This window comes from Dermacentor variabilis, chromosome 6 (genome assembly GCF_050947875.1).
Source record: "Dermacentor variabilis isolate Ectoservices chromosome 6, ASM5094787v1, whole genome shotgun sequence".
In the NCBI taxonomy this organism is placed as follows: Eukaryota; Metazoa; Arthropoda; class Arachnida; order Ixodida; family Ixodidae; genus Dermacentor; species Dermacentor variabilis.
Genome location: NC_134573.1, coordinates 8759671 through 8903849, shown reverse-complemented (window position 1 = coordinate 8903849; position 144179 = coordinate 8759671). Strand labels below are relative to the sequence as shown.

Here is a 144179-nt window from a genome sequence, read left to right as displayed (position 1 = left end):
ATAATACAGACTTTAGTGAAACTCAGACGCGTCGCATAACACTCGCGGAGCTTTCCATCGCCATGCGTCATCGCTGCAACTAAAAAAGCAGTTGCATTGCTTTGCTTTCAAACGCTACGAGCGATCGCTGCAACCATAAAAAACGATTACATTACCTTGCTTTGCGTAGGTAACCCCAGGGGCTTATGCTGCGCGCAATACTTTTCTGAAAGTGAGACGCGTTGCATAACACTCGCGGAACTTTGCATCGCCATGCGTCATCGCTGAAACTTTAAAAAACGGTTGCATTGCCTTGCTTTGGGTAGGGAATCCAGTGGCGCTTATGCTGATAATATTACAGACTTTTCTGAAGATCAGACGCGTTGCATAACACTCGGGGCGCTATCTATCGCTACGTGCCATCCCTGCAACTGTAGTGAACGGTTTCATTGCCTTGTTTTGCGTAGGCAATCTCTGGAGGCTTACGCTCCTCTTAATACAGAGATTTTCCTCAAACTCAAATGCGTTGCGTAACGTTCTGGGCCCTTCCCAACGCTACGCGCGATCGCGGCGGCGATAGAAAACGGTTACATTGCCTTCCTTTGTATTTGGATCGCTTGGGGCTCATGCTGCTCGCAATACGGCCTTTCCAGAAAATGAGAGGCGTTGCATACCACTCGAAGCGCTTACTAGAGCTTGGCGCCATCGTTGCAACGGTAGAAATGGTTCCATTATTTTCCTTTGCATAGGCAATCTTCTGGGGCTTAAGCTGCTGGCAATACAGAACTTTCTGAAACTGAGACGCGCTGCATAACACTCGGAGCGCTTCATATAGCTACGCGCCATCGCTGTAACGGTAGAAAACGGACGCATTACCGTGCTTTGCGTAGGGAAACCACTGGGGGTTATGCTGCTCGTAATACAGACTTTTGTGAAACTGACACGCGCTGCATAACACTGTGGCAGCTTTCAAACAAACACTACGCGCTATCAATGCAACGGTAGAAAACGGACGCACTGCCTTGCTTTGGGTAGGGAATCCCGTGGCGCTCATGCTGCTAATATTACAGACTTTTCTGGAGCTCAGACGCGTTGAATAACACTCGCGGAGCTTTCCATCGCTACGCATCATTGATGCAACTGCAGAAAAACGTTTCATTGGCTTGCTTTGAATAGGCAATCCCTTGCGGCTTATGCTGCTCGTCATACTGACTTTTCTTAATGTGAGACGCGTTAGAAAACACTCGCGGCGCTTTCAATCGTTACGCGTCATCGATGCAACTGTAGAAAAAGGTTTCATGCCTTTCTTTCCGTAGTGAATTCCCTGGGGCTTATTCTGCTCGTAATACAGACTTTTCTGAAACTGAGACGCGTTGCATAACACTCGGGGCGCTTTGAAACGTTGTGAGCGATCGCTGCAACTGCAGAAAAGGGACGCATTGCCTTGCTTTGCGTAGGGTAACCCATGGCGCTTATGCTGCTCATAATACAGACTTTTGTGAAACTCAGACGCGTTGCATAACACTCGCGGAGCTTTCCATAGCCATGCGTCATCGCTGCAACTAAAAAAGCAGTTCCATTGCTTTGCTTTCAAACGCTACGAGCGATCGCTGCAACCGTAAAAAGCGATTACATTACCTTGCTTTGCGTAGGTAATCCCCAGGGGCTTATGCTCCTCGCAATACTTTTCTGAAAGTCAGACGCGTTGCATAACACTCGCGGAGCTTTGCATCGCCATGCGTCATCACTGGAACTTTAAAAAACGATTGCATTGCCTTGCTTTGCATAGCGAATCTCCTGGGGGTTATTCTGATCACAATACGGACTGCTCTGAAACTGAGACGCGCTGCATAAGCCTCGGAGCGCTTAGTATAGCTACGCGCCATCGCTGTAACGGTAGAAAACGGACGCATTGCCGTGCTTTGCGTAGGGAATCCACTGGGGCTTATGCTGCTCGTAATACAGACTTTTGAGAAACTGACACGCGCTGCATAACACTGTGGGAGCTTTCAAACAAACACGACGCGCCATCAATACAACTGTAGAAAACGGACGCATTGCCTTGCTTTGGGTAGGGAATCCCGTGGCGATCATGCTGCTAATATTACAGACTTTTCTGAAGCTCAGACGCGTTCAATAACACTCGCGGAGCTTTCCATCGCTACGCGTCATCGATGCAACTGCAGAAAAACGTTTCATTGCCTTGCTTTGAATAGGCAATCCCTTGCGGTTTATGCTGCTCGTCATACAGGCTTATCTTAATCTGAGACGCGTTAGAAAACACTCGCGGCACTTTCAATCCTTACGCGTCATCGATGCAACTGTAGAAAAAGGTTTCATGCCTTTCTTTTTGTAGGGAATTCCCTGGAGCTTATTATGCTCGTAATACAGACCTTTTTGAAACTGAGACCGCGTTGCATAACACTCGGGGCGCTTTCAAACGTTGTGAGCGATCGCTGCAACTGCAGAAAACAGACGTATTGCCTTGCTTTGCATAGGGAAACCCGTGGCGCTTATGCTGCTCATAATACAGACTTTTGTGAAATTCAGACGCGTTGCATAACACTCGCGGAGCTTTCCATCGCCATGCGTCATCGCTACAACCATAAAAAACGATTACATTACCTTGCTTTGCGTAGGTAATCCCCAGGGGCTTATGCTGCTCGCAATACTTTTCTGAAAGTGTGATGCGTTGCATCACACTCGCGGAGCTTTGCATCGCCATGCGTCATCGCTGAAACTTTAAAAAACGGTTGCATTGCCTTGCTTTGCATAGCGCATCTCCTGGGGGTTATCCTGATCACAATACGGACTGCTCTGAAAATGAGACGCGTTGCATAACACTTGGGGCGCTATCTAACGCTACGTGCCATCCCTGCAACTGTAGTGAACGATTTCATTGCCTTGTTTTGCGTAGGTAATCTCCGGAGGCTTACGCTCCTCTTAATACAGAGATTTTCCTCAAACTCAAACGCGTTGCGTAACATTCTGGGCGCTTTCCATCGCTACGCGCGATCGCGGCGGCGATAGAAAACAGTTACATTGCCTTCCTTTGTATTTGGATCGCTTGGGGCTCATGCTGCTCAGAATACGGGCTTTCCAGAAAATGACAGGCGTTGCATACCACTCGGTGCGCTTACTAGAGCGAGGCGCCATCATTGCAACGGTAGAAATGGTTCCATTATTTTCCTGTGCATAGGGAATCTTCTGGGGCTTAAGCTGCTGGCAATACAGAACTTTCTGAAACTGAGACGCGCTGCATAACACTCGGAGCGCTTAGTATAGCTACGCGCCATCGCTGTAACGGAAGCAAACGGACGCATTGCCGTGCTTTGCGTAGGGAATCCACTGGGGGTTATGCTCCTCGTAATACAGACTTTTGTGAAACTGACACGCGCTGCATAACACTGTGGGAGCTTTCAAACAAACAGTACGCGCTATCAATGCAACGGTAGAAAACGGACGCATTGCCTTGCTTTGGGTAGGGAATCCCGTGGCCCTCATGCTGCTAATATTACAGACTTTTCTGAAGCTCAGACGCGTTGAATAACACTCGCGGAGCTTTCCATCGCTACGCGTCATCGATACAACTGCAGAAAAATGTTTCATTACCTTGCTTTGAACAAACAATCCTTTGCGCCTTATGCCGCTCGTCATACAGACTTTTCTTAACGTGAGACGCGTTAGAAAACACTCGCGGCGCTTTCAATCGTTACGCGTCATCGATGCAACTGTAGAAAAAGGTTTCATGCCTTTCTTTCAGAACGGAATTCCCTGGGGCTTTTTCTGCTCGTAATACAGACTTTTCTGAAACTGAGACGCGTTGCATAACACTCGGGGCGCTTTCGAACGTTGTGGGCGATCGCTGCAACTGCAGAAAACGGACGCATTGCCTTGCTTTGCGTAGGGAATTCTGTGGCGCTTATGCTGCTCAAAATACAGACTTTTCTGAAACTCAGACGCGTTGCATAACACTCGCAGAGCTTTCCATCCCCATGCGTCATCGCTGCAATTAAAAAAGCGGTTGCATTGCTTTGCTTTCAAACGCTACGAGCGATCGCTGCAACCATAAAAAACGATTACATTACTTTGCTTTGCGTAGGTAATCCCCAAGGGCTTATGCTGCTCGCAATTCTTTTCTGAAAGTGAGACGGGTTGCATAACACTCGCGGAGCTTTGAATCACCATGCGTCATCGCTGAAACTTTAAAAAACGGTTGCATTGCCTTGCTTTGCATAGCGAATCTCCTGGGGCTCATCCTGATCACAATACAGACTGTTCTGAAAATGAGACGCGTTCCATACCACTCGGGGAACCATCTATCGCTGCGTGCCATCCCCGCAACTGTAGTGAACGGTTTTATTGCCTTGTTTTGCGAAGGGATTGTCCGGCGCCTTACGTTCCTCTTAATACAGAGATTTTCCTCAAACTCAGACGCGTTGCGTAACATTCTGGGCGCTTTCCATCGCTACGCGCGATCGCTGCGGCGGTAGAAAACGGTTACATTGCCTTCCTTTGTATTGGGATCGCTTGCGGCTTATGCTGCTCACAATAGTGATTTTCCTGAAATTGAGAGGCGTTGCATACCACTCGGGACGCTTACTAGAGCTAGGCGCCATCGCTGCAACGGTAGAAATGGTCCCATTACTTTCCTTTGCATAGGGAATCTTCTGGGGCTTAAGCTGCTGGCAATACAGAACTTTCTGAAACTGAGACGCGCTGCATAACACTCGGAGCGCTTAGTATAGCTACGCGCCATCGCTGTAATGGTAGAAAACGGACGCATTGCCTTGCGTTGCGCAGGGATTCCCTTGGGGCTTATGCTGCTCGTAATACAGACTTTTTGAAACTGAGACGCGCTGCATAGGACTGTGGGCGCTTTCAAACAAACACTACGCGCTATAGATGCAACGGTAGAAAACGGACGCATTGCCTTGCTTTGGGTAGGGAATCCCGTGGCGCTTATGCTGCTAATATTGCAGACTTTTCTGAAGCTCAGACGCGTTGCATAACACTCGCGTAGCTTTCCTTCGCTACGCGTCATCGATGCAACTGCAGAAAAATGTTTCATTGCCTTGCTTTGAATAGGAAATCCTTTGCGGCCTATGCTCCTCGTGATACAAACTTTTCTGGATCTGAGACGCGTTAGTAAACACTAGCGGCGCTTTCAATCGCTACGCGTCATCGCTGGAACTGTAGAAAAAGGTTTCATTGCCGTTCTTTCCGTAGGGAATTCCCTGGGGCTTATGCTGCTCGTAATACAGACTTTTCTGAAACTGAGACGCGTTGCATAACACTCGCGGAGCTTTCCATCGACATGCGTCATCGCTGCAACTAAAATAGCAGTTGCATTGCTTTGCTTTCAAACGCTACGAGCGATCGCTGCAACCATAAAAAACGATTACATTACCTTGCTTTGCGTAGGTAATCCCCAGGGGCTTATGCTGCTCGCCATACTTTTCTGAAAGTGTGACGCGTTGCATAACACTCGCGGAGCTTTGCATCGCCATGCGTCATCACTGGAACTTTAAAAAACGGTTGCATTGCCTTGCATTGCATAGCGAATCTCCTGGGGGTTATCCTGATCACAATACGGACTGCTCTGAAAATGAGACGCGTTGCATAACACTTGGGGCGCTATCTATCGCTACGTGCCATCCCTGCAAATGTAGTGAACGGTTTCATTGCCTTGTTAGGTAATCTCCGGAGGCTTACGCTCCTCTTAATACAGAGATTTTCCTCAAACTCAAACGCGTTGCGTAACATTCTGGGCGCTTTCCATCGCTACGCGCGATCGCGGCGGCGATAGAAAACGGTTGCATTGCCTTCCTTTGTATTTGGATCGCTTGGGGCTCATGCTGCTCACAATACGGGCTTTCCAGAAAATGACAGGCGTTGCATACCACTCGGCGCGCTTACTAGAGCTAGGCGCCATCGTTGCAACGGTAGAAATGGTTCCATTATTTTCCTTTGCATAGGGAATCTTCTGGGGCTTAAGCTGCTGGCAATGCAGAACTTTCTGAAACTGAGACGCGCTGCATAACACTCGGAGCGCTTAGTACAGCTACGCGCCATCGCTGTAACGGTAGAAAACGGACGCATTGCCGTGCTTTGTGTAGGGAATCCACTGGGGGTTATTCTCCTCGTAATACAGACTTTTGTGAAACTGACACGCGCTGCATAACACTGTGGGAGCTTTCAAACAAACACTACGTGCTATCAATGCAACGGTAGAAAACGGACGCATTGCTTTGCTTTGGGTAGGGAATCCCGTGGCGCTCATGCTGCTAATATTACAGACGTTTCTGAAGCTCAGACGCGTTGAATAACACTCGCGGAGCTTTCCATCGCTACGCGTCATCGATGCAACTGCAGAAAAACGTTTCATTGCCTTGCTTTGAATAGGCGATCCCTTGCGGCTTATGCTGCTCGTCATGCAGACTTTTCTTAATGTGAGACGCGTTACAAAACACTCGCGGCGCTTTCAATTGTTACGCGTCATCGATGCAACTGTAGAAAAAGGTTTCATGCCTTTCTTTCCGTAGGGAATTCCCTGGAGCATATTATGCTCGTAATACAGACCTTTTTGAAACTGAGACCGCGTTGCATAACACTCGGGGCGCTTTCATACGTTGTGAGCGATCGCTGCAACTGCAGAAAACGGACGCATTGCCTTGCTTTGCGTAGGGAAACCCGTGGCGCTTATGCTGCTCATAATACAGACTTTTGTGAAATTCAGACGCGTTGCATAACACTCGCGGAGCTTTCCATCGCCATGCGTCATCGCTGCAACCATAAAAAACGATTACATTATATTGCTTTGCGTAGGTAATCCCCAGGGGTTTATGCTCGTCGCAATTCTTTTCTGAAAGTGTGACGCGTTGCATAACACTCGCGGAGCTTTGCATCGCCATGCGTCATCGCTGAAACTTTAAAAAACGTTTGCATTGCCTTGCTTTGCATAGCGCATCTCCTGGGGGTTATCCTGTTCACAATACGGACTGCTCTGAAAATGAGACGCGTTGCATAACACTTGATCGCTACGTGCCATCCCTGCAACTGTAGTGAACAGTTTCATTGCCTTGTTTTGCGTAGGTAATCTCCGGAGGCTTACGCTCCCCTTAATACAGAGATTTTCCTCAAACTCAAACGCGTTGCGTAACATTCTGGGCGCTTTCCATCGCTACGCGCGATCGCAGCGGCGATAGAAAACAGTTACATTGCCTTCCTTTGTATTTGGATCGCTTGGGGCTCATGCTGCTCAGAATACGGGCTTTCCAGAAAATGACAGGCGTTGCATACCACTCGGGGCGCTTACTAGGGCTAGGCGCCATCGTTGCAACGGTAGAAATGGTTCCATTATTTTCCTTTGCATAGGGAATCTTCTGGGGCTTAAGCTGCTGGCAATACAGAACTTTCTGAAACTGAGATGCGCTGCATAACACTCGGAGCGCTTAGTATAGCTACGCGCCATCGCTGTAACGGTAGAAAACGGACGCATTGCCGTGCTTTACGTAGGGAATCCACTGGGGCTTATGCTGCTCGTAATACAGACGTTAGTGAAACTGACACGCTCTGCATAACACTGTGGGAGCTTTCAAACAAACACTACGCGCTATCAATGCAACGGTAGAAAACGGACGCATTGCCTTGCTTTGGGTAGGAAATCCCGTGGCGCTCATGCTGCTAATATTACAGACTTTTCTGAAGCTCAGACGCGTTGCATGACACTCGCGGAGCTTTCCACCGCTACGCGTCATCAATACAACAGCAGAAAATTGTTTCATTACCTTGCTTTGAACAAACAATCCTTTGCGCCTTATGCTGCTCGTCATACAGACTTTTCTTAATGTGAGACGCGTTAGAAAACACTCGCGGCGCTTTCAATCGTTACGCGTCATTGATGGAACTGTAGAAAAAGGTTTCATGCCTTTCTTTCCGTAGGGAATTCCCTGGGGCTTATTATGCTCGTAATACAGAGTTTTTGAAACCGAGACGCGTTGCATAACACTCGGGGCGCTTTCAAACTTTGTGAGCGATCGCTGCAACTGCAGAAAGCGGACGCATTGCCTTGCTTTGCGCAGGGAATTCTGTGGCGCTTATGCTGCTCATAATACAGACTTTTGTGAAATTCAGACGCGTTGCATAACACTCGCGGAGCTTTCCATCGCCATGCGTCATCCCTGCAACTAAAAAAGCGGTTGCATTGCTTTGCTCACAAACGCTACGAGCGATCGCTGCAACCATAGAAAACGATTACTTTGCTTTGCGTAGGTAATCCCCAAGGGCTTATGCTGCTCGCAATACTTCTCTGAAAGTGAGACGCGTTGCATAACACTCGCGGAGCTTTGAATCACCATGCGTCATCGCTGAAATTTTAAAAACGGTTGCATTGCATTGCTTTGCATAGCGAATCTCCTGGGGCTCATCCTGATCACAATACCGACTGTTCTGAAAATGAGACGCGTTCCATACCACTCGGGGAACCATCTATCGCTGCGTGCCATCCCTGCAACTGTAGTGAACGGTTTTATTGCCTTGTTTTGCGTAGGGAATCTCCGGCGACTTACGCTCCTCTTAATACAGAGATTTTCCTCAAACTCAAACGCGTTGCGTAACATTCTGGGCGCTTTCCATCGCTACGCGCGATCGCTGCGGCAATAGAAAACGGTTACATTGCCTTCCTTTGTATGTGGATCGCTTGGGGCTTATGCTGCTCACAATACGGGCTTTCCAGAAAATGAGAGGCGTTGCATACCACTCGGGGCGCTTACTAGAGCTACGCGCCATCGTTGCAACGGTAGAAATGGTTCCATTATTTTCCTTTGCATAGGGAATCTTCTGGGGCTTAAGCTGCTGGCAATACAGAACTTTCTGAAACTGAGACGCGCTGCATAACAATCGGAGCGCCTAGTATAGCTACGCGCCATCGCTGTAACGGTAGAAAACGGACGCATTGCCGTGCTTTGCACAGGGAATCCACGGGGGCTTATGCTGCTCGTAATACAGACTTTTGTGAAACTGACACGCGCTGCATAACACTGTAGAAGCTTTCAAACAAACACTACGCGCTATCAATGCAACGGTAGAAAACGGACACATTGCCTTGCTTTGGGTAGGGAATCCCGTGGCACTCATGCTGCTAATATTACAGAATTTTCTGAAGCTCAGACGCGTTGAATAACACTCGCGGAGCTTTCCCTCGCTACGCGTCATTGATGCAACTCCAGAAACACGTTTCATTCCCTTGCTTTCAATAGGCAATCCCTTGCGGCTTATGCTGCTCGTCATACAGACTTTTCTTAATGTAAGACGCGTTAGAAAACACTCGCGGCGCTTTCAATCGTTACGCGTCATCGATACAACTGTAGAAAATGTTTCATGCCTTTCTTTCAGAACGGAATTCCCTGGGGCTTTTTCTGCTCGTAATACAGACTTTTCTGAAACTGAGACGCGTTGCATAACACTCGGGGCGCTTTCGAACGTTGTGGGCGATCGCTGCAACTGCAGAAAACGGACGCATTGCCTTGCTTTGCGTAGGGAATTCTGTGGCGCTTATGCTGCTCAAAATACAGACTTTTCTGAAACTCAGACGCGTTGCATAACACTCGCGGAGCTTTCCATCCCCATGCGTCATCGCTGCAACTAAAAAAGCGGTTGCATTGCTTTGCTTTCAAACGCTACGAGCGATCGCTGCAACCATAAAAAACGATTACATTACTTTGCTTTGCGTAGGTAATCCCCAAGGGCTTATGCTGTTCGCAATTCTTTTCTGAAAGTGAGACGCGTTGCATAACACTCGCGGAGCTTTGAATCGCCATGCGTCATCGCTGAAACTTTAAAGAACGGTTGCATTGCCTTGCTTTGCATATCGAATCTCCTGGGGCTCATCCTGTTCACAATACAGACTGTTCTGAAAATGAGACGCGTTCCATACCACTCGGGAAACTATCTATCGCTGCGTGCCATCCCTGCAACTGTAGTGAACGGTTTCATTGCCTTGTTTTGCGTAGGGAATCTCCGGCGGCTTACGCTCCTCTTAATACAGAGATTTTCCTCAAGCTCAAACGCGCTGCGTAACATACTGGGCTCTTTCAATCACTACGCGCGATCGCTTCGGCGGTAGAAAACGGTTACATTGCCTTCCTTTGTATCTGGATCGCTTGGGGCTTATGCTGCTCACAATACGGGCTTTCCAGAAAATGAGAGGCTTTGCATACCACTCGGGGTGCTTACTAGAGCTACGCGCCATAGCTACAACGGTAGAAAATGGTTCGATTCCTTTTCTTTGTACAGGGAATCTTCTGGGGCTTAGGCTGGTGGCAGTACAGAATTTTATGAAACTGCCACACGTTGCAAGACTCTCCAGGCGCATTCGATCGCTACGCGCCATCGCTGTAACGGTAGAAAACGTACGCATAGCCTTGCTTTGCGTAGGCAATCCCGGCGGCTTACGCTCCTGGTAATACAGAGATTTTGCTCAAACTCAGACGCGTTGCGTAACATTCTGGGCGCTTTCCATCGCTACGCGCAATCGCTGCGGCGGTAGAAAACGGTTACATTGTCTTCCTTTGTATTGGGATCGCTTGCGACTTATGCTGCTCACAATAGTGACTTTCCTGAAATAGAGAGGCGTTGCATACCACTCGGGGCGCTTACTAGAGCTAGGCGCCATCGCTGCAACGGTAGAAATGGTTCCATTACTTTCCTTTGCATAGGGAATCTTCTGGGGCTTAAGCTGCTGGCAATACAGAACTTTCTGAAACTAAGACGCGCTGCATAACACTCGGAGCGCTTAGTATAGCTACGCGCCATCGCTGTAACGGTAGAAAACGGACGCATTGCCTTGCTTTGCGTAGGGAATCCCGTGGCGCTTATGCTGCTCATAATACAGACTTTTGTGAAATTCAGACGCGTTGCATAACACTCGCGGAGCTTTCCATCGCCATGCGTCATCGCTGCAACCATAAAAAACGATTACATTACCTTGCTTTGCGTAGGTAATCCCCAGGGGTTTATGCTGGTCGCAATTCTTTTCTGAAAGTGTGACGCGTTGCATAACACTCGCGGAGCTTTGCATCGCCATGCGTCATCGCTGAAACTTTAAAAAACGGTTGCATTGCCTTGCTTTGCGTAGCGCATCTCCTGGGGGTTATCCTGTTCACAATACGGACTGCTCTGAAAATGAGACGCGTTGCATAACACTTGATCGCTACGTGCCATCCCTGCAACTGTAGTGAACAGTTTCATTGCCTTGTTTTGCGTAGGCAATCTCCGGAGGCTTACGCTCCTCTTAATACAGAGATTTTCCTCAAAATCAAACGCGTTGCGTAACATTCTGGGCGCTTTCCATCGCTACGCGCGATCGCAGCGGCGATAGAAAACAGTTACATTTCCTTCCTTTGTATTTGGATCGCTTGGGGCTCATGCTGCTCAGAATACGGGCTTTCCAGAAAATGACAGGCGTTGCATACCACTCGGGGCGCTTACTAGAGCTAGGCGCCATCGTTGCAACGGTAGAAATGGTTCCATTATTTTCCTTTGCATAGGGAATCTTCTGGGGCTTAAGCTGCTGGCAATACAGAACTTTCTGAAACTGAGATGCGCTGCATAACACTCGGAGCGCTTAGTATAGCTACGCGCCATCGCTGTAACGGTAGAAAACGGACGCATTGCCGTGCTTTGCGTAGGGAATCCACTGGGGCTTATGCTGCTCGTAATACAGACGTTAGTGAAACTGACACGCTCTGCATAACACTGTGGGAGCTTTCAAACAAACACTACGCGCTATTAATGCAACGGTAGAAAACGGACGCATTGCCTTGCTTTGGGTAGGAAATCCCGTGGCGCTCATGCTGCTAATATTACAGATTTTCTGAAGCTCAGACGCGTTGCATGACACTCGCGGAGCTTTCCACCGCTACGCGTCATCAATACAACTGCAGAAAATTGTTTCATTACCTTGCTTTGAACAAACAATCCTTTGCGCCTTATGCTGCTCGTCATACAGACTTTTCTTAATGTGAGACGCGTTAGAAAACACTCGCGGCGCTTTCAATCGTTACGCGTCATTGATGCAACTGTAGAAAAAGGTTTCATGCCTTTCTTTCCGCAGGGAATTCCCTGGGGCTTATTATGCTCGTAATACCGAGTTTTTGAAACCGAGACGCGTTGCATAACACTCGGGGCGCTTTCAAACTTTGTGAGCGATCGCTGCAACTGCAGAAAGCGGACGCATTGCCTTGCTTTGCGCAGGGAATTCTGTGGCGCTTATGCTGCTCATAATACAGACTTTTGTGAAATTCAGACGCGTTGCATAACACTCGCGGAGCTTTCCATCACCATGCATCATCCCTGCAACTAAAAAAGCGGTTGCATTGTTTTGCTCTCAAACGCTACGAGCGATCGCTGCAACCATAGAAAACGATTACTTTGCTTTGCGTAGGTAATCCCCAAGGGCTTATGCTGCTCGCAATACTTCTCTGAAAGTGAGACGCGTTGCATAACACTCGCGGAGCTTTGAATCACCATGCGTCATCGCTGAAACTTTAAAAAACGGTTGCATTGCCTTGCTTTGCATAGCGAATCTCCTGGGGCTCATCCTGATCACAATACAGTCTGAAAATGAGACGCGTTCCATACCACTCGGGGAACCATCTATCGCTGCGTGCCATCCCCGCAACTGCAGTGAACGGTTTTATTGCCTTGTTTTGCGAAGGGATTGTCCGGCGCCTTACGTTCCTCTTAATACAGAGATTTTCCTCAAACTCAGACGCGTTGCGTAACATTCTGGGCGCTTTCCATCGCTACGCGCGATCGCTGCGGCGGTAGAAAACGGTTACATTGCCTTCCTTTGTATTGGGATCGCTTGCGGCTTATGCTGCTCACAATAGTGATTTTCCTGAAATTGAGAGGCGTTGCATACCACTCGGGACGCTTACTAGAGCTAGGCGCCATCGCTGCAACGGTAGAAATGGTTCCATTACTTTCCTTTGCATAGGGAATCTTCTGGAGCTTAGGCTGGTGGCCGTACAGAATTTTGTGAAACTACCACACGTTGCAAGACTCTCCAGGCGCATTCGATCGCTACGCGCCATCGCTCTAACGGTAGAAAACGTACGCATCGCCTTGCTTTGCGTAGGCAATCCCGGCGGCTTACGCTCCTCGTAATACAGAGATTTTGCTCAAACTCAGACGCGTTGCGTAACATTCTGGGCGCTTTCCATCGCTACGCGCGATCGCTGCGGCGGTAGAAAACGGTTACATTGCCTTCCTTTGTATTGGGATCGCTTGCGGCTTATGCTGCTCACAATAGTGACTTTCCTGATATTGAGAGGCGTTGCATACCACTCGGGGCGCTTACTAGAGCTAGGCGCCATCGCTGCAACGGTAGAAATGGTTCCATTACTTTCCTTTGCATAGGGAATCTTCTGGGGCTTAAGCTGCTGGCAATACAGAACTTTCTGAAACTGAGATGCGCTGCATAACACTCGGAGCGCTTAGTATAGCTACGCGCCATCGCTGTAATGGTAGAAAACGGACGCATTGCCTTGCGTTGCGCAGGGAATCCCCTGGGGCTTATGCTGCTCGTAATACAGACTTTTTGAAACTGAGACGCGCTGCATAGGACTGTGGGCGCTTTCAAACAAACACTACGCGCTATCGATGCAACGGTAGAAAACGGACGCATTGCCTTGCTTTGGGTAGGGAATCCCGTGGCACTCATGCTGCTAATATTACAGACTTTTCTGAAGCTCAGACGCGTTGAATAACACTCGCGGAGCTTTCCATCGCTACGCGTCATTGATACAACTCCAGAAAAACGTTTCATTGCCTTGCTTTCAATAGGCAATCCCTTGCGGCTTATGCTGCTCGTCATACAGACTTTTCTTAATGTGAGACGCGTTAGAAAACACTCGCGGCGCTTTCAATCGTTACGCGTCATCGATGCAACTGTAGAAAAAGGTTTCATGCCTTTCTTTCAGAACGGAATTCCCTGGGGCTTTTTCTGCTCGTAATACAGACTTTTCTGAAACTGAGACGCGTTGCATAACACTCGGGGCGCTTTCGAACGTTGTGGGCGATCGCTGCAACTGCAGAAAACGGACGCATTGCCTTGCTTTGCGTAGGGAATTCTGTGGCGCTTATGCTGCTCATAATACAGACTTTTCTGAAACTCAGACGCGTTGCATAACACTCGCGGAGCTTTCCATCGCCATGCGTCATCGCTGCAACTAAAAAAGCGGTTGCATTGCTTTGCTTTCAAACGCTACGAGCGATCGCTGCAACCATAAAAAACGATTACATTACTTTGCTTTGCGTAGGTAATCCCCAAGGGCTTATGCTGCTCGCAATTCTTTTCTGAAAGTGAGACGCGTTGCATAACACTCGCGGAGCTTTGAATCGCCATGCGTCATCGCTGAAACATTAAAAAACGGTTGCATTGCCTTGCTTTGGGTAGGGAATCCAGTGGCGCTTATGCTGATAATATTACAGACTTTTCTGAAGATCAGACGCGTTGCATGACACTCGCGGAGCTTTCCATCGCTACGCGTCGTCGATGCAACTGCAGAAAAATGTTTCATTACCTTGCGTGGAGAAACAATCCTTTGCGGCTTATGCTGCTCGTCATACAGACTTTTCTCAATCTGAGACGCATTAGAAAACACTCGCGGCGCTTTCAAACGCTACGCGTCATCGCTGCAACTGTAGAAAAAGGTTTCATTGCCATTCTTTCCGTAGGGAATTCCCTGGTGCTTACGCTGCTCGTAATACAGACTTTTCTGAAACTCAGACGCGTTGCATAACACTCGGGGCGCTTTCAAACGTTGTGAGCGATCGCTGCAACTGCAGAAAACGGACGCATTGCCTTGCTTTGCGTAGGGAAACCCGTGGCGCTTATGCTGCTCATAATACAGACTTTAGTGAAACTCAGACGCGTCGCATAACACTCGCGGAGCTTTCCATCGCCATGCGTCATCGCTGCAACTAAAAAAGCAGTTGCATTGCTTTGCTTTCAAACGCTACGAGCGATCGCTGCAACCATAAAAAACGATTACATTACCTTGCTTTGCGTAGGTAACCCCAGGGGCTTATGCTGCGCGCAATACTTTTCTGAAAGTGAGACGCGTTGCATAACACTCGCGGAACTTTGCATCGCCATGCGTCATCGCTGAAACTTTAAAAAACGGTTGCATTGCCTTGCTTTGGGTAGGGAATCCAGTGGCGCTTATGCTGATAATATTACAGACTTTTCTGAAGATCAGACGCGTTGCATAACACTCGGGGCGCTATCTATCGCTACGTGCCATCCCTGCAACTGTAGTGAACGGTTTCATTGCCTTGTTTTGCGTAGGCAATCTCTGGAGGCTTACGCTCCTCTTAATACAGAGATTTTCCTCAAACTCAAATGCGTTGCGTAACGTTCTGGGCGCTTCCCAACGCTACGCGCGATCGCGGCGGCGATAGAAAACGGTTACATTGCCTTCCTTTGTATTTGGATCGCTTGGGGCTCATGCTGCTCGCAATACGGCCTTTCCAGAAAATGAGAGGCGTTGCATACCACTCGAAGCGCTTACTAGAGCTTGGCGCCATCGTTGCAACGGTAGAAATGGTTCCATTATTTTCCTTTGCATAGGCAATTTTCTGGGGCTTAAGCTGCTGGCAATACAGAACTTTCTGAAACTGAGACGCGCTGCATAACACTCGGAGCGCTTCATATAGCTACGCGCCATCGCTGTAACGGTAGAAAACGGACGCATTACCGTGCTTTGCGTAGGGAAACCACTGGGGGTTATGCTGCTCGTAATACAGACTTTTGTGAAACTGACACGCGCTGCATAACACTGTGGCAGCTTTCAAACAAACACTACGCGCTATCAATGCAACGGTAGAAAACGGACGCACTGCCTTGCTTTGGATAGGGAATCCCGTGGCGCTCATGCTGCTAATATTACAGACTTTTCTGGAGCTCAGACGCGTTGAATAACACTCGCGGAGCTTTCCATCGCTACGCATCATTGATGCAACTGCAGAAAAACGTTTAATTGACTTGCTTTGAATAGGCAGTCCCTTGCGGCTTATGCTGCTCGTCATACAGACTTTTCTTAATGTGAGACGCGTTAGAAAACACTCGCGGCGCTTTCAATCGTTACGCGACATCGATGCAACTGTAGAAAAAGGTTTCATGCCTTTCTTTCCGTAGTGAATTCCGTGGGGCTTATTCTGCTCGTAATACAGACTTTTCTGAAACTGAGACGCGTTGCATAAAACTCGGGGCGCTTTGAATCGTTGTGAGCGATCGCTGCAACTGCAGAAAAGGGACGCATTGCCTTGCTTTGCGTAGGGTAACCCGTGGCGCTTATGCTGCTCATAATACCGACTTTTGTGAAACTCAGACGCGTTGCATAACACTCGCGGAGCTTTCCATCGCCATGCGTCATCGCTGCAACTAAAAAAGCAGTTGCATTGCTTTGCTTTCAAACGCTACGAGCGATCGCTGCAACCGTAAAAAGCGATTACATTACCTTGCTTTGCGTAGGTAATCCCCAGGGGCTTATGCTGCTCGCAATACTTTTCTGAAAGTCAGACGCGTTGCATAACACTCGCGGAGCTTTGCATCGCCATGCGTCATCGCTGAAACTTTGATAAACGGTTGCATTGTCTTGCTTTGCATAGCGAATCTCCTGGGGGTTATCCTGATCACAATACGGACTGCTCTCAAAATGAGACGCGTTGCATAACACTCGGGGCGCTATCTATCGCTACGTGCCATGCCTGCAACTGTAGTGAACGGTTTCATTGCCTTGTTTTGCGTAGGCAATCTCCGGAGGCTTACGCTCCTCTTAATACAGAGATTTTCCTCAAACTCAAACGCGTTGCGTAACGTTCTGGGCGCTTTCCATCGCTACGCGCGATCGCGGCGGCGATAGAAAACGGTTACATTGCCTTCCTTTGTATTTGGATCGCTTGGGGCTCATGCTGCTCACAATACGGGGTTTTCAGAAAACAAGAGGCGTTGTATACGACTCGGGCCGCTTACTAGAGCTAGGCGCCATCGTTGCAACGGTAGAAATGGTTCCATTATTTTCCTTTGCATAGGGAATCTTCAGGGGCTTAAGCTGCTGGCAATACAGAAATTTCTGAAACTGAGACGCGCTGCATAACACTCGGAGCGCTTAGTATAGCTACGCGCCATCGCTGTAACGGAAGAAAACGGACGCATTGCCGTGCTTTGCGTAGGGAATCCACTGGGGCTTATGCTGCTGGTAATACAGACTTTTGTGAAACTGACACGCGCTGCATAACACTGTGGGAGCTTTCAAACAAACACTACGCGCTATCAATGCAACGGTAGAAAACGGACGCACTGCCTTGCTTTGGGTAGGGAATCCCGTGGCGCTCATGCTGCTAATATTACAGACTTTTCTGGAGCTCAGACGCGTTGAATAACACTCGCGGAGCTTTCCATCGCTACGCATCATTGATGCAACTGCAGAAAAACGTTTCATTGGCTTGCTTTGAATAGGCAATCCCTTGCGGCTTATGCTGCTCGTCATACTGACTTTTCTTAATGTGAGACGCGTTAGAAAACACTCGCGGCGCTTTCAATCGTTACGCGTCATCGATGCAACTGTAGAAAAAGGTTTCATGCCTTTCTTTCCGTAGTGAATTCCCTGGGGCTTATTCTGCTCGTAATACAGACTTTTCTGAAACTGAGACGCGTTGCATAACACTCGGGGCGCTTTGAAACGTTGTGAGCGATCGCTGCAACTGCAGAAAAGGGACGCATTGCCTTGCTTTGCGTAGGGTAACCCATGGCGCTTATGCTGCTCATAATACAGACTTTTGTGAAACTCAGACGCGTTGCATAACACTCGCGGAGCTTTCCATAGCCATGCGTCATCGCTGCAACTAAAAAAGCAGTTCCATTGCTTTGCTTTCAAACGCTACGAGCGATCGCTGCAACCGTAAAAAGCGATTACATTACCTTGCTTTGCGTAGGTAATCCCCAGGGGCTTATGCTCCTCGCAATACTTTTCTGAAAGTCAGACGCGTTGCATAACACTCGCGGAGCTTTGCATCGCCATGCGTCATCACTGGAACTTTAAAAAACGATTGCATTGCCTTGCTTTGCATAGCGAATCTCCTGGGGGTTATTCTGATCACAATACGGACTGCTCTGAAACTGAGACGCGCTGCATAAGCCTCGGAGCGCTTAGTATAGCTACGCGCCATCGCTGTAACGGTAGAAAACGGACGCATTGCCGTGCTTTGCGTAGGGAATCCACTGGGGCTTATGCTGCTCGTAATACAGACTTTTGAGAAACTGACACGCGCTGCATAACACTGTGGGAGCTTTCAAACAAACACGACGCGCCATCAATACAACGGTAGAAAACGGACGCATTGCCTTGCTTTGGGTAGGGAATCCCGTGGCGATCATGCTGCTAATATTACAGACTTTTCTGAAGCTCAGACGCGTTCAATAACACTCGCGGAGCTTTCCATCGCTACGCGTCATCGATGCAACTGCAGAAAAACGTTTCATTGCCTTGCTTTGAATAGGCAATCCCTTGCGGCTTATGCTGCTCGTCATACAGACTTATCTTAATCTGAGACGCGTTAGAAAACACTCGCGGCACTTTCAATCCTTACGCGTCATCGATGCAACTGTAGAAAAAGGTTTCATGCCTTTCTTTCCGTAGGGAATTCCCTGGAGCTTATTATGCTCGTAATACAGACCTTTTTGAAACTGAGACCGCGTTGCATAACACTCGGGGCGCTTTCAAACGTTGTGAGCGATCGCTGCAACTGCAGAAAACAGACGTATTGCCTTGCTTTGCATAGGGAAACCCGTGGCGCTTATGCTGCTCATAATACAGACTTTTGTGAAATTCAGACGCGTTGCATAACACTCGCGGAGCTTTCCATCGCCATGCGTCATCGCTACAACCATAAAAAACGATTACATTACCTTGCTTTGCGTAGGTAATCCCCAGGGGCTTATGCTGCTCGCAATACTTTTCTGAAAGTGTGATGCGTTGCATCACACTCGCGGAGCTTTGCATCGCCATGCGTCATCGCTGAAACTTTAAAAAACGGTTGCATTGCCTTGCTTTGCATAGCGCATCTCCTGGGGGTTATCCTGATCACAATACGGACTGCTCTGAAAATGAGACGCGTTGCATAACACTTGGGGCGCTATCTAACGCTACGTGCCATCCCAGCAACTGTAGTGAACGGTTTCATTGCCTTGTTTTGCGTAGGTAATCTCCGGAGGCTTACGCTCCTCTTAATACAGAGATTTTCCTCAAACTCAAACGCGTTGCGTAACATTCTGGGCGCTTTCCATCGCTACGCGCGATCGCGGCGGCGATAGAAAACAGTTACATTGCCTTCCTTTGTATTTGGATCGCTTGGGGCTCATGCTGCTCAGAATACGGGCTTTCCAGAAAATGACAGGCGTTGCATACCACTCGGTGCGCTTACTAGAGCGAGGCGCCATCATTGCAACGGTAGAAATGGTTCCATTATTTTCCTGTGCATAGGGAATCTTCTGGGGCTTAAGCTGCTGGCAATACAGAACTTTCTGAAACTGAGACGCGCTGCATAACACTCGGAGCGCTTAGTATAGCTACGCGCCATCGCTGTAACGGAAGCAAACGGACGCATTGCCGTGTTTTGCGTAGGGAATCCACTGGGGGTTATGCTCCTCGTAATACAGACATTTGTGAAACTGACACGCGCTGCATAACACTGTGGGAGCTTTCAAACAAACAGTACGCGCTATCAATGCAACGGTAGAAAACGGACGCATTGCCTTGCTTTGGGTAGGGAATCCCGTGGCCCTCATGCTGCTAATATTACAGACTTTTCTGAAGCTCAGACGCGTTGAATAACACTCGCGGAGCTTTCCATCGCTACGCGTCATCGATACAACTGCAGAAAAATGTTTCATTACCTTGCTTTGAACAAACAATCCTTTGCGCCTTATGCCGCTCGTCATACAGACTTTTCTTAACGTGAGACGCGTTAGAAAACACTCGCGGCGCTTTCAATCGTTACGCGTCATCGATGCAACATTAGAAAAAGGTTTCATGCCTTTCTTTCAGAACGGAATTCCCTGGGGCTTTTTCTGCTCGTAATACAGACTTTTCTGAAACTGAGACGCGTTGCATAACACTCGGGGCGCTTTCGAACGTTGTGGGCGATCGCTGCAACTGCAGAAAACTGACGCATTGCCTTGCTTTGCGTAGGGAATTCTGTGGCGCTTATGCTGCTCAAAATACAGACTTTTCTGAAACTCAGACGCGTTGCATAACACTCGCGGAGCTTTCCATCCCCATGCGTCATTGCTGCAACTAAAAAAGCGGTTGCATTGCTTTGCTTTCAAACGCTACGAGCGATCGCTGCAACCATAAAAAACGATTACATTACTTTGCTTTGCGTAGGTAATCCCCAAGGGCTTATGCTGCTCGCAATTCTTTTCTGAAAGTGAGACGAGTTGCATAACACTCGCGGAGCTTTGAATCACCATGCGTCATCGCTGAAACTTTAAAAAACGGTTGCATTGCCTTGCTTTGCATAGCGAATCTCCTGGGGCTCATCCTGATCACAATACAGACTGTTCTGAAAATGAGACGCGTTCCATACCACTCGGGGAACCATCTATCGCTGCGTGCCATCCCCGCAACTGTAGTGAACGGTTTTATTGCCTTGTTTTGCGAAGGGATTGTCCGGCGCCTTACGTTCCTCTTAATACAGAGATTTTCCTCAAACTCAGACGCGTTGCGTAACATTCTGGGCGCTTTCCATCGCTACGCGCGATCGCTGCGGCGGTAGAAAACGGTTACATTGCCTTCCTTTGTATTGGGATCGCTTGCGGCTTATGCTGCTCACAATAGTGATTTTCCTGAAATTGAGAGGCGTTGCATACCACTCGGGACGCTTACTAGAGCTACGCGCCATCGCTGCAACGGTAGAAATGGTTCCATTACTTTCCTTTGCATAGGGAATCTTCTGGGGCTTAAGCTGCTGGCAATACAGAACTTTCTGAAACTGAGACGCGCTGCATAACACTCGGAGCGCTTAGTATAGCTACGCGCCATCGCTGTAATGGTAGAAAACGGACGCATTGCCTTGCGTTGCGCAGGGAATCCCTTGGGGCTTATGCTGCTCGTAATACAGACTTTTTGAAACTGAGACGCGCTGCATAGGACTGTGGGCGCTTTCAAACAAACACTACGCGCTATAGATGCAACGGTAGAAAACGGACGCATTGCCTTGCTTTGGGTAGGGAATCCCGTGGCGCTTATGCTGCTAATATTGCAGACTTTTCTGAAGCTCAGACGCGTTGCATAACACTCGCGTAGCTTTCCTTCGCTACGCGTCATCGATGCAACTGCAGAAAAATGTTTCATTGCCTTGCTTTGAATAGGAAATCCTTTGCGGCCTATGCTCCTCGTGATACAAACTTTTCTGAATCTGAGACGCGTTAGTAAACACTAGAGGCGCTTTCAATCGCTAGGCGTCATCGCTGGAACTGTAGAAAAAGGTTTCATTGCCGTTCTTTCCGTAGGGAATTCCCTGGGGCTTATGCTGCTCGTAATACAGACCTTTCTGAAACTGAGACGCGTTGCATAACACTCGCGGAGCTTTCCATCGACATGCGTCATCGCTGCAACTAAACAAGCAGTTCCAGTGCTTTGCTTTCAAACGCTACGAGCGATCGCTGCAACCGTAAAAAGCGATTACATTACCTTGCTTTGCGTAGGTAATCCCCAGGGGCTTATGCTCCTCGCAATACTTTTCTGAAAGTCAGACGCGTTGCATAACACTCGCGGAGCTTTGCATCGCCATGCGTCATCACTGGAACTTTAAAAAACGATTGCATTGCCTTGCTTTGCATAGCGAATCTCCTGGGGGTTATTCTGATCACAATACGGACTGCTCTGAAACTGAGACGCGCTGCATAAGCCTCGGAGCGCTTAGTATAGCTACGCGCCATCGCTGTAACGGTAGAAAACGGACGCATTGCCGTGCTTTGCGTAGGGAATCCACTGGGGCTTATGCTGCTCGTAATACAGACTTTTGAGAAACTGACACGCGCTGCATAACACTGTGGGAGCTTTCAAACAAACACGACGCGCCATCAATACAACGGTAGAAAACGGACGCATTGCCTTGCTTTGGGTAGGGAATCCCGTGGCGATCATGCTGCTAATATTACAGACTTTTCTGAAGCTCAGACGCGTTCAATAACACTCGCGGAGCTTTCCATCGCTACGCGTCATCGATGCAACTGCAGAAAAACGTTTCATTGCCTTGCTTTGAATAGGCAATCCCTTGCGGCTTATGCTGCTCGTCATACAGACTTATCTTAATCTGAGACGCGTTAGAAAACACTCGCGGCACTTTCAATCCTTACGCGTCATCGATGCAACTGTAGAAAAAGGTTTCATGCCTTTCTTTCCGTAGGGAATTCCCTGGAGCTTATTATGCTCGTAATACAGACCTTTTTGAAACTGAGACCGCGTTGCATAACACTCGGGGCGCTTTCAAACGTTGTGAGCGATCGCTGCAACTGCAGAAAACAGACGTATTGCCTTGCTTTGCATAGGGAAACCCGTGGCGCTTATGCTGCTCATAATACAGACTTTTGTGAAATTCAGACGCGTTGCATAACACTCGCGGAGCTTTCCATCGCCATGCGTCATCGCTACAACCATAAAAAACGATTACATTACCTTGCTTTGCGTAGGTAATCCCCAGGGGCTTATGCTGCTCGCAATACTTTTCTGAAAGTGTGATGCGTTGCATCACACTCGCGGAGCTTTGCATCGCCATGCGTCATCGCTGAAACTTTAAAAAACGGTTGCATTGCCTTGCTTTGCATAGCGCATCTCCTGGGGGTTATCCTGATCACAATACGGACTGCTCTGAAAATGAGACGCGTTGCATAACACTTGCGGCGCTATCTAACGCTACGTGCCATCCCTGCAACTGTAGTGAACGGTTTCATTGCCTTGTTTTGCGTAGGTAATCTCCGGAGGCTTACGCTCCTCTTAATACAGAGATTTTCCTCAAACTCAAACGCGTTGCGTAACATTCTGGGCGCTTTCCATCGCTACGCGCGATCGCGGCGGCGATAGAAAACAGTTACATTGCCTTCCTTTGTATTTGGATCGCTTGGGGCTCATGCTGCTCAGAATACGGGCTTTCCAGAAAATGACAGGCGTTGCATACCACTCGGTGCGCTTACTAGAGCGAGGCGCCATCATTGCAACGGTAGAAATGGTTCCATTATTTTCCTGTGCATAGGGAATCTTCTGGGGCTTAAGCTGCTGGCAATACAGAACTTTCTCAAACTGAGACGCGCTGCATAACACTCGGAGCGCTTAGTATAGCTACGCGCCATCGCTGTAACGGAAGCAAACGGACGCATTGCCGTGTTTTGCGTAGGGAATCCACTGGGGGTTATGCTCCTCGTAATACAGACATTTGTGAAACTGACACGCGCTGCATAACACTGTGGGAGCTTTCAAACAAACAGTACGCGCTATCAATGCAACGGTAGAAAACGGACGCATTGCCTTGCTTTGGGTAGGGAATCCGGTGGCCCTCATGCTGCTAATATTACAGACTTTTCTGAAGCTCAGACGCGTTGAATAACACTCGCGGAGCTTTCCATCGCTACGCGTCATCGATACAACTGCAGAAAAATGTTTCATTACCTTGCTTTGAACAAACAATCCTTTGCGCCTTATGCCGCTCGTCATACAGACTTTTCTTAACGTGAGACGCGTTAGAAAACACTCGCGGCGCTTTCAATCGTTACGCGTCATCGATGCAACATTAGAAAAAGGTTTCATGCCTTTCTTTCAGAACGGAATTCCCTGGGGCTTTTTCTGCTCGTAATACAGACTTTTCTGAAACTGAGACGCGTTGCATAACACTCGGGGCGCTTTCGAACGTTGTGGGCGATCGCTGCAACTGCAGAAAACTGACGCATTGCCTTGCTTTGCGTAGGGAATTCTGTGGCGCTTATGCTGCTCAAAATACAGACTTTTCTGAAACTCAGACGCGTTGCATAACACTCGCGGAGCTTTCCATCCCCATGCGTCATTGCTGCAACTAAAAAAGCGGTTGCATTGCTTTGCTTTCAAACGCTACGAGCGATCGCTGCAACCATAAAAAACGATTACATTACTTTGCTTTGCGTAGGTAATCCCCAAGGGCTTATGCTGCTCGCAATTCTTTTCTGAAAGTGAGACGAGTTGCATAACACTCGCGGAGCTTTGAATCACCATGCGTCATCGCTGAAACTTTAAAAAACGGTTGCATTGCCTTGCTTTGCATAGCGAATCTCCTGGGGCTCATCCTGATCACAATACAGACTGTTCTGAAAATGAGACGCGTTCCATACCACTCGGGGAACCATCTATCGCTGCGTGCCATCCCCGCAACTGTAGTGAACGGTTTTATTGCCTTGTTTTGCGAAGGGATTGTCCGGCGCCTTACGTTCCTCTTAATACAGAGATTTTCCTCAAACTCAGACGCGTTGCGTAACATTCTGGGCGCTTTCCATCGCTACGCGCGATCGCTGCGGCGGTAGAAAACGGTTACATTGCCTTCCTTTGTATTGAGATCGCTTGCGGCTTATGCTGCTCACAATAGTGATTTTCCTGAAATTGAGAGGCGTTGCATACCACTCGGGACGCTTACTAGAGCTACGCGCCATCGCTGCAACGGTAGAAATGGTTCCATTACTTTCCTTTGCATAGGGAATCTTCTGGGGCTTAAGCTGCTGGCAATACAGAACTTTCTGAAACTGAGACGCGCTGCATAACACTCGGAGCGCTTAGTATAGCTACGCGCCATCGCTGTAATGGTAGAAAACGGACGCATTGCCTTGCGTTGCGCAGGGAATCCCTTGGGGCTTATGCTGCTCGTAATACAGACTTTTTGAAACTGAGACGCGCTGCATAGGACTGTGGGCGCTTTCAAACAAACACTACGCGCTATAGATGCAACGGTAGAAAACGGACGCATTGCCTTGCTTTGGGTAGGGAATCCCGTGGCGCTTATGCTGCTAATATTGCAGACTTTTCTGAAGCTCAGACGCGTTGCATAACACTCGCGTAGCTTTCCTTCGCTACGCGTCATCGATGCAACTGCAGAAAAATGTTTCATTGCCTTGCTTTGAATAGGAAATCCTTTGCGGCCTATGCTCCTCGTGATACAAACTTTTCTGAATCTGAGACGCGTTAGTAAACACTAGAGGCGCTTTCAATCGCTAGGCGTCATCGCTGGAACTGTAGAAAAAGGTTTCATTGCCGTTCTTTCCGTAGGGAATTCCCTGGGGCTTATGCTGCTCGTAATACAGACCTTTCTGAAACTGAGACGCGTTGCATAACACTCGCGGAGCTTTCCATCGACATGCGTCATCGCTGCAACTAAACAAGCAGTTCCAGTGCTTTGCTTTCAAACGCTACGAGCGATCGCTGCAACCGTAAAAAGCGATTACATTACCTTGCTTTGCGTAGGTAATCCCCAGGGGCTTATGCTCCTCGCAATACTTTTCTGAAAGTCAGACGCGTTGCATAACACTCGCGGAGCTTTGCATCGCCATGCGTCATCACTGGAACTTTAAAAAACGATTGCATTGCCTTGCTTTGCATAGCGAATCTCCTGGGGGTTATTCTGATCACAATACGGACTGCTCTGAAACTGAGACGCGCTGCATAAGCCTCGGAGCGCTTAGTATAGCTACGCGCCATCGCTGTAACGGTAGAAAACGGACGCATTGCCGTGCTTTGCGTAGGGAATCCACTGGGGCTTATGCTGCTCGTAATACAGACTTTTGAGAAACTGACACGCGCTGCATAACACTGTGGGAGCTTTCAAACAAACACGACGCGCCATCAATACAACGGTAGAAAACGGACGCATTGCCTTGCTTTGGGTAGGGAATCCCGTGGCGATCATGCTGCTAATATTACAGACTTTTCTGAAGCTCAGACGCGTTCAATAACACTCGCGGAGCTTTCCATCGCTACGCGTCATCGATGCAACTGCAGAAAAACGTTTCATTGCCTTGCTTTGAATAGGCAATCCCTTGCGGCTTATGCTGCTCGTCATACAGACTTATCTTAATCTGAGACGCGTTAGAAAACACTCGCGGCACTTTCAATCCTTACGCGTCATCGATGCAACTGTAGAAAAAGGTTTCATGCCTTTCTTTCCGTAGGGAATTCCCTGGAGCTTATTATGCTCGTAATACAGACCTTTTTGAAACTGAGACCGCGTTGCATAACACTCGGGGCGCTTTCAAACGTTGTGAGCGATCGCTGCAACTGCAGAAAACAGACGTATTGCCTTGCTTTGCATAGGGAAACCCGTGGCGCTTATGCTGCTCATAATACAGACTTTTGTGAAATTCAGACGCGTTGCATAACACTCGCGGAGCTTTCCATCGCCATGCGTCATCGCTACAACCATAAAAAACGATTACATTACCTTGCTTTGCGTAGGTAATCCCCAGGGGCTTATGCTGCTCGCAATACTTTTCTGAAAGTGTGATGCGTTGCATCACACTCGCGGAGCTTTGCATCGCCATGCGTCATCGCTGAAACTTTAAAAAACGGTTGCATTGCCTTGCTTTGCATAGCGCATCTCCTGGGGGTTATCCTGATCACAATACGGACTGCTCTGAAAATGAGACGCGTTGCATAACACTTGCGGCGCTATCTAACGCTACGTGCCATCCCTGCAACTGTAGTGAACGATTTCATTGCCTTGTTTTGCGTAGGTAATCTCCGGAGGCTTACGCTCCTCTTAATACAGAGATTTTCCTCAAACTCAAACGCGTTGCGTAACATTCTGGGCGCTTTCCATCGCTACGCGCGATCGCGGCGGCGATAGAAAACAGTTACATTGCCTTCCTTTGTATTTGGATCGCTTGGGGCTCATGCTGCTCAGAATACGGGCTTTCCAGAAAATGACAGGCGTTGCATACCACTCGGTGCGCTTACTAGAGCGAGGCGCCATCATTGCAACGGTAGAAATGGTTCCATTATTTTCCTGTGCATAGGGAATCTTCTGGGGCTTAAGCTGCTGGCAATACAGAACTTTCTGAAACTGAGACGCGCTGCATAACACTCGGAGCGCTTAGTATAGCTACGCGCCATCGCTGTAACGGAAGCAAACGGACGCATTGCCGTGCTTTGCGTAGGAAATCCACTGGGGGTTATGCTCCTCGTAATACAGACTTTTGTGAAACTGACACGCGCTGCATAACACTGTGGGAGCTTTCAAACAAACAGTACGCGCTATCAATGCAACGGTAGAAAACGGACGCATTGCCTTGCTTTGGGTAGGGAATCCCGTGGCCCTCATGCTGCTAATATTACAGACTTTTCTGAAGCTCAGACGCGTTGAATAACACTCGCGGAGCTTTCCATCGCTACGCGTCATCGATACAACTGCAGAAAAATGTTTCATTACCTTGCTTTGAACAAACAATCCTTTGCGCCTTATGCCGCTCGTCATACAGACTTTTCTTAACGTGAGACGCGTTAGAAAACACTCGCGGCGCTTTCAATCGTTACGCGTCATCGATGCAACTGTAGAAAAAGGTTTCATGCCTTTCTTTCAGAACGGAATTCCCTGGGGCTTTTTCTGCTCGTAATACAGACTTTTCTGAAACTGAGACGCGTTGCATAACACTCGGGGCGCTTTCGAACGTTGTGGGCGATCGCTGCAACTGCAGAAAACGGACGCATTGCCTTGCTTTGCGTAGGGAATTCTGTGGCGCTTATGCTGCTCAAAATACAGACTTTTCTGAAACTCAGACGCGTTGCATAACACTCGCAGAGCTTTCCATCCCCATGCGTCATCGCTGCAATTAAAAAAGCGGTTGCATTGCTTTGCTTTCAAACGCTACGAGCGATCGCTGCAACCATAAAAAACGATTACATTACACTGCTTTGCGTAGGTAATCCCCAAGGGCTTATGCTGCTCGCAATTCTTTTCTGAAAGTGAGACGGGTTGCATAACACTCGCGGAGCTTTGAATCACCATGCGTCATCGCTGAAACTTTAAAAAACGGTTGCATTGCCTTGCTTTGCATAGCGAATCTCCTGGGGCTCATCCTGATCACAATACAGACTGTTCTGAAAATGAGACGCGTTCCATACCACTCGGGGAACCATCTATCGCTGCGTGCCATCCCCGCAACTGTAGTGAACGGTTTTATTGCCTTGTTTTGCGAAGGGATTGTCCGGCGCCTTACGTTCCTCTTAATACAGAGATTTTCCTCAAACTCAGACGCGTTGCGTAACATTCTGGGCGCTTTCCATCGCTACGCGCGATCGCTGCGGCGGTAGAAAACGGTTACATTGCCTTCCTTTGTATTGGGATCGCTTGCGGCTTATGCTGCTCACAATAGTGATTTTCCTGAAATTGAGAGGCGTTGCATACCACTCGGGACGCTTACTAGAGCTAGGCGCCATCGCTGCAACGGTAGAAATGGTCCCATTACTTTCCTTTGCATAGGGAATCTTCTGGGGCTTAAGCTGCTGGCAATACAGAACTTTCTGAAACTGAGACGCGCTGCATAACACTCGGAGCGCTTAGTATAGCTACGCGCCATCGCTGTAATGGTAGAAAACGGACGCATTGCCTTGCGTTGCGCAGGGATTCCCTTGGGGCTTATGCTGCTCGTAATACAGACTTTTTGAAACTGAGACGCGCTGCATAGGACTGTGGGCGCTTTCAAACAAACACTACGCGCTATAGATGCAACGGTAGAAAACGGACGCATTGCCTTGCTTTGGGTAGGGAATCCCGTGGCGCTTATGCTGCTAATATTGCAGACTTTTCTGAAGCTCAGACGCGTTGCATAACACTCGCGTAGCTTTCCTTCGCTACGCGTCATCGATGCAACTGCAGAAAAATGTTTCATTGCCTTGCTTTGAATAGGAAATCCTTTGCGGCCTATGCTCCTCGTGATACAAACTTTTCTGGATCTGAGACGCGTTAGTAAACACTAGCGGCGCTTTCAATCGCTACGCGTCATCGCTGGAACTGTAGAAAAAGGTTTCATTGCCGTTCTTTCCGTAGGGAATTCCCTGGGGCTTATGCTGCTCGTAATACAGACTTTTCTGAAACTGAGACGCGTTGCATAACACTCGCGGAGCTTTCCATCGACATGCGTCATCGCTGCAACTAAAATAGCAGTTGCATTGCTTTGCTTTCAAACGCTACGAGCGATCGCTGCAACCATAAAAAACGATTACATTACCTTGCTTTGCGTAGGTAATCCCCAGGGGCTTATGCTGCTCGCCATACTTTTCTGAAAGTGTGACGCGTTGCATAACACTCGCGGAGCTTTGCATCGCCATGCGTCATCACTGGAACTTTAAAAAACGGTTGCATTGCCTTGCTTTGCATAGCGAATCTCCTGGGGGTTATCCTGATCACAATACGGACTGCTCTGAAAAGGAGACGCGTTGCATAACACTTGGGGCGCTATCTATCGCTACGTGCCATCCCTGCAAATGTAGTGAACGGTTTCATTGCCTTGTTAGGTAATATCCGGAGGCTTACGCTCCTCTTAATACAGAGATTTTCCTCAAACTCAAACGCGTTGCGTAACATTCTGGGCGCTTTCCATCGCTACGCGCGATCGCGGCGGCGATAGAAAACGGTTGCATTGCCTTCCTTTGTATTTGGATCGCTTGGGGCTCATGCTGCTCACAATACGGGCTTTCCAGAAAATGACAGGCGTTGCATACCACTCGGCGCGCTTACTAGAGCTAGGCGCCATCGTTGCAACGGTAGAAATGGTTCCATTATTTTCCTTTGCATAGGGAATCTTCTGGGGCTTAAGCTGCTGGCAATGCAGAACTTTCTGAAACTGAGACGCGCTGCATAACACTCGGAGCGCTTAGTACAGCTACGCGCCATCGCTGTAACGGTAGAAAACGGACGCATTGCCGTGCTTTGTGTAGGGAATCCACTGGGGGTTATTCTCCTCGTAATACAGACTTTTGTGAAACTGACACGCGCTGCATAACACTGTGGGAGCTTTCAAACAAACACTACGTGCTATCAATGCAACGGTAGAAAACGGACGCATTGCTTTGCTTTGGGTAGGGAATCCCGTGGCGCTCATGCTGCTAATATTACAGACGTTTCTGAAGCTCAGACGCGTTGAATAACACTCGCGGAGCTTTCCATCGCTACGCGTCATCGATGCAACTGCAGAAAAACGTTTCATTGCCTTGCTTTGAATAGGCGATCCCTTGCGGCTTATGCTGCTCGTCATGCAGACTTTTCTTAATGTGAGACGCGTTACAAAACACTCGCGGCGCTTTCAATTGTTACGCGTCATCGATGCAACTGTAGAAAAAGGTTTCATGCCTTTCTTTCCGTAGGGAATTCCCTGGAGCATATTATGCTCGTAATACAGACCTTTTTGAAACTGAGACCGCGTTGCATAACACTCGGGGCGCTTTCATACGTTGTGAGCGATCGCTGCAACTGCAGAAAACGGACGCATTGCCTTGCTTTGCGTAGGGAAACCCGTGGCGCTTATGCTGCTCATAATACAGACTTTTGTGAAATTCAGACGCGTTGCATAACACTCGCGGAGCTTTCCATCGCCATGCGTCATCGCTGCAACCATAAAAAACGATTACATTATATTGCTTTGCGTAGGTAATCCCCAGGGGTTTATGCTCGTCGCAATTCTTTTCTGAAAGTGTGACGCGTTGCATAACACTCGCGGAGCTTTGCATCGCCATGCGTCATCGCTGAAACTTTAAAAAACGTTTGCATTGCCTTGCTTTGCATAGCGCATCTCCTGGGGGTTATCCTGTTCACAATACGGACTGCTCTGAAAATGAGACGCGTTGCATAACACTTGATCGCTACGTGCCATCCCTGCAACTGTAGTGAACAGTTTCATTGCCTTGTTTTGCGTAGGTAATCTCCGGAGGCTTACGCTCCCCTTAATACAGAGATTTTCCTCAAACTCAAACGCGTTGCGTAACATTCTGGGCGCTTTCCATCGCTACGCGCGATCGCAGCGGCGATAGAAAACAGTTACATTGCCTTCCTTTGTATTTGGATCGCTTGGGGCTCATGCTGCTCAGAATACGGGCTTTCCAGAAAATGACAGGCGTTGCATACCACTCGGGGCGCTTACTAGGGCTAGGCGCCATCGTTGCAACGGTAGAAATGGTTCCATTATTTTCCTTTGCATAGGGAATCTTCTGGGGCTTAAGCTGCTGGCAATACAGAACTTTCTGAAACTGAGATGCGCTGCATAACACTCGGAGCGCTTAGTATAGCTACGCGCCATCGCTGTAACGGTAGAAAACGGACGCATTGCCGTGCTTTACGTAGGGAATCCACTGGGGCTTATGCTGCTCGTAATACAGACGTTAGTGAAACTGACACGCTCTGCATAACACTGTGGGAGCTTTCAAACAAACACTACGCGCTATCAATGCAACGGTAGAAAACGGACGCATTGCCTTGCTTTGGGTAGGAAATCCCGTGGCGCTCATGCTGCTAATATTACAGACTTTTCTGAAGCTCAGACGCGTTGCATGACACTCGCGGAGCTTTCCACCGCTACGCGTCATCAATACAACAGCAGAAAATTGTTTCATTACCTTGCTTTGAACAAACAATCCTTTGCGCCTTATGCTGCTCGTCATACAGACTTTTCTTAATGTGAGACGCGTTAGAAAACACTCGCGGCGCTTTCAATCGTTACGCGTCATTGATGGAACTGTAGAAAAAGGTTTCATGCCTTTCTTTCCGTAGGGAATTCCCTGGGGCTTATTATGCTCGTAATAGAGAGTTTTTGAAACCGAGACGCGTTGCATAACACTCGGGGCGCTTTCAAACTTTGTGAGCGATCGCTGCAACTGCAGAAAGCGGACGCATTGCCTTGCTTTGCGCAGGGAATTCTGTGGCGCTTATGCTGCTCATAATACAGACTTTTGTGAAATTCAGACGCGTTGCATAACACTCGCGGAGCTTTCCATCGCCATGCGTCATCCCTGCAACTAAAAAAGCGGTTGCATTGCTTTGCTCTCAAACGCTACGAGCGATCGCTGCAACCATAGAAAACGATTACTTTGCTTTGCGTAGGTAATCCCCAAGGGCTTATGCTGCTCGCAATACTTCTCTGAAAGTGAGACGCGTTGCATAACACTCGCGGAGCTTTGAATCACCATGCGTCATCGCTGAAATTTTAAAAACGGTTGCATTGCATTGCTTTGCATAGCGAATCTCCTGGGGCTCATCCTGATCACAATACCGACTGTTCTGAAAATGAGACGCGTTCCATACCACTCGGGGAACCATCTATCGCTGCGTGCCATCCCTGCAACTGTAGTGAACGGTTTTATTGCCTTGTTTTGCGTAGGGAATCTCCGGCGACTTACGCTCCTCTTAATACAGAGATTTTCCTCAAACTCAAACGCGTTGCGTAACATTCTGGGCGCTTTCCATCGCTACGCGCGATCGCTGCGGCAATAGAAAACGGTTACATTGCCTTCCTTTGTATGTGGATCGCTTGGGGCTTATGCTGCTCACAATACGGGCTTTCCAGAAAATGAGAGGCGTTGCATACCACTCGGGGCGCTTACTAGAGCTACGCGCCATCGTTGCAACGGTAGAAATGGTTCCATTATTTTCCTTTGCATAGGGAATCTTCTGGGGCTTAAGCTGCTGGCAATACAGAACTTTCTGAAACTGAGACGCGCTGCATAACAATCGGAGCGCCTAGTATAGCTACGCGCCATCGCTGTAACGGTAGAAAACGGACGCATTGCCGTGCTTTGCACAGGGAATCCACGGGGGCTTATGCTGCTCGTAATACAGACTTTTGTGAAACTGACACGCGCTGCATAACACTGTAGGAGCTTTCAAACAAACACTACGCGCTATCAATGCAACGGTAGAAAACGGACACATTGCCTTGCTTTGGGTAGGGAATCCCGTGGCACTCATGCTGCTAATATTACAGAATTTTCTGAAGCTCAGACGCGTTGAATAACACTCGCGGAGCTTTCCCTCGCTACGCGTCATTGATGCAACTCCAGAAACACGTTTCATTCCCTTGCTTTCAATAGGCAATCCCTTGCGGCTTATGCTGCTCGTCATACAGACTTTTCTTAATGTAAGACGCGTTAGAAAACACTCGCGGCGCTTTCAATCGTTACGCGTCATCGATACAACTGTAGAAAATGTTTCATGCCTTTCTTTCAGAACGGAATTCCCTGGGGCTTTTTCTGCTCGTAATACAGACTTTTCTGAAACTGAGACGCGTTGCATAACACTCGGGGCGCTTTCGAACGTTGTGGGCGATCGCTGCAACTGCAGAAAACGGACGCATTGCCTTGCTTTGCGTAGGGAATTCTGTGGCGCTTATGCTGCTCAAAATACAGACTTTTCTGAAACTCAGACGCGTTGCATAACACTCGCGGAGCTTTCCATCCCCATGCGTCATCGCTGCAACTAAAAAAGCGGTTGCATTGCTTTGCTTTCAAACGCTACGAGCGATCGCTGCAACCATAAAAAACGATTACATTACACTGCTTTGCGTAGGTAATCCCCAAGGGCTTATGCTGCTCGCAATTCTTTTCTGAAAGTGAGACGGGTTGCATAACACTCGCGGAGCTTTGAATCACCATGCGTCATCGCTGAAACTTTAAAAAACGGTTGCATTGCCTTGCTTTGCATAGCGAATCTCCTGGGGCTCATCCTGATCACAATACAGACTGTTCTGAAAATGAGACGCGTTCCATACCACTCGGGGAACCATCTATCGCTGCGTGCCATCCCCGCAACTGTAGTGAACGGTTTTATTGCCTTGTTTTGCGAAGGGATTGTCCGGCGGCTTACGCTCCTCTTAATACAGAGATTTTCCTCAAGCTCAAACGCGCTGCGTAACATACTGGGCTCTTTCAATCACTACGCGCGATCGCTTCGGCGGTAGAAAACGGTTACATTGCCTTCCTTTGTATCTGGATCGCTTGGGGCTTATGCTGCTCACAATACGGGCTTTCCAGAAAATGAGAGGCTTTGCATACCACTCGGGGTGCTTACTAGAGCTACGCGCCATAGCTACAACGGTAGAAAATGGTTCGATTCCTTTTCTTTGTACAGGGAATCTTCTGGGGCTTAGGCTGGTGGCAGTACAGAATTTTATGAAACTGCCACACGTTGCAAGACTCTCCAGGCGCATTCGATCGCTACGCGCCATCGCTGTAACGGTAGAAAACGTACGCATAGCCTTGCTTTGCGTAGGCAATCCCGGCGGCTTACGCTCCTGGTAATACAGAGATTTTGCTCAAACTCAGACGCGTTGCGTAACATTCTGGGCGCTTTCCATCGCTACGCGCAATCGCTGCGGCGGTAGAAAACGGTTACATTGTCTTCCTTTGTATTGGGATCGCTTGCGACTTATGCTGCTCACAATAGTGACTTTCCTGAAATAGAGAGGCGTTGCATACCACTCGGGGCGCTTACTAGAGCTAGGCGCCATCGCTGCAACGGTAGAAATGGTTCCATTACTTTCCTTTGCATAGGGAATCTTCTGGGGCTTAAGCTGCTGGCAATACAGAACTTTCTGAAACTAAGACGCGCTGCATAACACTCGGAGCGCTTAGTATAGCTACGCGCCATCGCTGTAACGGTAGAAAACGGACGCATTGCCTTGCTTTGCGTAGGGAATCCCGTGGCGCTTATGCTGCTCATAATACAGACTTTTGTGAAATTCAGACGCGTTGCATAACACTCGCGGAGCTTTCCATCGCCATGCGTCATCGCTGCAACCATAAAAAACGATTACATTACCTTGCTTTGCGTAGGTAATCCCCAGGGGTTTATGCTGGTCGCAATTCTTTTCTGAAAGTGTGACGCGTTGCATAACACTCGCGGAGCTTTGCATCGCCATGCGTCATCGCTGAAACTTTAAAAAACGGTTGCATTGCCTTGCTTTGCATAGCGCATCTCCTGGGGGTTATCCTGTTCACAATACGGACTGCTCTGAAAATGAGACGCGTTGCATAACACTTGATCGCTACGTGCCATCCCTGCAACTGTAGTGAACAGTTTCATTGCCTTGTTTTGCGTAGGCAATCTCCGGAGGCTTACGCTCCTCTTAATACAGAGATTTTCCTCAATATCAAACGCGTTGCGTAACATTCTGGGCGCTTTCCATCGCTACGCGCGATCGCAGCGGCGATAGAAAACAGTTACATTTCCTTCCTTTGTATTTGGATCGCTTGGGGCTCATGCTGCTCAGAATACGGGCTTTCCAGAAAATGACAGGCGTTGCATACCACTCGGGGCGCTTACTAGAGCTAGGCGCCATCGTTGCAACGGTAGAAATGGTTCCATTATTTTCCTTTGCATAGGGAATCTTCTGGGGCTTAAGCTGCTGGCAATACAGAACTTTCTGAAACTGAGATGCGCTGCATAACACTCGGAGCGCTTAGTATAGCTACGCGCCATCGCTGTAACGGTAGAAAACGGACGCATTGCCGTGCTTTGCGTAGGGAATCCACTGGGGCTTATGCTGCTCGTAATACAGACGTTAGTGAAACTGACACGCTCTGCATAACACTGTGGGAGCTTTCAAACAAACACTACGCGCTATTAATGCAACGGTAGAAAACGGACGCATTGCCTTGCTTTGGGTAGGAAATCCCGTGGCGCTCATGCTGCTAATATTACAGATTTTCTGAAGCTCAGACGCGTTGCATGACACTCGCGGAGCTTTCCACCGCTACGCGTCATCAATACAACTGCAGAAAATTGTTTCATTACCTTGCTTTGAACAAACAATCCTTTGCGCCTTATGCTGCTCGTCATACAGACTTTTCTTAATGTGAGACGCGTTAGAAAACACTCGCGGCGCTTTCAATCGTTACGCGTCATTGATGCAACTGTAGAAAAAGGTTTCATGCCTTTCTTTCCGCAGGGAATTCCCTGGGGCTTATTATGCTCGTAATACCGAGTTTTTGAAACCGAGACGCGTTGCATAACACTCGGGGCGCTTTCAAACTTTGTGAGCGATCGCTGCAACTGCAGAAAGCGGACGCATTGCCTTGCTTTGCGCAGGGAATTCTGTGGCGCTTATGCTGCTCATAATACAGACTTTTGTGAAATTCAGACGCGTTGCATAACACTCGCGGAGCTTTCCATCACCATGCATCATCCCTGCAACTAAAAAAGCGGTTGCATTGTTTTGCTCTCAAACGCTACGAGCGATCGCTGCAACCATAGAAAACGATTACTTTGCTTTGCGTAGGTAATCCCCAAGGGCTTATGCTGCTCGCAATACTTCTCTGAAAGTGAGACGCGTTGCATAACACTCGCGGAGCTTTGAATCACCATGCGTCATCGCTGAAACTTTAAAAAACGGTTGCATTGCCTTGCTTTGCATAGCGAATCTCCTGGGGCTCATCCTGATCACAATACAGTCTGAAAATGAGACGCGTTCCATACCACTCGGGGAACCATCTATCGCTGCGTGCCATCCCCGCAACTGCAGTGAACGGTTTTATTGCCTTGTTTTGCGAAGGGATTGTCCGGCGCCTTACGTTCCTCTTAATACAGAGATTTTCCTCAAACTCAGACGCGTTGCGTAACATTCTGGGCGCTTTCCATCGCTACGCGCGATCGCTGCGGCGGTAGAAAACGGTTACATTGCCTTCCTTTGTATTGGGATCGCTTGCGGCTTATGCTGCTCACAATAGTGATTTTCCTGAAATTGAGAGGCGTTGCATACCACTCGGGACGCTTACTAGAGCTAGGCGCCATCGCTGCAACGGTAGAAATGGTTCCATTACTTTCCTTTGCATAGGGAATCTTCTGGAGCTTAGGCTGGTGGCCGTACAGAATTTTGTGAAACTACCACACGTTGCAAGACTCTCCAGGCGCATTCGATCGCTACGCGCCATCGCTCTAACGGTAGAAAACGTACGCATCGCCTTGCTTTGCGTAGGCAATCCCGGCGGCTTACGCTCCTCGTAATACAGAGATTTTGCTCAAACTCAGACGCGTTGCGTAACATTCTGGGCGCTTTCCATCGCTACGCGCGATCGCTGCGGCGGTAGAAAACGGTTACATTGCCTTCCTTTGTATTGGGATCGCTTGCGGCTTATGCTGCTCACAATAGTGACTTTCCTGATATTGAGAGGCGTTGCATACCACTCGGGGCGCTTACTAGAGCTAGGCGCCATCGCTGCAACGGTAGAAATGGTTCCATTACTTTCCTTTGCATAGGGAATCTTCTGGGGCTTAAGCTGCTGGCAATACAGAACTTTCTGAAACTGAGATGCGCTGCATAACACTCGGAGCGCTTAGTATAGCTACGCGCCATCGCTGTAACGGTAGAAAACGGACGCATTGCCTTGCGTTGCGCAGGGAATCCCCTGGGGCTTATGCTGCTCGTTGTACAGACTTTTTGAAACTGAGACGCGCTGCATAGGACTGTGGGCGCTTTCAAACAAACACTACGCGCTATCGATGCAACAGTAGAAAACGGACGCATTGCCTTGCTTTGGGTAGGGAATCCCGTGGCACTCATGCTGCTAATATTACAGACTTTTCTGAAGCTCAGACGCGTTGAATAACACTCGCGGAGCTTTCCATCGCTACGCGTCATTGATACAACTCCAGAAAAACGTTTCATTGCCTTGCTTTCAATAGGCAATCCCTTGCGGCTTATGCTGCTCGTCATACAGACTTTTCTTAATGTGAGACGCGTTAGAAAACACTCGCGGCGCTTTCAATCGTTACGCGTCATCGATGCAACTGTAGAAAAAGGTTTCATGCCTTTCTTTCAGAACGGAATTCCCTGGGGCTTTTTCTGCTCGTAATACAGACTTTTCTGAAACTGAGACGCGTTGCATAACACTCGGGGCGCTTTCGAACGTTGTGGGCGATCGCTGCAACTGCAGAAAACGGACGCATTGCCTTGCTTTGCGTAGGGAATTCTGTGGCGCTTATGCTGCTCATAATACAGACTTTTCTGAAACTCAGACGCGTTGCATAACACTCGCGGAGCTTTCCATCGCCATGCGTCATCGCTGCAACTAAAAAAGCGGTTGCATTGCTTTGCTTTCAAACGCTACGAGCGATCGCTGCAACCATAAAAAACGATTACATTACTTTGCTTTGCGTAGGTAATCCCCAAGGGCTTATGCTGCTCGCAATTCTTTTCTGAAAGTGAGACGCGTTGCATAACACTCGCGGAGCTTTGAATCGCCATGCGTCATCGCTGAAACTTTAAAGAACGGTTGCATTGCCTTGCTTTGCATATCGAATCTCCTGGGGGTTACCCTGTTCACAATACGGACTGCTCTGAAAATGAGACGCGTTGCATAACACTTGATCGCTACGTGCCATCCCTGCAACTGTAGTGAACAGTTTCATTGCCTTGTTTTGCGTAGGTAATCTCCGGAGGCTTACGCTCCTCTTAATACAGAGATTTTCCTCAAACTCAAACGCGCTGCGTAACAATCTGGGCGCTTTCCATCGCTACGCGCGATCGCTGCAGCGGTAGAAAACGGTTACATTGCCTTCCTTTGTATTTGGAAGGCTTGGGGCTTATGCTGCTCACAATACGGGCTTTCCAGAAAATGAGAGGCGTTGCATACCACTCGGGGCGCTTAGTAGAGCTACGCGCTAGAGCTACAACGGTAGAAAATGGTTCCATTACTTTTCTTTGTGTTGGGAATCTTCTGGGGCTTAGGCTGGAGGCAGTACAGAATTTTATGAAACTGCGAACGTTGCAAGACACTCCAGGCGCATTCGATCGCTACGCGCCATCGCTGTAACAGTAGAAAACGAACGCATCGCTTGCTTTGCATAGGCAATCTCCGGCGGCTTACGCTCCTCGTAATAGAGAGAATTTACTCAAACTCAGACGCGTTGCGTAACACTCTGGGCGCTTTCCATCGGAACGCGCGATCGCTGCGGCGGTAGAAAACGGTTACATTGCCTTCCTTTGTACAGGGATCGCTTGCGGCTTATGCTGCTCACAATACGGACTTTCCTAAAATTGAGAGGCGTTGCATACCACTCGGGGCGCTTACCAGAGCTAGGCGCCATCGCTGCAACGGTAGAAATGGTTCCATTACTTTCATTTGCATAGGTAATCTTCTGGGGCTTAAGCTGCTGGCAATACAGAACTTTCTGAAACTGAGAAGCGCTGCATAACACTCGGAGCGCTTAGTATAGCTACGCGCCATCGCTGTAACTGTAGAAAACGGACGCATTGCCATGCTTTGCGTAGGGAATCCCCTGGGGCTTATGCTGCTCGTAATACAGACCTTTGTGAAACTGACACGCGCTGCATAAGACTGTGGGCGCTTTCAAACAAACACTACGCGCTATCCATGCAACGATAGAAAACGGATGCATTGCCTTACTTTTGGTAGGGAATCCCGTGGCGCTTATGCTGCTAATATTACAGACTTTTCTGAAGCTCAGACGCGTTGCATAACACTCGCGGAGCTTTCCATCGCTACGCGTCATCGATGCAACTGCAGAAAAATGTTTCATCGCCTTCCTTTGAATAGGCAATCCTTTGCGGCTGATGCTGCTCGTCATACAGACTTTTCTGAATCTGAGACGCGTTAGAAAACACTCGCGGCGTTTTCAATCGCTACGCGTCATCGCTGCAACTGTAGAAAAAGGTTTCATTGCCATTCTTTCCGTAGGGAATTCCCTGGGGCTTATGCTGCTCATAATACAGACTTTTCTGAAACTCAGACGCGTTGCATAACACTCGTGGAGCTTTCCATCGCCATGCGTCATTGCTGCAACTAAAAAAGCGGTTGCATTGCCTTGCTTTGCCTAGCGAATCTCCTGGGGGTTATGCTGATCGCAATACGGACTGCTCTGAAAATGAGACGCGTTGCATAACACTCGGGGCGCTATCTATCGCTACGTGCTATCCCTGCAAGTGTAGTGAACGGTTTCATTGCCTTGTTTTGGGTAGGCAATCTCCGGCTGCTTACGCTCCTCTTAATACAGAGATTTTCCTCAAACTGAAACGCGTTGCGTAACATTCTGAGCGCTTTCCAACGCTACGCGCGATCGCGGCGCCGATAGAAAGCGGTTACATTGTCTTCCTTTGTATTGGATCGATTGGGGCTCATGCTGCTCACAATACAGGCTTTCCAGAAAATGAGAGGCGTTGCATACCACTCGGGGCGCTTACTAGAGCTAGGCGCCATCGTTGCAACGGTAGAAATGTTTCCATTACTTTCCTTTGCATAGGGAATCTTCTGGGGTTTAAGCTGCTGGCGATACAGAACTTTCTGAAACTGAGACGCGCTGCAGAACACTCGGGGCGCTTTCAAACAAGCACTACGCGCGGTCGCTGCAACGGTAAGAAACGGACGCATTGCCTTGCTTTGCGAAAGGGAATCCCCTGGGGCTTATGCTGCTGGTAATACAGACTTTTCTGAAACTGAGACGCGCTGCATAATACTGGGGACGCGTTCAAACAAACGCTACGCGCGATCGCTGCAACTGTAGAAAACGGTTTCATTGCCTTGGTTTCCGCAGGGAATTCCCTGAGGATTATGCTGCTCGTAGTACAGACATTTCTGAAACTGAGACGCGTTGCATAACAGTTGGGGCGCTTTCAGACGTTACGAGCGATCGCTGCAACTGTAGAAAACGGACACATTGCCTTGCTTTGCGTAGGGAATACCGTTGCGCTTATGTTGCTCATAATACAGACATTTCTGAAACTCAGACGCGTTGCATAACACTTATAGAGCTTTCTATCGCCATGCGTCATCGCTGCAACTAAAAACCAGTTGATTCGTTTGCTTTCAAACGCTACGGGCGATCGCTTCAACCATAGAAAACGATTACATTACCTTGCTTTGCGTAGGTAATCCCCAGGGGCTTATGCTGCTCGCAATACTTTTCTGAAAGTGAGACGCGTTGCATAACACTCGCGGAGCTTTGCATCGCCATGCGTCATCGCTGAAACTTTGAAGAACGGTTGCATTGCCTTGCTTTGCGAATCTCCTGGGGATTATCGTGATCACAATACGGACTGCTCTGGAAATGAGACGCGTTGCATAACACTCGGGGCGCTATCTATCGCTCCGTGCCATCCCTGCAACTGTAGGGAACGGTTTCATTGCCTTGTTTTGCGTAGGCAAACTACGGCAGCCTACGCTCCTCTTCATACAGGGATATTCCTCAAACTCAAACGCGTTGCGTAACATTCTGGGCGCTTTCCATCGCTACGCGCGATCGCTGCAACGGTAGACAACGGTTGCATTACCTTACTTGGCTTAGAGAATTTTCGGGGCTTATGTTGCTCGTAGTACAGACTTTTCTGAAACTGAGACGCGTTGCATAACACTCAGGGCGTTTTCAAACGCTATGCGCGATCGCTGCAACGGTAGAAAACGGATGCATTGCCTTGCTTTGCGTAGCGAATCCCCTAGGGCTTATGCTGCTCGTAATACAGACTTTTCTCAAACTGAGACGCGCTGCATAACACTCGGGGCACTTTCAAACACTACGCGGGATCGCTGCAACTGTAGAAAACGGTTGCATTACCCTGATTGGCATTACCCTTGGGGCTTTTGCTGCTCGTAATACGGACTTTTCCGAAACTGAGACGCGTTCAATAACACTCGGGGCGCTTTCAAACAAGCACTACGTGCGATCGCTGCAACGGTAAGAAACGGACGCATTGCCTTGCTTTGCGAAAGGGAATATCCTGGGGCTTATGCTACTCGTAATACACTTTTCTGAAACTGAGATGCGCTGCATAAGACTGGGGGCGCGTTCAAACAAACGCTACGCGCCATCGCTGTAACGGTAGAAAACGGACGCATTGCCGTGCTTTGCGTAGGGAATCCACTGGGGCTTATGCTGCTCGTAATACAGACTTTTGTGAAACTGACACGCGCTGCATAACACTGTGGGAGCTTTCAAACAAACACTACGCGCTATCAATGCAACGGTAGAAAACGGACGCATTCCCTTGCTTTGGGTAGGGAATCCCGTGGCGCTTATGCTGCTAATATTACAGACTTTTCTGAAGCTCAGACGCGTTGCATGACACTCGCGGAGCTTTCCATCGCTACGCGTCATCGATATTACTGCAGAAAAATGTTTCATTACCTTGCTTTGAACAAGCAATCCTTTGCGGCTGATGCTGCTCGTCATACAGACTTTTCCGAATCTGAGACGCGTTAGAAAACTCTCGCGGCGCTTTCAATCGCTACGCGTCATCGCTGGAACTGTAGAAAAAGGTTTCATTGCCGTACGTTCCGTAGGGAATTCCCTGGGGCTTATGCTGCTCGTAATACAGACTTTTCTGAAACTGAGACGCGTTGCATAACACTCGCGAAGCTTTCCATCGCCATGCGTCATCGCTGCAACTAAAATAGCAGTTGCATTGCTTTGCTTTCAAACGCTACGAGCGATCGCTGCAACCATAAAAAACGATTACATTACCTTGCTTTGCGTAGGTAATCCCCAGGGGCTTATGCTGCTCGCAATACTTTTCTGAAAGTGTGACGCGTTGCATAACACCCGCGGAGCTTTGCATCGCCATGCGTCATCACTGGAACTTTAAAAAACGGTTGCATTGCCTTGCTTTGCATAGCGAATCTCCTGGGGGTTATCCTGATCACAATACGGACTGCTCTGAAAATGAGACGCGTTGCATAACACTTGGGGCGCTATCTATCGCTACGTGCCATCCCTGCAACTGTAGTGAACGGTTTCATTGCCTTGTTAGGTAATCTCCGGAGGCTTACGCTCCTCTTATTACAGAGATTTTCCTCAAACTCAAACGCGTTGCGTAACGTTCTCGGCGCTTTCCATCGCTACGCGCGATCGTGGCGGCGATAGAAAACGGTTATATTGCCTTCCTTTGTATTTGAATCGCTTCGGGCTCATGTTGCTCACAATACGGGCTTTCCAGAAAATGACAGGCGTTGCATACCACTCGGGGCGCTTACTAGAGCTAGGCGCCATCGTTGCAACGGTAGAAATGGTTCCATTATTTTCCTGTGCATAGGGAATCTTCTGGGGCTTAAGCTGCTGGCAATACAGAACTTTCTGAATCTGAGACGCGCTGCATAACACTCGGAGCGCTTAGTATAGCTACGCGCCATCGCTGTAACGGTAGAAAACGGACGCATTGCCGTGCTTTGCGTAGGGAATCCACTGGGGGTTATGCTCCTCGTAATACAGACTTTTGTGAAACTGACACGCGCTGCATAACACTGTGGGAGCTTTCAAACAAACACTACGCGCTATCAATGCAACGGTAGAAAACGGACGCATTGCCTTGCTTTGGGTAGGGAATCCCGTGGCCCTCATGCTGCTAATATTACAGACTTTTCTGAAGCTCAGACGCTTTGAATAACACTCGCGGAGCTTTCCATCGCTACGCGTCATCGATACAACTGCAGAAAAATGTTTCATTACCTTGCTTTGAACAAACAATCCTTTGCGCCTTATGCTGCTCGTCATACAGACTTTTCTTAATGCGAGACGCGTTAGAAAACACTCGCGGCGCTTTCAATCGTTACGCGTCATTGATGCAACTGTAGAAAAAGGTTTCATGCCTTTCTTTCCGTAGGGAATTCCCTGGGGCTTATTATGATCGTAATACAGAGTTTTTCAAACCGAGACGCGTTGCATAACACTCGGGGCGCTTTCAAACTTTGTGAGCGATCGCTGCAACTGCAGAAAGCGGACGCATTGCCTTGCTTTGCGCAGGGAATTCTGTGGCGCTTATGCTGCTCATAATACAGACTTTTGTGAAATTCAGACGCGTTGCATAACACTCGCGGAGCTTTCCATCGCCATGCGTCATCCCTGCAACTAAAAAAGCGGTTGCATTGCTTTGCTCTCAAACGCTACGAGCGATCGCTGCAACCATAGAAAACGATTACTTTGCTTTGCGTAGGTAATCCCCAAGGGCTTATGCCGCTCGCAATACTTCTCTGAAAGTGAGACGCGTTGCATAACACTCGCGGAGCTTTGAATCACCATGCGTCATCGCTGAAACATTAAAAAACGGTTGCATTGCCTTGCTTTGCATAGCGAATCTCCTGGGGCTCATCCTGATCACAGTACAGACTGTTCTTAAAATGAGACGCGTTCCATACCACTCGGGGAACCATCTATCGCTGCGTGCCATCCCTGCAACTGTAATGAACGGTTTTATTGCCTTGTTTTGCGTAGGGAATCTCCGGCGACTTACGCTCCTCTTAATACAGAGATTTTCCTCAAACTCAAACGCGTTGCGTAACATTCTGGGCGCTTTCCATCGCCATCGCTCTTAATACAGAGCTCCTCTTAATACAGAGAGGCGTTGCATACCACTCGGGGCGCTTACTAGAGCTAGGCGCCATCGTTGCAACGGTAGAAATGGTTCCATTATTTTCCTTTGCATAGGGAATCTTCTGGGGCTTAAGCTGCTGGCAATACAGAACTTTCTGAAACTGAGACGCGCTGCATAACAATCGGAGCGCTTAGTATAGCTAAGCGCCATCGCTGTAACGGTAGAAAACGGACGCATTGCCGTGCTTTGCACAGGGTAACCACGGGGGCTTATGCTGCTCGTAATACAGACTTTTGTGAAACTGACACGCGCTGCATAACACTGTAGGAGCTTTCAAACAAACACTACGCGCTATCAATGCAACGGTAGAAAACGGACGCATTGCCTTGCTTTGGGTAGGGAATCCCGTGGCACTCATGCTGCTAATATTACAGACTTTTCTGAAGCTCAGACGCGTTGAATAACACTCGCGGAGCTTTCCATCGCTACACGTCATTGATGCAACTCCAGAAAAACGTTTCATTGCCTTGCTTTCAATAGCCAATCCCTTGCGGCTTATGCTGCTCGTCATACAGACTTTTCTTAATGTGAGACGCGTTAGAAAACACTCGCGGCGCTTTCAATCGTTACGCGTCATCGATGCAACTGTAGAAAAAGGTTTCATGCCTTTCTTTCAGAACGGAATTCCCTGGGGCTTTTTCTGCTCGTAATACAGACTTTTCTGAAACTGAGACGCGTTGCATAACACTCGGGGCGCTTTCGAACGTTGTGGGCGATCGCTGCAACTGCAGAAAACGGACGCATTGCCTTGCTTTGCGTAGGGAATGCTGTGGCGCTTATGCTGCTCATAATACAGACTTTTCTGAAACTCAGACGCGTTGCATAACACTCGCGGAGCTTTCCATCGCCATGCGTCATCGCTGCAACTAAAAAAGCGGTTGCATTGCTTTGCTTTCAAACGCTACGAGCGATCGCTGCAACCATAAAAAACGATTACATTACTTTGCTTTGCGTAGGTAATCCCCAAGGGCTTATGCTGCTCGCAATTCTTTTCTGAAAGTGAGACGCGTTGCATAACACTCGCGGAGCTTTGAATCGCCATGCGTCATCGCTGAAACTTTAAAGAACGGTTGCATTGCCTTGCTTTGCATATCGAATCTCCTGGGGCTCATCCTGATCACAATACAGACTGTTCTGAAAATGAGACGTGTTCCATACCACTCGGGGAACTATCTATCGCTGCGTGCCATCCCTGCAACTGTAGTGAACGGTTTCATTGCCTTGTTTTGCGTAGGGAATCTCCGGCGGCTTACGCTCCTCTTATTACAGAGATTTTCCTCAAACTCAAACGCGTTGCGTAACATTCTGGGCGCTTTCCATCGCTACGCGCGATCGCTGCAACGGTAGAAAACGGTTGCATTACCTTGCTTGGCTTAAGGAATTCCTTGGGGCTTTTGCTGCTCGTAATACGGACTTTTCTGAAACTGAGACGCGTTGCGTAACACTCGGGACGCTTTCAAACAAGCACTACGCGCGATCGCTGCAACGGTAAGAAACGGACGCATTGCCTTGCTTTGCGAAAGGGAATCCCCTGGGGCTTATGCTACTCGTAATAAGACTTTTCTGAAACTGAGACGCGCTGCATAGGACTGGGGGCGCGTTCAAACAAACGCTGCGCGCGATCGCTGCAACTGTAGAAAACGGTTTCATTGCCTTGCTTTGCGCAGGGAATTCCCTGGGGCTTATGCTGCTCGTAGTACAGACATTTCTGAAACTGAGACGCGTTGCACAACACCCGGGGCGCTTTCAGACGCTACGAGCGATCGCTGCAACTGTAGAAAACGGACGCATTGCCTTGCTTTGCATAGGGAATACCGTTGCGCTTATGCTGCTCATAATACAGACATTTCTGAAACTCAGACGTGTTGCATAACACTCATGGAGCTTTCTATCGCCGTGCGTCATCGCTGCAACTAAAGAAACGGTTGCCTTGGTTTCAAACGCTGCAAGCGATCGCTGCAACCAAAACGATTGCATTACCTTGTTTGCGTAGACAATCCCCTAGGGCTTATGCTGCTGGCAAACACTTTTCTAAAAGCGAGACGCATTGCATAACACTCGCGGAGCTTTCCATCGCCATGCGTCATCGCTGCAACATTAAAAATTGTTGCGTTGCCTTGCTTTGAATAGCGAATGTCCTGGCGCTTATCCTGATCACAATACGGATGGTTCTGAAAATGAGACGCGTTGCATCACACTCGGGGCGCTTTCTATCACTGCGTTCCATCACTGCAACAGTAGTGAACGGTTTCATTGCCTTGCTTTGAGTAGGCAAGCTCCGGCGGCTTACGCTCCTCGTAATACAGGGATATTGCTCAAACTCAGACGCGTTGCGTAACATTCTGGGCGCTTTCCAACGTTACGCGCGATCGCTGCAGTGGTAGAAAACGGTTACATCGTCTTCCTTTGTATTGCGATCGCTTGTGGCTTATGCTGGTCACAATACGGACTTTCCAGAGTTTGAGAGGCGTTGCATACCACTCGAGGCGCTTACTGGAGCTACGCGCCATAGCTGCAACGGTATAAAATGCTTCAATTACTTTCCTTTGTATAGGGAATCTTCTGGGGCTTAGGCTGCTGGCAATACAGAACTTTCTGAAAGTGCGACACGTTTCAAAACACTCCAGGCGCATTTAGATCGCTACGCGCCATCGCTCCCAGGCAGCACACCAGCATTGTTCCAACCATGGCCCAATGCTGGCAGAAATTGGTACCAATGTTGGACCAATGTTGGCATATTGGCAAAGAGCAACCCAATCCAATGCTGGCCCAGCGTTAAAGCCAAGATTGGACCAATGTTATGCCAATGCAGCAGCCATTGTGCTGTCAGCGTAGGACCAGCGTTAAAGCCAAGATTGGACCAATGTTATGCCAATTAAGCAGCCATCGTAGGACCAGCGTTAAAGCCAAGATTGGACCAATGTTATGCCAATTAAGCAGCTATCGTAGGACCAGCGTTAAAGCCAAGATTGGACCAATGTTATGCCAAGGCAGCAGCCATCGTGCTGCCAGCATAGCACCAGTGTTGAGCCATATCGTTGCCATTATTAATGCCAGCTTTGAGCCAATGCCCTTTGCATAACGAATATTTTAGATACGCTGGCTTTAGAGCACGCACGCATTCTTACCGCAAACCTTTTGCTAGCGGCATTTTTTTTGTAGCAATTGTCCCCTTACCGTCTTCCTCAATAGTAGCTAGGAAAGCTCGACAAAAAGATGTCAAGAAGCAGAAGTCATATGCTTGCAAATAATAATAAAAGAATACTGAAATTGACGTTTATGACAGTTTATTTGCGAATAAATTTTCATTAACAGGCATTTTCCGTGGACCTAGATGGGTGACGCTCGGTTATCTTCAAACAGTTTATTTGCAGGCACTGCCCTCAGGATAGGAATTGGGCAAGGTGCCGAGGACGGTGGGCTGGCCAGGGGTTTCAGGGCAGGGAGCTGACGTCGGTAGGCAAGTTGGTCAGTGCTTGGATGACGGCGGGCTGATCAGGCCCCCGAGGACCACGATAACGCGGTGGTTTCGTTGATATTGCTACCATATCCCATAGCGACTTCACCTTTACTTGGAGGAAATGCTTGTACTGTAAAATGAAAAGAAACATTATCAGAGATGTTGGTATGACAAATGTATGTGGCAGCGTTTTCATTTGAAAAATCGCCATACTGCAACAATATTATAAGTCTGAGCAGAGAGTTCGAAGGGGTGAATCAAGAAACTTTCTTGCAAGAGATTTGTCAGATAACACTTCTTAATATTTCGACATATATGGCATATCTTGTACAAGGTGTAACGTAATATTGAGAACAGATATAAAATGCGCAGGATCCGTCCGCCTTGTTTACAGCCCACACCTAGTCAGCGTAGCACTGTATAATTAAAAAATTGCAGCAATACCTGCTACAGCACAAAAAGCCTAGTTTCAGACTGTGTAGACAAAATGCGGCCTTCGTGCGAAATTTTGAATGTGGAAACCGAGAAGTTCCGTCAGGAAACACTAGTAAAAGAGGCATTTATTATACGAAAAGAAAGAAATACTGTCGGCTGGAAATGATGCTTGACCTATAACAGTGAGAAGAAGCGTGGTTCCTCGGTATCACTAGCAGGATCAGGCCGCGCGCGTGGCTTGATAAAATCACAGTCCTGGAATTTGGGTGAAATTCACAGAGATTTACGCGTGGTTCTACTCCGGGTACTATTCAAAGGCTGCAAATAAAAAGAACTATGTAATTACAGGCACTCTACATTAGCCAGGCCTGTTTCAGTAATATATATACCGCGTGATATTGCTTGGGTGATATTGCTCCTTATAAAACTTATAACATGCGCAAGAAAAATGCGCTCACCATTGTAAGATCCATGCTTCTGTGTATCCGAGTTCATCCCACATCGAAGACGGTGGCTACGAGCGCCGACTTTTTTTGTAATTGTTGTTTCGCCTATATTAATTCTAACACTCACAAAAATTCGTGGCCGCATTGCTGCGTATTTCAAGATGTAGGCTTCTCAGTAGGAATGACTACCGCAAGTGAGCATTTTTCACGAGAGGAGTGCGCTGGCAAGAACGGACAAGACGGCAAGCACTCAGGCGGTGTGGCACCCAGTCGGCGTGCTAGCGACGCATAGAAGGAAAGAGTGAAAGGAAAGGGTGAACGAAGAATATAGCGTAAACGCCACTTTCCCCCGCTGGACCTAGCCCGACCGCGTTTTGGAGTGGCAGCGACGGAGGGCGACAAGGAGGACAATAGTGACCCCGCCGCTTTCCCCCAGGCTTCCGAGAGCACCCAATTCGACACAGCAGCTTATGGCTCTCTGAACGCTTGACTGATAGCATTGACCAGGCTCACGTGGGTGCGTGGGGGAGAGGCAAGTGGGGGCTGAAGGACGGAAAGCTAGGCCGAAAAAAAAATCCGGAATGCGCCGTGCCTACTAAAGGCAAAGACAAGAGGTTGTTGACACGCAAATGCCAAAACGTGCAATTAATTTTTTTTTCTGCCAGGGGCATTCATACAAGGAGCTTACTGCACATGCACGAACAAACAAATATATTAAAATAGGAGCATGATGATTATGTCGCTGCAACATGCCATGCATGCTAAACAAACAAACAAAAGTTTCACTAATACATATGCGCTCCATCTCGATGCAATATAAAGCGGTTCCATCAGCTCTGAGGCCACTGTAATTCTCGATTCTCCTCAGAATCCTAAACACCAAAGCCGCGGAGCGTACATGCAAAATATACAATGCGCAGGCAAATTCGCAATACCATTGCTTCTTATGGAAAGCTCATGTTCATATTCACGATCAATAAAGCAGCGGGTAAATTTATGCGACTTCCCCTGCTTGCTACGTGGTACACTGGCTTTTCTCTTTAGGGGACGCATTTCGGTAAAGGAGAAGTGCAAAATGGCGGTATACCATGCATGGAGTTCACATGGGAGAACATATTTCTGGTTCCTGCGCAGTGTGCCTGTGATCAGTGCGTTAGTTTAGTTTTCAAAACACGTTGTTCAATCTCAGCAAGTCGTAGAGCACTAAAAGCTGACAAGGCGATAATTGGCTTATTACGGGCCAATGTCCTCCAAAGAAAGCCAACTAGTAACCCATATTGGCAAATCCATACGAAAGTTGGTCCAATAATTCCCGCCTTGTTGAACGGCAGTGCCAATATTGTTTACTGACTGTGTAATATGGGCCAACATTGGATCTCTATCAGAATGGCACAGTCAATATTGTTTACTGACTGTGTAATGTGGGCCAACGTTGGATCTCTATCAGAATGGCACAGCCAATATTCGCGCAACGCTGTTAACCTTAGGCCATCATTGGGCCAGGAATCAGAATGGCACTGCAGATATTGGAACCACGCTGTTAATCTTAGGCCGTCATTGGGCCAAGAAGTGCCAATATGTTTCCAACGCTGGCCCAACCTGACGTGCCGCCTGGGCTGTAACGGTAGAAAACGGACGCATTGCCTTGCTTTGCGTAAAGAATCCTGTGGGGCTTATGCTGCTCATAATAGACTTTTCTGAATCTGAGACGCGTTGCAAAACACTCGGGGTGCTTTCCAACAAACACTACGCGCGATCGCTGCAACTGTATAAAACGCTTTCATTACCTTGCTTTGCCTAGGCAATTCCTTGGGGCTTATGCTACTCGTAATATAGATTTTGCTTAAAGTGAGACACGTTGCATAACACACGCGGCGCTTTCAAACGCTGCGCGCGATCGCTGCAACAGTAGGCAAGTTTCATCGCTTTGCTTAGCATAGGCAATCCATTGCCGTTTATGCTGCTCGCAATACAGACTTTTCAGAAACTGAGACGCGTTGCATACCACTCTGGCGCTTACTATAGCTACGCGCCATCGCTGCAACGGTAGAAAACGGACGCATTGCCTTGCTTTGCTTAGGGAGTCCCCTGGGGCTTATGCTGCTCGTAATACAGACTTTTGTGAAACTGAGACGTGCTGCATAACACTGGGGGCGCTTTCAAACAAAGACCACGCGCGATCGCTGCAACTGCAGAAAACGGTTGCATTACCTTGCTTTGCGTAGGGAATTCCTTGGCGCTTATGCAGCTCGTAATGGACTTTTCTGAAAGTGAGACGCGTTGCATAACACTAAAGGCGCTTTCAAACATTACCCGCGATCGCTGCAACTCTAGAAAATGGTTGCATTACTTTCCTTTGCGTAGGGATCTCTTGGGGCGTAGGCTGTTCGCAATACTGACTTTACTGCAACTGAGAGGCGTTGCATACCGCTAGGGGCGCTGACTAGAGCTACGCGCAATCGCTGCAACAGTACAAAAAGGTCGCATTGCTATCCTTTGCATGGGGAATCTTCTGGAGCTTAGGTTTCTGGCAATACAGAATTTTCTGAAACTGAGACGCGTTGCATACCACTCGGGGGTGTTTCTATCGGTGCGCGCCATCGCTGCAACGGTAGAAAACGGATGCATTGCCCTCCTTTGCGTAGGGAATCCCCTGGGGCTTATGCTGCTCGTAATACAGACATTTCTCAAGTGAGGCGCGTTGCATAACCCTCGCGGAGCTTTCCATCTCTATGCGCCATCGCTGCAACTGCACAATACGGTTGCATTACCTTGCTTTCTGTAGGGAATCCCCTATAGGGCATATGCTGCTCGTAATACACACAATTCTGAAGCTGAGACGCGTTGCATAACATTAGGGGCGCTTTCAAACGCTACGGGCGATCGCTGCAACCGTAGAAACCGGTTACATTACCTTGCTTTGCGTAGGGAAATCCCAGGGACTTATGCTGCTCGCAACACACTTTTCTGAAAGTCAGACGCGTTGCATAACACTCTCAGAGCTTTTCTTCGCCATGCGTCATCGCTGCAACTGTAGAAAACAAAACGGCTTCATTGCCTTGCTTTGCGTAGGCAATCCTTTGCGGCTTATGCTGCTCGTAATAGACTTTTCTGAAATTGAGACGCCTTCCATAACACTCGGGTGCTTATTATAGCTACGCGCCATCGCTGCAACGGTAGGAAACGGACGCATTGCCTTGCTTTGCGTAGGGAATGGGCTGAGGCTTGTGCTGCGCGTAATACAGACGTTTCTGAAAGTGATACGCGCTGCATAACACTGAAGGCGCTTTCAAACAAAAGACTACGCGCGATCGCTGCAACTGTAGAAAACGGTTGCATTACCTTGCTTTCCGTAGGGAATTCCTTGGGGCTTATGCTGCTCATAAAACAGATTTTTCTGAAACTCAGACGCGTTGCATAACACTCGCGGAGCTTTCCATCACCATGCGTCATCGCTGCATTTTAAAGAACGGTTGCATTGCTTTGCTTTCAAACGCTACGAGCGATCGCTTCAACCCTAGAAATCGATTACATTACCTTGATTTGCGTGTGGAATCCCCAGGGGCTTATGCTGTTCGCAATACACTTTTCTGAAAGTGAGACGCGTTGCATAACACTCGCGGAGCTTTCCATCACCATGCGTCATCGCTGCAACATTAAGAAACGGTTGCATTGCCTTGCTTTGCTTAGCGAATCTCCTGGCGCTTATCCTGATCACAATACGGACTGTTCTGAAAATAAGACGCGTTGCATAACGCTCGGCGCGCTATCTATCGCTACGTGCTATCACTGCAATTGTAGTGAACGGTTTCATTGCCTTGCATTGCGTAGGCAATCCCTGCCGGCTTACGCTCCTCGTAATACACATTTTGCTCAAACTCACACGCGTTGCGTAACATTCTGGGCGCTTTCCATCGCTACGCGCGATCGCTGCAGCGGTAGAAAACGGTTACATTGCCTTCCTTTGTATTACGATCATTTGGGGCTTATGGTACTCACAATATGGACTTTCTAGAAATTGAGAGGCGTTGCATACCACTCGGGGCGCTTACTAGAGCAACGCGCCATAGCTGCAACGGTAGAAAAAGGTTCCATTACTTTCCTTTGTATAGGGAATCTTCTGGGGCTTAGGCTGCTGGCAATACAGAACTTTCTGAAACTGCCACACGTTGCAAAACACTCCAGGCGCATTCGATCGCTACGCCCCATCGCCGTAACCGTAGAAAACGGACGCATTGCCTTCCTTTGCGTAAAGAATCCCGTGGGGCTTATGCTGCTCATAATACATACATTTCTGAATCTGAGACGCGTTCCAAACACTCGGGGTGCTTTCAAACAAACACTACGCGCGATCGCTGCAACTGTAAAAAACGCTTTCATTACCTTGCTTTGCGTAGGGAATTCCTTGGGGCTTATGCTGCTCGTCATACAAACTTTTCTGAATCTGAGACGCGTTGGAAAACACTCGCGGCGCTTTCGATCGCTATGCGTCATCGCTGCAACCGTAGGAAACAGTTTCATTGCCTTGCTTTGCATAGGCAATCCTTTGCGGTTTATGCTGCTCGCAATACACTTTCTTTGTGCACAGTGCAGATGGCCGAACCGCTGACCATTATACTTGCCGTGGCGTCCCTCAGGGTGGGGTTCTTAGCCCCACTATTCAACTTTACAATCCTTGGACTTCCCGACGTTCTACCACATACAGTAAGCCGTTCCATATATGCTGACGACATATGCATATGGGCCTCGGCAGTTACGAGTCTCCAGGTGCGTGCACGGCTCCAAAAAGCAGTGACCCTAACATCATCGTACCTGCATGCTCAAGGCCTCAGCATTTCGACCGAGAAGTGCGCCTTAGTCGCTTTTACCCACAAGCCCATGACCTGGTACCCCATTTCTATTGACCACCAACCAATTTCCTACGCAAAAACTCACCGATTCCTAGGTGTTGTTATAGACAGAGACCTTTCATGGAGGCCCCACATCTCATACTTGAAGAGGCTTACCTCTATCTCCCATATACTAAGGTTCCTTGCCGGTAAAACGTGGGGCACATCCGTGGCATCAATGCTTCAACTATACAGGACGTTCTTCCTAGGATACTTGCGATACAGCACACCAGTGCTGTCCAATGCTAACAAAACTAACATCCATGTCCTACAAAGCATTCAAGGCCAAGCCCTTCGAACATGTCTGGGGCTACCTCGAAATGCTTCAACTGTGGCAACAATTTCCACCGCGGGAGACCACCCAATATTGACCTATATAGCTATCGACGCACTCCGGGCGCATGTTCGCCATATATCCAGAGTGCCTGACCACCATCTCGCTCGCTTGCCTGAGAAAAGACCCAAGGCAGCGTTCTCCAGATCAATTGCGGCTAACCGGCACTCTGTCTTTGAGGCACTCACCCGCAACAAGAACGCCATCCCCTATGTGGTGCTTAAAAAAGCCTCCTGTGTACCTTGCTGTTCCAGGAATAGTGAAGGAAGCTAGCCTGACCACCGCGGCTCTCAAGCAGATCACATTGGAACTTTTGCATCGTTCATACGCTAACCGAATCCATGCTTACACGGATGGTTCCATCTCGGAAAATTCTACGGGCACCGTTGTTCTACCATCTCAATCGGTCGTCATAAAGTTTAAGGCTTCCCACGTAACGAGATCTACAGGTTCCGAACTGGCCGCTCTTCGCGCTGCTGTCGAATATATTGAAAAAGAAACACGCAACAAATGGGCAATATTTTGTGACTCGAAAGCAGCCCTCCAGAGCTTGAGAAGTTTACGACGTGGCAATTATGAACAGCTGGTGTCACAAATCAACGAAACCTGCCATTGCGCTTCTGAACGAGGATATGACATCATATTTCAGTGGCTGCCGGGACATTGTGGCATCGTTGGTAATCACCTCGCCGACGACGCTGCCCGACGTGCCCAGGCTGGCTCACCGACACTCCTTATACCTTCATCGAGTCGATGCTGCAAGAGAGCTTCGTAGTCTCGCTCGTACCATCACGTTAATAAGTTACTGCCATACACCACAGAACTATAAGTGTCGTTTATACAGCCTCGACCCATCACTGAAACTTAAATTCCAATCTTCCACGACGTGACGCAACACTGCTGTGTCGGCTGTGGGTAGGAGTAGCATTCACCAACTCCTACAGCTATCGTGTTGGAATGGCGGATTCATCAATGTGCGCTAAGTGCAAGTGTGAAGAGACCATCAGTCACCTTCTGTGCCACTGTTCTCGCTTCGATAATCAACGTAAGACTCTCCAGTGTGCCTTGAATAGACTGGATGACAGGCCATTTACGGAAGCGATGATCTTGGGAGCCCGGCCTCACAGTTCATTAGCGCAGAAAGCAGTTCGAGCGCTTTTTCACTACCTGAAGGCAAGACTTGAGTGCCCGACTATAGAAATCCCACGCCTAAGTTCTCTCTCTCTCTTTCACTCCCCATTCCCCTCCCCACGTGTAGGGTAGGAAACAGGACTCAGTCTGGTTAACCTCCCTGCCTTTCCTTCTTCCCTTCTCTCTACCTCTCTTTTCTGAAACTGAGACGCATTGCAAAACACTCGAGGCGCATTCGATCGCTACGCGCCATCGCTGTAATGGTAGAAAACAGACGCATTGCCTTGCTTTGCCTAAAGAATCCCGTGGGGCTTATGCTGCTCGTCATACACTTTTCTGAATCTGAGACGCGTTGGAAAACACAAGTGGCGCTTTCGATCGCTACGCGTCATCGCTGCAACGGTAGGAAACAGTTTCATTGCCTTGCTTTGCATAGGCAATCCTTTGCGGTTTATGCTGCTCGAAATACAGACTTTTCAGAAACTGAGACGCGTTGCATAGCACTCGGGCGCTTACTATATCTACGCGCCATCGCTGCAACGGTAGGAAACGGACGCATTGCCTTGCTTTGGGTAGGTAATCCCCTGGGGCTTATGCTGCTCGTAACACAGACTTTTATGAAACTGAGACGCGTTGCATAACACTCGGGGCGCTTTCAAACGCTACGCGCGACCGCTGCAACGGTAGAAAACGGACGCATGGCCTTGCTTTGCGTAGGGAATCCCATGGGGCTTATGATGCTCGTCATACACTTCTCTGAATCTGAGACGCGTTGGAAAACCCTCGCGGCGCTTTCGATAGCTACGCGTCATCGCTGCAACTCTATAAAACGGTTTCATTACCTTGCTTTGCATAGGCAATCCTTTGCGGCTTATGATGCTCGTCATACAGACTTTTCTGAATCTGAGACGCATTGGAAAACACTCGCGGCGCTTTCGATCGCTACGCGTCATCGCTGCAACTCTATAAAACGGTTTCATTACCTTGCTTTGCATAGGCAATAATTTGCGGCTTATGCTGCTCGTAATACAGACTTTTCTGAAACTGAGACGCGTTGCATAACATTCGGGTGCTTACTATAGCTAGGCGCCATCGCTGCAATGGTAAGAAACGGACGCATTGCCTTGCTTTCCGTATGGAATCCCCTAGGGCTTATGTTGCTCGTAATACAGACTTTTCTGGAAGTGAGACGCGTTGCATAACACTCAAAGCGCTTTCAAACGTTACCCGCGACCGCTGCAACTGTAGAAAATGGTTGCATTACTTTGCGTAGGGATCCCTTGGGGCTTATGCTGTTCGCAATACGGACTTTACTGCAACTGAGAGGCGTTGCATACCGCTCGGGGAGCTTACTAGAGCTACGCGCCATCGCTGCAACGGTAGAAAAAGGTCGCATTACTATCCTTTGCATGGGGAATCTTCTGGGGCTTAGGTTGCTGGCAATACAGAATTTTTTGTTACTGAGACGCGTTGCATAACACTCGGGGGTCTTTTTATCGGTACGCGCCATCGCTGCAATGGTAGAAAACGGACTCATTGCCCTCCTTTGCGCCGGGAATCCTCTGGGGCTTATGCTGCGAGTAATAGAGACATTTCTGAAAGTGAGGCGCGTTGCATAACCCTCGCGGAGCTTTACATCGCTACGCGCCATCGCTGGCTGCAGAAAACGGTTGAATTACCTTGCTTTCCGTAGGGAATCCCCTAGGGCATATGCTGCTCGTAATACACACTTGTCTGAAACTGAGACGCGTTGCATAACACTCGGGCGCTTAAAACGCTACGAGCGATCGCTGCAACCGTAGAAGACGGTTACATTACCTTGCTTTGCGTATAGGGAATCCCCAGGGGCTTATGCTGCTCCCAATACTTTTCTGAAAGTGAGACGCGTTGCATAACACTCGCGGAGCTTTTCATCGCCATGCGTCATCGCTGCAACTTTAAAAAACGGTTGCATTGCCTTGCTTTGCGTAGGCAATCCCCGGCGGCTTACGCTCCTCGTAATAGAGATTTTGCACAAACTCAGACGCTTTGCATAACATTCTGGGCGATCGCTGCAGCGGTATAAAACGGTTACATTGCCTTCCTTTGCATAAGGATACCTTGGGGCGTATGCTGCTCGTAACACAGACTTTTCTGATACTGATATGCGTTGCATAACACTCGGGGCGCTTTCAAACGCTACGCGCCATCGCTGCATAGGTAGGAATCGTTTGCATTGCCCACCTTTGTATTGGTATCGCTTGGGGCTTGTGCTGCTCGCAATACGGACTTTCCTGAAATTGAGAGGCGTTGCATACCACTCGGGTCGCTTACTAGAGCTACGCGCCATCGCTGCAAATGTAGAAAAGTGTTTCATAACCTTGCTTTGCGTAGGGAACACCCTGGGGCTTATGCTGCTCGTAATACACTTACGCTCTTACGCTTACAGTTAATGCACTTACGCCTAATACGCTCGTAATACACACGTACACCTGAGACGAATTGCAAGAGTCGGGCCGCTTTAGATCGCTGCGCGCCATCGCTGGAGTGGTAGAAAACGGTTGAATTGCCTTCCTTTGCATAGGGAATTTCCTGGCGCTTATGCTGCTCGCAATAAGGACTTTTCTGAAACAGATGCGTTGCATAACACTCGAGGCGCTTTCAAACGCTACGCGCGATCACTGCAACTGTAGAAAATGGTCGCATTATTTTCTTTTGCATAGGGAATCTCCTGGGGCTTAAGCTGCTCGCAATACAGACTTTTCGGAAACTGAGACGCGTTGCATAACAGTCGGGGCCATTTCTATCGCTACGTGTCATTGCTGCAACTGTAGAAAACGGTTTCATTGCCGTGCTTTGCGTGGGCAATCTACGGGGGTTAACGCTCCTCGTAATACAAACCTTTCTGAAACTGAGACGTGTTGCATAACACTCGGGGCGCTTTTAAACGCTACGCGCGATCGCTGCAACTGTAGAAAACGGTTGCATCACCTTGTTTTGCGTAGGGAATACCGAATACGGCTTATGCTGCTCGCAATACAGACTTTTCTCAGCTTTCCATCGCTGCAACAGTACAAAACAGTTGTATTACCTTGCTTTTCGTAGGGGATCGCCTGATGCTTATGGTGCTCGTAATAGACTTTTCTGAATCTGAGATGCGTTGCAAAACACTCGGGGTGCTTTCAATCGCTACGCGTCACCAATGCAACTGCAGAAAAATGTTTCATTCCCTTGCTTTGAATAGGGAATGCAATTCCCTGGCGTGTATCCTGCTCACAATACGGACTGTTCTGAAACTGAGACGCGTTGCATAACATTCGGGGCCCTTTCTGTCACTACGTGCCATCACTGCAACTGTAGTAAAATGTTTCATTGCCTTGCTTTGCATAGGCAATCTCCGGGGGCTTACGCTCCTCGTAATAGATTTTGCTCAAACTCAGACGCGTTGCGTAACATTCTGGGCGCTTTCCATCGCTACGCGCCGTCACTAGACAGTTTTTGTTTAGCGTCCGCAACTATAGCGTACGCTATACGCTATAATATAGCGTACGCTAAGCAGCGCACGTTTTCTAAAATTTTAGTTGGCCCGCGATATCTTCGGATCTCAGAGGCCATATACCGTCGTTGCGGCTATTTCGCGCCTTTAGCGACAGGTGGCGCTGACATCTCGAACGTTTCTTTCGTTAGGCTTCGACTCGTTCGAAACGAGAAGCGATCTCGAAAACACCACGAGGTTATCGACAATACCCTGCCGTCGAAGCGGCCTGAGACTAAGCGAAAGCCGTTTACACAGTCATTTGATACGAACGAAGTGCATTTTACAAAAGCAACGCCAAATTCAATTCGAAGTGGGCAGCCCGGGACCGCCGCCATGTTTCCCGCAAGCTCCGCAAACCCCGCAAAAACGCTAACGCTAACTCGTTTGCGTTGCGTACGCCTGCTATACCCGCTATTTCGTTTAGCGTTCAGCGCATGCGCAGTGACGACCCGCTATTTTTTAGCGTACGCAATGGAATAGCGTACGCTATACTAAAACTGTCTACTGCAACGGTAGAAAACGGTTGCATTACTTTCCTTTGCATAGAGAATCTCCTGGGGTTTATGCTGCTCGCAATACAGACCTTTCTGAAACTGAGACACGTTGCAAAACATTCCGGGTGCTTTCGATCGCTACGCGCCATCGCCGCATATGTAGAAAACGGTTGCATTACCTTGTTTTGCGTAGGGAATCTCCTATAAGGCTTATGCTGCTCGCAATAGACTTTTCTGAAAGTGAGACGCGTTGCAAAACTCTTGGGGCGCTTTCCATCGCTACGTGACATCGCTGCAACTGTATAAAAAGGTTTCATTGCTTTGCTTTGCATAGGCAATTCTTTGGGGCTTATGCTGCTCGTAATACACTTTTCTGAAAGTGAGGCGCGTTGCATAACCCTCGCAGAGCTTTCCATCGCTACGCGCTATCGTTGCAATTGTAGAAAACAGTTGGATTACCTTTCTTTGCGTAGGGAATCCCCTGGTGCTTATGCTGCTCGTAATACAGACTTTTCTGAAACTGAGACGCGTTGCAAAACATTCGCGCCGCTTTAGATCGCTACGCGCCATCGCTCCAACTGTAGAAAGCGGTTTCGTTGCCGTGCTTTGCGTGTGCAATCTGCGGGGGCTTACGCTCCTCGTAATACAGACTTTTTTGAAACTGTGACGCGTTGCATAACACTCGGGGCGCTTTGGATCGCTACGCACCATTGCTGCAACGGTAGGAAACGGTTGCATTGCCTTCCTTTGCATATGGAATCTCCTGGGGCTTATGCTGCTTGCGATACGGACTTTTCTTAAACTGAGACGCGTTGCATAACACTCCTGGCGCTTTCTATCATTACGAGCAATTGCTGCAACGGTAGAAAATGGTTGCATTGTTTTCCTTCGCATAGTAAATATCCTGTGACTTATGCTGCTCGCAATACTCTTCCGAAACTGAGGCGCATAGCATAACACTCGGGGCGCTTTCTTGCTACGCGTCATCGCGGCAACGGAAGAAAACGGTTACATATCCTTCCTTTGCATGGGGAATGTCCTGCGGCTTATGCTGCTCGCAATACAGACCTTTTCTGAAACTGAGACGCGTTGCATAATACTTTTGGCGCTTTCTATCACTATGCGCTATAGCAGCAACGGTAGAAAATGGTTGCATTACTTTCCTTTGCATAGGGAATATCCTGGGGCTTATGCTGTTCGTAATACAGACTTTTTTGAAACTGAGACGCATTGCATAAAACTTGTGGCGCTTTCTATCGCTACGTGCCATTGCAGCAACGGTAGAAAACGGTTCCATTACCTTCAAAAATGTTCAATTCAATTTGCAATGGGTTTTACCATTTTTAGAGCATATTTTATTCGCTGTGCATATTACTAAGACCTCGATTCTGTTTTCTTTTTGAATAAAATAAGCGCTACTACTTACTATTCAAACTGGGCTGTCGTTACCGTTATATTTTTTAACATGCTTATTAGAGACAGCATTGGGTGACGTGGCGTCAGCCTGTTTGGACAGAAAACAAAGTTCTGTCACTCAGAAAGTTTTACAAAGGCACTCCGGGAAAACCTGGAACTCAGGGAATTTGGAAATGTCAACTTGGTAGACACCCTTAATAAGTGAAGCCAATAAGAACTGCACGGCAAACTTGCAGAAGGAGACCTACTGCTAAGGGAGAATACTGCTAACCCCTACGCTAAACCGCATAGCACTAGGACCACTGTGGCAGTATTGCCTACCAAGTGTGAAATATAGTATAGAAGCGTTAACAGAACAAAACCTGCATCGTGTCTTTTTTCCCGTATGTTCCACTCCCCTCTGTAATGCATCTGGCCCTGAGGGTAATACTAAATATAAAGCATATCTGAGTCCCACTTTCTAAATGTCAAAGTTCACAAAATGTGTATAGCATCAGGTCTGCTGCCCTTTAGCTTGTTTCAGCATATTATGTTATAAATTCCATTTCACCAAATGGGAATCTTAGAAAAAGAAGACCTTCATATCAGCACATTTATTTTTGAAACAATGCTATGTCGGTTCATTTCTGTACATTGCTAGGCTCTACACCTTCTACATAAAGATGTATTGTTATAAATGCTCTCCCCTCCCTTCCCCTTAGATGTGCCGATTCTGGTGCCATCACGTTGTGTCCATGGCTTGTGATTCCACATCTCCATTTTCTTCATCTGCAAGGCAAAAACAACCGACCAAGAAAATGAGACTACTCATGTTGCAGAATAAAATATCAAATTATCAACCAGAAACTATGTACCGTTTTTATTCGATTCTAACGTGTCCACGATTGAACGCACACCCGTGTAACGTGACCTAAAAAAAGAGAAAGTCCTTCACCACGCACCCCAGTCTTTCATACAGAAATACAACTTTCTCTCATTTGGAAAAACAGATTTATTCCCAATACACTAAGCTGCGATAGATAGAAAAAGTCGCAGTTTCGCCCAAAAGGCAAAGCGTCTATTGCGATAGCCAATTAGTAGACATCTATATGAAAAGATAGCTGTTTTATCGGCCGTATTAACTTCTAAATATTCGCTTACTAACTAAATTAACAAGCATGGCATCACGCATACACAAGAATATATGAACACGTCTTACTCAATGACTTATCAAAACACTGGAGTGGGGAAGTGCTGTAGCAGGAGCGAGCGAATTTACCTTTGTGCGGCCCCTTGCTTCAATGCGAACTAAGCGACAAGAACGCAGCGCAGTGAACCTAGATGGGTAGACACTGTCTCCGTCGTAGGTCGATTTCAAGATAGGGGCCGCGTGGCAGCGCCACACACAGCAGCCACCGGAGCAGAACGCCTCTTCTGTTTGTGCCAGTCCCGCACGCCAGTTTCTGGAACTCTAAACGCCCGTGATGCGGCCCGATTTCCGTCCATCTCCACACACATGATCACTTTACTTTTATTTGCGGCATCGCGTGTCTTCACAGTCGGCACTTCCATGCTGACAGAGCAAACGTAGAAAACCAGAAGATGGATGGTGTACTAACCTAAGCACGCGTACTACAGCACATGGAGGAAGCTACGGCAGCTAGGTTCGAAGCGTGTACAAAGCGGCCATCTTGAAATGCTGATGGCAATGTGATAACGCAGGTTTAGGGCCATACTCGATTCTAACGCGCACGCAATTTTTGGACCCATTTTATCAAAAAAAGTGTGCGTTAGATTCGAGTAAATACAGTAATTTCCAAGTTTGTCAACCAGAGCATTATGGAATTTGCAAGAATCTACGACATTTTATGGATGATCTGCTGCTAGATGATGACTTAGTGCGGAAAAGAAAGAAGAAGAAAGCAAATAATCTGATTGTTTGGAAAACAGGTGTGCTGCCAACAAGGCGACAAACCACAGCACTTTCAACCAATTGCAATGTTTTCCTTAGAATCCACAGGAGTCCACTTATTTTCTTCATTATTTACTTGCAGATTTACTCCTGTAGGGCCCAGTTCTTTTTTTTATTTTTTACAGGGTGTAAGCTTTACACACTCACTGGCTACACACTGATGCCTCAAAGTGCTCTATGCAGAATAACACAACCACCAGTGGTAACCACACTTACTCAGTTGTCACTTTCACTGTGCTCGTCGTTTGAAGAGCATGCCTCAATGGCATCCTTTCAAAGCTTGTCATCCTCCATGCCATCCTTAGTGTTTGAGATTCCCATCACCTTTTGACAACAGTCTCGAGTGAAATCGCATGCCCCCCGATTCGAAATCCATGTGCAAATCTTTGAAGCAATGCCCCTGTATTCGGCCAAAAGCATGATGCAACACACCGTAGCACAGTCGACACCATTGACAAGCACTGAATCTGTGCTGCATGATTTGCCAGGATATGGTGATGACGATGATGCCACCCATGGCAGGACAGTAACTAGTGCCATCTAGCTGCTGCTGGCAGAAATTAACCAGCATGTAGGTACGCACGCGACGCTTAGTCAAACTTTTTTCAGAATTTTTTGCACTCCGAAGTGAGGTAAAAAGTGAGCCTTACACAAGTAAATATGGTAATATTGCATAACCTAACAAAAAGTAGTTTTTTTTTCCAATGGCCGTTCAGCTGCACTCATTGAAACAACCGGTGCCATCACCAGGGCCAGGCCACAGCTAGCTCAGTGGGTGCACTTTCGGTTATGTTCCACTTCATCAGAAAACAGGCAAAGGTCTTTAAAACCCAAAAACTGCACCCTTGCACGAGTGAAAGTAGTGGTCAACTGTTTCCTCTCTGAAATTCTCATGACAAAAATACTCACAGCCAATGGTAAGATGCATGGCAGCCACCGAATGGTTTGAAGTGCTTCAAGTAGTTTGATGGAGACAAACAAAACTAATAACACCAAGAGGCAAGTGAACAAGGCCGGTAGTTACCACTAGTGAGTAGCCTTTGGTAATGCTGATTCCCACAAAAGCCTACTGAGCTCCTGTGAAATCCTCATCTATAACAAAAAAAAAAGACAGCACTTGTTTCCTGAGAAAAAAGCTTCACAGCTGAAGAAAAATTTGCCTTGGTCTTGGGATAAAACCAATTTTTTTCTTTCATGAATATGAATCTCTCTCTACCTTGTGAGATTCTAAAGAACTGATTTGCCATATTCAATGTCCCTGTGCTTCGAATAGTCAATGAACTTGCCCTTGCTCTGCGATCTGCTAGCCTCCTAGTAAGCTGACCATGGAAGAGTGTCGGTCCCAGGTTCAATTTCTGGACCACAACAAATTTTTCTTCAACTGCAAACTTTTTTCTGGGACAACCATATCCTTTGTAACTTCATGCTACACTTGGGGGGATGACAATTTCTTCCTTTCAAGATGAGTTTTGGAATTACAGCCCCGTATCATTGTGTATAGAATTTCTCTTGAGACAAGCTTTATGTAGTGTGCATAATTCATTATCTGGAGTACACCATGCTTGGGAGTCGCAAAGTTCAGGTCTTCCATGTCTTCCTTATCAAAACAGAATTCCTTAATGCACATGTGCTCTGAAAACTTTGTTACAGACGCTGACCAATAATTTGGATGGACACGCAAATTGCCTGTTGGATGAGAAACCGTGGTCGCTTTCGATGTGGTCATGGACGACAACGCAGTTCTGAAAGCATGCAGTCAGCATCAATGCAATTATGAATGGCGACCATGCAGTTATGAAGGCATGCGGCTGACAAGCACACCGAACCAAAACGAAACTAATGCATGCCGCAACCATTATGGACGAAACTGCGGGCGCTATTGACAGTCATGGATGGCAACCATGCAGTTATGAACGCACGCAACCAGCGCGGTGTTATGCATGGCAGTAACTGCAATAAAGGCTATGAAGACACGAAGAGGCATGAAGCCTCCTGGCATTCCTGTTGTTCTCATACAAGCATAGAGCTGATATAGCCAACTTTACCGGAAAAGCTCCCCATTACGCGCATGCATTGAAATTGGCGACTGCAAGAGCGCTGCCATGATGCTGCTCTTCGCAGGGGCATGGGCTCGTCATAACGCACTACGCAAATCCACCGTTGCATTTTTATTTCACTGCTGCTAAATTCTTGTGGTGGCCAACTTGGCCCTTTTTAAGAAGTTCTCGGAATACACCTGCAACAGCATGGTCCACGCCTGTGACATTTGGCCTGAAGAACCTGTCCAAGTGTCTTGTTCGACATAGAAGCACGGAACTCAGTGCGACTCTTCCTCACAATGCTGAATTGCTGCTTGCATTCAGCATCGCTGTGCAAGATTGAGAGCAATACAGCTGAATTTCAAAAGTGCATCGGCACCTCTAAGCGGCGAGATTGATCTCCACTGCATATCTAGCCTTTCCTCTTGCAGCAGATTTGGAGGAATTCCAAAATCCTGCAGTTTTACAAATTCCATTTCCAGAATATTAATAGTTTAATCTCTGGTCTCTTGCTCTTGCTGCGACAATAACGTTGGGAACCGTTCAACAAAGAAAAGGACATTCTTAAATGACATGTTATCAATGGCCTCTGTATCCGCAACTCTTGCGTTGACCAGTGCACCATTTCCAAAAGGAAATTTGAGGCGCATGTAGTCGCAAGCAGAAACCATACACTTTCTAACATCCTCAAAAAATAATATTTTCTCACTTGGCTGGAGTTAACAACGCACCTAGCTTGTTGCCCAATTACCATGTATTTGTTGTCCTTTTGTGTATCTCTGCTCTGGTAGCGAATTAGATGGACGTCCTTGTGCTTCTTCAGCAGCGCTGGCCTCACAAATCTGGAAAGGATGACGCAAGACTGCGAGTCGGCCTAGTTGGAACAAATTCATCTTTAAAACTTATTGTGCGCAAACAAACAGGGACAAAGAATAGAAGAAACACAAGGACGAGCGCTTTCTAACTGGTTTTATTTTTGAAGAACCACCTGCTTATATACCCACAGATCTGCGCGATCTAGTCAAACAGAGCACGCCTATAGCGCATATAATACACACTTATCTGCGCAATCAAGTCAAGAGAGCACATCTACAGTACATATACCACTTGTGATAAAAAACACAAAGACGTGGACCAAAGCCACCCGGTCAACATAAGAACAGCAAGGTGCATGAAACATCCACTTACGATAAAAATGCGTTAAAGATGTGATAATAGAAGTGAATTTTCTTTATCCAACAATGAAGCCGATGGATGGCTAATGCATTTCTCTTTTTGTTTTTCAATCCAGTGTGCTTCCACAATTTCCCTCGCGGTTTGATTCCTATTCCTATACAATATGTTGGTGCTACTAAGACAGGGGGAGCAATTATGTTCTTGGCAATGCATTGCCAAATGCGTGCTAGGGCGACCTTTCAGACTGGACAAGTGTTTCCTTAACCTCGTGTTAATGCATCTCGCAGTCTGCCCTACGTACACATGACCACACGTCATAGGGATCTGATAAACAACGTTCATCGCGCAATCAACAAACTGGTTCTTGCGCGGATGTTTAACATTACATTCTTTCTTTGCATCATCCTTTCTTTCGAACTTATTTTTAACCTTAGAGCACACACTACCTATATTGTTTTTTGCCGAAAATACCACTTTTACTGCGTAACTACCAGCCACCTTTTTAAGTCTGTGTGAAAGGCCGTGCACATACGGAATCACTGAAATCTTGGAAGCTACATCCTTTTGCCTTTGATTCTTTTTGCATTGTCCTTTATCCTGTTTAAGTTTTTTCAGTAGCCTATTGCATGATGCCAACATCACAGCGAGCGGGTACCCAGCCTTTCTCAACCTATCAACTTGCTCAAAAAATGCACTCTTTACGGTGTGGTGACATGAATTCAACAACGCTGACCGGAAACACGAAATGACTATGCCATTCTTCACAAGCCTAGTTTGAGGCATAATTCATTAGCGGTTTTCCAGCTCGGGGTGAAAATGACCAACATACATGTTCCGGTAGGAATTCTAACTTGACATCAAGAAATTGTACCTTGTTATCTACCGGTCCTTCAGAAGTAAACGTTAAACCCTTGCCCTGAGAATTGAAGGCTTCTACAACCCTATTCCTGAAAGCACCCTTGTCTACATGACAGCCTAAAATCAAGTAGTCATCGACATATCTGTATACCTTATTTACTACACCTTCTAAATCTTTGGCCAACTCTCTGTCTATGCTTCCCAAAAAAATGCTACTTAGGATGGGAGCTACCTTTGACCCGATGCACACACCCTTTGCCTGTATATACGTTTCACCACAGAATCCTACTTGTGTATTCGCTAAATAAAAATGCAGAAGTTCAAGAAAGGATTCAACGGCCATGCCACAAGTGTTGCGGAAAGACACCTCGTCATTCTCTTTAGTTATGCAATCTTTAACACTGCACATTAGGGGCCCATGCAGTAAGGAGTAGTAGAGATCTTGAACGTCTATGCTGAATCCCCAGCTGCAGCTTGTCTTATCTGATGCCAGAAAATTCACAAGGCCTTCCGAGTTATTCAATAAGAACGGATCCTGTACTTCTAAGGAATTCAACATATTATGCAGGAACTCGGCGACCATAACCTGCCAACACCCTCGCTCGGACACAATTGGCCTAAACGGAATTCCTTGTTTGTGGGTTTTTGCTGTAAAATATATCTCCAATTTCATTCCTTTTAAGTTCTTTACATGTGACGCAAGCTTTTCTTGGTCACATTTCTTCAATAACTCCACCACCTTCTTTTTTACGTTTTCTACACTCACGTCACATTTCTTAAAGCACTTATTCACCGCTAGGAAAGCCTTTTCTAAGTAACAATCATTCGGTAAAACAACCAGAAAGCCTTCCTTGTCTGCTTGAACAACACGCAGATTATTCTCAACCAAATACTTAGCAGTCCTATCAACATTGGGTTTGGATCCATCGCTTACCGAAGCTTTGGCCACCACGTCCACACATTCCACCACACATCGTTCTTTTTCTTTCTCTGGTACACTCCTGGCAATGTCCCTTGTAAGTGCTAACCTGTCGACGATGTCGATCCTTGGTGCCACGCAGAACTTCAGCCCCAACTTGAGTACCTGCTGATGCCGTGCTTCCACCATTGCACCCCCTAGTAATAGAAGGCGTCCCTCTGGCACTTCTCTTTTCTTCTTCTTCGGCAATTTTCGACGAACATCGTTCCATATAGCCTCAGTTACAATAGTTGTGTCTCCACCAGTCCCGAAAGGCCTTCACGTTGAAAAGAACATCGGAAGCAGATGAACAGGCCACCTTTAGACATTCTTTGAAATGTATAACCTGTCTCCGGCTCTCTGACCTCAAGATCTTGATCATTCTTCTCCCGTGTCCTGAAGACGGGGGCAACCATCCGGTCACCAGCAACACCTCATCAGGGCATTCCCCAAGTTTCAGGAACCAGCTTAACACCCATGCTCTGCACTCACAGACCGCGATAATAGGGACCAGAACTGCTGGGTTGTATAAGCTGTAGTTCAGACAAGTACCTGCGCAAGTTGAGCAAGTTGATAGGTTGAGAAAGGCTGGGTACCCGCTCGCTGTAATGTTGGCGCCGTGCGATAGGCTAATGAAAAAACTTAAACAGGATAAAGGACAATGCAAAAAGAATCAAAGGCAAAAGGATGTAGCTTCCAAGATTTCAGTGATTCCGTATGTGCACGGCCTTTCACACAGACTTCAAAAGGTGGCTGGTAGTTACGCAGTAAAAGTGGTATTTTTGGCGAAAAACAAAATAGGTAGTGTGTGCTCTAAAGTTAAAAATAAGTTCGAAAGAAAGGATGATGCAAAGAAAGAATGTAATGTTAAACATCCGCGCAAGAACCAGTTTGTTGATTGCGCGATGAACGTTGTTTATCAGATCCCTATGACGTGTGGTCATGTGTACGTAGGGCAGACTGCGAGATGCATTAACACGAGGTTAAGGAAACACTTGTCCAGTCTGAAAGGTCGCCCTAGCACGCATTTGGCAATGCATTGCCAAGAACATAATTGCTCCCCCTGTCTTAGTAGCACCAACATATTGTATAGGAATAGGAATCAAACCGCGACGGAAATTGTGGAAGCACACTGGATTGAAAAACAAAAAGAGAAATGCATCAGCCATCCATCGGTTTCATTGTTGGATAAAGAAAATTCACTTCTATCATCACATCTTTAACGCATTTTTATCGTAAGTGGATGTTTCATGCACGTTGCTGTTCTTATGTTGACCGGGTGGCTTTGGTGCACGTCTTTGTGTTTTTTATCACAAGTGGTATATGTACTGTAGATGTGCTCTCTTGACTTGATCGCGCAGATCTGTGTGTATTATATGCGCTATAGGCGTGCTCTGTTTGACTAGATCGCGCAGATCTGTGGGTATATAAGCAGGTGGTTCTTCAAAAATAAAACCAGTTGTTAGAAAGCGCTCGTCCTTGTGTTTCTTCTATTCTTCGTCCCTGTTTGTTTGCGCACAATAAGTTTTAAAAACTGGAAAGCATGTCCTCAAGAAGATCAAAAAGTATAGGCTGTAGCTTGTGTATTAGAGGTGCTTGTGCTTGCAGGTGGCAGTTTACTGCCACAAAAACGGGAATAATGTTATTCAAAAACAGACAGCAAGCTTTGTTCAACTCTGAGCTAAAGAATAGAAAAATGCCGCTCCTCATGTCTTATACAAGTTGATCCAGTCTTGCACACATCAGTAGTCTGCTTTTTTCACAGGCACATGTGTAGATTCAACAGATGTCTTTCTCTTTTGCCTGAACTGGTGCTGCTCAGAGTCTTCAGCTTCTGCTGACACTGCTGGCATTTTGGGGATGTTGTTGTAGGTCGAAAATGGGGGACGTCCTTTTTCACTTCTTAAAGGAAAAACTCAAGAGTGGCACCCATTGATTCAGGAGCCTTTCCAGGCATTTTCCTGACGAAAGCCATCGGGTTGGAACCTGCTTTAAGATCTTGCAAAACTCCTTATTGTGAATTTCATGAAAATGCTTGAGTGCACATTTTATTTTGTCACTTTTTTCCAAATAAAAAAAATGTTCACAATGACTTCGTCCACCTTTGATGGGAGACGGGACGCTACCTTTTCAGCAGCAATGTTTATCAAATGGTATGGGAATCCAAGTTTTACAATGCTTTTGTGGGCCGCTGTTAGCACTGCCGTTACGCTATTTTTCTTCCCCATCATCATGTAGACATTATCTGAACAAAAAGCTATCTAATTCGACAGCGGCCCATCCAATGATGTAAGCCTGTCTATAATTAACTTGGTGATGTTGCGTCCCTTTAAAGGTCCTTCTAGGGTGCTTAAGGTAAGCAGTCCACTTTCGACAAGGCCAGATTCTTCAGGAAAGAAGGTGACCACGATTGGGTACAGCTGTGCCTGGTGTTATAATCAGCCTGCGGTGGTAGTGACCTTCGAACCTATCCCAACCCGCTGTGACGTATCATTTCATGAAGCCAACAATGCGCCTATTTCGGACAGCCCAACGGCACCAGCAAGGCTACCCACGTTTGGCAGACCGAGTATTCTTAGTTGGATCGCTGTCGTCTTCACGGTTTAACTGGAGCAAGAGAACTGGAAATGGGTGCTTTACAGTGCTTTCTCACGGGCCCCAGTAAATGTCACAGTCGTTTGAGAGACACAATCGTTTGACAGGCTAACTGCGGAGTCGGTTCTGAAATCGAGATGCGCCAGCTTGAATAGAGAGTGGCAACCCCGTCTATGAGGGCCCTCTCTCCTCGGTGTGATCAGTAATACAAAAGTGCGGGGATGAGTGTGTGTTCCCTCGCTCTCAAAGGCAGGTACATTGAAGACTTTGGATGCCCCGATTGGACAAAGGTTGGATGGCAGTTTTCCCTTGACTGGGGATCTAGGGAGGACATAGGGAGTTTAAGCAGCCATTTTCGGCTGTTTGAGGTGCTTCGTTCCCAGTCATACTAGACTGATGAGACGTAACATTCTCCTGTCTTCGTGTAAATATTGCAAATAAATTCCGTACTCCTAGTTCTCGATGACATGTTCCTCCCTTCAACCATGTCCCTAGCGTGGAAGAGCCGGATGACAGCATGGGCCAGCTATCACTTTTACATACCAGACTCCAACTCTTACACTGGCTGTCGTTAGAGCTGTTGGTGGCAACCGCAAAAAGTCGTCTTTTCAGGGCACTCCCCATACACTCTTGTGCATGGTCTGCCATTTCACCGACAATGGTTGTTGTCTTAGTTCTAGAACAGGCATAGCGCTTCGCAACATCAGATGTAGGGAACATTTTCCACAGCAAGGGCCTCACGTGGTCGGAGACGCTCAATGGTATGTTCTGCTCCAATAGAAAATCGATAAACAAACATTTCGCACTTCATTGTCGCCATCCTGCCTGCCGAAAAACTGCGGCATTCGATGCTGTTTCTCTTGGCATTCAACATTGTTTGTGTGCTTCTTCGACAAAACATGAGCAACAATGTCAGTTTTTGTCGCTGTGGGATATACTGATGTTGCAGTTGCAGATGGTGCAGAATGCATGGTGCTGACTTTCCGCGATGCAATAATACAACTGAACTGTGTCGTGTACCGTTTCAAGAACACTTGAAGGTAGTTTTTCCTTTCTTTGCTGAGCACCATGGCAGACAGCAAAGTGCTATCATAGCACTTACGGCATGAGATAGCACACTGCAACCAGAAAAACAAAACGGCGTGTGAGGGAAAGCTAGTACTACCACTAGGCAAAACTAAAGCCCCTGCACCTACCATATTTACACGATTGTAAGTCGACCCCTTTTTTAAAATTTGAAAGTCTGAAGTTGGGGGGTCGACTTACAATCGAAACCAAAACATGGCCCCGCCAAAAAAAAGCGATACCAACGAGAGCTACAACGTAGTTACAATTCTATGTTTGCTCTATGGTCCTACTCGTATCTTTTCGCTATCTCACGTGTTTGTTCGCTTTTCAGAAGGGTTTTTCAACATTTTTGAGAGTCTTACAGCACATGCAACACTCATGGGGGGTGTCGATAGTTGATGGAAGCGCCGCTGTTCCCATTTGCGGCGGCACCCTTAGAACGGCGGCGCTTGCGGGTAGTATCGGTAGTTCATGGAAGAGCAGACACCGTTCGCGGGTTTCTCTTTCTCTGTTTAAAGGCATTGGCATTGGTTTGACCATCTTTTTGACGCGCTCCACTTGACTGCCGGCTACGTGCTACTTCTATGCTTCCCCAGTCGTCATGAGTGCTGCAGGCCCACTAATCTTTCAGCACTCGTTCACAGCAGCGTTCAAGAGGGCTGCCATCCTTTACGCCGAAGAAACAAATCACTGCGCAGCGGGCCGCAATTTCGATGTTTCTAAACGGGTGGTGCGAGAGTGGCGACTGCAGTGAAGCGAAATTTTCACCCTGTGGCGGCAAGTGAGAAATTTCCCACATGCCGAAGTCTGGACGCTTTCCGGAGCTGTAGGCTAAGCTTGCGGCAGCGTTGCTGAAATGCGTGATCGGTCCCTGCCAGTGAAGCGTGACGTGGTCATGAAACAAGCCCGGACCTTCGCCTTAATTTTAAGATTCTGCTCCGCCGTGAGTACGAGTGGCTGGCGGCAGAAGACTGCGAAATTACGCCAACCGGACCTGTCAAAAAGCCTCCCTGACGGCTGCGTGTGGTTGGGTGCATTTGGCGTGGGCTGCTGTTCTGCAAGATATCCTGGTGCGGTCGTTTGCCAAATTTGAAATTTCGCTGGACCACGACGCGCTGTGGGACCGCAGCAACGATGACGATGGCAGCACTAGTGAAGACGAGTATCCAGTGACCATGTCAGCTACTAATAAATTTTCGTTATCGAATGCGCCCTCAGGTTTTTTTTTTTTTTTTTTTCGGTCAAGCGATATGGGGGGGTCGACTTACATTCGAGTCGACTTACAATCGTGTAAATACGGTACGCGCCACCGCCGCTTTCTTAAGTAGCGACAACCTTTGTTGTGCGCCGTCTTTTCCTCTCACACCAAATCCGGTTCCGGTATTTCCGGTTCCGGCATTCCCGGTTTAAAAATTTCCGGTTCCGGCGTTTCCGCTTCCTGGAGTTGCGCTGCGGGAATTTCCGCTTTGACTGCTGTTAGACGATGGTAAGACACCCGCGTGTGCTTAGCAGAGCTGTGGCAGTCACCATAAGAAGAATGCAAAGGGGACAAGCTGTTGTATTCCGCTGAAGTAGTAGTTCACGGTCGCTGTTGTCCAAATGCACGAAAAACGGCAGTGGTCTCCAAGCGCCCAGGCACTACATTCCACTGTACGTGGTCGCTCGTGCCACAACCCGTCGCAGGTTGACGCGAAGCAGAGAACACGAGCAGATCGCTGGTTACAGTAGGCGGTGGTTCTTGGATGGAATCGCATTCACAGTTTCAACTGCAGCTCGTGCAATTAAAGCCTCTCCAGCGGCGCGAGAGTAAACAACGCTAAAAAACAAAGTGTCACTTCCACTCGGAACAGCAAGCTGCCCCTACATAAGTTCCACTTGACGCCGGAAGCTAAGGAGGTGAGTGGGAGAGGAGCGTGGAGGAGGAGGGCAGGTTGGCGGTACTTAACCTGGTCGGCGGAAACGTTTATGGAGGGGCTTTAGGCAAAACCTGCACGGGAAAGAAACACAGCGGGCAGAAGCTGACACGAGCACTGCCACGCCTGCAATGCGCCTCGCAGCTTACTGAACTAAAGTGATGGCGCTGTGTTCTCATACTGCAACTACTGGCAGTCCGCCTCCCACTTTGCAAATGCTTCGGGTGGTCTGCTACGTATTTTCGTGCTCTTCAGAGATGACGATGACAATTGGCATCATGCGAGCTCTGGTGCTACGTTGCCAAACTGAAGCTTGCTTTGGGACGAACATGCGGGCATTTCCAGGAGATTTCTTTCTCCGTCGTACAATCGTACAAAGTCATCAAAATTCAGGAGTCTCCCGGAAAAATCAGGAGACCTGGCAGGTATAAGTAATGCGTATGCCTCCCGTGACCAAAGGAGGAGTCCAAATTATCAATTTGTTCAAATTAACGTACGTTGAATTCACGAGGTTTTACAATACCAAGTAGGTGTCTGAGTGAAAGCAATACACATACATTTGGTTGTTTAGGAGGTGTTGATTACACGTCTTCACTTCACTTCACTTTATTACCTTAAAGACCCCGGTTAGGGGGTATTACATAAGGGGTGGGTTCTTCATGAGAAACAAATGTAGTTAAGTTGTCCGCAAAAGTTGATGAACACGTGATGGCTGCAATGTTCCGGGGAAGGCCATTCCAGTCCACTGTTGTGCGAAGAAAAAATGAGGCTGCAAAAGTAGTGGTGCGAGCACGTGCGCGTGCGATTGAGTAAGGATGGGACGTACGGGGGGGATATGCGCACCGGTGGGATGATAAACGGTACTTGATTGAGCGGACCGTGAAATAATTTGTGGAACAAACAAAGACTGGCGATGTGGCGACGCACAGAAAGATTAGCAAGATCAGTTTTACGTTTTAGGGATGATATGCTTATGTCGTATGAATGTGAAGAATGGATGAACCTAGTGGCACAATTTTGTACAGATTCTAGTTCGTTTCTTAAGTATGCCTGGTGCGGGCTCCAGATGGGCGCTGCATATTCTAGTTTCGATCCGATGAGTGATTTGTACGCGAGAAGTTTTATGTCTGATGGTGCGTGACGCAAATTACGCTTTAAGAAATCGAGGGATCTGTTCGCGGATGATATGATATTGCTGATGTGTGCGTTCCATGAAAGGTCAGAGGATAAGGTGACGCCTAGATATTTGTATGTTTGAACTTGTTCGACAGTGGAGTGGGAGATTAGGTATGAGAATGATAGGGGATTAAGTTTGCGATGAAAGGAAACGAGCTTGCATTTAGTAGGATTAAGCTTTGTTAACCAAAGATCACACCACTGTTGTACAAGGTTAAGGTCATGTTGGAGTGCAGTTTGATCAGAAATCTTTGTAATTGTGCGATAGATGACACAGTCGTCGGCAAATAAACGGATATGGGAGGATACATGTACAGGCTGGTCGGTCGTTAATATATATGAGGAATAAGAGGGGTGCGAGTACAGATCCTTGGGGGACGCCGGATGTTACAGGGAGGGAGCTGGAGCGGCTACTTTTAATTGAAACAAACTGGGAGCGTTTGTTGAGAAATGCTACGATCCATGCGAAAACGTTAGGGTGCAAATTCAGCTGGGAGAGTTTTAGTATAAGGCGTTTGAATGATACTGTATCGAATGCTTTTGTGAAGTCGAGAAAGATTGCATCGGTCTGAAGGTTCAGGTCGAGATTAGAGTGTAGGTCATGAAGAAATATGGCAAGTTGAGTTTCACAAGATAAAGATTTACTGAATCCGTGCTGGGAAGGATGAAAAAAATTGTTAGTGTCAAGGAAGTGCATAATGTGAGAGTATATGACGTGTTCCATAATTTTACATGGGACGCTTGTTAGTGAAATGGGGCGGTAATTTAGGGGGGATTGTTTGTTACCTGATTTGTGGACTGGAATGACCTTGCCCTCTTTCCAGTCGTCTGGTAAGATTCCTGTTTCAAGTGAAAGTGAGAAGAGCATCGAAAAATACACTGCAATAATTTCTTTAGTATTTTTTAACAGTTTTGAGTTAATATCGTCGACACCAGCCGATGATGAAAGTTTTAATTTGTCAATGAGTGATGAAATGCCAGCGACAAAAATTTCAACAGGGGCCATCATTGGCAGTGTCGCAGTAGGTAGCGTAGGAAGAGGCAAGTCGGCTTCTTCAGTGAACACGGATGAAAACGCGATGTTAGAAGTGTCAGCACAAACAGCGCCGCTCATAATTTCGTCTTTATCGCTAGTAAGTGTGACGCCATGTGTTTGTTGCGGGTTTATGACTTCCCAAAATTTTCTAGGGTTAGCTTTTAGAATTTTAGCTAAGTCGTTATGATAAAATGTTTCTTGCGCTTTCCGAATTGCAGTGTAATAAGTGTCTTCCGCAGAATAGTACCTGTCCCATGCGCTCGGACTTCCATCACATTTCGCAGTATGAAAAAGGCGCTTTTTCTTATTTTCGAGTCTTTTTAAATTTTTACAGAACCATGGTTTATTTTTATTGGCAAGAAAGCTCGCGGTGGGGATGAATTTATTAGTCAGGTCAGTAATTTTGTCTTTAATCACTAGCCAGTTGTCATTGAGGGAACGGGAACCGAAATTGGATTGGAAAACAGGCAGAAAATCTCGTAATTCATTATTAATTGCTTCATCGTTAGCCTTGTCGTACAAGTGAATTGTTTTGCGGAAGACGGGACGTGTTTTAGGGACGAAGTTAAAAGTGGTATGAATGACTTTGTGATCGCCGATTTCTCGTAAATATGCGATAGATTTTAATCTTTCGGGGTTATTCGTTAGTACAAGGTCTAGAATGTTTGAGGATTCACAAGTGACGTGCGTCGGTTCTGTTACTTGTTGGATGAGGTCAAAGTTAAGACAAACATTGATAAATTCGCTTGCTTCGGTATTTCCTGAAGTTGGTGAAGCCTGATTGAGCCAATTAATGCTAGGGAAGTTGAAGTCTCCATAAAGGAGGATGTGTGCATTGGGGTGTTTTTTAGTAAGCTGGGATAATAATTCATTAAGTTCGAGGGCGAAATCTGGATCAGTTCGAGGGGGCCTGTGGCATACCCCGAGTATTATTGCTTCAGGAGGGGCACGACACATTACCCATAGCGATTCCAGTTGTGAAGATGTAACGATTAGAGAGCATGATAGTTCTTTGTTAGTGGCGATGAGTACGCCCCCGCCACGTGCATTTTTGCGGTCGTGGCGAAAAATGTTAAAGTTCGGCAAGTCAGCCAGTGCCTCCGTATCTGAAGTGTCGTCATTGAGCCATGTTTCTGTTAGTATCAGTATACTACTGCCGGTTGATTGTACTAGATTAGACAGGAGCACGCGTTTGGGAAGAAAACTACGTATGTTAGTATAAAGTACAGAAAATGAAAGATTCGCTCTTGCACATTTATTGTGCTGATGGCGTGGTTGCTGATGGCGTGGTTGCTGACGGCGACATGATCCCTACGATATGGCTTTGACAATTGCTGGTGCAGTGTCAAAGATATATCGCTGGGCTCCAATATGCAATGTTTTGTAACGTAACGAAAATGGTACAGATTTGCTCCTAGCAAAGGCAATGAGCTGTTTTCGGGCGGTTCGAACTGAACGCGTGAAGTCTTCCCCAATGCTGAAATTTGTGCGTTTTAGTTTTGGACCGTTTGAGAGGATAGATTCTTTAGTTTTGAAGGATGAAAGCTTCACTATGATGGGTCGTTTGCAGTTAGTGGTGTAACGCCCTAGTCGATGTGCTCGCTCTATATCTTTGGGCTCGACTATAAGACCAAAGCGTTCAAGACAGTGGCTTATGATTATCTGCTCCGATTGAACGTATGTTTCCTTCGGGTTAGCGTCAGGAAAACCGTAGAATATTAAATTGTTGTGCCGGGAACGGTTCTCGAAGTCGTCAAGGCGCTCTTCAATATCGCACATACGATGGGTTAGTTGACCGGTCTTAGTGCTAATGGCGTCAACTTCTGTTCGGAGAGCTAAAAGATTTTTGCAGAGATTTTCTAAGTCTGTGAGGCAGGTGCTTAGATTAGCAATAGTGCAGTTTGTGCTCGTTAGCTGGGTTTTGAGGCTCTGCATCTCGGATATTAGTGTCGCCTGGCCAGTAGACAATTTTTTTAGTTCGTCGAGGACGGCTTTTTCAGGACCGGGGTTTGTCTCTATGTCCCCTGATAACAGTAGCAAGGCATGTATGACTTCAATACATTCAGAAATAAGTAAAATGCAGCACTGTGGGCTTGGCAGCTGAACCAAAAAGCAATCACTTGATTTTTTAGAAGGAGCTTGATACCAACTACTAACCTGCATGATCAGGATGAACTGGTTAGCGGTCTGTGTGGTGGCACAGCCGCGAAGCCCACAGTGCGCGGTGGACGGTGGTTGCAGCTTTATAGGTTGCGCATATGATGTTGTCGACGGCGATACGGTAGCTGGATTAGTTTCAATGATCCACAGCGGGGCTGGAGGCGCTGCCAAACGTCCTGAAGCATGGGCGACAGGGAGGAGGCAGACGCTGGGTTCGCTTCCGTTGGCAGCAGGCACGAAGTTTCCTGAAGTGGCAGAAGAGGCTGCCAAGAAGGCAGACACGAGCAGGTCTACGATGATGCGGGCGAAAACCTGCATGATCAGGATGAACTGGTTAGCGGTCTGTGTGGTGGCACAGCCGCGAAGCCCACAGTGCGCTGTGGACGGTGGTTGCAGCTTTATAGGTTGCGCATATGATGTTGTCGACGGCGATACGGTAGCTGGATTAGTTTCGATGATCTACAGCGGGGCTGGAGGCGCTGCTAAACGTCCTGAAGCATGGGCGACAGGGAGGAGGCAGATGCTGGGTTCGCTTCCGTTGGCAGCAGGCACAAAGTTTCCCAAAGTGGCAGAAGAGGCTGCCAAGAAGGCAGACACGAGCAGGTCTACGATGATGCGGGCGAAAAACTGCATGATCAGGATGAACTGGTTAGCGGTCTGTGTGGTGGCACAGCCGCGAAGCCCACAGTGCGCTGTGGACGGTGGTTGCAGCTTTATAGGTTGCGCATATGATGTTGTCGACGGCGATACGGTAGCTGGATTAGTTTCAATGATCCACAGCGGGGCTGGAGGCGCTGCCAAACGTCCTGAAGCATGGGCGACAGGGAGGAGGCAGACGCTGGGTTCGCTTCCGTTGGCAGCAGGCACGAAGTTTCCTGAAGTGGCAGAAGAGGCTGCCAAGAAGGCAGACACGAGCAGGTCTACGATGATGCGGGCGAAAACCTGCATGATCAGGATGAAGTGGTTAGCGGTCTGTGTGGTGGCACAGCCCACAGTGCGCGGTGGACGGTGGTTGCAGCTTTATAGGTTGCGCATATGATGTTGTCGACGGCGATACGGTAGCTGGATTAGTTTCGATGATCTACAGCGGGGCTGGAGGCGCTGCCAAATGTCCTGAAGCATGGGCGACAGGGAGGAGGCAGACGCTGGGTTCGCTTCCGTTGGCAGCAGGCACGAAGTTTCCTGAAGTGGCAGAAGAGGCTGCCAAGAAGGCAGACACGAGCAGGTCTACGATGATGCAGGCGAAAACCTGCATGATCAGGATGAACTGGTTAGCGGTCTGTGTGGTGGCACAGCCGCGAAGCCCACAGTGCGCTGTGGACGGTGGTTGCAGCTTTATAGGTTGCGCATATGATGTTGTCGACGGCGATACGGTAGCTGGATTAGTTTCGATGATCTACAGCGGGGCTGGAGGCGCTGCCAAATGTCCTGAAGCATGGGCGACAGGGAGGAGGCAGATGCTGGGTTCGCTTCCGTTGGCAGCAGGCACAAAGTTTCCCAAAGTGGCAGAAGAGGCTGCCAAGAAGGCAGACACGAGCAGGTCTACGATGATGCGGGCGAAAAACTGCATGATCAGGATGAACTGGTTAGCGGTCTGTGTGGTGGCACAGCCGTGAAGCCCACCACACCAACATCTACACGTCTGTGTAGATGTTGCATTGTCTTGGGTGAAACGTGTGTTACAACTAGCTTTGCAGGTTTCTGGCATGTCATGCTCAGCTTCTTGGGACAGCACATTAAATTGTGTTGTTGGTTGCTTTTCTTTAATGCATTACTGATCCTGTACTTCACCTTCTTGAATATCACTGCAACGCCAGAATAACTAGAGTGTATTCATATAGGAGGTAGAGTGTAGAGTGTAACTAGAGTGTAGTTTGTCCCGAACAAGGAGAATGTCAGGGTCCTGGAGCATTTAGGCGGGATGAGTAATATGGTCACCAACTAATTCTCCAGACTTTGCAGGGATTGAAAAAATTGTCTGAAAGATTGAACAGTTCGAAAAATCTGTTCAGCCAAAAAAAAAAAAAAATTTTATTAGGCTTAGAGTGGCTTAAGAAAATCTCTAATAATGCCCTGCCTCATACTACGCTTGAAGGCGATCAGATTTGCTTGGATCTGCGCAAGAGTGACGTCGTCTCCGCATACAGTCTGAGAAGAACCTCACCGCGTTGGAAATCTCAGTTGCTGGAGATCGCCACAGAGATCAATGAAACGAGCCACGTTTTTTCCCACCACTTGGCTCTTGCGAAGGCACACGAGGTGGTGCCGAACACACAAATGCGAAGCCACACAAACAGACACAAAGATGCAACATCATCTCCGAGACACACCTGCTCTGTGGACACAGAGCAGGTGTGTACAGTCGCCGACTGATTTTCCAGACTCAAAAAATTCAGACATGCCCGATTATTCGGTCTGCTTCGCAGCACTGCCATTCTCTCCATAGACCATAATGTATAACAACTGCCGAAAGTTCGGACACCTTGCAACCTCTCGTCTAATTTTTCGGACGCTCCTTGAGCCAACTCGATCGAGAGCACCATGCACCAACTTTGACCGGTACATAGTTCGACTTGCTGAACGCCATGTTTGTTTTGAACGGAGCCTCCTTGCTGCCCCACGAAGCGGCGCTACTGCAAATCCCCGCTCATCATCATCATTTCTGCCTGGTTCGATAGAGTGGCTCTACAGCAGTACCGGTTTCAGCTTAGTAAGCCATGTCAAGACAATCCAGCAGCTGATTTGTTTATTTCTTCGTGCATGACGCTGCGAGTAGGCCACGTTTTTCGTTTGTGCGACTTGTGTCGGCCAGGTGGTGTTTGCTTTGTGAGCTGCGTCGAGTTTCCGGTGACCCAATGCGGCATACGGAAACATCGCGTCAAGTGTCTAATGGCGCCGACAGTGCCCGCGCAGACTGCGCTGGGGAATGCCGGCAAGCGGGTGCCGGGAGGCCTAAGATTTGTCGCCTCCCGATGTGCTCCTACTAACGTGGAAAATGTTCTGCCGAGACCTGCGCAGCGGTTCCATTGCAATTCCAGACACCGTCTCATTTGACAGTTTCACAGGTGCTGACACCTGTACTGAGATTCGCAGAGCTCGACGACGGCAAGATCATTCGTCAGGTTTCTGCTGCACCGCCGGACGATGACTCCGAGTCGGAAGATGATGCACCATGTGCTACGCTGCCGTCGCATGCGGAGCGTGTACAAGCAGTGACTGTGTTTTCAGCCGCCTATAGTGACCGTACGACCCTCTCCGAGATTCAGGCTTATCTGACTGCGCGTAAACGGAACAGCGTGCAACGGCGCATTCACAATTTCTTCAAGCCTACTGCCGAGCCCGAATAAGTGCGTAGAAATAAAGGATTTCATTTTTTTTTTATCTGCTTTTTCGGACACCTGTTTATTCGGACATTTCCGCAGTCCCCGTGAGGTCCGAATAAACGGTCGGCGACTGTACTAGTCGTAGTACAAGTAAACAGCAACCTAAACTTTAAAATAAATGAATCAATAAAAATGGATTCTACATTATGTGATCATGAGAATAGTGCTGACCAAAAAAAGAAATAAACAAGAAAAAGTCCCGTCAGCTTGAGCATTTTGTCAGCCAAGGAAGAGCGGGCATGGCCTCCAGACTGGAGAATGTTGTGCTCTATTATTGTCTTATTTTTGGTGGCTATAGAGCGGGCCACTAGAAGCCAAGCCAGCAGAAAATACAACGTGGCGGCCCCCAAGATTGGGTAGCGTGGCTCAGAATGAGCGATTTAGTCTGGAAAATCGAACTTTGGGGCCTAAATTACACGACAATTTGGTTGTGAAAATGCATTAGTTCTAGGGGGACTCTGACGGTACATTCAAAAGTCTGGAATATCGATCAAGTCTGAAATTTTGGAGTCCGAAACATCCATTCATGGAAGCGCACAATGTCTAGAAGAAAATCATTAACTTAAGTGTCTCTTGAGCATGAGCTAGGAGTGTATGTGTTTGCTGAATGGGTGGATTGATTATGCAAAATAGAAGTGAGGCGTGCAGACAGGACACAAGAGTGTGTCCTGTCCTGTCAAACACAATTGTGTTTGTTCGTGATCCTTGTCAAGGTGAGTTTGGTATGTCGCTCTGCTAATCGTGTGTCAGTGTTTTCATGGTTTCTATTGCAACATCACCTGCGTTGTGTGTCAGTTTGTTAGACTGGCAGTGAATAAAACGTGTAGTGTACTGTGGTGCAGCAACGCGACTCTTAAAGGTGTTATGTCCGCACATTTCCCTCGCGAAAGTGCATGTGTATGTACCTCTATGTGTACTGGCAAACAGGAACCTAGAAGCCAGACGAACCAGACGAACCAGCTAGAACCAGACGAACCAGCTAGAACCAGACGCCATAGAAGCCTAACATCATTCAGCAGGGTTGTTCAAGCAAGATTGTGCCGATTTATAAAATTTATCATTCATAAATTAGCCATCATAATTGGAGTATTTCTGTTAATTATTGTATCCTGCACAATTCTAACATGTTTGGCACCAGCAGTTATACAGAGCATCAGTGCCTAAGCACTACTCGGGCCCATGTGAGGACATTAAGAAGGCAGGCAGACAGTGATATGACATCACATATATACATGTAATTGTGTAGTTCTGCTTGACTGAAGGAACTTGTAGGCATCCCGACATGTAGCTAGCCCAGTGGCAAAGGAATTAACTTAGAAGCAGTTTAGACTCCCCTCTATCGGTGCATAAACGCTTGCATTCATGCATTTTGTCTTCACCGCCAAGACGCTTTGCAGGGAAGACAGAACATGTGAATTTCAAGATAAATGAGAAACCACTTCAATTTTTTTGCTGCTAATAACAAAAACTGCTTTGATAAAAGTTCATCAGTTTAAAAACAGTACAATTTGCTAACAGATGCGGGTTATGTCAAAGGACCAGGACCATCTCAATATCAAAATGGATAATAAACATATGCCAAAACCAAGTTCTTTGCAAGTTCATTGTCATCTGTGTGAACTGCTGCGCAATATATCCATTTAAAAACATTTTTTTCTCACACTAACGACCTTGAGCATCTGGCTGACAGAAATATAAAGCTTTTGCAGAAGACCAATTTTTCAAAGAAAAAAAATTCTCAGTAATGAACCATTTTTAATGGCCTGTCAAAATCTAAGAATGGCTAACAATCAACAAATGCAATTTTTGCTGCAAGGACTTACATTTTCCAGAGAAAAATGAGTTTTGTTCTCATAATGAAGCAACTGATTTTTTGGCGTCATTCTTTATGGTGCGTAGTTTCGTGCACCATAAAGGATGCACCATAGTTTCGTCCTGGGATGCGGAATGAAGCAACCTCAACCAGAGCTCACCCTTGAGGATGCGGCCCAGCTCGCAGACAGATGTGAGCAGCACATGAAACTGCCGCCGCCGATGCTCCAGGCGAGAGTCCAGTGCCTGCTGTGACTGCTGCAGTGAGCGGATCTCCTTCTCCAGGCACTCGAGCTGAGACAGCATGCCTCGCCTGTCTGGCTGCTTCGCTATCACCTTGGCCAAGGCATCATACTCTGCACGTGTGAAACAACAGGGCCGCAATTTTATGACGACGCCTTCCGCTCAATCCTATGCTACTCTTACCGTCCACCATTCACGGCCGGCTGATAGTGTGGGCGGAGCGTCGCCCTGACTGCTGACCAAGTGCGAAAAACTCAAAAAGGAATAACATAAGAAAAGTAATCGATACAAAATTGTGGCTTAGTGCTCTGTGACTGAGCAGTGTTTGTATTATATTTGCAAGTATACACATTGTGCCTACTGAATAAGATGACCAATGCTGACCAATTTTAGTATATTCTGTAAATGTACTACGCCTTCCCTTATGTAATATCCCAAGCAGCGGTCTTTAAGGGAACAAGAGGTGAGGGTGATGTGTTTAGATGGCGCAACTGCATCGCGGATATAGTAGAGAACACCGTCATGTGAGCCTAGTAGTCAGTCCAAAGGGGACTTGAAGGGGCTTAGCAACTGGAAGCTATTGTTTGTAGGTTGAAATCATCAAAAAGGATGCTGCTAGCTTTAATTCAGCACACCTCTATAGACAAATAGACTACATGCAATATATACATGGGGTAAACAAGGCATGATGCACAGGGCTAATGTTGAGAATAACACATGTGGCACCTCTCATTTTCTTAACATTACACAGATATGCCAGCAACTACTGCGTGTGTATCACCACGTCATAGCTGGCATGTTTTTGCCAGCAGGATATTTGAATTTCGAAAAAGGAATTCAGACCCTTCACATGCAATTTTCTCGCAAACTAGGTCTTCTCTTGGCACGAAACAAGCGTTGCGAGGTTTCTGGAATGCCATTTAAAACAGTCCATGTCGACTTAATGTTTGCCTTTAGTGTCCCTTTAAGGCTCTTTTGTTGCAGTGTCCACAAGTGTGGACGTCACAGAAAACAGTAACAATTAACTTTTTTTTTCTACCTCTTGGCAACTGTTAGCTTGAAGTGTGGAGGGTTCAAAATATTGTTTGTATGAGGCGCTACCCAACAGTTCGCGCACGCGCGATAACACAGAAGATGTATAGGTTGTACAGCTTGCAGTTTTTAGATATTGAAATAACTCTTACTGAAGAAAGTGCCTGCTGGATGTACAGACCCCATGCCCGCAAGGAATCGTTGCCGTATGAGTCGACATACACTAAGACTGTTAAATATGCAATTGCCACTATGTGCCTTGAATTTGCCCTTAAAAAATTGTGCTGTCATAAGGTACACGAAAGCTTTGACAAACAGATTGGGAAGTTAAGGAAGGCTGGCTTTATTTGTTTGGTTTTGAGTGTAGTTTCGGAGGCATTGTTGAAAAAGGTGAAAAAAGAAAGAGAAGCAATGAAGAAGGTCAACAATTTGAAAAGAAAGCTAAACCAGTGGTGATACCGCATTCTCAAAAAGTGGTGCATAATCTTAAACACGTCGCCGTGAAACACAAACTACCTGTGATTTTTTTCAACGCCCCGAAAACTTGTTACTTTGTGCCACCTGATTGGATCTGGTGATTCTAAGAAAGTAAATTGTTCTATTAAACACACAAACCCTTTTGTGAAGTATGAAGGGGTCCTATACCGCATAGCGCTGAAGTGCGGAAAGATGTATATTGGCCAAACTGGCCGATGTATTAAATAACACCTGTGGGAGCACAAGCTTTCTTCCACAAAACACTGCTTCAATTCATACACAACACAGGCCTCACAGCACACATATAATACACATATACGCATCAAGAATTATGCCAAGGGCAAGTCTTTATCGCAATAAAAAAAAACAGAGCACAAGCTTTCGCTGAAAAATGGTTATGCCTCAAACTTGCTGCTTCATTGCAAGGCCTGCAGGAATGAAAATAAGCATGTGAAGCAAGACTTCATGATACGACAATCATGTTTAAAAGCAAAGATACTGTGGCGCGTGAACTGTTGGAGGGGACCAGATTTGCACCCAGTCTCTGAATATTTATGGAAAGCGTGTTCTTAGAAAGGTTTTAGATATTGTTTAATCTTGTGATTCCCTTCCAATACATTTTCTGTGTTCTCGCACTTGCACATTCACATGTTCAGCGGTCTCTCTTTTTCTTCCCTCTCCCCCCATGGCTATATATTCAACCGCTTTTGACCTCAATAAATGGTTGCAAGTAGTGCCTTGTCCTGTCATTGTTGTTTGTTCATTGGTGTGCTGTCTCCATTGGCACTTCATCTTTTGAAACCCTCTCTGGAAAGCACCGTGCCGGCGGAGTGGCAGTCAATCGCTAGCACTTCTGCAGCAGTCCCTAAAAGTCAGAGCTGTGACCCTTACCCGCAGTTCGCAGTGAGTTACGACCACAGTGGGTTCACAAAAGGGCGCACAGGGTAAAGCAGGGTGCAAGACAGGGCTACTTGGTATTCCATGCTGAAGTGACTAGTGCAAGAGTGAACACAGGACACTAAAAAGGTGACAAGGACAAGCGTAAACTTCCAACTGGTGTTTATTGTAAAAAGTTATGTATATATACTCTCGCGCACTTGATCATAATCAGTTACAATTGTGCAACTCAACATGGTGATCACACATAAACAAGAGCGCACCATGGCCGCGCTAAGGCTTAAGGTGGCCTCCCACATACAGAACCCAGGAACGCAAATTCTTTAGCAGTCAATGCCAGGGACAGTTTGCTAATACAGTTGTCTTCTGCGATAGCCGCTGCTTCAATGACGAGTCTAGTGTTGTCCTGCACGTTGCTTGTTATTATTTCTGTTTTTTCAAAGAGTGGATGACATTTGCATTGACATCCATTGCTCCCAACACAAGACCTCATAGCAGGGGACAGTTCAATTTCACAGACCGAGTCCTCTAGCACCACCAAGAGTCTGGAATCTCTCGATGGTGTAATCTTCCTTCATGAAATTGTTTTGTAAGCAACGTTCATGAAAATGAATTCATAAGCGCCGTTGAACAACAGATGCTGCCTAGAAAACATGTTCGAATAGGTCTCCTTCTGCAGCTACGCATTAGTGGGTTTGCTTTATCACACCTTCTGCAGCTTTCTAGATGACCGACACTGGAATTCTACAGCAGACATCCGTTATCCTTGCCTTGAGCTCATCCGACATCCGTCTCGTTCATGTAACACAGTCTTTTACATAACCCCAAAGAAATAAATTGAGTGGAGAGAAGTCAGGTGACCTAGCCGGCCAATTTACAGGCCCATGCCTTCCAATCTATTGCACATGAAATGTCACATCCAGCCAGTTTCGTAATCAGCTGCTGCTGTGTGCTGGCACCCAATCTTGCTGATACCACACAAGTGGAAGATGTGACAGCGGGACTTTGCTGAGAAACTGATCCACCACACCTTCAAGGATTTCGTTCACGTAACGCTGTCAAGTCAGTATGTGATCAAAGAAGATGGGACCAATTATAGCACCGGTGTAAATTCCGAACAACCCAATGAACAACCACTGGTACTGGTGTCGAGTGCACTTTACCCAGTGTGAATTGGAGTCACTCCAATACTGTGCATTATGCAAATTTACCTGGCCGTTTCTGCAAAAATTGGTTTCACCTGTGCACACGATGTTTGGTGACTCATCGGCTTTTGTGAGAACCCAATTCGAGAAAATCTAGACGATTCTGCAGGTCCCCATCTTCCAAGTATTGGTGCAGGTTAAGGTGGTATGTGTGAAAGACCAAGTCATTTAGAATCCTCCAAACTGATGACTTCGAAATTGGTAGCTGGGTGGCCACGTCCCCCACGCTGCCATGAGGGTTTGAGGCCATGAATGCTAGAACATCTGTGCATAGGCTAGGACTCAAAGATGTAGTCCTCGACCACCGTTTCTGAAAGCTGCCGGTTTGTCTCAGGTTGTCATAATTTCGGATGATAGTCGAAGCATTTGGTCTACTGCCACACTTCCATGCATGATATATATTTGCGGCCTTCCCCTTGCTGCCGTTTGCAGCTCCCAAGACAAGGATCATGTTTTCCTTTGGCTCATTAGAGAAAGACATGGCGACTGGGACAAAAAATGTTCCTTTAAACTTTTGCAGTAACATTGTCAATTCGCTTTTGTGGTGATAGGTTTTATGTCAAAAAATTAAAAAACCATGCATGCACTTTATCTACGCTAAGACAACACCTTTCACAGCTTGCTTCTAACACCAAACGCAACACGTTACTTCAGCCGGCACGCAGCAGATAAGGAACTAGCTCAATCACGTTTTCTTCATTTCCTTTATTTCGTTCTGGCTAACTAAGAGGGAGTTTATTCGAGGGTGCTGCTTTATGATGACGGTGGGAGCGCAGTCATGTGGTATTTTTCATATTTCGTAGTGTTTATTTATCAGTTGGAAAAAACAGTACACAATTATTACGTCGCTGCAAAATATCTGAATTAGATGCCGCTTGACTGTGCCTACATATGCCTCACTGACACTTTGATAATTAGGATAGTATGTATGGAGTCAGGTAATTAATTACAATTACCTAATTAAATCACAGTAACAAAAAAATATTACCAGCAGCTGCTCCACTGTGCCGGAAAAAATATGCACTAGGTTTTCTTCGAGTAACGCAATTGCTCTTTTTTAAAATCGAAGTCCATGGTAGTTAATTGGGCACCCTGCATATATTTATGACCTCCGCGGGCAAGTGACGATGTTTCCATCCCAAATGAATGTTGCAAATTATTAGAAGAGTTTCTTTTTTCATGAGTCATTAGCATTGCTTAACGGAAAGAGAAGCAATACTGACACACATATCATTGAAGTGCATTTCACAGGCCATTTCCAGAAGACTCTGCTGAAGGAGTCACTGAAGTCTGCAGGTTTTTTTCGGGGTCAAAAAAGCATGCAAAGCAATTTGAAGCAAGGTGAACATACAGCAACTTATTCATTCGCTAGGCATAGGCTGTCCATACCTTTAGAAATAATTTTTAATTGGCTACCTCCTTCCCCTTCAAAAATATTATAAACATTGTCCTGTTTGTATATTTAAATATATTGTGTATGCGCATGGTGTTTATAGTAGAAATTCAAAACAATGTTTAAGTGAGAAAATACGGATGAGGCAGTCGCCGCTCGTGCTTCTAATGCACTCGTCTTGCTATTGTCAGGAATTGCAGAAATAAAGCGAATGTATGAATTAAAAACCGTGCACGTCTGCGCCAATTTTAAGTGAAAGTGAATTTTAAGTGACGCATGCACCCCCGTCTCCTGTGACAGGAGACGGGGGTGCATGCGTGTATAATTAAGGAATACATACTGTGTCCCGTGACAATTGCCCCTTCCTATGCTTGTCATCCTTCACCGCGTAACACTCCTGTACTAAGGCAAAGCTAACTTTCGGAGACGCATTATGCAATGCGCTGTGCTCCGCGAGCTTCGAAGCCAATCGCGAGGATTACAAAGGCGGAGTCGGTGCCAATGCTGACAGCGGCGAATTCTTTCGATGAAAGACACAGCACCGCATGGCAAGAAGCTTAATAGTGAACGTAGAAAATGGTAGGCCTAAAGGTGCTGCGGTGGTGGCTGCAGCTGCCAGCAGATCTGCGTGCGAGAGTGCCGATTCGAGGTGGCGAGAAATCCAAATGGCGGCGGTGGTGGCTTCGATTAATGCCATTTCAGACCTGCAGTCTAAGCAATATACATTGACTATATGGAGTAATGTGGTAGTGCCGCAAAGCCGTGCGAATTATCAGGCATGTTCGAAAAATCGGGCGTCTAGAAAATCGGTCGTTAGCTACTCTGACATTACCTCGTGCCAATGACATGGCGTCAATGACGATTCGTTGCAATTCCTCTGTTACTGGAACCAGCATTAACATTACTTTCGTTCCCTTTCAATAACGTTAGTTAATTTTCCGTGATAAAAGCACAAATTCCCAGAGTTCTCCCTGAGTATTTCCAGACTATTCAAACTCCCCGAGAATTCCCGGTTTTCCCAGTTGGTAGACACCTTGAGCACAGCACATACGAAGCTAACGGCATGGGGCGCACTTTGTCCACATCACAGATCACTTTGAAGATGAAGCTTGCCCGGGTGCACGCTTTGTTTGCAGTGCAGATCCCTTTCAAGATGCGGCGCCTACGCGGGCGTGCACTTGTCTACATCGCAGATCACTGTGAAGATACAGCTCCTGCGCGACCACGCCGTTAACAGCAGGCACCCGAGTAGAACCCCCCTTTCCCTTGCCTCACCTTGCGCCTCACCTTGTGCCCCACCTTGTGCCTCACCTTGTGCTCCACCTTGTGCTCCACCTTGTGCCCCACCTTGTGCCCCACCTTGTGCCTCACCTTGTGCCTCACCTTGTCCCTCACCTTGTGCCTCACCTTGTGCCTCACCAAGCCAAGACAGCAAGCTTCCGCCACGCTTTCCTCCCTCTTTGACACGCAGCATATTGAGCCACGATCGTCAGCTGACCCTTGCAAGTCAGTTTCCAGCCCGTGTCGACACGGCAGACGTCCATTTTATACACCCGATTTTTACAAAAATTGCCACTAATTTCGTCTGCTGTCGCCAATAGTCCGTTGTAGCACAGTCCGTTAAAAGTGAACTTCATTGCATTAATAAAATAGGCAGACAAAACTAAGGTTGAAAAATGGTTTGTTATATCCGAAAGTCTGTTATATGTGGGTCCATTGTAACAAGCATAGACTGCATAACAAATTCCTTGTACAAATCTGGTAGCCTTAACTCAGTAGTTTCCAAGAGCATGTTTACAAGGTCATGCAGTGCCAGCTCTTGCTCGGGACCCAGCCTCCACTGCTCACCTTTCCTCAACAGCATAGTCAACGAGGCTTGCAGTGCAGCGCAGTTTGGGATGAACTGGCGATAGAAGTTCACCAGCCCCAAAAAGCGTTGGAGTCCACCTATGTCTGCCGGTGACAGGTAGTTCAATAATGCCTGAACCTCATCATCACATGGCAGAAGACGTCCGCTATCCAGTGTAAACCCCGGTAATGTTACTCTCGTTGCTGCTATCTAGGACTTGGTCGGACTTAGCGTTATCCCTGCAAACCTCAGACATTCCAAAACATCCCTGAGATGGCATAAGTACTCATCAAAGGTACGCACATATACCACATCATCTAGGTAAGCTAGAGCAGCTAGAGCATAGTGCCGCCTTGCGTCACCAAAGACACGATCCATTAGGCGCTCGTAAGTCGCAGGCGCACGGACTAGTCCAAAGGGCATTCAGGTAAACTGAAAAAGGCCCCTGTGACAAGTAAAAGCAGTCTTTTCTCAGTCATGGGGTCTACTTCCACCTGAAAGTATCCTTTACTTACATTGAGCGGAGTGAAGTACTTTGCTCCACCAACGTTGGACACGATCGAGGGAATGCTAGGAAGCTGGTATGTATCCTTGCATGTCGCCTCGTTCAGGCAGCTTCTCGCTGCCTCAGTGCTTCTCGCTGAGGCAGCAACAAGTGCTTCTCGCTGCCCAGTCCAGAGGCGCGCGCGATCTCTACCACTTTCACACGGATGCATTCGGCAGTCACCGGCAGCGATCTTACACGCAGCTCCCGGACGCGTTTTTAGAATTGCTAGTAGGTACGGCGGGGCGTGGCACTTTTTACAGAGCTCGACGTTTCTGCACAGGCGCGAGTAAGAGTGGGCGCGAGAGAGAAAATCTGGGGGCTTTTGTTCCTTGAACATATGACTCAATCTAGGCACTACGGAGGAGGTTTCTTAGCACGCATTGTATTCGTTTGTCCCCTAGACATGCTGGCATTGCGGAGTGCGGTTGAGTTGGTTTATACGCTCCGCCGCTGGCTGCCCGTGCGGTGAGGCAGTGGGCGCAGACGTGATCGCTGTGTCTGAAGAGACAATGTTCTGACTAGTGTTGTTAAGTCGCGGGTCGCTTTTTTCGTCGCGGAGATAGATCGGATTTTTTACAAGCACTGCTCCAGGAGGTCACATGTAACCGGCAAATGGAGGCCTCAGGAGAGCACCTGAGGTTATATTAAAACAGGCGGCGCAGGTTCTCCGGGGCACCCAAGCGGTAGCGGGGGGATCAAAGCTGGAAGCAGGGCGGCCCGCAGGATGGGGCCGCAGAGGCCGAAGAGGATCCGAGTTTACAGAATAGGACATCAGCCCGTCTTGTTTTTGTAACGGGGGGCCAGAAACCTAACTTCGGCTTAATCAAACGGAGCTTATTATTTGTTTCGTCCCATATGCGTTGCCAGTAGCTTCGCAGTTTCGTTCGCAAAAAAGGCTTGAGGTCTGTAGCAGGAAGAGTAGTGGTGGTATTACCAGCTTGAGGTGTAACTGATGTGGCCATTTGGTCGGCCAGCACATTAACTTCGATGCATCTATGACCAGGGACCCAGCATATTGTCACGTCTACGAGACGAATAAATATTGCACAAAATAGAGTAAAGCTCAATGAAAACGTTATTTTTGTGTTTTCTGAAGGACATTAGTGATTTTACGACACTTAACGAGTCCATAAATATTATCGCTTTGGCAAGTTTTAATTTCTTTTATGTGTTTTACCGCAGACAGCACTGCGTAGACTTGTGCAGCAAAAATGCTTGTATGGGGGTTCATTACACCTGCTTCAGAGAAAGAGGGTCCAACAGCCACGTAAGACACACCAACATGCTATTTTGACGCATCGGTGTAAAATTCGGGACAACAGTACTTTAATGGAGTTCATGGAAATGCATTCATATTTCGAGCTCTGGTGCGTATTTTCTAACTCTTAGAAAAGATATATCACATTCTATCACCTGCCAATCCCAAGGCGGTAGCTGCTTCGCTGGCGGCATTAAGCAGTGTTCGAAGAGTGGAACATTCATTTCCACGCTAAGCTGCCTCACACGGAGTGAGAAAGGCTGTCTCACAGAGGGTCAATTACGGAAAAGTGCAGTACATGTCGAATCGTTAATAGTTTCACAACAAGGATGTTCAGGATTAGAGTGCACTTTAAAGAAATATGTAAAGCTGGTGTAAGATCTCTGCAGATTGACTGATCACTCATTCGATTCTACATACGCAAGCTTTCAATGGGGCTGGTTCTGAATGTGCCTGTGGCCAGACGGATACCCAGGTGGTGGACGGGATCCAGCATCTTTAGTGTACTCGGGGCAGCAGAGTTGTATACTATGGCACCATAGCCTAACCTTAATTGAATGAGGCTCTTATAAATGTTCGTTATACACTTCCTGTTGCTACCTCATGTTGTGTGTTATAGTATTTTAAGTAAGTGCATTGTTTTTAGACATTTAGTTTTGAGATATTTTATGTGTGGGATAAAAGTAAGCTTAGAGTCAAGTATTACACCTAGAAATTTGTGTTCTTTGTTGACAGGTATTTCTTGTCCACACAGTTCCATGCACGGGTCTGGAACCAGGCCTCTCTTTCTTGTAAAGAGAACACACAAACTTTTGTGGGGGTTGACTTTAAACCCATTTTCGTCTGCCCACTTAGATATCTTGTTCAATCCCTGCTGTACTTGTCTGTCGCACACTCCAAGGTTACAGGATTTAAAACCTATTTGTATGTCATCTACGTAGACGGAATAAAATATAGCTGGCGGTAATGAAGCGCGGAGTGTGTTCATCTTAATGATAAAGAGAGTGCAACTGAGTACGCCACCCTGGGGTACACCAGTTTCCTGTGTGAATGTACGTGACAGTGCATTAACTATTTTCACCTGAAATGTACGGTTTTGTAGATAGCTTTCGATAATGTTTAACATATTGCCGCGGATGCCCAGCGCCGACAGCTCGCACAATATTCCGTACCACCAAGTTGTATCGTACGCCTTTTCCATGTCAAGAAATACGGATAGGAAGGATTGTTTATGTATGAAAGCATCGCGAATGTTTGATTTGATGCGCACGAGATGGTCGGTTGTAGATCGCCCTTCCCTGAAGCCACATTGAAGTGGGTCAAGCATATTGCTGGACTGTAGAAAATGTACGAGACTGCGATTGATCATTTTTTCAAAAAGCTTGCAAAGGCAGCTCATAAGCGCTATAGGACGGTAGCTGGTCAGCAGTGATGTATCTTTACCGTGCTTCAAACAGGGATCACAATAGCTTCTTTCCATTTAGATGGAGGTACCCGGCAACTCATATAGCATTGAAAAGTGCAAGTAGCGTTATTTGAGTATCGTTGTGGAGATGTTTAAGCATGTCGTACATGATCCTGTCAGGTCCAGGTGCAGAGATCTGGCATACAGCCAAAGCAACTGTCAATTCGGAAATGTTAAAAGGCAGGTTGTATAATTCGTTCTGTCTGCATTTGCAGTTGAAGGCCTCACATTCTGCTATTTGTTTATGCTTTAGGAATGCCTTGGAATAATGATTTGAGCTGGAAATCTGCTCAAAATGTTCTCCAAGTGCGTCAGCTTGATCTTCTAAGCTATTGCCTTCATCGTTTACTAGGGGCAACGGATGAATTTCTCATCCCTTTAGCCTTCTAAGCCCGTCCCACACTTTAGCCTCTTGAGTATATGAATTTATAGCTGAAAGGAACCTCTGCTTGCTTGCCCTCTCTTTGCCTGTCTTCACGTTCGTCTTCCCTGTGATTTAATCTGTTTAAATTCTACTAAATTTTCAGCAGTAGGGCATTCACGTAGTATGCCCCAAGCTTTATTTTGTCTCCTCCGTGCCTCTCTACAATCGTTATTCCACCAGGGGACCCGTCTTTTCAATGAAGTGCCATTTGTCTGAGGGATGAATTTCTTTGCTGCATCAATGATAAGAGAGGTAAAATAAGACACGGCATGATCTATGCTAAAATCACTTAAAAATCTGGTAATATGTAGGTGGATTCTTCAAAGTATTCCCAATTAGCCTCGGCTCATTTCCAGTGAGGAACAGGCGGAAGGGAGTTATGTTGTGTTACTACGTTTAGAGTTATTCGGAAGTGATCACTTCCAAATGGATTTTTAATTACAGACCACTCTAAATCAGGGAAGATAGAACCAGAACCGATAGACAGGTCTATTGAGGAGTATGAATTATGCTGTGAATTATAGTAGGTTGGTTCTTTCTTATTAAAGAGGCACGCACTGGAGTTTAAAAGGAAATTTTCAATGAGTCGACCTCTCGCGTCGCATTGTGAGTCCCCCCACATCGGGTTATGAGCGTTAAAATCTCCCACGAGTATGTAAGGCTCGGGGAGCTGGTCAATGAGGTTATAAAAGTCTGTTTTTTCGAGACGCTGGTTTGGCGGTATATAAATGGAACACACTGTTACTAATTTATGAAAAAGAATGGCCCGAACTGACACTGCCTGAAGGGGCGTGTTAAGGGCGACGGGTTTGCAAGCGACAGATCTGTGGGCTACTATTGCTAAACCACCAGAGGCGGCAGCCTCGCCGCGGTCATTCCGAAAGATAGAGTAATTACGAAGGAAATTAGTGTTTGTAGGTTTCAGATGTGTCTCTTGAACACACAGCAACCTTGGATTACGTTTGTGTAACAGTTCGTTAATGTCGTCGAGGTTATGTAAAAGTCCTCGTACATTCCACTGTAGTATTTGTTTCCATTATGATAAATGTGTTGGGTGCTGTGTGTTTAAGAGATAAGGATTAGCTCTCGGACCTTTTTCAGGCACCGTGACAGGAGTTTTGTCTCTTTTGGAGCAATCGAGAGTGCCTCGCCGCTCCTTAGGCGCTGGTGGCGCCGTCTTGCTAGTGGTTGCGTCCATCGCCTCTTGCGAGGCGCTGGACACGCGCTCTTCAGAGTGCTTTGTTTGGCGTGGAGGCCTCGGCACGTTGGACGAGGCCTTTAAGACCACCTGCAGGAGGTAGATGGCCCCTCCTGCTGGGTTGGCGTAGCAGCGCTGGCTGCAGCCGCGGGGGGACGGATGGCGTCACTGCCACCTCACTGGGTGCGGGTAAGACAGCCGCCGGAGACCGTTGTGGTGCTGCCCCTGATGCGCCACTTCGGCAAATGTGTTCTTGGGCAGGTAGGATACCTGCCTGCGTGCCTCCTTGAAAGTTATGTTTTCTTTTACTTTTATCGTCACAATTTCTTTTTCTTTTTTCCAGGATGGGCATGACCCCGAGTATGCAGCGTGCTCCCCTTCACAGTTTACACAATGGAGAGAGTTTTCGATATTCAGAAGTGTGCTCATGAGCACTGCATTTCGCGCAGGTTTGGCAGCCTCGGCATCTCTGTGAACTGTGACCGAAACGCTGGCATTTGAAACAACGCAGGGGATTAGGAACATATGGGCGAACACGGAGCTTGATATACCTGGCCTCAATGGACTCGGGCTGAACACTTGTGCCAAAAGTAAGTATCAGATGTTTGGTCTGTATTTCCTTATTATCACGCCTCATCTTAATTTGCTTAACATCTATGACGTTCTGCTCACTGACGCCCTCCAAGAGCTCAGACTCAGTCGCTTGCCATCCTGGATGCTTTATAACCTGTACCAAAAACTTGGGTAAGAGACTTGGACACGAGGAATGGTGAGATTGTTTGCACTGGTTTGTCTGGTGTTTTGGAGTGCACTACATGGAAACGAGGAAAAGTTTCTTTTTGACGGGCAAGAAATTCGAAGACATCATCGGTGCGCCCCCTCTTGAGGGAGCGATCAGGTAATGGGGGAAGGAAGAAGCCGTAAGAGATTGTAATTTTGAGAGTAACGCCAGCCACCTACCGTGGAGCCCTACAAGGGGACGTTGCAGGACCTGTGAAACACGGCCTGCAAACGCCAGCTGTCCATTACCATTATAACCAAATATGATATAGCCTAGGTTGGCTATTCACACAAGGTTAACCCTTGCTGCCTGGAAAAACTGGAAGTAAAGAGAAGCCAGGGGAAGACAGGAAAGATGGAAAGTGAGAGAAAGACGAAGGTCGGAGGGAGAGCGAGAGACAGGAAAAGGCAACTACCGATTTCCCCCGGGTGGGTCAGTCCGGGGGTGCAGTCTACATGAAGCAGAGGCCAAAGAGGTGTGTTGCCTCCGCCGGGGGGCCAACTTTGTGACAATGGAAACGCAAAATAGCGGTGCCACAATGTCGCCATGCCGCGCTGCCGCTGATGGCGATCATGACTGTTTACTTAGTCCGCCCATTGTTGCAAGACTTCCGTAGCTTTTCCGCCAATGTCCGGTATATAAGATGAGGGTCGACTTTTCGCAATGGTATTAGGAAAAAAAGTTCAACCTATATTCTGGTTTTTACAGTATTGTCCATGGAAACACATGCAAAAAAATACAGTCATGTGATTATAATGGCGATACCATTTGTACAGAAGACTGCTGAGGGATACTGAATTACCTGTTCGCCTCGTGCTTTTCAACCGCCACAACCACAACAAATCTGGTCCTTGTTTTTGTTTTCATTCCATGGACTTTATTGTGGTCGACCATTTGGGTATTAAAAGGTTAAAGGAAAAGTCGAAAATTTCTTCCACTGCAAGATTAGATAACATTAACACCAAGTTTTTAAGAAGCATAGTTGAATACTCATCTATAATTCTTGCCATAGTCTTTTCACAGTCCTTGCAGTCCTGCACGTTGCCTAACAGCTGGAAGGTTGCAAGAGTAGTTCCACTACGTAAATCGGGTAACATCCATTCACCCCATTACTACGGGTCAATATCCTTAACTAGTGTCCCTAGTAAGCTTCTAGAACATGTCATGTACTCTAACCTTATCTCATTCCTGGAACACAATGCCTTCTTTGCTGGCTGCCAACATGGTTTTAGGAAGTTTTTCTTGTGTGAAACAACTCTCATTTCTAACTAATGATCTTGTTCAAACTCTTGATAAGTAACTAATTGTTGAATTCATTTTTCTTGACTTTGCTAAAGCTTTTCACACCGTTTCACATAACTTACCCTCCTTAAGTTAAGCAGTCTTAATATTGACCCTAAAGTGCTCGTCTGGATTGAATGCTTATCTCATTGCTCAAAATACTTTATGCGCCTGCAAGCGGCTTTGATTCACCGACAATTTCAGTAACCTCTGGTGTGCTGCAGGGCTCTGCCTTAGGTCCACTGCTGTCTCTTATTTATATTAAAGGTCCTGAAAAGATTTTGATGATTTTCTACAAACGTACTGAGTCGTTAGAGTAGGTCCTTCTGATCATTAATTGACACATCTAAGGGCTCTACGTAAAGCGTTTAATTTATTATAAGGTTTTAAAAATGCACATCACTGCCGATTGCAGCATACTGCTCGGTGGAATTTTAAGCTGGCCCTATCCATATGACGGAAATCAGCCATATGACGTCAGTGGGGCGAGCTATCCGATTGGCTGACCAGGGCGCATGATCGATAATTTTTCCAACTTTATGGCAAACAAATGATGTTTGTAATAGTTGGAATGTTAGTTCACTTGTTTTTATAAAAAGAAAGTAACATAAAGAGAATGCACAAGAACAATTTTTCAGTACACTTAAGCACTTCTGGCACACAGCAAATGTCGTCAGCTTGTGTTACAACGTGCTCCGTTCTCGACGAGAGCTCCGCCGTCAGTGCCGGTCTGTCTTCTCGCGAGCACTATGGTTCGACTTTGTTGCGTTGTGGACTGCAAACGTAGCGACTGGCAATATGTCCTGCTGCAACATTGTGTCTCTCTGCAAGCCAGCAGACGAGCGGACTGGCTGCAGCGCATCGGACTGCTGCTATCCGATCAGCGCCAGGATTTGCGCGATTGCGGCCGTCACTTTACACCACAATAGCGTTTCATCACTTTACACCGTAAACGCAATAGCGTTTCGCGAGTCCGGTATTAGGGCAAACGCAAGGGGACAGGGCCTGGCCGCTTGACAGTGCCGTTTAACGCATGAGCAGAAGCGCATATGTGAATAGTCTGCACGGTGCAGCCACCTGGTGGCATAAAGCTCAACCACACAGAGCGCAGTAACAAGACGTATTCTTCTTTGCTGGTGGTGTAAATCTTTCGCAGGAGTGTAATCATCAACACATTGTGTTTGTAGGTGTTTAAAATGTTTTCCACTTGGTTAGAGCAATATCAGCTCGTTGTTTGACTGGTTAAGCTCTGCGCCAACAAGTGGCTGGACCGTGCAGACCGATCAGGCCGCTCACGTACGTCTACGCTGAAGTTCCTTCATCAGCTTTAGTTTATGCCTACAGCCATCTGCCGAAACACCCAGCTTGCCTGTGGTTACCGGAATACCAGACACGATCGACGCTACGGCAGAATGCTAGCAATGCATGCTGCTTCGATAGCTCTCGCTTGGGGTCGATGGCCAAGCAGCTAGCAGAGAGGTTTCGCGCGGGCGGGGCGGCGGGGGCTCCAAAACAAACGAAAGTGGACAATGTGACGTCGCATCGTGACACAGAACCAGTGAAGGTGGAGCTTAGCCCCAATCGCTCGGCGAACGAGTTGAGGAAGAAAAGCATGGCTAGGGAGGAGGGTAACTTGTAATAGCTTGTAGCTCCATTAATACGTAACGCTTCACTTAAATTGTGGTGCGAATGTTCTACTTAAGCTGTACCCTACGCGTCTACAAAATTTGTCCGAACCGTTTCAGGGGCCCTTTAATGATATGCCTGCTTCTATTAACTCGTCTATATGGCTTTTTGTCGACGACTGCATTTCATATAGAATAACTTCTAACAATAATAACGTCATTACACTCCAATCCGATCTCAATAAAATTTCATTGTGGCATCAAACATGGTCGATTAAACTTAATGCTTCCAAATGTAAGTTAATGAGGATATCGCAGCATTCTGCTAACCCTAGCAATTATACTTATCCTCACGAATCTAACATCAGTTCTCACGAATCTAACATCAGTAAATTCATACAAGTATCTCGGACTTAATATACGACTTCACATGGAACAAGCATGTTGACTTCGTATAGAAAAATGCGAACAACGCACTAAGTTATCTGCACTGAAATTTTTCAGCTGCTCCAACTCCTCTTAAACTTACGCTTTATAAATCTATAGTTCGACCTAAACTTGAATGTGCATGAACAATCTGGGATCCTCAGAATGAGTTACTAACACAGGATGTCTATTTATTCTCGTTGCGCAAGTATTTCAGTTATGAAACATCTTCTCAGTTTATCTGACTTGGTCTCTCACACCCAAAGTACCTTATGGGACTGTGTCTTTTCCCTTCCACAGCGGTCCCAGTCTGATTGGCATTCGTTCCTTCATTTCATCAGCACGTAACAATCACATGTTTAAAGTAGGTGCTCCCTCATGTGGTACTAATATGCATTTTTACCGCATGCAAGTAATCAATAGAACCACCTTCCTGCCTCTGTTGCTGCCATCACCAATAATATCACCTTCAAGAAAGCTGTCACCAATTTTTGGCAATAATTTGTTCTGTTCACCCACTCCTCTCTATAATGCCCTCGGGCCTTGACAAATAAATAAACAAATACTTGTTTCCATTTTAATGAAGGTACAAGAAACATACTCTAACTAAATTTTCAAATGCCTGAAACAAGCCTAGATTGATTCTATATAGCGCGAGCCTCATTAAGCACAACATCAAAAGACCTGGACACAAAGAAATAAACAGCCAACTACGACATTTGTTTTGTAAATGCAGGTTTTTTCTTGCCGAGATTTTTAGCAATCAATAAAACACCAAGTTGGATAAAATGCTACATAACATTCAGACTTGTTGGATGCAGCACCCAGGACTAAGCAGCCAAGGCATACAAATTCATGAGGCAACAATGTAATTCCACAGTTCTTATGCTCACAGTGAAATTGCATTAGCACATCAATAATGAATACTCATCACAGCAACAGCCATGAGCACATGATTCATGAATGGGAAAAAAATTAATTTTGCAGAAACCGTCGATGATGATTGCCAATGTAAGCGAATAGCCCGAACAGAGGAACAAGCGAGCAAATGAGAGAGAGAGAGCAAACGAACAAGCAATTCTATTGCCAAGTTTGACCACCAACCAAGACCACGGCTGAAAGAGCCAAGGAGAACTACAGTATTTACACTATTACATAATGCAACTTTTTCTTCATAAATAATAATTTTTTGCCCTCCTTTCTTGCGCCCTTGATTATGCCTGCCCTTAAAAGTCCCAAGCTCGCGTTATAATTTTAATACTAATATTCTTTTTTCTTTTTCTTAAGAGTGCAAACTCCACGCTCATGTTATACTCATGTAAATACAGTATTCACTTTAAAACTGCTATCTATCCAAAAGTATACCATGAAGCTGTATAGAGAAAGAAGTCTACAGCTGCAAAGCTTTCTTTCTATGGGTTTCCCTTGAAGTCATCATCATCATCATCAGCCTGGTTGTGCCCACTGCAAGGCAAAGGCCTCTCCCATACTTCTCCAACTACCCCAGTCATGTACTAATTGTGGCCATGCTGTCCCTGCAAACTTCTTAATCTCATCCGCACACCTAACTTTCTGCCACCACCTACTATGCTTCCCTTCTCTTGTAATCCAGTCCGTAACCCTTAATGACCATCGGTTATCTTCCCTCCTCCTTACATGTCCTGCCCATGCCCATTTCTATTTCTTGATTTCAACTAAGATATCATTAACTCGCGTTTGTTCCAGGGTTCATGCTGGTGTATATGACAAAAATTCAAGGGTTTTTAAGGACCTTCAAGGTCTTGTGTGTGGATTATCAAGGAGCACACACAGGGCCATAATCATACATGTGTGCACCCCCCTTTTCAAGGAGGGGGCACACGTGTATAATTATGGAGTATAATTATACAGTACACAGTATAAAGGTACACAGTACCCAGTATACAGGACACAGTATAATTACTGTGTCCCGTGGCAATTGCCCCTTCCCACGCTTGTTAAGCTTCACTGCAATACTTTACGTTCGCTTCACGGCGTAACATCGATGTGCTGAGGCACAGCTGCCTTTCGGGAACCAGCATTATGCAACGCGTCATGCTTTCTAAGCTTCAAAGCCATACGCGAGGATTACGGAGGCGGAGTTGGTGCGATTACTGACAGCGGTGAATTCTTTCAATGGAAAACACGGCACCCAAGGCAAGAACCTTAATAATGAACGTCGAAGCAGCGAGTCCTAGTGTGACCGTGGTGGTAGCTACGGCTGCCAGCGGATCGGCGTGCGAGCGCTGGCTCGAGGAGGCGAGATAATCAAAACTGCAGTTATGGCTTTTGATTAATGCCATTTGGAACCTGCGGCAGCGACAAAAACTCCGGAAAATCGGACAGCAAGGGATTCTTGCGTCTGAAATAACAGACATTCTTATACATTGACTCTATGGGGCGCGTGGTGGAGCCGCAACGCCGTCCGTGCTATCGGGAATTCCTCAAAAATCGAGCATCCAGAAAATCGATTGTTGGCTGTACACTGGCAACTCCTCCAGCCAACGACACGGCGTCCAAGACAATTCGTCATGAGTCCTCTCTTTTACTTGAGTCAGCAGTAGGGCGACTTTCGTTCCCTTTCAATAAAATGACAGCCAATTTTCCCTGATTGAAGCACGAATTCCCTGAGTTTTACCAGACAATTCAAAATGCCTTTTCTTTTAAACAAGATCGCAGCGGGAATTCAGGAGGGTTGAAATTTTCTCAAATGCAATCACTGGAAGTTTATAGAAAATAAGAATTTAGGAAGTTCAAGGATTTTTAAGAATCTCCGAAAATTCCAGGACTTTCAAAGCTTTGAAAACGATCTATTCAAATTCAAGGGCTTTCAAGGGTTTCAAGGACCCGCACGAACCCTGTTGTTCCCTCACCCAATCTGCTCTTTTCTTATCCCTTAACGTTACACCTATCATTCTTCTTTCCATAGCTCATTGCGTCGTCCTCAATTTAAGTAGAACCCTTTTTGTAAGCCTCCAGGTTTCTGCCCCATAGGTGAGTACTGGTAAGACACAGCTGTTATACACTTTTCTCTTGAGGGATAATGGCAACCTGCTGTTCATGTCCTGAGAATGCCTACCAAACGCACCCCAGCCCATTATTTCGGTCTCATGATCCAGATCCCCAGTCACTACCTGTCCTAAGTAGATGTATTCCCTTACCACTTCCATTGCCTCGCTAGCTATCGTAAACTGCTGTTCTCTTCTCGAGACTGTTAAACATTACTTTAGTTTTCTGCAGATTAATATTTAGACCAACTCTTCTGCTTTGCCTCTCCAGGTCAGTGAGCATGCATTGCAATTGGTCCACTGAGTTACTAAGCAAGGCAATATCATCAGCGAATCGTAAGTTACTAAGGTATTCTCCATTAACTCTTGTCCCCAATTCTTCCCAATCCAGGTCTCTGAATACTTCCTGTAAACACGCTGTGAATAGCATTGGAGAGATCATATCTCCCTGCCTGACTCCTTTCTTTATTGGGATTTTCTTGCTTTCTTTATGAAGGACTACGGTGGCTGTGGAGCCGCTATAGACATCTTTCAGTATTTTTACATACGGCTCGTCTACACCCTGGTTCCGTAATGCTTCCATGACTGCTGAGGTTTCGAATGAATCAAACGCTTTCTCGTAATCAATGAAAGCTATATATAAGGGTTGGTTATATACCGCACATTTCTCTATCCCCTGATTGATAGTGTGAATATGGTCTATTGTTGAGTAGCCTTTACGGAATCCTGCCTGGTCCTTTAGTTGACCTAAGTCTAAGGTGTTCCTGATTCTATTTGCAATTACCTTAGTAAATACTTTGTAGGCAACGGACAGTAAGCTGATCGGTCTATAATTTTTCAAGTCTTTGGCATCCCCTTTCTTATGGAGTAGGATTATGTTAGCGTTTTTCCAAGATTCCGGTACGCTCGAAGTCATGAGGCATTGCGTATACAGGGTGGCCAGTTTTTCTAGAACAATCTACTGTTAACTGATCCTCCCCAGCTGCCTTCCCCCTTTGCATAGCTCCCAACGCTTTCTGTACTTCTTCCGGCATTACTTGTGGGATTTCAAATTCCTCTAGACTATTTTCTCTTCCATTATCATCGTGGGTGTCACTGGTACTGTATAAGTCTCTATAGAACTCCTCAGCGACATGAACGATCTCATCCATATTAGTAATGATAATGCCGGCTTTGTCTCTTAACGCATACATCTGATTCTTGCCTATTCTCAGTTTCTTCTTCACTGCTTTTTAGGCTTCCCTTGAAGTAGCTCAGTGCAACCTATGGGCGGATGATTATTTTTTCTTTTCATTAAAGTTTCCTCCACCTTGCAAATTTTTGCATAGCTGATTTGCTTATTAACATGCACATTCATCAAAGGTTCCCTACCAAAGGCAGTGTCATTAAAGCAGGCAAGCTGACCTTGTTTGTTCTTGCGGATGCTCTTGGCCTTCTGCAGCTCCAACTTGTTCTCCACAATATTCTTCTGGGCATTTTCTATGCCAACCTCTGAAACATCAAACACAAACTCTAGTACTGTAATGATAATTAGCAATAAGTCATTGCTCAAGATAAAGTTCACCTGGCAGCCCCTCTGATGAGCCGACATGCCAAGCAGAAACAATATTAAGCATACCAGACACAAACACAGCTACGAATATCAGTGCAAGATGGACCTACTAGTTATTTGTCTGACACGTGTAGCAAATGCCACAAAAATCAAGAGAACTGCTGCGTTATCTGGAGTGTGTGAAAATGGCCTATAAATCATGATCAGGTGTACTAAGCTGCACCATACTATTTAGCAATAACTGACCTTGATCCACTGCAATGTTGTTTCTCAGGCTTTTGAACACAAGTGAACCTTAAATCAACTTTCACATACAGTGGTAGCATCTTGCGGTTTGTGAGCCAGCAACACGATTATCAGTGTATGTCGAATGGGCAGCTGCTGTGGCCCGCAGCTTGCAGTTAGAAAGTAGGAAAAATGTCTGATATTCCAAAAAAAAACACAGCCTTGGAACAACTGTTGGAACATGCCTGTGGGAAGTTGTGTGTCAAGGGCTTGCAGATGAGAGAACACCTCGGCTCACTCACACTCACACTAGTTTCCACTCACACTCACTGGCACCCATTCGCACTCACACTCGCTGGATCTCACTAGCAGTCACGCCTTTCATATGAGTGCGAGTGAATGTGAGCGAGTGCGCTCATGAGCGAGTGTGCTGCCCTCTGCCACTCACGATTCGTGTATATTCAGACTTCCAGTTTAGCACCTGTTACATCTGGAGCGGGAGGAGGCATTGTTTTGGGCCCAGTTTTATTTTTAATATACATAAACGATTTGTCTTCTCGATTACATGGTAACATCCGTCTATTCGCTGACAGTTGTTTTTCGTACCACAAAATTAATTGCAATGATGATCACCAGATACAAAATTCTACCTTTTCTTGGTGTCAGGAGTGGCAGATGACTCCAAATTCCCAAGGTAATGCTAACAGTAACTAGAAAGAAACAGATATCTGATTTTACTTAAATTATTAGTGAAACACCTCTCACTTGTGTATTTCAGGGTAAATATTTAGGTGTTACTTTAACACGCTCTCTCAGATGGGATACCCATGTTAGCAACATAACCTCAAGTGGAAATCAATGTATATGCTGAGCATCAAACCGACTCATCTTTCTGAGAAGACGCCTTCATCTCACACCAGCCCAAACAAATCTGCTGGCCTAGAAAATGCTTGTTCAACCAGTCCTGGAATATACATGTATTTGATTTATGTACACAAAAGAACTCATAGGAGGAGGCGCAGAGGAAGGCAATAAGGATCATTTATATTAAATACAAGTTAACGGATTCATTGACTGAATTATTAAAAAGAGCCGGTTTATTAACAATGCAAAGTAGGGCAAAACTAGCATGACTAAAGATTTTGTATCAATTTATTCATGGTGATAAAACCATTGACACGTCTGCACGAAGTTTCGTGAACCATTATAGGTCAACACACCACAAGCACTCTAGAACACCTAATGATCACACCTTTAACTGAAATTGCTTTAAATATTCATATTTCCTTAAAACAATTATTGAACGGAATGAGCTTAGTCCTTCCATTCATCATCATCATCATCATCATCATCAGCCCCCTGCAGAGCAAAGGCCTCTCCCATACTTCTCCAACTACCCCGGTCATGTACTAATTGTGGCCTTGCTGTCCCTGCAAACTTCTTAATCTCATCCGCCCACCTAACTTTCTGCTGCCCCCTACTATGCTTCCCTTCTCTTGGAATCCAGTCCGTAACCCTTAATGACCATCGGTTATCTTCCCTCCTTATTACATGTGCTGCCCATGCCCATTTAATTTTCTTGATTTCAACTAAGATGTCATTAATTCACGTTTGTTCCCACACCCAAACTGTTCTTTTCTTATCCCTTAACGTTACACCCATCATTCTTCTTTCCATAGCTCATAGCGTCGTCCTCAATTTAAGTAGAACCCTTTTCATAAGCCTCCAGGTTTCTGCCCCATAGGTGAGTACTGGTAAGACACAGCTTTTATACACTTTTCTCTTGAGGGATAATGGCAAGCTGCTGTTCGTGTCCTGAGAATGCCTGCCAAACGCACCCCAGTCCATTCTTATTCTTTTGATTATTTCAGTCTAATGATCCAGATCCGCGGTCACTACCTGCCCTAAGTAGATGTATTCCCTTACCACTTCCAGTGCCTCGCTACCTACCGTAAACTGCTGTTCTCTTCCGAGACTGTTAATCATTACTTTAGTTTTCTGCAGATTAATGTTTAGACCCACCCTTCTGCTCGGCCTCTCCAGGTCAGTGAGCTTGCATTGCAATTGGTCCCCTGTGTTACTAAGCAAGGCAATATCATCAGCAAATCGCAAGTTACTAAGGTATTCCCCATCTGCTAAGGTCCTTCCATTACTAACACTTTATATTTAAATAACTTCACGACTTCGAGCGGCCACCAACTTCAACAGTGTTTGCTCGGAGCTTGCCCCTCGTTGATCCTCGAGGAGGGAACGGCACGTAGACGAGACGATTTAAAACAAACTGGTTTAATACATCACTACGGGCGAGTGAACATCAAGCAACAGAGCAGCGTAGTGTATGCCAGCAACTACAAAAGTTAGAAGCATTGTTATCTACAGAGCAGTGCACCATTCTTTATATCCCTTATGGGGTTCTGTCTTCACAGCACTGAAGTCTGGAACAAACAATTCCAATGCGTCTTTATGCTTTGAAGGACGCATCGGCGCTATTTGTGTACTCGCACATGGCATGCCGCCTGTTAGGTGCATTTGAATGACAAAAAGAAAAGCTACTGCGCGGCGTAGCACACGTGCATAAAGAATGCACCACGGGCACAGGCAAAAGCAAAAGAAAAACTGTGCATGCGACATGGGGGGAGGGGAGGGGGTGGGGAAGCGGGTAGCGAGCCGGACAAGTCACTATACAGTCAAACCCCGTTACAACGAACACCACATTAACGAACATTTAAGATTAACGAACTTTTAAGAAATCCCATGCCAACTGCTTATAGTTTCAATGTAAAAATATTTCACTACTACGAACTTCAGAATAACGAACATTTCAGGATAACGATCGTTATTTAATTTCCGTGTCATCTTAACAGCACCTCAGTACTGCGAACTCATATCCCAAAATGCGAGGATTCTTAGATTTCAGTGTATCCGTCACGGCAGCCGGAGCTCTAAGCTAGCAGACGACGCAGCGCAAAGAGCGGGCGCCTTGCAACTTGCTTCCCGCAAAAACCTGAGATGGCGCAGGAGGATAAGGATGCGGGCGGGGACTTTTTTTTTTTTTTCCTTCTCCGTTGCGGAGGCCATAGAATTTCCTACAAAAATTACTAGAGGGAACTCTGGCGCTGCAGTCGTTGTCCTACCATGGGAATGATGGGAAGTACATGGATTTGTCTGATCTTCGTGCTTGTGGATTCAGACGTTCTTGTGGCTTTGTATATTACGCTATATAAACCTTATTGTCGTATATTTCGGCGCAATCTATATTCTTGGAAGTGCAGAAGACGCGGGGAACGCGTACAATTGCTATTAATTGCAACGATTAAGCTTGTACAGGTGGCCAAATCGAAGTGCGCCAAGCGTCTCAAGGTACTGGCATGCCCGCGATAAATTCATAAGGGCGTCTCATTCGCTTGTCGATACATGCGTCCGTGGCTTCATGGTTTCAATATCAGGCTTCTGTTCTAGAGTCCCTGTGTTCGAATCCTGCCATCGGGCAATTTTAATGATGTTTATTGCATTATTTATTGCGCAATATACTGTTGAAAATGACGAGTTTAGAAAGTCACAAAGCCGCTTGAAGCCAAAAGAACGAAGTTTAGGCAAATCCATGTACTTCCCATAATTCCCATGCTGGGACAACCACACGCATTGCAGCTCCCGTAGACACTAGCACCAGAGTTCCCTCTAGTAATTCTTTTAGAAAACTCTATGGCGGAGGCAACGACGCACCAGGTTTTGCGAGTGGAGAGGCGTGAGCACAGGCTCGTAAAACCTGAGACGGTGCGGCAGAAGGAAAAAAAAAAGTTGTAATTAACGCTGAAGTGGGCCTTTTCTTTTTTTCCTGTTGCGGAGCCAACGCCGCATCACGTTTTTCTTGCTTGTCTTCTCAGTTGTTCGCGCGCTGTCACCCGTATCAGGTCTGTCCATCTTGTTTTTCTTCTGTTGTGTTAGAACTGCGTGCCGGCGTTCGCGTTGCCATGAGCTCAACAACTCTAACCACGGCGAAGAAGCGAAAGCAGTTTTCTTTGAGCGAGAAAGTAAACATTCTTCGCGAGATAGAAGACGGGAAGAAACAATCCGTCGTGGCTAAAGAACGTGGAGTGGCGCGGTCGACGATCGCCACGATTCTCAAAGATAAAGAGAAAATCTTTAAGCACCAGCAAGAATCTCAGCTTGCCCCATCAAGGAAGCGACTGCGGCTTGGCGATTTCCAGAATATTGACGCAGCAGTGCTGACTTGGTTTAAAGACGTGAGAGCACAGAATGTGCCCGTGTCAGGCCCAATGCTGCAGGAGAAGGCGCGGCAGTTCGCTGCAATTCTTGAGGTCACCGGCTTCGAAGCGTCTTCTGGCTGGCTCCACCGTTTTCGCCAACGAAACGGTGTAACCTAGCAGTCTGTGTCTGGCGAGGAGAAGGCAGCAGATGAAGCAGCAGCAGCCACGTGGAGAGAGGAAAGCTTCCACGAAATGGTCAAGTCTTACGCAGCAGCTGATGTTTTTAATGCAGACGAGACGGCCTGCTTTTATCAGCTGCTCCCGGACAAGACAATGCATTTTAAAGGAGAACAATGCAGAGGCGGCAAAAAGTCGAAGCTTCGCGTCACCGTGCTGTATTGCTGCAATGCAGATGGCACTGCATTGTAGTCACTTACAATCGTCACTTACAGCGCATACATAGACGGAGGGCAAAAAAGAACGACGTAGACAAGCGCTGACTTCCAACTGATTTTTATTTTCAGAAACAAACATATAACCTGAAACACCAAGACAAAAGCGCCCTCTACAAGCAGCAACCCGACATGAGAATGCATTCAGAATCTGTTACCTAAGATGAACGAGAGCGCATGTGCGACCTCAGGAAAACCAGTTCTTTGTCTGTTAGTGCGATTGATGGCTTACTAACCGAGTCGCCATCGGCGATCGCTGCTGCTTCAATGATAATTCTGGTACTTTCATTGGAATGCCTAGCTAAGATAGTCGTCTCCTCAAAAAATTGGGACACAGCCGCATTGTGCGCAGTGAACACCTAGGAAGCCTTCCCGCCCTTTGCGCACTTTGAGGAGACGACTATCTTAGCTAGGCATTCCAATGAAAGTACCAGAATTATCATTGAAGCAGCAGCGTTCGCCGATGGCGACTCGGTTAGTAAGCCATCAATCGCACTAACAGACAAAGAAGTGGTTTTCCTGAGGTCGCACATGCGCTCTCGTTCATCTTAGGTAACAAATTCTGAATGCATTCTCATGTCAGGTTGCTGCTTGTAGAGGGTGCTTTTGTCTTGGTGTTTCAGGTTATACGTTTGTTTCTGAAAATAAAAATCAGTTGGAAGTCAGCGCTTGTCTACGTCATTCTTTTTTGTCCTCCGTCTATGTATGCGCTGTAAGTGACGATTGAACCATGAAATACCAACTAGCCTGTACTCAAACCTTGCTACAGTGCGGGAGGTGGTCTTGCAGAGCAAGACATTTACATCTGCTTCATTCTCCTGGTTATGTGCGTCATCTCGTGCTTATTCTATTTTACAGCATGTTTACGTTCGTCAAGCCACATGTAACTAAATACCTCCGCTCACAACGAAGTGCGCGCTGAATGTGCGCCAGAAACAGCCTCGTAAGTGCAAACCATTGCGGTGACAAACCTGAAAGCATAGAAGGAAATATACAAAATCCCCGTATTTACAGCACACAAACGCGTTTTCGGTGTGGCGAGTCACCGCAGTTTTATCTTGCAGTTACATAGTGTATTATAGGAGCTTAATTATCACAATGTTGGCTAATAGGGACCAAATATCAAGCACGTAGCAGACGCCCGCCGCTTTGGCACATCTTCGACAGTGGGGAAAGCCCGCGGGTGCGGCAAAGTAGCGCAGCGGCATGGCAGTTCCCCAGAAAAGCTTCACCCTCCCAGTATTCTAGGTCACCCTAGCACGGTTTGGTCTAATCAGGAACGCAGGCGCAAAATTGGACCATAACTGGGCATAACCATCTCATGCACGCACCAGCAAGCACCTGGCGCCAACTTGTCGTGTCGGCAGACGGGGAGAAGGGGTGAGCATCTGAAGGAAGAGTAGGCGCCAGTGGTACACGCACGCACACACACGGCTTGCATGCCTTCCAACAGTCATGTCTCGACGACTCGTCAGCACCTCCCTAAAGCCGAGAAGCCTTACTCTTCCTGGCCCTTTGGCACCGTCTGCAAATGCCTGATTTTGAATGTCTCTGCACTTTGCGCTGGCGCTAACAGTTGCCACACCGGCGAAGCGTAAGATTAGCTATGGTGAAAATTAACGTCTATGCTGAACAGTTTCTGCAAACAATCTTTTTTAAAACATGTATCAGGATTTTAGTTGAATAATCTGATCACATCATTGCGCATCATGTCATTGTATTTTTCGTGATTTCTATTTTTTACTCATGCCAATAATTTTACTCACTAATGATTTCACATATTAATTCTGCTAGTGTTTTAGTGTTTTCCACTGTATAAATTACTTGATTGTGCTCCTTTTGCATCTATACGTATGCCCTCCTTGCAACGATCTCTTGCGAGATCGGCAATATTCCTAAAAGAATAAATAAACGCTACGCAACTTCCGTTCACCTGCTTGGGTGCATTCAATCTGCATTCTTTTCGCTGCAGGAAAGGAAATATTTTTCCACCCTTGGCCCGCCTAACAACGAGGATTCAGCGTAAGAGCCATTCGCACAGTAAATGCCAAGAACACGAAAAAGCTGTATAAACTACAGCAATGTGGCAGGTGCAAATTTCAGAGGGCTGGAGAAAGTGACCAGGCTTTATTTAAATTACTTCAGACTAGCAGTAAACAGCCAACACAACGTGACAAAAGAAATAAAAATGAAAAAATGCAGATATTCTGACGAAATGCACTAAAATCACTTGCTTCGGGCAGGTTAACAGCGCTCTCTCATTGTTTCTCATGTATTACGCAACATAAAATAAAATAAGAACACATGCGCAAACAGCAAAACTTATTATTTAATGCCTCAACTCACGTAACTCTATGGAAGCTGCTCTATGCCTCCCGAGCGCGGCAGCTGGGAGGGCGAGTGTCAAGTGATGAAAGGAAGCCCGCGGGGCATTTGGGATGAGGAGATATGTCTCTACGCTTAGTTTTTTTCAGTCCTGAAGAAACTAGTTAATTGGAACATTTTGCACATTTTATTTCACTTTGCTACCAAAGCAGTTTTGGGCGGAAATATCAAACACGGTGAACAGCCCTAAATACCTGCAATCCTGGAATTTATACCAGTAGGCGCGTCGAACTGAGCATAATAGAATCCGTTGACATCCGTGTTTGTGCAATCGTTTGAGACCATTCTTGTGGTTCTGCCAAGCGTCATTATATTTGAAAATAGCACTGCTAAGCTCGAGGACACGGGTGCGATCCGCGGCCGCCACATTTCGATGGGAGCAGCATGCCACAACCCCAGGTGTTCAAAGTTAATCCGGAGTCTGCCACTTCGGCATGCCTCTTTTAATCATATTGTAGTTTTGGAAAGTAAAACTCTGGATATTATTATGTGAGAAGTTAGCTGAATCATGCGTAGTGCATACACCATAAAGGCAAAATTTTAAAATACCCCCCCCCCCCCCGTCACAATTATGCTACAATCTACGCCAACAATCACCGGAAAAGTACTTGGTCGAGTTCCAGTCGCGTGCTCATCAGTCTGAGTCATGAAGATGGCTACTTGTTTTTGTTTTTCACGGGGCCACAGAAAATCCGATGTCGGCGTCTGTTGGCAATAAAGGCAATAAATAAATAGAAAATAACCTGAAAATAAAACTTCGGGCCGGGGATTCAACCCCAGCAACCATTGCAAGACCAGCATGTTTACTCATTCAGCAGCTGTCGGTCGATGGTGCGCCCGCTCTTCAGGGTTTTATACGAGGAAGTTCGGACACGGCATATGCACATGCCTTCGACGCTGTGTCCACTTCCTCTTCAATAGGGTGCCGCCAACAACAGCCTCCCATGATTTCCAATGCAAACGTAGCATGTTTACGCTATCACGTTCCACTCTTAAAGGCAACTTTAAACGTCAATTGTTGTGCTAGCCGTGGTATACTCACCCACGTTAACACTCACGTCTACTCACGCTCACCTTCGTACTCACATCTATTAACACTCACGAGCCCTTAAATTCATACCGTGATTCACACTCATATTCAGAGTCACCTCAACTCACTCACATTCACACTCACCCCCACTCAATAACTCACGTTCATGCTCAACTCCACTCACCCACGTTCACACTCACCTGCACTCATGCTCACATTCACACTCACCTCCACTCACTCACAAACACCATGTCCACACTCATTTCCACTCACAAGCACTCACTCACGTTCACAGTCCCACTCACACTAACAGTACTCAGTCACGTTCACACTCACCTCCACTCGCACTCAAAGTACTCAGTCACGTTCACACTCACCTCCACTCACACTCACAGTACTCAGTCACGTTCACACTCACCTCCACTCACACTCACTCACTAGCACTCGCACTCGCTTCTGCTCGCTCACTCCCACTTGCACTCACCTCCGCTCACACTCACTGGCACTCACTCAAACTCGCACTCACTGGCATTCACTCACACTCGCACTCACCTCCACTCACTCACTGGCACTCAGGCGCATTCGCGCTCATGTCCACTCACACTCACTGACGCTCACTCCCACTTGCACTAACTGGCACTCAGTCACATTCGCGCTCATGTCCACTCACACTCACTTCCACGCACACCTCTGCTCACACTCACTGATGCCCACTCCCACTCACTCACTCAACTCGCACTAACCTCCACACACTCACTGGCATTCAGTCGCATTCATGCTCATGTCCACTCACACTCACTGGCACTCACACTCACTTCCACCCACACTCACTCACACTGACGCTCACTCCCACTTGCACTCACTCACTCAAACTCGCACTAACCTCCACTCACACTCAGTGGCACTCAGTCGCATTCGCGCTCACGTCCACTCACATTCACTGCCACTCACTTCAACCCACACTTAATCGCACTCACCTCTGCTCACGCTCACTGATGCTCACTCACTCAAACTCGCACTAACCTCCACTCACACTCACTGGCACTCGGTTGCATTCGCGCTCATGTCCACTCACACTCACTGGCACTCACATGGACTTCCACCCACACTTACTCGCACTCACCTCTGCTCATACTCACTGACGCTCACTCCCACTTGCACTCACTCACTCAAACTCGCACTAACCTCCACTCACACTCACTGGCACTCAGTCGCATTCGTGCTCATGTCCACTCACACTCACTGGCCCTTACTCACACTCACCTCCATCCACACTCACTGGCACCCCCCCGCACGCCTTTGAAATGAGTGCGACAGTACACCGACCTATGCCTACAACCAACTTGCCCAATAACATTCTCTACTCTTTGCCCTCTTATTCATAAGCACGTTTTGATTTGTCTGCATTCACTTAGAATGCAATGACATCATGCTACCAAGCAGTTCACGTTTTGCCTAATCATAATTGAACACAACGCTGGGCCACCTTCATTCTGCCTTTTCAAGTAATGCTCACCTAGTGCTCTTCTACATGCACACAATGCAGGTTAAGATTCCGTTGTCATGAACAACCAGCTCACCAATTTCACTGTACAGCTGTTCGTAGTTCTTCATCTCGGCATCATTCATGGCCAAGACATGCTGGGACTTCGATATGGAGAACTCACACTGAGCCAGTGTCATCAGCATTCGCTCGTACACCATCTTGCTGCTTGCAACAAAACAGAGGAAATGATCGAGTGGCACCCTTAAAGTTACGCTAATGCGATAGACAAGAATAGAAAAGCATGCAAACATCCAAGCACACCAATTCATTTCAAAAGAGCGGTGTATCCAAATGCCAAATCAGGGTGTCTACCAAGTTGACATTTCTCAATTCTCTGAGAGATGCAAAACTATGTTTGATGTCAAGACGGACTGAAACCATGTCCCCGATGTTGTCACTCTTTAGTAAGCATGTGAAAAAAATTAAAACATAGCGACTTAATCCAATTTGAATACTAAGGAGTAGTGTTTATGTTATTCAAAAAGAGAATAGACAGGAGGGGTCAGTAAAATGCATAGCAAATAAAATGCCTTGGAAAAAAATTGCAATCGAGTCGGACATTCTCAAATACGAATAAAAAGGAGATGCATACAGAAGCAAATATTTTCGAATACGTATTATTTCTATCAATTGATAGCAAGCTCAGTAATATGAGGCCCGAACTTTGTCACAATTGAGATTCTCTCTCAACAGCTCGTAAGTGAACCTCAACTGTCCTGACATACTCTCAGCCCTCGCACGATGCCTCAGTGTTGTGTTTCACTGCTTCAAAGAGTTTATTTTGGTTTGGATGAGGGGGGACATCTGCATCTCGACATCAGCCAACACTGTTTTTTGAGCTCAAGCTCCTTGAAAATGGCGGCAGCTCGCTTCCTTTCCCATTCATTCCTCAATGCATAGGTCCTTTCTGTTTTTGTCCTCCTTCCACCACTCGTTTGCTCCACGGACCACTTGAAGCATCTTCTTGGTCAGCTGCACAGTCCACATCTGATATTTCGAACCCCTTAGGGGCCAGAAAGACGTTGGAAAAACTGGCCAGTTGGAAAAAATAAATGCATGTCATTTACTCCCCTTAAGCGCTCAAGCCAGCACAGGCACATTCAAAAATGCTCTGAAGGCCTGTTGGTACATGTATTAGGCATATCGGTTCTCATACTGCGACAGGAGATACCGGGTGCACGCATGCAAAATTAAGGAATACGTACTGTGTCCCGTGGCAATAGCCCCTTCCCGCGCTTGTTATGCTTCAGTGCAATACTTTTGCATATGCTTCACCAAGCAACGTTTCTGTACAGAGACGAAGCTGACTTTCGGGAACTGGCATTATGCAACGCACCATGCTTTCCAAGCTTCTAAGCCAATCACAAGGACCATAAAGGTGGAGTCGGTGCCATTGCTGACAGCAGCAAATTCTTTCAATGAAAAACATGGCACCCAATGGCAAGAAGCTTAATAGCGAACATTGAAGCAGCTAGGTCTAGCGTTGCCGCAGTGGTGGCTGCGGCTGCCAGCTGATCTGTGTGCGAGAGTGCTAGTTCGAGGCGGCGAGGTAATCAAAGTGGCAGCGGTGGTGGCTTTGATTAATGCTGTACTGGACCTGCGGTCACGGCAAAAAGTTCGGAAAATCGGATGGCGAAGGGTTCTTGTGTCCGAAATTTCAGACGTTCTGATACATTGACTTTATGGGGTACATGGTGGTGCCGCGAAGCCGTCTAAATTATCGGGCATCTGGATAGTCGGTTGTTGACTATACACTGGCAACTCCTTCAGCCGACGACAGGATGTCAAAGAAGATTCGTTACGATTCCTGTCTGTTACTCAAGCCAGCATTACCGCGACTTTCAACCCTTTCAATAAAACTACAGCTAATTTTCGCTGATAGAGGCACAAATTCCCCGAGTTTTCCCTGAGTTCTTCTAGACTACTTAAAATCCTAGAGAATTCCCAGTTTTCCCGGTTGGTAGACACCCTGCAAATAAATACCAATGTGCAATCACTAGGCCCCACCATAGGCAGCTATCTGTCATGAAAAGTATCCACAGAAAATGAAGAGGTAGAAGCCAAACAGCAAAACCACACCCCCATACATGCACATTAAAAAGAGAAAAGTGGTGACAAAACACATTATTAAGCACAATGTAACTGCCAATGCCATGTCAAAGGCGCTCCCTCAGCTCTTTTTGCTGGACACTTATTTGAAAGCTTTCCTCCAAAGTGGCTGTGATGTGATGACACAAACATCTCCCTCAATACGACATGTCAAAATGGTGGCCATGCAATATAGCTTGAGCAGTATAATACTGCTACTCACCTAACAGTGTGTTGCCAAGACTGTAAACCATGTATAATGATATTACAATTAAGGTGCTTCAAATAAGTGAATGTTAATTCTTCCTGTGCAGTAGTTGAAGCAAACAGTGAAGACATGAAGAGATCACTAAATTGCCTTTAAAAGCACAGTGACACGATATTCTCAACTCTTTTTGAATTATATGAAACTCCAGGGCCTCTACACCCCAAAAAAACATATCTACTCGCAAGCCTCAGAGTGCCCTAAATGAGTTATTACAATAGCGTTTCTACAGCCAGTTCTGATTTCATCTTCACTGTGTCGTAAACTGACACAGACGGCGGTCCAGTGACAGCAGGGAATTGCGTGGTTTTGACACTCACTCAGTCGTCCAGTATGCTGCTGTATCAGCCTTCACAACAACTAGCAACACAAAAAGCGATTGAGCAAGCATTCTGTTTGAATAAACGGGATAACGGCACTCAGACTTTGGAGGAGGGAGAGAGATTGATGCAACTAATTCTGCTGCGAGAGCCGTAGTAGATTCACAGAGTGTTATTTCCTGCAGTAAATGCCTGAGGCAAATAGGTAACTTCTGCTCAATTTCTATTCAATGCCTCAGCCTATACAGATGCGCAGTGTACCACTTCATTCCTTCACTGAACACTACCGTTTCATGCATCCAGTGACGTGCAGTTCCATCGTTTCACCACTGTCACTGCCATGCTGTCCAAGATAACTGAAAGCAGTTGTTCCACATTATAGAGATTTAGAATAGGGCCCCAAAGAACATTGCGAGTGTTAGGGTTGAGGCACGCAGGAGTGAAGAGTTTAGAATAGGGATTTGCATTTGCAGATAGTGTCTTGCACTTGCTGCGCCACTACAGTGTCTATTATATATTAATTTAATTATGGGGTTTTACATGCCAAAACCACAATCTGATTATGAGGCACGCCGCCAGTGAGGGACTGTGGAAATCTGGACTACCTGGGGTTCTTTAATGTGTACTTAAATCTAAGTACACGGGTGTTTCGCATTTCGCCCTTAACGCAATGAGGCCGCCGTGACCAACACTCTTAAATTCTTTCAGTTCTCAAACTGCTGAGCGGCGCCTGGCCCCTTTCCGTTGCGCGCTGCGAGAGGGCGTGCACGACGGAGTTAGCCCGGCAAGGCGCAGCGTAGCAGCACGTTGTGCGCAGGTGGCCGCTGTGTGTAGTCGTCGTTTGCTCACGTTTGCGCTTGCACTCGCGGTATTTAATGTTTTGTGCATCGCGCTGCCAATCGTATGCACTATGCCATGCTGCTTCGTTCCAGGCTGTAAGAGCGGCTGCGACTCCACGCGATCCGTGGACAAGAGACATTTTTTCAAGGCACCCCGCAATGCTGAGCGCCTTCAACAGTGGGAGCGCGCTATACCACGGCTGGACAAGAAGCTTTCAAGCTCGTGTTCCATCTGCAACCTCCACTTCATCAATGGTGAGATCTTGAAGGTCTTCGAACACAACATTTGTGGTGATATTGTGGTCATACCGCGCGACAAATGGACAGTGAAAGATGACGCCGTGCCTCGCCTGTTTCCGAACTGCCCAAGTTAGCTCTCGAAACCCACATGGAAGCGCAGAGCACCAGCTCCCAGACGATCACCAGCACAACAAAAGCGGCATAAGAAACAAGGTGAGTGTGTGGATGCTGCTGTCAGAGCTGCCGACGACGAAGCGAGCTTGCCTACCGATGACAGCATGCCGGCGGAGAATGTGTTTCATGTGCTCAGTCGCATGGCGAAAGAGGGACGAAAAATTCGAGGTTGGTCCCTTGACCTTGTTAAGGCAACGGTCGTTTTGTACAAGCTCGGGATAAGAAAGAATATCCCGCATGTAGAAATGTCTGTGGTGTTGTCAGACAGCCTTAATTTAATTGTCAGCGCAGATGGTCGAGTTGTGCCATGCAGTGTGTATGCCGGGAAGCAGACCACCGAGTTCAAGTGTATGGAAGACTTCACATGCCTCGTGCTATATGTGGAACAGCTGAAGCTGTGTAAGGGCTGTCCTGCAAAGAAGTACCCAAAAATCTCTTCGTCAGTGGTGGCAACAAAGCATGGTGAAACGTGGAGGCGCAACACATGCACGGTATTGAGTGTCAATGCTACATGTGCTCAGTGCCGGACTCTCGAGAAGCCTTTCTTGCAGCGGACGAAACAGCAAAAAGATACCAAGAAAAAGCAGGCTGCTCGCTTGAAGTTACTGCGTCGCAAAGCAATTCGTGCAACCTCAAGGCGAGAAAAACTGAAGGAAGAAGTCGTTCTGATGAAGAGGAAGCTTAGTGCAATTACGGAAGAGACAAATGACTGCTCTCTTCATATTCTCCCGGCCAGGCAGCAACTAGCTTTCAAAACAGCTTTGATGGCTGCAAAAGCCAAGTCAAAAAATGGGAGGCGATATGATGATGAATGGCTTATGACATGTTTGTTACTGCAAATCTCAAGCCCGAAGGCCTACACTTTACTTGGTGATATGCAGCTGCTACCACTGCCATCAAAGGCTCGCCTTCGCCAAATAATAGCAGGAATACCATGCAAGTATGGATTCAACTAAGTTGCATTGAACAGTGTCAGAAGCCATTTCAGCAACAAAAGTCACTTGACACGGCTAGGAGTATTGCTCCTTGACGAGATAAAAGTTGAAGCGAGGTGTCTTCTTCAATAAGGCCTTATGCAGAATGGATGGCTTTATAGACTATGGCGAAGTCATGGCACCAAATGCAAAGCACCTTGCTGATCATGCATTGGTACTGATGTTTGTGCCACTGTTAGAAGACTGGGTGCAGCCAATAGCAAGCTTTGCTACAAAAGGAGCGGCTCCTGGGAAAGTTCTTGCAGAACTGGTAATGAGCAGCGTCCTGGAACTGCACAAAAACAATGCGTCAGTGCTGGCTGTGATCAGTGATGGGGCTGGCAACAACAGATCTATGTGGGGCCAGCTTGGAGTGTCAGGAAAAATGGATGCGACATGCCACTTGATTGAGCATCCCTGGGAACCATCACAAAATATTTACTTCATTTGTGATGTTCCACATATTGTGAAGTGCATACGAAACCACCTGAGGAAGCACACATACGGAATGGTAAGGGAAAAAATCTCCTTATTTTCCGAACAGTTTAACAATTTCTTTTTATTATTTCCAGGCTGGCGACCTTCGTATCAACTTTCAGCATTATGTGACCCTATACGAAACAGAAAAAAAGAAGCATGTACGTGTTGTGCCAAAACTCACTGAAGCACATGTTTCCCCTGACAAGCTGCGCAAAATGAGCGTCAGGCTGGCTACACAGGTATAACTTGTTGCTGTCCAGGCATGTTGCTTTTCTGTTCGTAAACTAAAAAAAATCGATCTTTCTCTCTTTTTTGCACAGCTCTTTAGCCGTGGAACGTCAATTGGATTGCGTGTGTACAAGGAAGCAAATGTCCCCGCCTTGAAAAGACTCTGAAGGGACTGAGACATTCACAAGAATGCTGAACGATGTTTTCGATGCACTCAACGTCAAGCTTCCATGCAGGGGAATCAGGCGTCATTCCAAAGAGATACAGGCAAGTGGCCAAATCTCATCCTGGAGCCTAAGCTTGATCTTACATATGCCGTCGTTTTGCTTCTTATTATCGTGAACTGTTGAAACGTTTTCTTTCCAGATCATGAAACAGTTTCTAGAAGTCTTGAATGTGACTGAGCAAAATGCAGTTGAGAAAAGTACAAAGCTATTCGCGTCGCAACTAACGACGGAGTCCCTACGCGTCACATTGTTGTCTATGCTGGATATTATCAACTATCTGTTCAACAAGGGAGCGCTTTATGTGCTCACTGCCAAGCTCAACCAAGACCCCTTGGAGGTACCTACCACAATGACCTTGTTTCCCTTTTAATATATAATTTATGGATGTTTTACATATCCACTTTAATGCGTATATTTTTTCTTTCAGCGGCATTTTGGTCTTGCACGATCATTTGGAGGAGATGAGTCGCACCCAACTGTCATGAATTTCTCGCAGATATTTCGTCTGCTGAGCCTCTACACACCCATCAAAACAGCACTACGTGGAAGTGTACAAGGCGAACCAAATGCTGTACTTGTCAGCGTGGAAGAGGCACTGAACACTGCTCGAGCGGTCCATCGCTTGAACAGAGCTAGTTTGAGAAATGAGATTGAGGCTAGGCTGCTAGCAATTACTTCTGGTCCTTCAAGCTCTCTTGAGCGAATGGACACCGAACACAGCTACTTCAGAGGCGGTGTAGACGATGCTGTGACATACTACTTATGTGGCTATGTCATACACAAAATGAGCAAGCACATAGAGTGTGAATTGTGCCTGCAGGACACCAGCTCAACTGTCCCACTCGTTGGTTCCGATGCATACTTGACAACATATCGGAGCTTTAAGGAAGGGAGCCTCAAGCATCCAACAATGAAGATGCTACAGTTCGTAAGAATTGCAAATGACTCCGTATCATTTTCCCTTGATCAGGCAGGTCTCTGCGGTGACCTATTTTGGAAAGTCCTGGATGAACTAGATAAGTGCAGTCTTGCTCGGCTGGGTTGCGGTGAGCACATGTGCGCGTTCACGTGCCAGATACTGAACTTTTTCATTGCCACACGAATGCATTTCTATGCGAGAGATGCGAACCGCCGCCTAGAAACACGAGAGAAAGTAGCCATCGCAAACAAAAAAGCTCGCCTTTTGTAAAGCCACGCGGTAAATTCATAAGCCGTATGCGGCTCCTGTAATAAAAGCTTTTGAACTCGTCGAGAAAAACAAAGATCTTGTCTTATTTCTTTCTCTTTTAGTTGCTAGTAACTAGCCACGACCGCTGGATAAAAAGCGGCCGTGCTCTAGCAGACGCAAACGACGGCCACAGTGAAGAGTGGTCCGTCACAGCTTTGGGCGCAAGTGCTTTCCTTGTTCAGTTGGCTAAGTCGTGGCATTTTTTAAACTTCGGAATGGGTACGAAATAAGCTGCAAATAGATTAATGACGCGCTGTGCATATTTGGCGATTTGAACAAAAATAATGCCACTCGCTAAGCAATCGCCAGCGCTTCGCAGCGTAGGGCGCCGAGCACGGCCGGGCTAACAGCGGCCGCCGCGCCACCTGTTGAGTGGAAACGAAAAGGGGCCGTGCATCGACGGCCGCCGCAAGGGGAGTTTGACAACTGAAAGGATCTAGTAACGTTGGCCGTGACAGTGTCTATTATAAACAATGAAATAAAATATACCATTTTACCATAAGAGTAATTTTGACTTTCCTGGTTTTGTGTTTAATTACAATTTAGAGTTCAGTCTATTAGCAGCAAGCAATTTGTTGCGCTTAGTTTTGAGTAACCAACTTTACATGCCTTCACCAGCCAAGTCAATCTGTGTTAGGCCTACAAACCATGAAATCGACAATTGAATTTAGATTCAGAGGCATCTAATGTATCAATCTTCATTACACACATTAGTTTAGAAAAAGCGATAACTGCAGTCGGTTCTCATAGCTTACGAACTTCAGGCACTACCAAAAATTGAGCCCAATTTGGTGCTAGGTTAGAGCCATCACTTGGATAGGTGCCGCCATGTTTGTTGACACGAAGCATTTGGGGCAGCTTTTGGGGCCCCCACACAATAAGTGAACGCCAAATGCAGCTTGCGTCTCAAGCATGTGCAGTGGCTTCGACGCTATTTCTTTGGGACCCCTATTCTAAAACTCTCCATTAACAATCTCCTCCTTTAAGTAAGTTTGCAAGCAGCATTACACTCATGTACAAAAATCAAGAATGGGGCTTACAGATGGAGCAGCACACTGTGGTATAATGGTTATTAACAGGGATAAAGTGCCTCAGAACCAAGAAATCTAAATAATAACCCTAGCACAATAACGCAACCTTTTAAAATTTGTGTTCCACTTTGTTTAGAAACTACAAGATATGTAACATTCAGAGGGTGTTTTTCTCTAATATTCTTACTTACTTCTAATTTCCTGCGCAATACAGAAAGGAAGAAGAAGCATGGTCTTTAAATATTGAGGGAAAAAAGCTTGATTTTCCATAGTATGATACCTAGTATGTTTATTGTGCTACATTTCACTTGTTAGCTACTAGGACCATGTTTGTTTTGTGATCTACAATGTCAAACTGTACAGTGCTGTGCACTGCTATGTGCACGCGCAAGGGCCGCATCCATGATACAGCGCCCATGAGCATGCGCAGCGGTGATGCTGGTAAGCACTTTTGTTTTTGCCACATGTGCACATGGCCTGAGGGCACCGTCTCACAGGGAAATCCCATCACGCGTGCAATTCGTTACATCACCGGGTATGAAGAATACACATCTTCTTTTCACCGATCTCAGATGATATCATCAGACAATAAAGCGACTACTCAAAGCATGTAGCGACTAGAATAGCAGTGCAAACATCGTTGCTGAATTCCCAGTTTGGCTCTTCAACTGACAGCGAGAGAGGAATGGTATCTTGAACACTCAGTATGTGCACACTACTTGTGTAGGTTATCAGCCCATCTGCGTCAGTCTATGGCACTGCGGTGCAGCAAGTGTCATAATTCCAAGTGCATGTTAAGGTAAACAAAGGCGATCAAGGCAGAAAGCTGGGCTAGTTGGTGTGTCATCATTAATCAAAAAAGGGTAGCGCGAATAACAGGGACACAGACAGAGAAGACGACAGGACTAGCGCTAAGCATCAACTGAGGTTTTTACTGCGAGAGAAGGTACATATATACATTTCGGTGGTGCATGCGCACTCAGGGTTAAAACAGTACAAGCACAATCTAATCAAAAATGTAGCGAACTATTCTGTAAGTACATTTTTTTTTCTTTTTTTGGACAAGGCAAGTGGAGCCGTGCGGACACAGTTATCACCTTCCCTGTCAATGCGATATGCCTCACAAATCTCGCGCCCCCCACCTTGTGCCTCCCCTACCAAGCACACACGTGGTATCAAACGCAGGCACGCAGACGCACCGCTTACAATGATTGGCCAAATGGCCGCCCCCCACTAATGAATCTACCAGCGTTCGGTGCTCTCGTAGCTGTTCATTTAGGCAGCGGCCAGACTGGCCCACGTAGTATCTGCCGCAGGAGAGAGGTATGCGGTATACGACCCCAACAATGCTGGGTACAAACTTGCATTCATGTTTTATGGTGCAGACCGATTTTTTCTTTTCGTTTACGGCTTTGCACATGCGCACCAGCTTTTCGGGGGCAGTGAACATCACGCCCACGCCACACTTCTCTCCAACTTTTCTCAGCCGGTGCGATAACTGGTGCACGTACTGTACAGCTGTACGCTTCAGCTTCCTGCAGCTTTTTTTGGCTGCCACGCCAGGGCGTCCACCTGCCCTGATTTCTTTCAGGAGGCATTTCACCACAGCCGTCACAATATCTTTCGGAAAACCGGCGTTCTGCAACCGGATCACTTGCATCTGCAAACTAACCTCAATTTTATGGTGCCAAGACTTTTCGAGAGCACCACGCAGGCAATTTTTTGCAATGCCCCTTTTAACCAATTTTGAGTGAGCCGAATTATATGCTAAAATTTCCTTCTTTTGTGCGTGGCTGGTACGACCAGCAGATGTGCCCTGTGCCAAAGTACTAGCACAGCTCGAGGAATTGGAGACACCCGTTCATCGGCACTTCATGCGTGAACCTTAGTTTGCCAGAACAATCACCGAAAATCTCTAAAACTCTTTTTACAAGCTGTGGTTTGTCGCTCTCATTGTCAACATTCACAAACACAATAAGATCATCGACATATCTAAAACACCTCACAAAACATTTTTCCTCTTTCATGCACGCTGCCACACGCTTGTCACATTGGCCTAAAAATATTTCGCTAAGTATTGGAGCTATGCAGGAGCCTATGCAAATACCATCTTTTTGCACAAACAACTTGTCGTTAAAACAAATGTAGGTGGAAGAGAGGTAGCACTCAACTAATGCTACAAAGTCATTTACGGAAACTCCGCTACTATTTTGGAACTGGACAGCCCCCCCAGCTTTCAATCCGCTCTTTTACTGCGTCTAACAACTCTGTTTGGGGAATGGAATAAAAGGCCCCACCCCACCCGGCCCACCCTGTGAGAAACCCGTGAGAAACAGTTCCCACCCGTGAGAAACAGGCCCCACCCGTGAGAAGCAGTTCTGCATGTCTGTTAGGCTGTGCATGTTCCTAGCCGCACAATCTTGGACTGAGCAGATGCCACCAGGCGTCGTGCCGTAGAGCAGGACAGCACACAGTGGTTGCACCAGTTGTTTGCTTGAAGTCAGAGGCACAATTAGGACCCCATAGCAACCAAAGCTCAGCGGGACACCTCGCATTGGATGCTCATGGGAAGACTACAAGTGAACCCATACATGGTGATATGGGCTAGACAAGTTTTGAGGTGAGGGAAGCTCAGAGTGAAACTGATTTCAAAGAACGACTGAGGAATACGAAGAAAGTAAATCGGCTGCAAGAGTGTTCAAGCATTTGTACTAGGAAGCTTATCAGTAAGTTTTCTAGTTCTTAGTTTCCTAGTTCCTACCTAGTTCTTTTGCTTATCAGCAAAAGAACTAGGAAGCTTATCAGTAAGCATGTGACCGGTATATTAAGCATCCTATCAACAAACAACATCAAACGCAAAGTCAGTGAGGCTGAGACAATCTCCTGGGTGGCAGAAATGGAAAAGAAGCCGGCTATGAGTAACTACCTAAAAAGTAAAAACAATATCAGGAATGAAACAACTTATAACAACCCTAATGGAAGCTTTTTACTACTTGAAGCATGAAGCAAGATTAGGATACCTTAGAATGCGTAGTTATAAAGTGAAGTGAGGAAAACGATGGAACATGTTCTATTAGAATGTGATTACATTAGTAAAAAGTGGTTGGATATCTGGTGACAGAAAAGTAGGGATAACTCAAACAACGAAGGCGTACAAAAACAAAGTTCCCGATAATGATTCAAAAAGGTTTAATGCTGGGAATTTTATCCTCCGTAAAAAAAAAAATAACACGGTTAATCAATTAGGCAAAATAAGAAAATTAGCATGGTGACGCAACCCATCGTCCCGTTTCAAAGGGGACACTTACAGCGTACATCAATCCATCTATCCATGGTACTTCCCTCCTTTGTAACGAAGCGAAATAAAACTTCAACTAAAGCTCTTAAAGAGGCTGACTCTTGCCATCAAAGCTATGTTAAGGCCACTCATTTGGCGCCGTTACCACGTGCAGAAATTCAGCCGCAATTGCAATTACTCACTTCTCCTCTTCAGTGTCATCGTCAGTCATGCACCACTTTAGGAAAACCTTGAGCAGCATGTTGAGCCTTCTGTCGTCGCCCATTCCATCACCGTCAATGAGAAGTTTTCTGCGGATAATCTCATCTGGAAAGTAACCATACACAGCTGATGTTTGCAACGCCGACCGCACAAGATGTACACAGTTCCATAGAATTGCAAATACGTGCATCCGCTGCTACATCACTTAACGATTCGAAACAAAGCAGAATACGCAGACAACGTCAGGGTAAACATTACGCGTCACCGTAGCCGCGTACCTTCGGAGACAGGCGCCATTCCACTTTCGCACGTAGCTTTGGCAAACTGTACCATAGAATACTGTACTGGCGGTACTGGTTTCGCCAGCAGAATGCTGGTGATCACTCAGCCCAGCGGGCAGGGCATAGAATGGGCAGGGCAAGCCGCCAGGCGGGAAGAAGCCTAGCAGATGCCCAGACACCGCACGCACACTCTCAAGTTCTAGCAATCGCCACAGAGGGCGAAAAATCAACCGCGTCGCGTTCCAGCACAAGCGCGTAAAGCCTGTTTCACATGATGCGATTTTCGTCGCACCGGAAGTGCGATTTCCGTCGTTTGCGATGAAAATCGCAGTCGCAGTGCCGACCCCCCGATTTTCGGCTGCGACCAACCGGTTGGTCGCACAGTCGCACCGTCGCACCGATCGCTGCGATTTTCCGTCGAAATTGCGCGGAGAGCTGTCAACGGAGCTATTTCGCCGGTTTATTTTGGAAAATGGCGTCTCGCACGACAAGTGCAATGCGCGGACACGTGGATCGTCGAATTCGGTACGTACGCGAAGAAAGAATAAAAAACTTGTACCGCAGATTGCATTCTCCGATTTCTATGCGTTTGTTGACACACTACACAGCAAATGCAGTGCATTTTCACGTTTGCTTCGTACGCCTTGCGAGTTGTCAGTGCTAGGAGGTGTTCGATCCCCAGCAGACGACGAGGTCGTCACAATTTTCTTTTGCTGAGTAGCATGCAGAAATCGCGCTTACGGAGCAGCTTGAATTATTTCAACCTTGGCAAGGGCAAATGACAAGACAGCAAAGTACCCGAAGTTTCAACGTTGCGCTGAACGCGGTACCGTTCAGTTGCATTTTCTTGTCGGTTTTCAAGCATGAATTTCCCGATGCATCTTGAAAGCTTACCTTGCCTCTTATTAAATTTGACAGAGCGAAAGTGTAGGCTATCGTAATGAATTTGCTACGTTAGCATTAAATCCGTGGCTTGAATAAAACATGACATGCACATTAAGTTGCACCTCTTCTCTGGATAATTTTTTCTTTCTTGCACAGAAACCAATAAACATTGACTATGTTGCGGACTTTGTATCCTTACTGCATCTGTGTGAACACTTGCTCTGCAAGGTAATTAACTGTACAGCTAGTAGATTAAGTAAATTGCTTGCTATAGTGGCACAGCGACAACGTACCCTCCTGCACAATCATATAGAACTCGTGCAACAATGCGAAAAGTAGGCAAACGGCCTGTTCTTGTGGGGACAAAACAGTATAAAACGACACGCTGAAGAAAAGTAAATCAAAACTGTGCAGTGAAGTCAGCCAGTACAAGCAGTTCTTGCACGTTCACGGCTGATTAAGTGTGCAGAAACATTCATGCCTTACATGTTTCTAGTAAGTTTCTAATAAGTTTGTGATCACATATATTAGTGCGTAAAACCATATAATGATATCGGCTGCGATTACTATCTTTATAAGTAATTAAATACCATGCTACTTGCAAGAACATATATAACCCGAGGATTTTAGAACAAATTTCTGCATTTCAATTATGCACAATATGTGGTTTATTCAATAAAAGAACACAAACTGGGCTTTTTTGCAATGACAAACTTATTGCAAACTTTACTTACATACAGGCAAGAAAAAAGATTATCGACAGAAATATTGTTCTTCAATTTGTTCACCTGCCACTGTGGCTATAGCATTCTGCTGCTAACACAAGGCGAGGGGTTGTTTTGCCAGCCATGGAAGTCGCATTTCGATGGGAGTCATAGGTGATAAAAAAAGCTCTTGCACTTAGACTTAGTTCATCACCTTTTATTGAACCCTTACACTTCAAAATACTATTGCATAGGGGGCATGCTTATGCAAAATCTAACACCAATAGAAAGCAAAGGGCAGAATTGTAAAACAACCATGTTTCGTGATAATTCAAGTGTGTAAATATTCATTGCATCAATATGTATTGTTCAACAGCACTGCACAAATAAGCATGATCAGGTATAGCAAGTACTCTGTCAGGAAGCTGGTTCTACAGATGTATAATGTCAAGGCATGAATGCTCATACTACATATATGTCGCACACATAGCACAAAGAAAACCTTTTTCAAGAGTTGTCCCTTCTGGCAGATATGAGTGGGCCATAAGCAGCAGAAACTTTATTGCAGGACATTGTGTAATACCGCTTATGAAAGAATTGAGAGTGAAGAGGCTTTTAACAGCAGTACCTCATGCTGCTCTAATAAGAGGAATGATGAGCAAAAACATTTCTGGTAGAGCACTTAAACGGTAACTTTCTGAAAGGCAGAAAATTCCAGGTGAGAGTTGGAGGTACATTTGGCCCACACACACCAACAACACGGGCATACTACAAGAAACACTACAGCCTATGGTGTATTACAGTCTATGGGAAAGCTATCTTATACAGAAATCAAGAATGATGCAACAAGCCCTCGACAACACTGCAAACTTTCTTGGCCAGTCTGGCCTCTCGCTTTCTGATAAGTCAGCTCATATCAACGTCGGAAAAAAAAGAAAAACTGGAATCAAGAACTACCCCAGATTGCACATTGTGATCCACATAGCTGGACAAATATGCCCACAAGTCAACATCCACAAATCCTCAGCTAGTGTAAGCCCATGACGGCAGAGCCAGCACGTGGATGAAACAATTATGCAATGCCTGGACGCAACTTCCACACCTGGTGAAAAGAATAATCTCGAAATAATGGGGGTGGACAAGTGGATACTATAGAAAATCGCAGATGCTGTGCTTGTGTCCAAGGTATGGTACGGTATGAATTACCAGCAGCACACAAAAAAGACAACTCATCGAATACAGGCATCGGGTAGTAATAACAGGTCTTTCCAACTTTACCATGCTTGAAGACCTCTATGAGAAAGAGCTAACGAACAAGCACCTAGACAGTAGAGTTGCAGCCTGCAGCACAAATTCTTTGTCTCAAGAGCTCAGAACCTCGTCCCAAGATACTATGCCAGCTAGCATATGAGATGCAAAGACGACTACCCCTCCCTTCAGAAACACAACCTCGGGAGTGCCTGAACTTGAAACACAACAGGCCCATACCGTGGAATATGGGGGCAAACAATTAGGCCAGGAGACTATATGCAACTGCCAAACACACAGAGGAGGTTGCTAATCATGAAGCTGCAAGCAAACATAAGGCACATATGGCATGGCAATAGCAGTGTAACAGTAGTATGACACTACATAAAGCTAAACCCCATATAAGTGAGTACCATTCCAGGTCATCCTACACCTAGAAAAGCTGAACTGAAAGATATCAAAGCAGCACTTGTAGTGCAGATTACACCTTGCACAACACCCTGCATGGATTCACCAGAAACTATTTGGGCCTGCACATCACACAAGATTGTCAGGAAAATCAGGAGATTGACACGTGACTTGCAAGCACATGGCCAGAAATTAAATTACAGGATACATAGCCGTGCAGATATTCCAGGACACAAGCGGGCTTATAAGCCCGACATAATAACTGAAAACTAGATGAGTTTCTGTGTATTCATTATTAACTAAAGTGCAACAGATTGACAACAGACAAGAACGAAGCGCTCTGTGTGTTCACTTCGTTCCTGTCCATCGTATTTCTGTTGCACTACAGTTAATTACTATAGATTGTAACACCAGAACTTGATACAAACATGCACACTATAGGATGCAGACAAATGCTCAGGACAAACTCCAGAATGTTTGCATCCTGGTACTTATGAAAGTGAACGGTTTCATTCCATGGCTGTCAATGAGACGGAGAGAGAAAACTTGATTGTGTTCGTGGAATAAGAACACATTGATAAGCTTAGACATATAGTCATTGCTTAACACTTTCGAAATGAATAATTACAGCTTGCTATCGACATTGAAGCAGCCTTTCGACAGCAAGAAAAGGAATCAGTTTTTCCAGCTCTGAACATTGAATTGCAGGAAATGCAAGCAGACACAAAATTCTGCCAATATAATCTGTTTAGGAATACCAAATTGGAACAAACATTGAGGCTTGCATTTGTACTTCCTCTGGCTGAGCAATGTAGTTTGAAATGACTCCCATAAGCATGTCGTAACAATGTTGATCTAATACAGGTTAAATGCATGACTAGCTAACACGCCCTTACCTACGCTCTTTCTAGCTTAAGAAATCTGGAAGATTGCTATAAATTACAGTGAAGAAACTATAATATCTAATAACATTAATAATATAATAATAATATTTATTTCCACAGAACAGGCTAACCGTGAGAGGCGTGCGAGGCTGAGCAGAAAGCTGAAAAATTCTACGGCAAGTGCGCCTGTCGTGGGCCTACGATCCTGCATTATGAATAACGCGTACTGATATGGTCTTCTTGTTAGAAGTTCTGAGTATACGACGAGAAGCGTGTCTTTTAGAATGCTATGTTACAACGTACAGGTTTCTACAAAAGTGACGGTAACTGCTCGAAACATTTGATGCGTTGGCTTTTGCGCCTTTAGAAATATTTATAGAGGGCTCCCATATTCGCAGCGCAAGCACGGCGATGGACGAACCAGGCTAGCGCTAAGGTTGAATTTCACAACACAATTTTCATTCCACGTCGTAATCACACAGATCGTTTGAGGCTTCGTTCAGGGGCACACGCGGGCGTTCAGGTTGGTGCTTCTTGATGCGTTTGGCGTAAGAATATGGCTAGGAGCAGGCACCACATATGCGCAATGACGGGCATTGTACACGCATCATTTCTCCAAAAGCTGACGCCGAGCACGGGTAGCGCGAGGATCTTGTTGGGCTGACACGACAACTTCGTGCAGCCGAACTCCGAATACTGCATATACGGTGAGGGCAGCTATATGAACTTGTCGGTAGGCCATCTTGTAGATTGTTGTAGCGCAGGCAAAACGGTCATAGAAGGTAGATAAGACAACACACAGCGCTGAACCATAGAATAAAGAATTGCTGAACCACCTGCGAACAGCTGTTTACGTGCGCGATGTTGCACTGATCTACAGAAACCGCCGTCGGGCACTCCAAGACAAATCTTAACTAACGGGTTTAAATTATTAAACGTACATATTATTTGCTTCTAATCAAGATAAGTCAATAATATTATAGTGTAAACGTTTTATTCACTACAATAAAGTAATTATGCAGCGTGTGCCGCGAAACCTGGCTGTAAGCAACCCTGGGCGAAGGTTATCCTAGTGTCGTGAAGGCGCGTGCCGACGTGAAATACTTTGCTATGCTCCGGCAGATGGCGCCAGCGCTCGCTGGCGGGTTGCTCTTGCGGGCTCTGGCGCGCTTTGCAGCGGGCGCTCGCAAGTGTTCCGCCGATTTGCAAGTTCAGAAAACAGGCACGCAATAATCTATGAGGGCTAGTCAACCTTACAATATTGGCCAGTACGCTTATCGTGACGAGCGGTGAAATAAAACTTCGTTTTGGGCTAGTTCGCCCATAGCTGGTTATGATGGCAGCGTAAGAGATGAAGACAGACATAAACTAGACGGTGCACTTGTCATGTGTTTCTATGTGCCTTGTCTTCGTCCCTGTTGTGCTGCCATTTTAACCAGAGTGACGGAAGCTACGCAAGCGGCCGTAATAAAATGGGGTTGGTATATTTTTTTTTTTTCTACGGGATAAGCGACACTAATCAGCCCACAAGCGTGGAGAGAAAATGGAATGCATTCCGTTGTTCTTGTGCATATAGTTTATTGCAGCTTTACAAAATTGCACACTATGGTCCGCAAAAACGCTGTATGGGGAGCGCTTTCAAAACCTATGTTACAATTTTTTTTTTTTTATTGCACAACGAAGGTAGGTATGTACAAAAGCAGGGAGCATTTTCGCGACTGTCATTCTACTGGCATCGCCTCATTTTCAGGAGCTTCTGTTTTTCTCTTTGAGTGCTCCGTTCCATGTTCTTTGCTTTTGCAAAGAAGTGCAGCCTCGTCAGTGCATAGAACTTTATTATGTTTGTTGTCAAACACCGCCCATGCTCACTGCAACCGACTTCTTTAAGCTTCGCTCCCTGAAGGAAATGCAAAAAGCAGACCATGCTTTCAGCATGAAGCTGATTCCTGCTGAAATACACAGTAAATGTGTCCTCAACTTTACAAACAAGCTCCTCAACAGTTTTGGAAGGGTAGATCAAGCCCCCATGATCAAACTGCCTGGTTAGTATAGAATTTACATCAGAATCTGCTTGTAGGGGCAAAATACAAAGGCAAGAGGCACACTCTGGGCATGGAAATTTTTTTAAAGACTTTCTGACAACATAACCGGCTATATAATATACTAATCTACTGTCACTGTGCTTTTCGACACAGTTGTCATGATCAAACTGCTTGCCTTGTGTTTTCAACACAGATTCTGCACACTCCAAATTGCCATCATCCAATAGCTCATCAATAATTTCTATTAGGTGGTCAGCCTTTCGTTTTCCAACATCACTCTTTCGTTTTCCAACGTCTCTCTTGATGTTCCTTGCCCAGGCCTTCAAGCGAACAGGGTCGGATGGAGCGCGGAACAACGACACCTTTTCTATAGACGACTTGTAACCGCCCTTACAAAGGGGAACAAAACATGTCCTCTCTTTTTTTGAAGGCATTATCACAGAAGTTCAACGTCGCATCGCACCAAGCCGTGGCACTACGGTCTCAACGAAAATAAAGGCTGCAACAAAGTGAACTACGTCGTCACACGTGCTACCAAAAACTGACGACGACTTGTGTCTCCATTTCTTCGGCTGGCGTCGGTAACCCGATGGATGGATGGATGGATGGATGATTGTGGCTCAACCCTTTGAATCGGGCGGCGGCGGCGCGCGCCACCTAGCCTTTAATGGTTCTATATGCATGCATACCTATGTATTTACTCCTTTACTTTTGCGTTGATATTGTCCACCAATCAGATAGCCTCCGTTTAGTTATTTCTACCTGTTCAAAGTCTATTCTACTTTCACTGTCTTTAAAACCCAAGGCTTTGAATAGTTCCCCGTTAGATTCAACTGCAGGGTGAAGTTGTTTACAAGCAAGTATCAGGTGTTCCGCCGTTTCCTCCTCCTCTCTACACGCCTCGCACACCAAATCTATCTCCTGGTATCTGGCTCGGTACGTTTTAGTCCTCAGTACACCTGTCCTGGCTTCGAACAACAATGAGCTTCCCTTAGAGTTATCGTAAATATTTTCTTTGGCTATTTCTTGCTTAAACGTCCTGTATGTCTCCAATGCCGATTTGGTTTGCATCTCTGTACTCCACATACCCCTCTCTGCCTCCTTAACCTTTTTCTTGACAGATGATTCCCTACTTGTTCCCCCGCTACTTCCCAAGTATTTGCTTGTCAATTTTCTAGTTCGCTTCCTCCACCTCGTGTCAACATTCCTCGTGTATAAGTAACTGAAAACCTTCCTAGCCCACCGAATTTCCCCCATTTTTCTCAATCGCTCCTCAAATGCTATCTTGCTACTAGCCTCTCTGCCCTCGAAAGAAGACCATCCCAGATCCCCCTGCACTCCAAGATTTGGTGTCTTGCCATGTGCTCCCAGAGCGAGCCTACCCACACCACGTTGCCTAATTTCCAACTGTTGCCGGGTCTCTGTTCTAATACATATAACTGCATTGGCAAAAGTCAGGCCTGGTACCATTACCCCCTTCCATATCTCTCGTACTACCTCGTACCTATTGTAGTTCCACAGTGCCCTACTCTTCATAATCGCTGCACTTCTGTTACCTTTAGTCGTTATATATTTTTCGTACTCTGTCAGATACTCAATGCCATTATTTATCCACACCCCAAGGTACTCGTATTTATCGACTATCTCCAGCGTGGCCTCCTGTATCTTATGCTCGCCGCAACTGTTATCATTAAAAATCATGACTGCTGATTTTTCTTTGCTAAACTTCAAGCCTAACAGCTGTCTCCTTCTGTAACACATATGTCCATTAATTCCTGCAGATCTTCTGCATTGTCAGCCATTAATACAATATCATCCGCGTACATCAGTCCTGGTAATGACTGTTCAATCAATTTTCCTTGCTTGAGAAATGATAGGTTGAAGCCGAGTCCGCTTTGCTGTATTTTGGCCTCTAGACCTTGTAGGTACAGCATAAACATCAGAGGTGACAATGGGCACCCCTGCCTAAGCCCCCGCCGAATCATCACAGGCTCCGAAACCTGCTTTTCCCATTGTATAATCACCCGGTTACCTTCATAGATATCTTTTAAGAAATTGGTTACTCCATCTCGCACTCCTAAAGTTTCCAGAATGCCCCACAAGCCCTCTTGAAGTACACTGTCATAGGCTCCCTTGATGTCCAAAAAAGCCAGCCATAGGGGTCTGTGTTCCTTTTCAGCTATTTCAATGCACTGTGTTAGCGAGAACAGATTGTCTTCTAGCCTCCTATGCTTCCGGAACCCATTTTGTAGCTCTCCAAGTACCCCCTCGTTCTCTACCCATGCCTGCAGTCTGTCCTTTATAATCTGCATAACCACCCTGTAAACCACTGACGTCACTGTTATAGGCCGGTAGTTATTTATGTCAGCTTTGTCCCCCTTTCCCTTATATCAGAATCAGTTTTATTTTCCTCAAGGAAAGGAAAAATGGACCCCAGACAAAAAGCTGCTCATGGAGCAGCTTGACGAGGCCTGAGGCCCTACAAGCAGTGGCAACAGCGGCAAAACAGCAGTGTATGTCGGACTAGAAGAGGAAAAAAAAAAAAAGCAACTTGAGAAACAAAAGAAAAAGAACTAACAAGAAAAAAGAAAAAAAGAAACTGTTCGCACCAAGCTGTGAAGAACGACAACAAAAAAAAATATTTACACATACATACACCAATAACAAACCAATATTGTACACTGACATGTTATATTCACACGTACACACGCAAAAACCTGTAGAAGTGGGGCGCATACGCCCCTATATATATACATATATGTACACCTACATATACATATACACGCGTACATGGTATATATACACACACACACCATTCAAGTGCACACATGCTTAACTTCAAGTTAAATATTTTATGAAGAATGAGCTGTTATAAAAAACGGGGAGCGAGAAAAAGAAAGTGAAATTGGACAATGTGTGCAAAATCATTCCACACTAGTCCACACAAAAGAACGCCAAATGCCCAATGTAAACTGCATGATATAAATCGGTTGCCGATTAAGCTATACTGTTTAAAAAGTATTCAATTAAAGCACGTTTATTTATTGCGGGGCCATCAATTAAGGTTGTATTATTGTTCAGGGTGTAAGGTATTATATACTTTAACATTTGTTGACCGTAATTCGTTCGAGTTTTGGGAAGACACCACTTTTCTAATTGTCGAGTGTTGGCTGCCGGTACACGTTCCTTGAGCATTGATATTCTGATAAGGAAGTTAGTACGAAACGTGGTTTTAGCGGTGAATAAAGATACAATAATGTGCGGTAGCATAACACTGATGGGCAGAATTTTTAACCGAATAAAAAGCGGTTTGGAATGTGCGCAGTACTCTTCGTCTGCAATGATACGAATGGCTTTCTTTTGCAGGCTCACAATTCTATTCATGTTAGTCGGTGATGCCGTGCCCCAAACAAGATGACAATATGCAATGTGTGATTGAAATAATGAAACATATATCTGTTTTTTAATGTGCACCGGAAGAATGCCACGACACCGGGAAAGTGCTCCAACAGCTTTAGATAAACTTAGGGATACATAATTAGTGTGCTCAGTCCATCGAAGGTGCTCATCAAATACAACACCCAGTGTTTTATGGTGGCTAACGACCTCAATAATATTATTGCCTAGGTTAATGGTTAAGTTAGTCCCTATGTGACGATTTATAGCGCGGAAAATAACAGCTTTTGACTTAGTTGTATTTATTTTGAGATTGTTTAATTTAGACCAATTTAAAAGGCTGTTTAGGGCATTGTTTGCTTTTGAATTTATTTCTGTAACCGAAAGACCAGAGATAAATAGGGAAGCGTCGTCGGCATAAATTACAAAATCAGCTTCTGTCGAAATTGTTATCACATCGTTTATATAGACATTGAAAAGAAAAGGTCCTAATATGCTGCCCTGAGGGACGCCACATTTCAGATAACGTTTGGATGAACAAAAACCATCTATGTTCACTATTTGTTCACGGTCTTTAAGATATGAACTGAAAATTTGAAGTGTCCTTCCCCTAACGCCGTACTTGTTTAACTTGTCTAAGAGAATATTATGGTCGAGACAATCGAAGGCCTTACTGAAATCCACAAAGATTCCTAGTGTTAAGAGTTTGTTTTCAATATTCTGTAAAATAATTTCTTTTTGGACTAATAAAGCTGATTCTGTAGAAAAACCTTTGCGGAAACCGAATTGAGAGTGTGATATTAACTGATTAGCATCAAAGAAGTTCTGCAGACGTTTGAGCAGAATTTTTTCTAGCACTTTCGAAAAAAGAGGAAGAATAGAGATGGGGCGATAATTACTCATAGAGTTTTTCGAGCCTGACTTGAAAATGACTGTAACCTTAGCCAGTTTCATTCTTGCAGGGAAAACACACGATTCTAGTGAAAGGTTAATAATATGACACAAAGGAAGTGCAAGAAAGTCAGCGACAAACTTTACTGGTTTAATTGTGAGGCCTTCTACATCAGAGCTGGAATTATTTCTTAAGGACATGAGAACGGTAAATACTTCTGATGGATCTGTTGGGCTAAGAAATACTGAGCTGGTTGTTTCATTTGAAATAACAGAACACGCATCTGCGTTATATTTTGCTGTTGCTTGCTCGGTGAAGAAGTTGTTAAAGCAATCGGCTAATAGTACGCCTGATTTTGGTGACCCGTCGACAATCAATTCGCCAATGTCATTCGAGATATTTCTATGGTTAATTACCTCATTTATTGCACGCCAAATTAGCTTTGAATTATTCTTTCTTCCCGCGAAAATTACTGAGTAATAGTCACGCTTGGCTTTGCGCAAGTCATTATTTAATTTATTCCTAAACTGCTTAAACACAACGTAATCATTAGGATTTCTGGTTACCAAGAAACTGTGGTACAGGCGATCTTTTCTTTTAATCATTTTGAAAAGGCTAGGTGAAACCCATGGTTTCTTAATTTTTCCTACTTAGCCTCCATTCGTCAGGTACTTTACCATCCACTAGCATTTTGCTCACCACCTCCCTCAATGCTTTCTTAGATTTCGGGCCCAATTTCTTTATTAACATAATTGGAATACCATCGGGGCCTGCCGATGTGCTACTTGGTACCCTCTTCTCCGCCCTTTCCCACTCTTTTTGTCCAAGCGAAAGCAGTGGGTTGACCGGGCTATCCCTTTCCGACGTACTGCATGTACCATTTGTCTGTTTTGTAAATTTTTCCCTCATCATGGTTCCTGTATGCTCCATTGCCGCCTCTCCTTCTAACCGAGTACCTTGAGCTGTTACTATATACCTCTGCTCTAGGCTTGTCCTATTACCCAAGGAGTTCAGATGTTGCCAGAATTTTCTAGCTGCCTGTTTATCTTTTTTATTGCTTATTTTTGACAGCCATTGGGACCCTTTTGTCTTGATTTTCTCGTTGACCAAATAAGATGCTTCCCTTTCGCATTTTATGTAGTTTACCCATTTCCTCTCTACTTCTGCTTCAGGTTCTCCCTTACTTTTGGAATACCTGTGTTCCCTGGAGGCTTCCTGACGTTTCTTTATGGCCTTCTTAACTTCTTCATCCCACCAGCTCTTGAGTTTTCGTATCCCTTGCCTTGTTTTCCTGACTCGCGCCCTACCTAGCTCACGCTCAAGTAGTCTCATTAACTTTGGGTAAGTCCAATCAGTTTCAGTACTCTCTGATATTTCCTCTTCAATTTGTTTGGCCGCTATTTCCACTTCGTCTTTGAGTAAAAAATCACATCTGGCGTTTCCTCGCCAGATGTGATTTCCCCGCCACAGGAGCGCAGCGCCCTCTTCGAACTACCCCGCCAAGCATCCAAACTGGTTTCTCCGGCGCTTCGGGAAAGGGCGCCCGCTCCCGACACTAGGATAACCTTCTAGCCTCTATAGTCGCATTGTTGAAATCGCAATCATGTGAAATGAGCCCTCTAAAAATCGCATTGCGACGCGTGCGACAGCACCGATTTTCGTCGTTGCAGTCGCAGCATGTGAAACAGCCTTAAGTGGAACTACTGTAATTTGGTCGCATACCTTAGTTTGTATTTTTTCTGCTAGAGGCACTCAACGCGACTATATATTTGATTTATAAATGTACACATAATACCTGTCACGCATAATTAACGTGTAACTTTCTGCAAAATACACAGAAAATTGTTTTTATTAAACTTACGTTATTAAAGCCTGTGCTCTATTACTTGAATAAAGGTTTTGAGACCTCACTGACGAGTGTTAAGCAGTAGCCCACTGGTATCGATTGCAGCCGTTTTCGTTCGCGTGCGTCTATTTGTCGTAGAAAAATCCCTCACGTGACCTGATCCTCTAGCAGGGGAGGTGTGAATACCGGTGGCGCTTTCCTTCGGGCGCGCGTGACCCCCTTGCGCACCGATGCCACCAGGGGGAATGTGGCGCTGCCGCTCGCGGCGGGGGACTCGTAGCCGCAGGCCCCGCAGCGCATTTACATTCGCTCGCCTGTGCAGCCGGTCGACTGCAGCGCCGTCCCCGCGGCACCAACGGGAACTATATATCTAGGTAACTTTTCGCCCTAGGGGAGCGTAGGTCCCTAGGTGTCGTGTAAAAAACGCACCTAGCTCCTGAAACGCCCTAGTCCCCATGCGCTCGCTCGCGCGGGGCCCATAGAAATATACCATAGCGCAGATAGTATGTGGTAGTATCAGCATGTATCAGTGGTAGTATTGTTTGTGCGAACTCGCCGGAGTAGCAGAGTAGGCGGTTCATTGTGCGTGCACGCAAGCAGCACGACCACGAACGAAGCGATATAAGGTGGAACGGCGCGTTTTACGGCAATTGAAGTTGTGTGTGTGTGACGCGCTTGGTGTGTGCAAAGAGCAATTTAGTTGCGCGTGTGACGAATGTGTATGCGCAAATAGCACGACCACGAACGAAGATGGAACATCGCGTTTTGGCGTGCGCAAACAGCAATCGAGTTGCGTGTGTGACGCGTTCGTTCGCGCAAACAGCACGACCACGAACGAAGCGATGCAACGTGGAACAGCGCGTTTTGCGCAATCTAGTTGTGTGTGTGTGTGTGTGTGTGTGCGTGGCGCGTTTGTGGTGTGCAAAGACCACGACGACGATCGTCTTCTAACTGCGCCAGAGCAAACAGATTGTTGGATTCTACATAGGTATTGAACGGGCGTTAAACCTAGAGAAACACGGGATTGCGACGCGACTAGCCGCGATGTATAGCACTGTACATGTACGTACGTAAGTTTACAGCACAGACTTAATTCGGAGTGAAGGGACACGCCACGAGTGATTTGTATGTGGAGGTTAACTCATACGTGCATTAATTAGCGGCGGTATAGGAAAAAAAAAAGGGGGGGGGAGCGGGAGCGGAGGGAGGCGGGATTGCTGAGACAGGTGCTCGAAAGCGTTTCCACGCATGTTTTGTCGGTGTACTCGATGAACTAAATGCCGCTTTAAAGAAATTGTGACGAAATGTTGGCATGTGCGTAGTGGCACAGTTTAAAATGTGTCGGAGAGTAAATCCGAAAAGAACCGAAGCATACCATGTGTAAAAAATGTGTGAAAACTACAGCTGCAAGCTTATGTTATGCAGCATTGACCGATGTCGAGATATTGTTCTCATGAACGTAGCATCCATCGCCTTTGCACGCATGTGCTGGCTTCGGCGCACTATCATCAAGGCATTGATCAAGGTTAATAAAACTGTACCCGCAAAGAGTGCGTCGCCCTGGTTTCGGTTTCGGTTCTCAACAGTTTGTGAATTGTGCTTTTTGTTGGCGATTCTCTAGACAAGGGATGAAAACAAAAACTGGCAATTAAAATAAGCAACACGTAGAATATTTTAAACGAAAAACTGTTTCAACATTTCTTTATGTAACTCTAATTCTAAGGCTCTAAGCGCCACCTATTTCCGGTAGTCAAAATGTGCCATGGCGGCTTCCTGTCAATTGGATGTGAGCGTAGCATGGGAGCTTCAATGGTACATCTCAGCTTTTTTGGTTATCCCCAGCTGTTCCTTATATTTCCTCGTAATAACTCTTTCTTGTACCCAATAGAATACCGAATATGAATCGTATAGAAGCTCAGAGGCTGCACCTGTCATTCACATAGACAGGTAAGGTAGCTGTTCGCGACCACTTTCAACTCATCTGGGACGTACATAATTTTTTTGTTATTTATGCATGCTTAGGCATCATTTTTCACGCCGCCTGAAGTTCTCGCTAAAAGTACGCTTTAAATGCACTGCACGCCTTAAATTGACACCCATCTGTAACGTGTTTGAGCCGTTATTTATAGCCCATATTTTGCGGACTACGATTTTAACCTCATGCGCACTACCGCCCGTTTGTTCTGTTGCGCTCGCGATATCAATGTTTATAGATCCAGAAGGCTGCTTCCGCATGAAAAAAGAGACTCGCCGTGTTAGATTGTACACATGGAAAGCGAACGCTGTGACACATTCTTTAAATTGGCCGACTTTGCAAGCGGTGGCATCATTGCCGTCGTCGAAGTGTATATACAGGCACACTATAATAGAGACATACGTATTTACAGTGCCAAATGAACAATTTGGTGTTTCGTCCCTTGGCGCTCTCCTGCTCGGCCTGACAGGCAGGTGTCACGGAGTGCGTTGCACTGAAAGCGCATGAGCATACGGCGAAATCTACGCGAGCGTTTTTATAGACAAATGCTCGAAGATTTCTATCACCAGCTGCCACTTGAAAGTGCGTTTAGCTAGCAGGCCAGCAGTGTAGTGTCTGCGCTTTCAAGCATACACTTGATCATACGAAGATAATGAGACAAAGTGTAAACACATGAATGACAGATTCACTATTTCTTGACACTCGTAAATCCTCAAACCTGCCAATTGTTCGTTAGTGCGTGAAAAAGTGGAATTTTGTGATGTTTAAAAGCAGACATTGGTTCATCCAAACGTGGCTTTGCCTAGGCCGTCGCATTGTATGAATGAATTATCAAATGCATGGGCATTGGAGCAATGAGGTGATGTAGCTGAAAAATGCACTTTTGTTCTCTTTTCACTTTGCCTCATGGTATTCTGTCTTCAAGTTTAGCCATTGTCAAAGCAGCAATTTCGACTGGCACAGCAACACTCATCTGAATGGCATCTGTCAATGTCGTAAGTTGTCATTGCTCCTTTCAGCACATATGTTACATGGTCTTTGACATCTTCAGTACGACCTAAATGTGTTTCACAGCTGTGATTGCCGCAGTGCATATAGAAGCAACGAAGGGATCCCAAATACTTTTGCAGAATAACTGAAATGTGGGCAAGTTCATTCGGATTCATGATTATGGCAGATTTGAACCCAACACTGTGTAACACTACTACACAGACTGGCGTTTCGGGTAGTTGAGACAAGAGTCTTATTAAAACCTCGTTGAGATTTGACAAACTGTTAGCTAGGTGGGATAAAGTAATTGTGATTCAGAATGGTAGCCTCAACATTGAGCACAAGGCAAGAGGTGAGTTTTTTATTGTGATCATTTTCTACAAGCATGCACATTAGCGTTACAGTAGTACAAGCATCTTTGTAGCACATCCTTCCCTGTATAAAAAGGGTCATGTTGCTTACTGCTTAGCTGGTGTTATGCATTGTCCACTTCTATGGTGTTGATGCCCAGGATCTCTACAAAACGGAACCTCTTCGGTACAGTCGTGTGGCTGCTTGTGTTCGTCTCCCCTAGCCAGAGGCATGAAGGGGGGTTCACGGTCACTGACCAAGTCTGATGTATAACCCGACGTTTTGGAACTACACACGGGTTCCTTGTTCACTGAGTAGGACAGGAAATCGTCGTCACTTATGTAGCCAGCATGTGACGTAATGAACATGTGTAAATGGCAGGCATAGTCCCTGGTGTCCGGTTCATCGTAGCTGGCGTCAATTGAACGATTAGCAATTCTAGCAGCCGCCAGGATGACATGTTCTTTTCTTTGGCAACAACAGTGGCATTGTCCCAGTCAATCTTGTGACTATGTTCCTGCGCATGCTCGGCAAATAATAGTCGTGTGACTATTATTTCTTAGATCACATTTTTTTTTTTTCGTTTCCATGCCTGACCAGCCGAACTTTCATCGAACCCTTGATTATGCAGCCAGAGGCAGTGGCACTCGTTGTGTCCTGTTTGAGATGAATGGTCTTTTTGTCCGTGTCTATCCACTATCACCTGGGCTTATCTCCTGGCTGCTGAAGTGTGCCTGCATTTTCCAGGTCAACTACTCGGACATTAATGTCTGGATACAAATTGGGTAGATCTTGTATGCCATGCCCAACATCAGAGTAAGTTTTCTGTTTCTGCTTGCACTTTTGCTCATGCACTTTCATTTTCCTCGCGTCCGGGAGTTGTGGAAAGAAGCTGTTTGCAGTAGCTGGAAGTGTAGTCCTAAGCCTTTGGCTCGTAAGCATTTGCACTAGCGAGGAGCTATTTTTCAGAAGGCTCAGTCTATAATCGTGTGTCTTGTAGGCATCACCTGACGTCTCAAGGGAGTTCTTGGATAAGTTTATGGTGGCTTCTGTGAGATCATTGCGCTGTTGGTAGCGTGGACTGCACGCCATTTGTTGGAATTCTTATGAATTCTGCAAACAGCGAGCTGCGCCCTTTTGGAAACTACAGTTTGTTGCGGTTCACGACCACTACACTATTGCACGCCTTGTGAAAACAAAGAGGCATTGAGTCGCAACCACAGGTCCTGTCAAACTAGCCAGTACTAGCTCAGGATACCCTTACTAGTATTTTGTGACGATGAGCCACCACACCCCTCCAATAGAAAATATGTCCATAGTGAACTTCTGTAACAGCTTTTCTCGGAATCCCAATTGCAGGAGTGTCACCCTTCTCTTAGCCCTGTGGTGCTAGCATGTACGACATGACTTGAAGACATTTGCTGTTTGTATGTATTTACGATGCAGCACTTTGTCATCTTGATAGGCATTTTTTGATTTCAAAGTGGCCTTCAAGTGAGAAGTGCTGGGTGGGTAAGCTCCTGTAGCTTCTTGGGCGCGATGGTTTTATTGCCAAAATATCAACATGTCTTGGACTACATTGTCCTTGTAAAGCCAGAATTCTTTCAGAGTTTGCAACACCTTGTCCAGCTCTTTCGAGTGAAAATGCAAAGTTGGCAGCAGCATTAATCTAGCACTTGTTCTTTCTTCAATTGTTGTAAAGAAGGTGGGGAGAGGCAGCATGCATAGCCTTCAATCTTGGTAGGCCCTTGTGGTGCCTGTTATTCTCCTTCACATGAGAACTTCACAGTGTATCAGCTGCGGGAAAGTCTTTGCCTAAGATGTACATTATGCCTCGTAATGCATCAATCATGTGCTCATTTTATAGATTGGGAAACAGATTGTTGCCCCATTTATAGAATTTATCTCGAGCTTGCAAGAAAGAAAGCACTTCTTTCTATATCTGGGCATAGCCAGGCATTCTGTCTCTGCAAAATATCTTTAGGCGTATCTAGTAACATGTTGCCCATCGTCTTGCTTTTGGCTGAGCACTGCAACTAGACCACAGCACAAAGCATCAGCTGTGATTAGCAGCTGGTCTCTCATTTTGAGGAGCACCAGCCAAGCACTGGATCTGAAGAAAGTATTTCTTTCCATTTTGAGAATTCTGGAACCTGTGTGGGTTCCAGACAAACCATGCTTTGAAAACAGCATGCTGGGCAATGGGTGTAGTGTTTGCATGTTAGGAGTGAATAAACCTAGATAGGTGGTCATGCCCATTAGCAGCAGTATTTCTGGAGGATGGTCTTGGCATGTCTGTGACAGCTTTGAGCTTGTTTTCGTTCATGTGCCCCAAGTAGGATGTTATTGTGATGCCAAACTTACATTTCTCTTTGTGGATGGCAGCTCTTGCACAGTGGGTGCCCTCAAATGTACTACAGAGTTCGTTGTGTTCATGTTTAGTTGAGCACCAACTGATAACCTCTACCATATGACAAGCAACACATATAAGTTCTGGATGAATATCATTCATATACCATTGTGTTTGATCTGGGGCACACCAGATACCAAATCGCATGAGCAGTTAAAGCGAAACCAACGGAACGGTGCTGTAAAGGTGGTCAAGAACTTTCTGTAATTTTGAGGGATTTGCCAAAACCCTGAATTTGGGCATCAATTTTTCATACACCAAGCTGTGACTTGTAGTATCTGAAGGGTATGGTCTACTGCAGGAATTGGCTCATAGGGCTTGCTTGTTCAGTTTTTGTGTAATCCATAAAAGTGTGGAGTGCTCCTGATGGCTTCGTCACCATAAGCATGCACCAAGGAGTTGGCTCTGTCATAGCTGTCGTAAAACCAGTCTTAAACCTGGAGAAGTTTGGCTTTCGTCTTCTATAAAAGCAGCCATACAAAACAGTGAAATATTAGTGCACAGGACACAGGCTCCAGTTTCAACATTGTCATGCAAGCTGCGCAAAGTATTTGAGGATGCGGCTTTGAATCTCCACAACCATTAACATTCTCAATCTGTCTAAGCACTCGACTTCAGCTTCACAATCACCTCTGTGACCTATTTAGCAAATTTATTTGGAAATAGCAGCATTCTGCCTGATGCACGAGATGGAACTTTATGTTGTGCTAGTCGCCTTACACACTGACCACAGTAACTTGGAGATCACCACCTTCTCGAAATGTCACGAACCACATTGTTTTCAGGGTGAGACAAGCAATCGTGTCTAATTATCATCTGTGACAAAAAATAACTGATGCCTGTGGCAAGGTGCCATTCAAGTGGTTGAGTTCCTCCAGGAGGTAGGGGGTGATACGAGTGAGAACCCTCAAAAGCCAATTATGGCCTTAGCCAAGCAGCCCCAGGTGACATAGTAAAGCTTTTTGGGCACAATGTCATTAGGCACCACCCTATATAATTTATTTGCTTCCACAACATCTGCATGGCTCGCGAGTGTCCGGTGGTAAATTTCTGAAGCCACATCAACCTCGATGTAGTATCCCTAGT

At 46.4% G+C, this 144179-nt stretch overlaps 1 protein-coding gene and 1 pseudogene across 4 annotated transcripts; one reads left to right on the top strand and one right to left on the bottom strand.

Annotated features, from left to right (window-relative positions):
• Positions 1-61116: 61116 nt before the first annotated feature.
• Positions 61117-125417, bottom strand: thoc7 (THO complex subunit 7). Of its 4 annotated transcripts, XM_075694754.1 has the most exons (7): positions 125060-125416; positions 124763-124886; positions 113223-113353; positions 103195-103281; positions 82825-83019; positions 61393-61448; positions 61117-61306 (listed from the first exon to the last, which is right to left on the bottom strand). In XM_075694754.1, exons 1-6 carry the CDS (start codon positions 125112-125114, stop codon positions 61408-61410), a joined length of 633 nt encoding a protein of 210 aa, XP_075550869.1. In that variant the 5' UTR covers positions 125115-125416; the 3' UTR covers positions 61117-61306; positions 61393-61407. The 4 variants fall into 4 exon arrangements, with proteins under 4 accessions (XP_075550869.1, XP_075550868.1, XP_075550866.1 ...); XM_075694753.1 differs by lacking the exon at positions 61393-61448 and having other exon boundaries at positions 125060-125403; XM_075694751.1 differs by lacking the exons at positions 61117-61306; positions 61393-61448 and adding an exon at positions 62488-62558 and having other exon boundaries at positions 125060-125417.
• On the top strand, positions 116772-120212 carry LOC142584614 (uncharacterized; annotated as a pseudogene).
• Positions 125418-144179: the final 18762 nt, after the last annotated feature.

What these genes read in the sequence shown, in the direction of transcription:
- thoc7 (XM_075694751.1), bottom strand. Translation starts at nt 125,114, where the DNA reads ATGGTACAGTTTGCCAAAGCTACGTGCGAAAGTGGAATGGCGCCTGTC. An exon ending in CATCCGCAAGAACAAACAAG is followed by an intron (nt 83,020 to 103,194) that starts GTCAGCTTGCCT and finishes TCACACGTGCAG; the next exon opens with AGTATGATGCCTTGGCCAAG. An exon ending in GCTGGGCCGCATCCTCAAGG is followed by an intron (nt 62,559 to 82,824) that starts GTGAGCTCTGGT and finishes TGCAAGTAAATA; the next exon opens with ATGAAGAAAATAAGTGGACT.